Raw genomic sequence first — 121896 nt, forward strand, 5'->3', positions numbered from 1 at the left:
TTACCGGTAATCCTAATGGAATTTTAGTAATATGAAGCATATGACTAAAAAATATATCTAAATATTACCTAGTAATAAATAACTATCTCATATGTGGTCATCTATAGGTTATCCTAGGCCACAAAAATTTTGCAAAAGACTAAAACCTAAACATTGATAAAATGTTATTTGGTGGTTTTCATGATTTATTTTTTATACCCTATTGCTTATTTGGTGATGCAAGAGTTTCAGGAGTTTGATAGCTATTTCATTTTACACAAATCATTCTCCACAGAATAATGATTATGCTCTTATTTTTCAATCGTATGATTTTAAATCAAATGTCCTGGAAGAAATAACAAATGTTCACTTCAAAATCTCTTATTGTAAGATAAATTAAATAGTCCTAAATTTTCGTCTCCAATTTTTTGGATAGCTTATCTTTGCATTATTCCCTGCTTTAAAATACTCAGACAACGTATAGTATTTGGAGATTACATCAATAATACCATCTAACTATCAATAAAAGGGTCAGGACCGTTGGTTACATATAAATCTATTTATAAATATAATCGCATATTAGGTTACTTGAGAAGCTTCCAAAGCCTTTAAAAAGAATTGATCAGTCATAAGATTAAACAATTTGGGATCTTTAACGAAAGCATCTTTGATGTTCTTTAAAAATTTGCTTGTTTTTTTTATATAATAAATTTTAAAGAAAAATTAAACAATTATAAGATTGTTGCAAAAGTGATTCCAAAAAATAAATTTAATGACAAAATAAACCTATACAAATTAGAAATGTTAAAAGTATAATAAACAGAGTTTGAAATCAGAATACTAAAGGTCGGAACCTTATCAAAATCAAGAACCGTAATTTTTTTAATCTATAACTCTGGTAAAAACAGTTATAACTACACGATTTCTCACCTTACCTTTAGCCCTTCTAAGTCACTATATGGATTGGGAAAAAAATCACGATTATTTTTGAAAAAAATAGCGATTTCGAATAAATAATATTTTAATATGATCATTCGATTTTTTTAAAAAACATTTATTTTTTTACTTAGAGATAGTCAAAATTTGAAATAGAAAATTAGTCAATTAGGAAATTTTTTAAAAATCTAAATTTTGATAATGAATACACTTTTTATTTTTTTCTTTACCCTCCCTTAACTTTTTTAATAATTTCGCCCTTTAATTTACCTTCTAATGATACATCCTCCTCTCCACATCATAGCTATACTCCCGTAACTGAGTTCCCATTTGTATTTATTAGATGTTTCTTTAAACAACATGAAACCTTGCGCATAGGATATGATCTTGGAGGCGTACAAAGCCTAATATATTAAATTATTTAAAGAAATTACCCAAATATACGATTTTTATGTATGGATTTATTTGCAAATGTATAAAATATTAATAATTTTGCATTAATTTCTCGAGTGCGCTATTTATCAAAAATAATTTTCTTTTTGAAGACAGAATTTAAATGAAATATGTCTATATTCAACATCATTAAGGTGCAAATTTAATGGGAATTCTAAATGGGGAAACGTCTGCTATTTTTTTTTGTTAAACTTAAAAAAAAGGAATAAATATTGTAATAAAAATAATATAATTTATTTTACCTTTCATATTATTTTATTGTCATTTTAGTAAGGAAGCTTAGTTAATACTTCTTCAAAAAAATTATCATTTGCTTTTTGGGGAACTATGGAAAATCTCTTAATTATTAACAATAATTAAAAACCTTTCTAATCCATTCAATGAACTCCTCCTTGTTCTGTTGACATTCGATGACCCTAGGTTTAGGAAATATTTTACTGGCCAAAACTCTTTCGTCCTTAAGGGCAGATAGACAACGAGCAAACACTGCTTCGCCTATACAATGTATATAAACAATATGAAAATATCTGATACATAAATAATTCATTTAAAAAATATAACATAACCAGTGCTGTAAAGTAATGTCAATAAAAATACAGCTTTAATCAAATTTATAGGGAAAATAACATCATTCGTTTTTCTCTCTGGAAAGTATAGATATTATTGACTATTTTTTTATGTTTAAAAAAAATCGAAAGCATAAAACATTATTATTATAATCATTACTTTTTAGTGTGTTGGAATTTTGAAAAATAAAAGATATAAAGGTTTTCAATGATAAAAAGTTAAGTGGTGCCGGTAAAATTATAGGTATGAAACTTAATTGTAATATAAAAAAAATGAGGAAAGTGTTGTATTAAAAAGAACGGAAATAGAAAAATTCAGAAATTTGGAAAAAGAAATGATTAAAAAGGTGTATGAGACTATAATATTTAATAAGTTTGAAGGAAATTTAATGGGTCAAATAAGAATCAGGAAAAATGAAATCGGCCAATATAGCTTTGTGTCTGTTACCAGGCATTGGGTTATGTATTGGATGATGCGTTGAAAGCGTCCTCATGCTTTCTATAAGTTGATTTTCTAGTTAAGATATATCCGTCTCCGAATATGGCTAAAAAGCAAAAATTTAAAATGTAGGAGTTGAAAAATGAGGAAGAGAATAGAAACATTTTTAGGATCGTTAAGAAGGCAAAAGAGATATAGGATGTAATGTGTGTGATGTGTTTAAAATATCGTAATTGATAGTAGCAAAATCAAAAAGGTTTGGAAGTCGTATATGGAAAAGTTATTGAATGAGGAGAAAAAATTATAGAATGATGTGAAATGTGCAAGTGGAAGGGCCTGGTTATATATTTGCTAAAGTGAAATTAGCTTTAAAAAAGATAAAGAAAGATAAGGATGAGGGCTATGAGTAGTGACAGGAATGTTTGAGCTGAAGATTTGGGGATCGAGTGGCTTACCTATGTATGCAAATTGAATATTTTTGAATGGACTTTACCTGATGACTGGTGGAAAAGCGGGATACTCCCGATATAAGAAGGAAAGGTTAATCTTCTAGACAGTCGTTCATAGAGAGCAATTAAACTTTGGAAAGAGGCAATGAAGGTCATTAAGGGTTAGAAAAAATTAGGAACCAATGAAATTGAATGACATGCAGTTCGGCTTTTCAATTGAAAAGAGCACCACAGAGGCTAATTATGAAATGAGGCAACTGCAGGAAAGATAGTAAGTGTTAAATATAAAACCACCCATTTATAGTAGGTACGTGACTTTAGTACATCAAAGCTGTGTTGAGTGCTAAACGTTCTTGTTTATCTGATACGAAAAACATGTTTGTTAAAAATGGTTAGAAAATATATTATAATAATTATATTTAATCTTGTACATTTAAAATTTTTATATTTTGTTGAAATACCTTTCTTTCTTTACAGTTATAATATATCTTTATTATCCTTTTTTTGCATAATTGGAAAAAAGGAATATCAGTATTTGACATGCCATTTTATTTTTTGTATAACTAATAGCATAATAACACGTTTTTTTTATAAAGTAACGAGTAAGGTAACGAAAAGAAGTTATATTTTTGGGAAGGAATGGAAAAAAAACGTTGTTACGTTTTTAAAGTAACCATTACAGCATTAATATAACAAACAATATTATTCAAAAGGAAAGTAAATTAGAAGAAATTTTATAAATATGTCTTGATCTGCTATTAAAAAAAATATGGTGGCAGAAATAATTTTTAAATATAATTTTATACTATGTAGAGCAATGATTTAACCTATAAGGGTAACGGGCACACCTTCGTTTAAAGCACTGATGATAGTCCATTTGCCCGTACCTTTCTAAATTTTGATTTCGTATTTATATTTTTTATTAAAAATATAATCTAGTTTATGCACATTGAGAATATGTTTTTTTTAAAAAAAATATCAATTTCTCAATTTTGCAAATGGCCAATCGTCAAGAATTTACCAAACATTATTATAACAATTATGCCAATATTTCATGATTATGGTTATTTTTTTTTAACCTGTCCTGCAGAATCCCTGATTTTGTCAATCAAACATGTTCCGTTTTTGTCTTTGAAGTTAATGATTTGGTAAGTGATTTCGATTAAGTAAGAATCTAATTCGGTCTTATTCCATTTCTCGAAGACCTGTAACAAAAATAAATTCCAAATAGCGCTGCATTTTAAAAATGGATATTCACTAATTGTTAAAAAGAGAAAATATTTTAGATACTCTCAAATTAAATAGGAGTTATGAGCTGGCTGTAGGCTCTTCTTAGCAACGGCACCCATTGGATATAATTTAATGTATTGTATATATATATAAGTGGCTTAATTATTTTAGGTTTCTAATCCCATTATGAAAATATTATTTTGAAAAAAAATGCAAATGAGAAGGATATCTTTAGAAAACCTTGTTTGAAACAGGTTAATATAATTTCTAACCGTTCAATTACCTCTTTTACACTTTTGGAATAAAGGTTGTGTTCTATGTACGGTTCAGATATTGCATAGAAATTTTTGACCCGGACCTCTTCATTAAATAGCTTAATCATCCAATTTGCAATATGAGAAGGAAATAATGAAATATGGAAATTTAAATTTGGTATATTTCACAAACCTGACCTATTTCTTCGTTACTAAGCTTGAGAAATTGTTTCATCATCCAATAGGATTCCGATATTAATTGCATGTCTCCGTATTCTATCCCGTTGTGAACCATTTTTACAAAGTGACCGGCTCCGTCATTTCCTAACTTTTATTACAATCATTTTTTAAAAATTCGTTTGATCAGTATAGTAAAGCAGCCTAGCCACAAAAAGAGGTTTAATTTAGGGTCGAACCTTGCTGTATTAAAACCGTTTAATTAACTAATTCCAGCTTTTAGAGTAGTTCTTTTTGAGTTTTAGAAGTCTTTTCATTTTAAAAAGGTTATAATCCCTGGGTAAAAGGGCCAGTTTTCCCTATGGATCTCTAAAGCTTAAGCGGAAAAAAAGGATCGGTTAGATAATTATGTAACTCTAATAAATTTCTCGCAATAAAATCATATGGCCTTAAAAAATTTTAGCGTTGATATTCAGCTTAAACACTAGAGTAATACAAAGATATAAAAAAATTATTACAAATGAAAGTACAGATATTTAAACATCTGAACTGCTTTCTTCAATAATATCTTAAATGCATCTAAACGATATTTCTGAAAAGTTTTGTGTATTTTTAATTAGATAGTTTTTGATAAAAAACTTTTTTTTTACCGAGACTAAACCAACTTTTAAACTACAAAAAAAGAATCGATTTGTATAGTAAATAATATGCTAAATGTAGATGACCATTCAACATAAAAAAGTTAAATTTTTTTACACGTATAATTAATTTTAAGGTTACCTTAATAATTTAAATATACCAGTGAGATATACCAGTTTAAAATAGGGGTTTAGATAAGCCACACCTTATCACTAACAAAATTATTTTGACTTAACCATTTTCGAGGGGTAAAACAATTTTTAATTTTATAATGGTTACCCAATCACAACACGGTTCTCCGTCGACTTGAGCCGAAATGCTCTGCATGATTTTCTTAATGTGGGGCCTTTACGTTTAATTTAAAAAAAATTATATAAAATAAAACTTGGATCAAATAATTGATAATTCTCTCAACATCTGCAATGTCACTAATATCCTTATCTCAACCGAAACCCCTTTCTGCCCAAATGCCATTAATTATAAAATCGAAATGTTCTATGCATCAACCATCTCCCTCTTCTATATTGAACAAAACATAACTAATTACGTTAACATTTTGCGAAGATTTTACTGTTATATAATATAAAAAATATTTTTTTTTATCAGATTAATCATTTTTTTGCAAATTGTGAAAATGGTTGAAAAACATAGTAATAATTAAGAATATATTTTGAAAAAATCAATTGTATTTCTATTATGCCTCGAAAAATAGAGGAAGAGACTACACTTGGTGATAAGAAGAAATTATAATTTTAAAAATTAATTATTCCTAATGTATATTTTATTGCAATAAGTTAACTACAAAACAACTATATATATTGTGAAACCAGGCATCCGGATTGCCTCCAGGCATCAAGGAAGGCCCGTATCTGGCACCGTCTTCACCTCCACTTACACCCATACCTACATAAAGTATACCTTTTTCTTTCAGGGCTTGCACACGTCTCTTAGAAATATTAAGAGAAGAAAATATAATTTATTCGATAAGGATAAATTTAATTTATTTAATAATATGTAAGTCATATTGAGATATGGAATTCATGGGAATTCCGACATTTATATTTTAATCATTTATTAAAGGAGATTTTTAAATTTAAAAAAAAAATCGGATTTGACCGGAAATATATTCCAGCATGTGTAGAGTACCTACAAATAAATAAATATAAATTAAGAGTGCGCCGGTTCATGGAAAAACTATCTCAAATTCAGTGTGGGTTACTCCAGACATAGCTTTAAAACATTTCCGGTCATATCAGATTTTTAAAATCAAAAAATTCGTAAATAATTTTAATTTGAAAGATTTCGAATCCTCGTGGATTGCATATCCCTATACGAAATGTACAACACTTGGACCCAGTACATTATATAATTCATTAGGTTTATAAGAAATCAATTTAAAAAATCGGAGTCTTATGGTCAGGCATGGGTAAAAAAAAAATGTAACGAAGAGCCAGTGGCGTAGCTACGGGGGTGGTTTTCGGGTTTGGACCCCTCCCAGAGCAAAATTTTTTTTGAGAATATACGTTCAAAAGACTTAAAAGTGATTTTATATGAATTATATTTTTCTGGTTTTGATGTTTGTGGAAGGATATTATATTACTATTGAAATTATTCTGGATAGTATTATTATAAAGTCATTGAGAATAATCTACTAAATTATAATAACATATTATTGATGCATTTAAAAAATATATTTATTATATATTATCGAAGATATGGTTATGATTTGTAAGATAAACCCGGCCGAAGGCCCGTTAAAGGGGTCTGGGGGCGAAGCCCCCAGCTTTTATATGTATGGACCCCCTCTAAGGAAAATTCCTAGCTACCCACTGCGAAGAGCTATGTAAGCTTTGTTATATTTCAATTAATAACGTAAAGTTTGTTTTTGGTATATAAATTTTAGCCTTTTTTCAAAATCTTTTTATTAAAGCTGCTATAATTTTTTTTTTTGAATTTCTTTCAGTGGCTTTAATTTGGAGAACATGATTAGTCGATTTTAATTTACTTGCATCAACTTCTTCCTTACTCTGTTTGAGTTTTGGAATCCAATTATATTCAAAATCGAAATATGGGTGGAAATGGCTGCGATTATTAGAGATCTGCAAAGTTAGGCCAGGCCCAAACCGGCTTTGGGCCGGGTTCGGGCCTAATTATATTTAAAATAATCGGGTTGGGACCGGGCCGGGCCTAATATTTTTAAAAAAAATTAGAGCCGGGTCGGGTCGGACCTTGGAATTTTTTTTAAATATATCTAAATTTATCAATTTTATATTGAATTTTTTATGTAAGATAATAATATTTGATTTTATTTATTGAAACTAAACGACATATAACATATGTCTTTTATTTTGAGTAATTATAAAAATTAATTTCTATATTTAAATAAATTTGGGCGGGGCTGGCAAAACTTTTTTTAAAAAAATTTCGGGCCGGGCTTGGAAAATTAGGCCCGATGCAGATCACTAGCTATTATAAATTCATCATAAATTGCTGTAAATTTTTAAAATGATTATTTATATGAAGGAGGAAATTCTTAATCATTTTCAAAAAAAATATTGAATTAAAATAGTTAAAAAAATGGATTAATTGATATTCATTATTTTAATAGGGTTTTAAAAAAAAATTTTTTAATGGGCTTGGGCCTAAAATTATTAAATATAAATTTAGATTGTTTAAAACAGTTGCTAATTTAATAAAATCTTGCCTTTTTTCTTCTAATAATAATAAATTTCAGTATTGTAAACAAAATGATTGCCTAAATATATTTAAATATGGTTAATTTTCATTCAATAAAAAAAATTAAATTTTTGTATAAGCTTGGGAAATTTTTGTGAAACTTATTATGGGCTTGGGAATTTTTTTAACATTAAATATGGGCCAGGCTTTGGCCAAAAAATTTTTTTTACTGCGGGCCTGGGCCGGGCTTGATCAAAAAAATAAGGCCCATGAAGGTCTCTGATCACTAAGCAGTGCCATATAAAAATATTCATACTTTCTTGAAGAGGAAAGTAAAGAATTAATATATTATTGTGAGAGTTTAAGAAATCTGTACAACAAAAAAATACATTTCTCCTTCCTTCTCTATTTTGCAAAAAAATATATTATAAAAGTGGTTGCATATCTAATTTTATTGTAATTTAATTATGCAACAATTAGCTTTTAATTTTTAAATAACAGTAATTGAAACCATTACCTACCTCATTTCTCTCTATATAATGGTTACTTAAAAATTATGTCTCTTCTCTAAGTAATGCTAGCTCTAAACATATAATTACTAAATATTATTTATACTACCAACAAAAACTATTTAATAATTAATAAAGAATAATCACAATCAAAATATTATAAAATAAATAATTGTATTACAGTGGTGTCATCATATTCAGAATTTCCTCCATCTATTATAATGTCACCTTTATGCATAGCTGGTGCCTATATAGTAATTTAAAATTTTGTTAAATTATAATTAATGTTAGCCATATTTTCATGTTAACATCAGGTATATAATAACAATAAAATCAAATAATGATAATCTAAATAACTATTAAAAAGAAAATATTCATTTAAAAATAATAAAGTTTTTATAATATGATGGTTACATGGGCATATTCAGGAATTTTTTAAAGGGGGGGGGGGGGGGGGTGGAGCTATTAAATGAGTTTTCCTCCATAAATTTTATTGGAGACCTTTAGGTCCACTTATTATTGGCCTTTGGATTTTTTATAAAAATAATTTATGGTTTTCACTTTTTTAAATAAAAAAATTTTTTTCTAAAAATTCTGAATTATGGCAATTAAACTTTTAATTATTTATTTCAAATTTATCTTTACAGTGATATATTGTATTTTATTTTAGGAGAGGGAGAGGTATAAGGGGAATTATTTATTAAATTTGCAATCGGGGAGGGGGGTACCCCATTTGATTATTTACCTAGGTGGTTATTATATTAAACATTTACCAATATATTGATGAAATCATCTACAGCACTTCCAGCTTTAACCATAATCCATGCTATTTTGGGGGTTTTAAGTTTAGATAAAAACTCTTCAATAGAATGAGAGCCTATGACATTGGTTCCCTTGGCTTCATTGTTCAAAAACCTATCCACTTTTTGCACTGTTCTATTAAATACACACACTTTAAAACCATGATCATTCATATTAAGGACAATATTTTGCCCCATGACAGCCAATCCTACCAGACCGATATCTGCTAATCTGTCAAATTAACAATTATAAATAAAATAATATTCAATAAGTTCAGGGTCAATAGGTCCAAGTTAATTTACAAACAAAACAAAATTGGTTAAGCTTTTTTAAAAAATATACTAAACAAAAAAATGCTTTTTAAAATAAATAATATTTTATCTCATGCTATATAATAAGGGTTCCGATAATAAGATATAAGAAAACTTACCCTTGTGACATATCTTATATAGGTAGGCTGGTAAGGTGATAATTAAATAATATTATTAACCACCTTGAGGAAAAGCAGCATATAGAAAATTAAGAATTTATATTATATAAAAAAAGTAATATAGGTAATTTTAAAATTTTCGATACTATAAAGTATGTCATATTTATACTTTTAGATAAAAATCTATTTATTATAAACAACTAAGGATAAGTATTACATATAAACAATGATTTATTAATTTGCATATATTTATTCAAAATATATATAAAAATTTTTGTTTGATTGTTAATAAATTAATAATTGATTGATATTATAATTTATAAATTTATAATTATATAATTAAAAATGAAATTAAAAAGATAAACAAATTCAAAAATTTTAAAAACTTTTTATTCACTCCAGTAGTGACTTCTACTAACGGGCATTTTTCGCCTTCAACATCTTTGTTTTTAAAAAATCTTGCTAATAAAATACGACTTTTCACAAATGAACCAAGAGAATTCCTTTTTATTCGACAAAAAATTCAAATAGAAATTTTTAGACACAATTATGGTTCCTTTTTGGGGACTCAATTATAGAATTTTATTTTTAATTATATAATTATAAATTTATAAATTATAATATTTTTAATTAGGTTTTATAATTGATTGATTGTGTATCTAATCTAAATATTAGAATAACAAAAATAAATTCAAAAATAAATTATACATCATATGTTAGATCATGTTTAATGCCCACCATTGAAATTTACAGGAATCCTATCATATGTTCGCAATTATAGTTGCGGGAAGATTGGTAAATAAAAAATTTATAAGGATAATGATAACATTCAAATAAAATTCTAAAAATATAGACATATATTTTTAACCTATTCTTTCTTTTTTATATAATTCCATATTGTTGAACTTATATATTTCATTTTTTAAAAATAAATATGTTAGAAGTATTTTCTAATTATGTAAATTTATGAATATTTTGTAGTTACGATACTAAACTTTTCTTGAGAGCTAATAAATTGAGATATAATTAGAGAAATCATATTTGTTTAGGTTAGATTCTTTTAAATTCCTTTTTTTTGTTTGGCTAAAATCTTAATTCTGATCTTTAAAAAATCAAGATTTTAATAACACTACCCAAGCCTTCTTTTTTTTATTATTTATTAATTCTGGTTACATTAAAATTTCTATTAATGTCTACTAAGCTCAATGCCTAGATTTTTTCTGAATTTTAAATCAAACATTTTTATGAACAGTGATATTTTTTAGGAATTAAATAATTTCCAAAGTAAAAAATAAATGCAAGCAAATTTTATGATTTTAGTTCATGGTTAGCAAAACTCTTTCACATTCATTTTATTTATAATTTCTATTTAGAAAAGTCTTTAAAAAAATTATCCTCTTTTTTTCTCACCAACATGTAAAACATTGGTACTTTATTTCCTTTGATATATAAAGTAAGGTCACTTTACATTTTCATGAGATTGAACAACAATTTTAAATAATTTTGTTTTTCTTATTATTTTTAGAAATAACACCAAAATGAAATGTGATATATTTTTGGGGGCTTCTCCCCCAAACCCCTTTTACCTGGCTTTCGGCCAGCTTTCCCCTGGCCTTTGGCCGGGTCTTATTTAGCTATTCTATTAAATTATATTTCTATTTTTAACTATTATTTACTAATTCGTGCTTATAGATAGGATATTACAAGCCTCTTTTTTATTATTTCAAGTTAGGTATATTATATTTAATTAAGTTTTTTTAAATGTAAAGGTTTATTTATATGTAAAGTTGAAATAAAGTGTAATGTCATTTTTTTTATAAAATTTGCTTTAAAAACTAGCCTCAGCTTAAATTCTCATACAATATAAGTAGAATATAATTTTTTTTATTGAAAATACTAATAGTAGTTTAAAATATTGACTAGAAAATAATTAAATTAACAAGTTTTTTTAAACTTCTTATCAAATACAAGATTTTTAATTATTTCGTTTGTCTTTGGAACCAAATCTCTGTGTATATTTAACAGAGCTAACCCATTTAGCTGAGATTGAGTACTTCGTAAATATGTTTTCAACCTTCTCAAGTTGGAAAAAGTCTTTCCATTCGTACATGTTGTAATAGGCAAACATGCAAGAATATAAAACAACTTCGAAATATTAGGAAATTGAGCCAAGGTTTCTTTGTTCATGTATATTTTCCGCCAAATCAATAACTTGAACCAAATCTAAATTTGGTTTTTGTAAATTTCTACAAAGTAGTGAGCTAAAAATAATTTATTGATGCAACTAGCAGCAATGATAAACTCTGATTGATCAATTGAATTCAATAATGATATCGCTGCTAACGACACATTACTTTTTTTCATGCTCAGCCTTATTTATAAATTATCGTTTGATTTCAATCTCTTTGACTAAATATTTTTACATTTTATTAATATTTTTGAATAATATGTTGGAAAATTGATATTCAAATATTTGTAAAATTTTGATTGGTGGGGGGGGGGGTCTGGGGGGTGGGGGTAAAATTTTTATTAGCTTAAAATGATATTTATGAAAATAGTCAAATTTGCGATGGGGGGGGGGGGAATTTCCCCCTGGTTGTGAAAAATATAAATATATATACAACTAAGTAAATGAGGTTCTATTTTTGTAGAAATTTTTGTAAAAAGAAGTTTATAATGAGTAGGGAAGACCAGGAATCTTATGAACCGAAGGTTCTTGCTAGCCTTGGTGTTTTCTTTTAGAGTATTCAACTCTAATAGTTAATTTTTTAACCAAATATGTGTACAATATGCATAGGCAGCTATAATTTTTTTCTAATTTCAGATCACACAAAATTTTATAACACAATATATGATTTATACCCTCAAAAGTAATTTTTTTAAATGCTGCAATTTATCAAAAATAAAAAACAATAAAAGTTTAATTATACAATAACTATCTTATACAGAAGATTAAACCCTATTTTATATAAAATTATTATTTATTTGGACAATTAAACTACCATAAAATTTAAATCTATTGAGTCTTGGACTACTTTTCAGAGGTTCATGCGAGCTTTTTGAGTGCCATTTTAAAATTTGATTTTGCTTATTGAAATTTGAATATGGTAAGAAACTATATTAGAAAAAGGAAGCATCATGAATATATATTATGAAAATATGTCCTTCTTCACCATTATGAAGAAAACAGACTTAGGTATGCAAAATTAAATAGATATAAATCAATATCAAAAAAACAAGATTTGAAATTGCCTACATAAAGACAAATATTCAAGAATTAGCATGAAACTATATTATACAATTATCTAATAAATGCATAATATGTTCATGTGCCTTTGTCCCACTTAAATTTTCTTTTTAAGCACATGGATCTAATTTTAACTTTTATCACAAAATTTCACTAACTTTTTATATTTATTTTCCATTATGGTTTATGTTTATCAATAAAGTAATTGTAATTATACATTTTTATATTTTAAAATAATTTATATTTTGCACTTCAAAAGCGCCTCATGGAAAAGTTCATATTTCCAGAATTAACTCATCCTTTCCCAAAAATATTTTTCGGAAAAATTAATACTGTGTATAATTTTTTAATGAATTATCTTTATGTATAGCATAAAAGTAAATATTGGAATAAAAATAAGATATTATTTATTCAATATTATCAAAGTAATTTTAATTTTATTCGTTTGCCTAGATTTTAAGAGTCTTATTTATAAATATCAAACGATGAAAGTTTTTCATTTATTTTTTTGGTATGCTAAACCAATAATGTATAATACTTAGATTTAATATTCATGTATTAAAATGTCTTTTGAAGCGTCATTGATACAAGTCAGCTGATTGCACGCCATTTTAAGTTCTCATAGAAATTATTTTTTAAAAATGTTTTCATAAAATTTTAACATAATTTTTTTATATAGGGTGACCAAAATGGCGTGACACCAGACGATTTGTTTCACATTTAAATGAATGAATTGTCAGTTTAAACACGGTAAAATTTAAAAGGATAAATATTTTTGATATGGCACAATTAGCATGTATTCGATTCAAATTTCCAATCTTATGTTATGAAGGCTTGGAAATAAATTTGAAAGGATTAACACGCCTGCCCTGGTTATCGCCACCATTATGATCTTATTGTTAACTATAAAACGATGAAAAACTAAAATAGTATATAAATAAAATGTAATCAAATATTTCAATTTTGTTGATTTGATTAAACAATAATTGTGAGTTAAGCTAAATTTAAACTTAAGTAAATATTAAGTTTATTTAGTTGTCAGGCCATGTCCTGGTTTTTCATATTTTTGAAATTTATTTCAGTTTAGTTCAGGGTAAACAAATAAATTTTGAACTTATGACACTATTTAAGGTTGTACATTAAATAAATATTATCTACCACTTAAATATTTTTTCGGTAAAAAAAAGTAAATACGAGGTAAATCTGAATAGCCTCTATCTTTTTTAGGCTGTTTAGAGGAAGCTATATAGACGGGTAAACAGATAACTGTTTAGAGATAAGGATCAAAATTTTATTAATTTAGTCAGTTAGAAGAAAAGTAGTTTAGTATTCGCAAAAATGCTCAAATTTATTGATCTCTTACGACTATTATTGGCCAAATGGAGTGCCAGATAGCAGGGCAGGTTCCAAAATAAAATCCTGGATGCACACTGTTTATGAGGTTAAATAAAATAAAAATTATCAGTTGCTTCTATTCCCAGACAAATTATAATTTTTAAAAAAATACGAAAACACCATTTTCTATTTTATTATTTTTTTTTGAAATATTATTTATACCTGGTTTAGTCCTATTAAGAAAAATTAAACCCGAGCCCAGCTCGATAATTAAAAAATGTTTATGTCCAACTTTCTGTTAAAGACATTATTTTAGACAAAAATAAAAATTATTTTAAAAATATATGTTTAAGGCTCAAACAAATTTTGAAAAGGTAAGCGACACTCAAATTTTATTTAATATAACTGATGCAAGTACTATAAATCATATTGTTGTCTTTTTAACTGGAGAGATTGCATTTCCTGAAAATATGGGAGGGTCTGGTAAGTATTAGATATATTTTATTTGTATATATTTAACTTATATTTATTTTTAGTTTTTTTCCATGTATCCCAGGACAGTTTAGAACCAAATTTGCAATGGAAATATATTGGTTATTTATCAAATGAAAAGCCAAGTGCAATATTTAAAATATCCGATAAATGTAAATTTTATAGTTTTATTTTTTAAAAATATTTCTGAATCTTAAATTAGCTAATAATTTTATTATGTAGCCAAAATTACAAGTTCATTTACATCATCTTTACCACAACACAAACCAGCTCAAGTAGGTATTTCCATAGACTCACTGACCAATATTCTTAGTCTAGAGCAACTGCACCATCCTCAGATAAATAATTCTGCAATTATGCAACTTAGTCAAAATCACACACCAAACAATGATGAAAAAGTGGAATATTGTGTAAAAATGTTACAAAATTTTTATCACTATGCCTCATCTTTTGCTGCAAGTGGTGAAAGTATAAAAAATGCATTATCACTTCAAACATTTGACCCCCAAAACACTGATAATTTGAATATTGCTACAATTAGTAAAGATGGTAGATCTACCTATTTTCCTACATCCGCATTGGAACAATGGTACAAAAATTTTATGAACAAAATCAAAATTAATCCAAATTTTTGGAAGTCTATATCCAATGATTAAATTATATAATCTAAATAAAGTGACAACACAAAATCTATAATTGTATCTTATAATGTGATTTGTTGTTAAATAAATTACTCAATATGTGTAATTATTGGTGTTGTTAAAATTTACTTTTGAAACTTAACTAGTTATAGTTACATTCATGAAAAGGTAACTAATCACAATCTAGTTACATATTTTTATATGTAACTAGTTATACAGTTCTATTTCAAAAGTAACTAATTACATTATGAGTTACTTTATAAATCATTTATAACGCATCATTTTTTTAAATATTTTATATAGAAAAAATCACGATTTACAAATCTTAATCAATTGTATTTAAAAAGATAAATACAATTTATATAAAAATATGATTGCATTGAAAAAAAAATTCGGAGAATAGAATATATTTATCAGGGATGTAAACCCGAACCCGTAACCTGAACCCTCGTATTTTAGCTGTACCCGAACCCCGACCCTTTTTAAAAGTGTAGGGTCTAAGGTTTCTAGGTGTCATAAAAAAAATTCAAAAATAAAAAATTATATAAATTTTTTAAATTTAATCACTTTTTTTCGTGGAATCATTTATTTTATCTTCACGTTTTTCTTTCAATTTTTTTCCTGGATTTTCATTTTATTTAGAGATTGATATCATAAATTATTTTGTAGGTAATAATATTGGCTCTACAATTGTCTATTAATGATTGCCTAAAAAATAATCACTTTAAAACTATTGATAAAGCAAGGTGTGTTGCAAAATATTTAAGAACTCCCACAATTGTAAGAATATTAAAATCAATGAAATGGTCAATGATAATATTAGATTGCACAACACGTTGATCCTCAATTTATTTGATGTTAGAACGATAAAAAGTTTGAAAGATTTTTGTAATGATTTTATTCAGAGACCTGCCGGGCCGGACCATATTTTAATTTTTTTAAATTTCTCCGGGCTGGGCCGTATATTTTAAAACCAAATATTTGAAATCGCCATTAGCTGTAAAAATCAAAAATAAATAAAATATATTTTAAAAAAATCCAGGCCGGGTCTGAAAATTTTTTTAAAAAATAAACCCGGGCCGGAAAAAATTGTTGAAAAAGAATCCGGGCCGAGCCGTACAAATGGTACCCCTGTAGGTCACTGATTTTATTATAGGAGCATGTGAAGTCATTTTGTCGGAAGATGATTGGTGCCAAATAAAGGGCCTTACTAGTGTATTAGTTACTTTAAAAGTAACAACATTAAGATTACAATCTGAACAATTATGTTTACCTGATTTTTATGGCATATGGATTCGATGCCGATTAGATTTAGAAAGATTTACTAGTCTTTATCATATGGAATATTAGAAAACATGAAAATTCGAGAGCAACAATATTTGCAAAATAGTGTTGTATATGCCTCTATGTATTTAGACCCTTGATATCAAGTTTTATTGAGTATTAAGCAAAAACAAATGGCTAAAGACCATCTTAAGGATTTATGGCACACGAAAAACTCCATTATTTATAATATATTGAATGCTACGACTCAGTGACGAGGCGTCAAGTTTACTACTAGGGAAGCAATCAAAAAAATTTTTTATTTTATTTATTAGTCAAACCATAAAAAATTAAGATTTATAAATAAGTGGAATTCGTCTTTGTTTTTGAGTAAAATGATCAAGTACTGAATTATAAAAGTTATTACTAGATTTTAAATTTTTCAATAATTTTTTTTCAATAGAAATCGAAGCTAGATTCGATAATCGATTTTGACTCATTCTGTTTCTACAATAAGATTTGATTATTTTTAAAGATGAAAACCCCCGTTCTGCACTTGCTGTTGTTGCAGCCAAAGTTAAAATGAATTTGCATAATTTAAAAAACTCTTTAAAACTTTTCATCAAATCGGTATTAATTAAAAATTCAAGTATTTCATAAACATTTTTTCTCTTTCTAAATTCATCGTCACGAAACACTACCTTTAATTCGGTTTCCAGCTTGTGTAAGTCGAAAAATTGAGAATAAGTGTCATTTAAATTGTCTAATAAATATTTTGGGAAATTTTGATTAAATATTTGAAATTTACTAATATCTAACAATTCGACGAATTTGATATTTTTTAATGTATCAAACCGAAAATCAATTTCATTGATTATAGTATCTATTATTTTAATTATCAAATTTTTATAAAATTCTCTTGTATTAGGCAATCCGGATCTATTACGTTTTTTATCTAAATTGTCTTCAATATTTTCCTTTACATTTAAATTTCTCCAAAAAACATCAGTTTTCTATGTTAGATTTAACTGAATTTCTGAAATCGTTAATACTTTTAAGACAATATGATACATCGTTAATTTTAGTTTGAAGTATATCAAATAATAAATCAGATTCTGGAAATTCTTGAAAAAAATATAACAAAATTAGAAAATTTGAATCATTTAATATATTTAAATACCCACGAGATGTTATTAGAACATCATTATCCCAAACAATATCAGATTCTTTATCAATCATACTTTCAAAAAAAACGACTAGATCCTTCAAATAATTTATAACTGTTTGAACCAGCTGACCATTGTATTCCCATCTTGTTGGGGCTACTCGTGGTAATCTTTTTTTAATCAAATTCTGCTGTACGCTTAGATGATGTACTAAAAAAACTGGCTAAACCAGATAAAGTTGCAAAAAAACCTTACATTCTTTAATTTTGCTGCAAGATTTTGATAATATAAGATTTAACTTGTGGGCAAAACAATGAATATAAAGTGCAGAAGGATTGACGTCTCTAATTTTTGCTTGCAGTCCATGTGAATCACCTGACATAACAGCTGCGCCATCGTAACTTTGACCTATCAATTTTTTCATAATTTTCTTTTTCAAAAATTTAATGACAAATTTTGATAAAGAATTAGCATCACGATGCATTGTAACATCAAAGAATTCAATAAATCTTTCATATAATGTCCCGTTATTTAAAACATATCGAAGAACTACAGCCAGTTGGGATTTATTATTTATATCTGTTTCATCTAATATTATTGTTATAAATTCCGTTTCTTCCAATTCATCTAATATTTTTTGGTGTAAGACATATGAAATGGAATTAATTAAATCATTTTGGATATCACTTGATAGTCCAATAAAAGTTGTACTATTTTCTAAATGATGTTTTAATAGCAAATTTTCTTCCGCGAGCAAATAAATTAATTCAATATAATTTCCTCTATTTACTGAATTAGGTGATTCATCATCACCACGGAATGCGAGCTGCTGAACTCCAAGAAAACATAGAATTGATTAAAATTTTCAATATTTCTCTATTTGATTTAACTTTCGAATTATGCTGTTCGATTGATATTTTGCGCATCGAATCTATCATATTTTCAATACGAATTTCGCCAAATGTTTTTAATTGAATCATCGACTGCAAATGAGCTGTTGATTCTTCATGTCATTTAACTGCCTTTGAAAAATTATTCATATCCAAAAATCCTCTATCATTCCAAACATATTTTTCCTTTGGGAATAATAAGCATGACCAACAATATAGAGAATTAAAAAATTCACATCCAGTGAGCCATTCATATTTATCATATTTATCGATAGAAAAATTACGAATGCAAGATTTTATTTCTTTTTTTGAATTTCTTAAAATTGGCTTTGGTCTTCCTTTTTCAATAATTAATTTTTTGGTATCAAAATTTCTTGAGCTAAATGATAATATTAATAAATTTTCAATAACACAATTACAATTATTAAACATTAATTTATAGAAAAAAAATTTTTTTTAAAAAAAGTAAGAAAAAAAATTTAATATAAAAAATTTCTTTTTCTTTTATAAAAGAATAAGCAATTTTTTATTTGCTTCCCCAATGCTTATTTTTTAATCGTAAAATTAAACAATATCATAACATGATTTTCTATTTATTTATTGAAAAAATAAGCAATATTAGATTTGCTTCCCTCTTGTATATTTTTTTTAACGTAAAAAAAAAATTACACCAAAAAAATATCGTATGAATCATGATTTATTAGTATATTTATTATAGGAAAATAAGCAATATTAAATTTGCTTCCATCATTTTTTAACATAGTAAATATAATAGTAAATTTTTTTACGTAGTAAAAATAATAGTAAATTTGAACGTAGTAAAAATAATAGTAAATTTTTTAACGTAAATTTTTTATCGTAGTAAAATATTATAAATCTTTTTAACGTTATAAAAAATATATTAATTATTTTAAGGAAGTAATTTTATTTTTTTTTAGCATAGTATAAAGATTATATTAAGTTTATCTAAGAATTTTGTAAGGACGCTTCGTCCATGGTACGACTATACCTACTTGTTGTAGTGATGATAGTGATAATATAAGAAACATTGATGATCTTGAGATTTTACTTTTAGATAGAGAAAAAAAAATCAAATTATCATCAGATAGAAAGGAGGATCAAAAAAATGCCTATTGCATATTTAATAGAAAAAATCTAAGAAGCTAAGAGGATAAATAAGGATACAAATATTTTAGAATTCTGGGAAGAAAATTCTTCAATATATCCAGATATTGAATATCTTGTCTAGAATCATCATGGCTGTACCGCCATACAAGTACAATAAATTTATTATTATAAAGATAACTATCTTAGGTAACCGTAGAACGTAGTTTTTCATCTTTGAAAATTATATTGTCTAATTTACGTAGAAATCTCAAGGATGATATTTTAGAAGATATTATGAATGTGCGATTGAGTAAAACATTTAAAACATAAATTATTTCATTTTTAAATTTTTTATTTGTAAATTATGAATATGATATTGAAGTATAATAATAAATGAATGAAAAAAGTCTTGTTTTGAGTCATTTATTATGTTCCCTAAACCCGAATCCGGACCCTTTTTAAATTTTATTACTATACCCAAACCTGACCCTTTTTTTGTCGAAGGGTTCACATCCCTGATATTTATACCTAAATAAAATATCAGAATTTCATATATATGTGCAATGATTATTTTTATAAAAATTCTATAAATTTTTATTTGCCTTTAATAATAAACGGTTTAAAAAATTTTTGTCTATAGGACGCGCTTGCTTCTCTATAAAAATAAACCTCCCTAGAGTGAGAAAACGTTCTACGGGAGCATTTGGTGTGAGGACAACATTATATTTAATAATAAGTAATAATTTAATTTCTTTTTAATTAGTTCAGATGGCCCAGATTTATTTTGTGAATTCCACAAAGGTTGACATATATGGCAATGTTAAATGTTTTCTTATAATTATAATTATAAAAATATTTTGTTGGCACAAGAACATCACCATTCCCTGGGAAGGTAGTCAAAGTAATTTTAATTAAGTTTTATTTTTAATTGATAATTCTATATAATATTTCGTCAAGCAAAAATTGTTACATGTATATCTAACTAAAATTTAATACATTATTTAAGATATATTATATGAAAATAATCTTACAGAGATGTGTTCCCATAGCTTGACTGTGGGTGACTTAGATGCTGAAATATACCTTTATATTGGAAGGTATAGAGTGTTACCAAACGGCACGATTTGCTACGGCTCGATTAAGATTTTAACCAAAATAACGAAATTTTCCAAATAGAGGTCTAAACTTTTCTGGACATCTATGAGCAAAATATTCAGGCTATTATTTTGGCTAAAATCTTAATCGGACCTTTTTTTAAAAATCGAGCCGTTTAACAATACAACATAGGAAACACTTAACTCTAATATTGCCTGTACTACCAGTCCTCTCTACGTGAAATCCAAAATACCTTTTGAAGCTTGGTTAATGTATTTTAAAATCTAAGTCTGTTGTTTTGGTAATAGTTTTAGAAAGGGATGGTATAATTTTTATTTCATTATTCTGAGTCATTTGAATGTCATCCTCATTAGATGACGAATCTATGTCAGAATTCATATTAAATTCTGTGCATAGGCGTAGCCAGGAGGAACAAGGGAAATCTCACCTTCGGTAATTTTTCTATACATTAAATATCATTTTAAGCTAATAGAAATCAGGGACGAGAACCCAAACCCTGAACCCGAATTGATTACTAGTACAACATTTGGCTCTAATTTATTTTAAATGTTGATGTTTTAATCGAATTGTTATGTTTAATAAAAAAATGATTTATAAATATTGGTGTTCGAATTTTCTTTGTCCAACTTTGAATGTGCATAACTTTGGATCCTGTCAATAGATTTTAATGAGATTTTCATAAGACATTGATAATTTATCCCTCTCTCAATTTCTAAATATTTTATTGAATTATATTTAGAATTGATTGATTTATAGATAAAACAAAAAGGTATCAGTTCGATTGGAACTATATATTATTGACGTTCTAAATGTTTCTAAAATAATAACATCAAATTCGACACTTTATTGTTAGCTTAAGCATCATTATATACAGAAAATGTTTAGAAAATATATTTTTAAACATTTAAATATCGGTCATTCAAAAAAAAGTTTCCTTAGTCTAAAAAGGATATCGGCAGAAATAAGGATACAAATTACTGAAAATATAATGAATTCTAGATATTAGGTTGTTGCTAGAAGCCTCTCAGCACCGTTCATGAATGATTACAAAGTAAGCTAGTAAAAATTTCCCCCCTACACCCCCTCCCCCTTCTTTCCCCAAAGAATTTAGACAATATATCATTATAAGGAAGAATTTGAAAGAAAGAAAAATTAGTAAAAGTCTAACTTTTTAAAATAACGACTATAATTCAAATTCTAAAAAAAAAGGATTTTAATAGAAAAAAATATAAAAACACAAAATTATATTAAAAAAATATAATATAGCCAAAAGCCTACAATAAGTGGATCTTTATATTTCTAATAAAATTTATGGGATGATAATTCACCTAATAGTGCCCTTCTCCTAGCAAAATCCTGACGCCAGTGTCCGATAGAAAATTTTTGTAATCAGTCGATTCATTGCTCCTATAGACCTGTTTCTTTTAGGAAATTTCTTCAAAAACATTTGGCTTCATAATGTTTTCTTGTCTTAATATTTTAACTAAACTCAAATCATCTTTACTGGTAACTAGTGCTGTAAACATTTCCAAAAAAATCGAACACTGCAACGTTCATCGACAAAAATTGAACGCGTTCACATTCAACGTTCACCTACAAAAATAGGTTCACGTTCGTTCAAAACTTTAAGAATAATTTTTTTTCATTTCATTTAATATAAATAAATACCATATATTTTTTAACACAATATATTGCCCATGTTTAAAAATAATAAATATTTTTATTAATTAAAAAAAATATCTCTTATTAATTTTAATATATCATATAAAATGTAATAATTCATAAAATATAAAAATTTATAATACTTAAAATTGTGATCTACTAATGAAAAACTTTTGGCAAAGACTTAAAAATTATGTAGAAATTTCAAATAATCTCATTAAAAATAAATAAATTCTAAAAAATATTAACTATTTTATATCTATGTATATAATGTTTAATATTTTTTACTTTAAGTCCTTAATAATAATCAAAATAATTTCATAAGCCGATGAGATTCAACATTTTAAAAAAAATTATTAACGATACTTTATTATATTAAATATTAAATATTATAATCAATTATCTCTTTAAATTAGAACTTGAAAATTTTGAAACTGATATTATATCTTTTGGACATATTTTATATTTGGTAACGATAAAATTAGTTTATTGTGTATATGATGTTACTATTATTTCTTATATTTGATTGTAATATTAATTCAGAATCAGATGATGATGATGAAATAACAATATCCAAAACTACACTATAGGACAGAAATAGTGACTGGTTAAAATTTTATAATGTGACATAGGAAACAGCTGATTAAAAAATAATTCTTTTTTATTAAAAAATAGAACTAATATTAAATTAATATTTTTTATTTTCAAACGAATAAAAATAAGTAAATTTTCTAAAATTGAACGAACGTAATCTAACACGTTCAACAAAAAAAAGGAACGCATTCAAGTTCAAAGTTCGTCAAAAATAAAAGGAATGTCATTCATTATTTAAAAAAAAAAAACTTCGTTCACTATTTTTCAAAAAAACGAACTTCGTTCATGGAACATTGCTGGAAACCATTATTTATACGTATCTTTAAAAAAAAATGAATAGGTTACATGACAGATTATCAATTTCCTAATAAATTTAGATTTATTAATCTTATCAAACAGTTAAAAAAATTTATAAAAAATATTACATAATTTTTTTTATATGATTTGTAAATATATATATGGGCAAAAATAAATATGATCGAGCCAGGCATGACGATATTACCTCCTTAAAACTTTTCAATGACGTTGTCTGGTATCATTTCCATGCTATAAGTATTTGAACTGGGCTTTTGTGGAATCAGGTAATCCGCAGCTAAATGGGGTGGGAGGGGGGGGGGGGGGTAGAAGCGGGAGCAATTTGTTTCTATTTATTTAAGAGAAAAGTTAAGATAAAGTAAAAATAAACCAATTTATTATGGGAAAAAATCCGGTAAAAGGATTCTAATTTATTAATAGATATATATTTCGATTTTAATTGTTAATTATATTTTAAATTTTTCATTCAAAGATATTTAGTACAGTTTAAATTCATGCATACTCATGGCTATTTCTTTTTTAAATTATGGTAGGGAAATTGATTGATTCTGACCAATTAATGTTTACTTGTTATTCCTAGCCGTCTACACGAGTGGAGGGAAGGGGTATAAATATTTGATCCAATTTTTCTTGAGGGGGAGGGCGCCTTTAAAGGGGTAAGATAAATTTATTGGGGGTTTATCTATTATATTTTTAGATGTAACAGGACAAAATATATTGCTGCAAATAATAATTTTATTATAGACCTATTATAATAAAATGATATTCCTGAACATCTATCAAATCTGTATATTGCAAACAATCATAGATATTATTTTCCAAAAAAACTTCTGCCATTTTTTATTTAAAACGGTTAGACATTCCCAACAAACTTGTCACAACGACAAGATTGTCATTGTGCATCAAAACCTAAATATAAAAATAGAAAACAAATATATATATAAAAAGGAAATTAATAATAATTAGGAATCACGAAATCATAAAATCAACTTTAATTCTTTATTCAAAATTATAATAGTAAAAATCATAAAAAAATAAAATAAAATAAAATATAATTAAAAAAGTTAATAATTTAAAAAAAAACAAAGATTTTTTATATCGTAAAAATTTGCCTTTTTATACTCTTTTCAATCTTCTTATAACTAATCATAACTATTCAAATATAATCTTTTTATCACGCGTTATAACAATAAATCCACAAAAATTCTTTATGCAAATTACATATAAAGTACAACAAAATCCAAAAGAAATCTTTATGCAAATTAATTCTAAAATTCAGGCTTTGTCGCTTGAAATTTTTGAATTCTTTCTGTCGCTTGTCACCCTGGGAAATGATCAGCTTTTTATCTCTGTAGGCCACTGACGAACTTGATAAAGGCTTGTTTTCCACGATCCACGCTTGATGAACGATTATCGATGCCATCCAGTTTCATCGTAGCTTGTTTTCTATCATTCTCTTGTAATCCACTATTAGCTTTTTATCTCGATAAACGATTGGTCTGCGATAAACAATGGTTTTCACGAATTCTTGTTCCTATGATTGTCGATTTCCGTATCTTAGACTCAAGTCTCGATAATAATTGGCTATTATTGATCCGCGATTAACTATTGTAGCATAACGTCTTGACCCTCCTTTCTATCAATTTGCTTGTTTTCCCCCTTTCTCTTGTAATTGATTGGTTGTTGTCTCTAATTCTTGTAATCGTATCTATCTTTCAGACTTTCGGGTCTTCTACGACAGTTTGCCCTTGCTGAGATATCGGGTAATCACATCTAATCTACTTCTACCTAAAATAATCTATTTACATATCTACATTTATCTCCTCTAAACTAATTCTGCCTTTAATAAATGGCGTAAATTATACTAAATCTTAAATTTTATAATACGTAGCAAAATATAATAAATTATATAAATATATCACATTCTATCACCCCTCTCCCCTTAATGAAACCTAGACCCATATTTTCATTGAAAAATTTACTTGTACTCATCCTTTAGCTATTGATCTCATCTTCTTTTCAGCCATGTCTAAATTTATATCTAAGAATTCTATTCTAAAATATATATCAAAACCTATCTTTTTAAAAAAATTATCATTGTGTATTTATTTCCTCATGTACTCTTTGACACTCAGTCTTTAAAAAAAACTGCTGAAATATATAAATCTCTTTTCATACATACGTTGTTGAGAAATCAATGACCTAATCATAAAAGTTTTCATACTTACGTTTATGAACAACCTCTTAATTCTAATCACTATGGTTTTCACCCCACGTCTTTGAAGAACTTATGAAATCTAATCATTATAATTTTTCGCACAACCTTTGTTGAAAACTGATATGTATATTTCTAAAGCATGTTTTTCCTTTTGTATTATTAGAATAATATTGTATGATTCTTCTTAAATCTTATTCATGATTCAAAATAAAAATCCGATCTCAAATTGAGCTCGATTGCGGCATAAATTTTCTAATGACGAAAAGCCGATTCTCTCTATGAAGATTTTTTTGGTTAATCTACAACCTAATATACTAATTCACATTAATCCTTGAGGCTGTTTTATCTCTCGCAGCCCTTAAAATAAAAGTTAAACGTAAATCTTTAATAAGAATTTAATCAACTATTTCCTAACAATAAAGTTATATTCTAATCTTATTCACCGAATTTTTTAATTATTATATCTCAGCAACCTATTAGTTAAATATTTACTTTCGCAATTTATGTTTCTATTTTTTTGTCAAAGTTATTTCTAGTGATCACTTGATAATAATTCTAAAATCTAAAATAACATAGTCTTTATTAGTTTCAAAATTCCAATGGTTTTTAGTTTACCAGTAACTTCTAAACATAAAATTCCTAATTATCACCTTTAAATAACTAAACACAATTATCTCTATCTACTATGAATGTTACCTTTGTCTTTAATTTTAGATTTTATATTCCTACATAAACATAATCTTAACAACATAATTTTTCCTTTTCATCTTTATTTACATATTTTTCTTACGTTCTTCTGGAATTTTTTTTTTGTATTAGAATACAGTTTGACACATCTCCTTGTTGTCCCACCGGTCACAGACTGAAGATTGTAAAGGGCCGGTCTCCTCCGCTCTCCAACACCATTGTCACAACGACAAGTTGTCATTGTGCATCAAAACTTAAATATAAAAATAGAAAACAAATATATATAAAAAAGGAAATTAATAATAATTAGGAATCACGAAATCATAAAATCAACTTTAATTCTTTATTCAAAATTATAATAGTAAAAATCATAAAAAAATAAAATAAAATAAAATTAAATTAAAAAAGTTAATAATTTAAAAAAAACAAAGATTTTTTATATCGTAAAAATTTGCCTTTTTATACTCTTTTCAATCTTCTTATAACTAATCATAACTATTCAAATATAATCTTTTTATCACGCGTTATAACAATAAATCCACAAAAATTCTTTATGCAAATTACATATAAAGTACAACAAAATCCAAAAGAAATCTTTATGCAAATTAATTCTAAAATTCACAACACATATTCATGCCAATCATTGCAAATGAGGGGGTTTTCAATTGAATCCATGATTACACAATATTTTGATAGTAGGTAGAAGAGTTAAAATAATTTAAGTTATTCTTTTTAAATATATGAAAGAAGTGCCATTATAGTTAAACAGATGTAATTAATAATGTATAAGCGGAAATTTTTATAGGGTTAGACATAGGTTTATGAGGGGGGTTTGCTCCAGTGAAAATCTTGTAATATAGAGAGACGCTATGCCTAGACTTAATTAAGATCCTTAAAAGAGTTTTATTTAAGATTTTGCTGAGAGATCACAAATATATTAGAATATATTTTTTAAAATTAATATCATGAGGTTGTTATAGTTAACGGGTACGGCTGCACTTTTTAGGAGGGTAGGGATATATGTAAGGGGGGCTTTCCAACAAATTTTTTGTCAAACTGATATTTAAATTTGGGTGATTAAAATTCTTACTTTTTTAATGTAGTGCTCATTTAGGTTTAGATATTGGCTCCTACTTATTCACTTGTTAGTATCTACTATAAAGGAGAAGATGGCAGACGCCCTGGCCAGAGGCGTCACTAGCCTCTATAATCTCAGGGAGCTCAAAAAATATTTTAAAAAGTATTTTCAAAATTATTTTTTAGCCAGCATATATCCAAAATTACGTGATACGTGATAAAAGCGTTTTCGCCCTCTGGTTGTAGGTACAACAGACCTACGCTAGGTTTTCCTCAAAGAGGAAGAAAAATGAGGAGCCCTTCACACGTTTGTGGGCAAGCCGCACGTACTTGTAGGTGCAACATTTCGAAAAAATTTGCTTAAACCTCTATAGGCTTAGTAAAAAGGAGTGGGGTAAAAAAAGAGCCTATATCCGAGAACTACAGTATAATTTAATTACTTAAAAGGTGGGTGATGGCTGATTTTAAGTCAAAATTCTTTAATGTAAGTTTTGATGATTACTATCACTAATGAGATTTTATGTTCATAGAATCTGTAAATAAATATGATTAAAATAAAAAAATTTGCCTGAACATTAGATACAGTGTTTTATTAATGATTCAATTGATACAATAGAGTAATCTTAGTCTATGTTCAATTTAATGTAACCATTTTAGCTTCAAAGGGTGATCCTTTGCTCTTATAAATTGCAAAAGGATGTAGATATATACAATCAAGAGTGGAATGAAATGTTCAATAACCTAATTGTGTGATCTTTTGGTTCTTATATTTACAAGAATAAGGAATTCGATATATCTAATTGTGTGACCCTTAACTTAACTTTGGATCTTATATACTCAACAATTTAAAATAGATCAAATGTAACCATTCCAGTTTAGCCACCGGTCACAGACTGAAGATTGTAAAGGGCCGGTCTCCTCCGCTCTCCAACACCATTGTCACAACGACAAGTTGTCATTGTGCATCAAAACTTAAATATAAAAATAGAAAACAAATATATATAAAAAGGAAATTAATAATAATTAGGAATCACGAAATCATAAAATCAACTTTAATTCTTTATTCAAAATTATAATAGTAAAAATCATAAAAAAATAAAATAAAATAAAATTAAATTAAAAAAGTTAATAATTTAAAAAAAACAAAGATTTTTTATATCGTAAAAATTTGCCTTTTTATACTCTTTTCAATCTTCTTATAACTAATCATAACTATTCAAATATAATCTTTTTATCACGCGTTATAACAATAAATCCACAAAAATTCTTTATGCAAATTACATATAAAGTACAACAAAATCCAAAAGAAATCTTTATGCAAATTAATTCTAAAATTCACAACACATATTCATGCCAATCATTGCAAATGAGGGGGTTTTCAATTGAATCCATGATTACACAATATTTTGATAGTAGGTAGAAGAGTTAAAATAATTTAAGTTATTCTTTTTAAATATATGAAAGAAGTGCCATTATAGTTAAACAGATGTAATTAATAATGTATAAGCGGAAATTTTTATAGGGTTAGACATAGGTTTATGAGGGGGGTTTGCTCCAGTGAAAATCTTGTAATATAGAGAGACGCTATGCCTAGACTTAATTAAGATCCTTAAAAGAGTTTTATTTAAGATTTTGCTGAGAGATCACAAATATATTAGAATATATTTTTTAAAATTAATATCATGAGGTTGTTATAGTTAACGGGTACGGCTGCACTTTTTAGGAGGGTAGGGATATATGTAAGGGGGGCTTTCCAACAAATTTTTTGTCAAACTGATATTTAAATTTGGGTGATTAAAATTCTTACTTTTTTAATGTAGTGCTCATTTAGGTTTAGATATTGGCTCCTACTTATTCACTTGTTAGTATCTACTATAAAGGAGAAGATGGCAGACGCCCTGGCCAGAGGCGTCACTAGCCTCTATAATCTCAGGGAGCTCAAAAAATATTTTAAAAAGTATTTTCAAAATTATTTTTTAGCCAGCATATATCCAAAATTACGTGATACGTGATAAAAGCGTTTTCGCCCTCTGGTTGTAGGTACAACAGACCTACGCTAGGTTTTCCTCAAAGAGGAAGAAAAATGAGGAGCCCTTCACACGTTTGTGGGCAAGCCGCACGTACTTGTAGGTGCAACATTTCGAAAAAATTTGCTTAAACCTCTATAGGCTTAGTAAAAAGGAGTGGGGTAAAAAAAGAGCCTATATCCGAGAACTACAGTATAATTTAATTACTTAAAAGGTGGGTGATGGCTGATTTTAAGTCAAAATTCTTTAATGTAAGTTTTGATGATTACTATCACTAATGAGATTTTATGTTCATAGAATCTGTAAATAAATATGATTAAAATAAAAAAATTTGCCTGAACATTAGATACAGTGTTTTATTAATGATTCAATTGATACAATAGAGTAATCTTAGTCTATGTTCAATTTAATGTAACCATTTTAGCTTCAAAGGGTGATCCTTTGCTCTTATAAATTGCAAAAGGATGTAGATATATACAATCAAGAGTGGAATGAAATGTTCAATAACCTAATTGTGTGATCTTTTGGTTCTTATATTTACAAGAATAAGGAATTCGATATATCTAATTGTGTGACCCTTAACTTAACTTTGGATCTTATATACTCAACAATTTAAAATAGATCAAATGTAACCATTCCAGTTTAGAAGGTATATGTGTAAGTAAACTTATAATTGCAAAAGGAAATGTAGAATATTATAATAAATTTAATTGTATGGTTATTTTATACTTACTGAGTGGAATAAAAAATTTTCAATATAAAATTACATGTCTTTTAATCCTTATAAAGTATAAAGATATTCTATGTATCTAATTGTATAAACTAATAAATTACAAAATAATGTAGATATATACAATCAAGAGAGGAATGAAATGTTCAATAACCAAATTGTGTGGTCTTTTAGATCTTTCTGATATACACAACAAAGTTAAAATAGATCAAATGTAACTATTCCAGTTTAAAGGTATATGTGTAAAAAAAAAAGATGTATTTATCTACATTATAGTTAATAAATGCTACTTCCTTAAAAGGAATTTATAGATGCAATATCATTACAGTTCTAAAAACATGTCCATAATTAGGATTCCACAGGTACCAAAACCTTTCTTTAGGTGTAACTAAGGGATTCACAAATGCAAGATCATTACAGTTCTATATAAGTCCATAATTAGGGTTCCACAAGTACCAAAACTTTTCTTTAGATGTAACTATCTATGTACTGACCATGATTCAAATGTATATAAGATAAGAAAATTCATATTATAGTTATAAATTGTATAAGCTGGAAGTACAGAATTAACAAAATATCTTATCTTGAGGTTCTTCTGATAAATGTAAAGCTTCTTGAAAAAAATTCCATAAGTTTGAATATACTTCATAGGACTTCAATTAGTGTTTACATGGCATACCCGCCACCGAAGTTATAGTTTGATCTAAAAAAATAAATATACATTATAATAATAACTTCTAATATAGTATTGAATCTTGGTATTCTATATTGTGATTGAGGATAACAAATTTTATTTCGTTTCACCGGAAACCGACACGTTAATCCGGCGGAATAAAAAAATGCATTGAACACATATTTAAATTCATATCCATATCCAAATATTGGTTTTTATTTGAATAATAAAAATATTTCTAATGCCAAAAGAGGGAGGTCAGGAAATCAACTTTTATCTAGCATTATTAATTTCTATTCTAGCTAACATTATATAAAATTACCTTTTTTTTTTAGCTAACATTATCTAAAAAAATTTTTTATAGCTTAATTAACTACTTTTTTAGTGGTATACAAAATTTCAAAATTTGAAGGGACGCTTGAAATTTTTCAGTGGTCTCGAGCCCCTGCACTCCCCCTTCCTCAGTGACGTTATTGGCCATCTATGGGGGGGGGGGGTATAGGAAGGCAGTGAGTAGATTACCAGATGAGTAAAGTTTGAAAAATATTTTTGAGTAGGGGGTAGGGAATAACAGGTGTATTGCCTCCAATTTTATCTTCCTCATTTAGAGATTGATCACAGCGTACAGAACATTATTTTAGAAAAAATACTCAACGGCTTATTTTATCCATAAAGATGATTATAAAATCAATATATTTTATTAAATCTACTTTTTTTTAAATCCCATTTTAGTTTTTACCTTTACATATCTCTATTTTTAAAATTTATGGATTTTCAGCTGTCGACTTGTTTCGCAATTTATAAATATTAAAAATCAATTACTACTTTCCAGGCTTTGGCCTTAATAATATCTTTAGTTAATATTTTACATTATTAATTTGAATGCTCAATATGTTAGTCAATAATGTATATTAATATTATGAAATTTAATGATTTTATATACAAATAAAATGACGAATATCTAAATTAGTTTAAATTATTAATCTTGTTCCAACATGACTGCAAAAGAAACCAAAAATTATAATGATAGATCCATCAAAAGTATTAACAATTTATTATTATTATTTATATTGACACTACATAATTATCCCATATATTTTTAGCTAATAGGCTAAATATTGTATATCCATATTAGAAACATAGTTATGTAAAGAAACAATTTATCATAATTATATATTACAAAATGATTATTTTTTTAATATTAATTGCCCCATATTGATTTAAAATAAAGTACAGAAAACAAGTGTGGAAAAATGTAACATGGTATTATTGCATTTAATTTTTAAAACATTTTTTTTAAAATAAAATTTTTTTTGAACCAAAATATAGATTATATAAAATTATAGTTCTAGCTTTTAAATTGTTAATTTTTTTGGATTTTGATTAAAGTGATTAGACATTCTAAGATTTTTTTATTTTATTATAATTTTGAAGATAAACAATTTTTACTGTTTTTAAATTTACTGAATTTGAAGAAAATTATAGGATGCTAGCAGAATAGGAAATTGATTTCAACTCCAACAATATAATATAAAAATTTTAACTTATTTAATATTAATCATATATTTGTGTTCTTTTTCTAATTCCATTGCTTAACAATACTATTTCTTATCAATATAGTTGAGTAATGGCTAAATGATGACTAATTTGGCTAAATCTAGTGGCGCATTCTTGGAGAAAATCCATTAATATTAAGGTGCTTAATTCATGTTAATTTCTTTGAAATTTGAGCTGCTGTATTTTAAAAAAAACTTGGCTTACCCAATTTTTTAGCTGGCTAAAATGGCTAGAAACATAGTAATGCATTGACTAGTAGACTACCTCATTTTTTTTTCAAAATCTACTACACTCAACTTATCTACCAAAATTCTACCACATTTTTGAAATTTCAGATAATATACCCAAAAATCTACCATAAAATCTCAATTTTTTTTCTCAAAAATCATGTCTGAAATTTTTTTATATAAAATAATATGTATATGAATGTCCTGTCACATTTTCAGAAATTTTTTTAAACCTAACCCTTAAAATTATGCAACTATGCTATATTTTAGCTATGTATTGTTTGAATAGCATCGCAGTTGCTAATTACTATAAACCAGATCTTTATTACAATTAATAATAGTAATTTGGACATCCTAACTTCTATAAGGATTACCGAAAATAAAGTGAAAGAAATTCATATTAAATCTAAAAATATATACTACAAAAAATTAACTATTTTGCATCTCAATCAAAATAATGTAATTTTGGAGATACTTTTTATATTTTTTTCAAATATCTGTTTAGTATATCTTATAAGATATTTACTTAATAATGTTATGTAGTTTAATCCAAGGATTTTAATTTGTTGAAGTTTTTCTAAAATTTTTTAAAAAAGTAGAAGTTTCAAATAAGAAATTTTTCAAAAAAATATTGATCACATTATTATTAAAAAAAATTAATTAATTATTTCTATATATATCAGGGACCTGCAGGCCTGGGTACACGAGCCGGACCATATTTTAATTTTTTTATATACCTGGGCTGGGTTAAAAATTTAAATACCCAAGCAGGTCTGAAATTTTTTTAAAAAAAATACCTGGGCTGGGGTCGTATATTTTAAAATCGCCATTATTAGCTATAAAAATTAAAAATAAATGATCAGAGTCCTGTAGAAATTATATTAGAAGATTTATTAGATTAAATTACTTATTATTTAATGAATGATAATTTTTTAGGCCCAGCTTAAAAATATGAAATTCGGACCAGCCCAAAAAAGATAAATTTACATTATATCCATCTATCAGTTAAAAAATATATAACGGCGAATTTCATATTCATTTATTAATCATATTTTCAATAAATTATGGCCAGGCCAAAAAATTTCTAAAAAAATGTGGGGCTGGGTTTGAAATTAATTTCTTCAAATACAGGCCTAAAATTTATACCTCTGCAGGTCTTTAATGTATATACAATAATTTAATGGCTTGGTAAGATTAGAAATGAAAACTTAATAGAATATAATAAATAATTTTTACCTGAAAATACTTGTAGTTTATTTTCTGCATTTTCAATTTAATCAATTCATATCTCTCTGATCGTACCTCCTCCCTCTAACCTACTCTAAGAGGTTGATTTAATAAAATTGACAGATTTCTGCCTCTCTAATCATGAACTTAGGACACTCAGCGATCCTCATTTTTAGTTATATGATTATTTTTTTACTGATCAAAATATACTGACCAATTTATTCTGATTAAAGTAAGTTTTATATAGGGTTAAAATAGAAGGGGGGGGGGGGTAACATATACTGATCAAAAAAATATTAAAATTTCGTAAAAATACCTGAAGAATTTAATAAATCGACATTAAAAAAAAGAGTTCTTGATTTCCTATTCCTTGATTTCTACCTGTTCCGAGAATTTCAGGTTATTGCTCCGGGTTTAAACATCACCAACAAAATAAACATTTTAAGAGAAACAATCACTTTAAAATTTTTATTATTAACATTACAACCATTAATAAATAATATCTTTAAAATTACTAAAAATTATTAATCACTTAAAAAAAGCAATTAAGAGTTTTGGCTTAAGATTGATTATATGAAACATTTAAAAAAATATATATATAAATAGTTCTTAATTAATATAAAAATATTTAATGAGGGTTTGGCGGCTATTTAAATTTTTTTTTATCATATTGGAATCATTCTATATCACTTATCTTGTAATGATGTTTCAGAAACTTGAATGATAGAAACAATTTTTTTTAAAGTTTATGGGCTCTTAAAAGTCCTGTGGCCAGCTGCAGCGCTGGATTTACTGCCGCTTTGTTATTACATTAACGTCAATTTAAAAAGATATATTTAAGTGCCAATCATATGCATCCCCTAGGACGACACCACTACCGACTTGGTTTTTATGCAATCTTAGAAGAAATCAATCATTCATATTTTGCAATTTGGGCTATAATGTTAATTCTTTTTATATAATTTGTGGCCATTTAGCGTTTTTGTATCTTTTATTAAAAAGAATTTTCGAACCCATATTTATACTATATATCATATTTTTTAATAATAAAAAGATTTCTTTTATGATAAACCCGATGCTTTTTGCCATTTGGTTTTTCTTCTCATGCGCACATAAAATAATTGAAAAAAATTTTAAAAAAAATTGATATATTTTTACCATAAAAATATTTGTTTCAATTTTCAAAATATTAGATCCCTTTATTTCTTTTAATTATTTTTATATTAGAGGTTTGCAAAGCCCGGATCGCTTCGACCCCTTAAGAATTTTTGCATAGGGTGCCCGGCCCGTTATAGTTTATTAAAAAATTTGTTTGGTCCGACCTGTTATAACTTTTTAGTTTGCCCGACCCTGTTCGTGATAAAAGTCAGGCCCGGCCGGTTAAACTCTTACGAAAAGTCAACTCCAGCCTGTTAAATTTTTTTGTACGAATTTTTATGCCATTGCATTTTTAATATCTATATCTTATTTATTTTTTTTTTAAACTCCGGGCCGACTTGTTTTAATTTTTAAAAAAATTTCAGTCAAGCTTTCTCAAATCTAAGATAAATCCCTTGCGATCACGTGATTTATCTGATTGTAGGGATATTGTCTATTTTTATTGGAATACTCTTCAAAATTAAACCTTATGACTATTAAAAAACTATAAGCGGAAATGTATCGATGGAAATAAAGTACCAAACGTTTTAAAACGAATTATAAATGCTCTTTATAATTATCATATTAAAAAAAATAAAAAACATAATGAATACTTTACTAAATATATTATACTTTCTAATATCGTCTAAAATTAATTATTTATCACGTTTAAATTAGTAATTATTAATATTTTAAGTAGAAAAACCAACAAGTCTATAATAATAAATTGTAAAGTATCCACAAAATACAACAATTAAAGCTACATTAAATTAGAGAGGACAAAAAAATGAATAACTTTCAAATTGCACTTAAAAAGAATTAAGTTTGCAATTTAAAACTTAAACCCCCCCCCCCCCCAAAAAAAAAAAACAACTAAAAAAATAATTTTTTTTTTAAATATGAATAATTCTGGTAATAATTGATATGTTTTAGACATAATTATGAAAATGAATGAACGAGAAAATAGGGAATATTTTTAAAATGTTATGCTTAGAAACCGAATTAGGAACTCTCGAAATCGGGTCAAATCTAGGAACGAGAACCTAGAACCCTTCGTTATAAACTTTTAGAAATCGGTTATAACAAAAAGTTAAGTATTTTATATATATTCAAAATGTGTGATTCTTTATTTCTTTTTTCTAACGTTATAAGAATCATTGATAATTACCATTTTCGCCGAAATTTTTCAAGTCGAATTAATTATTTAATATTATTCCTTTTTTTTTAAATAATTGTTTCCATTTATTTTCTTATTCTCTAATATCGTCACGCTATTTTACTAACCATTAGAATTAGATATCGGAGAAATAAAAAAATAAATTATCAGGTATTTATAAAATTAAAATTTTTTTTACATTATAGAAGACAAGATAAAGTATGATTTATAAATTATTGATTAATTACTAAATATTTTATCACCTAAATTTATATTTTTATTCACAACACTATAATCATCCTTGTATAAATAGGTTCATTTCCTATAATGGAAATTAGATTGAAAATAACATGATTTTTTTGTTTATAGATTTATAGCTATCGAATAACAAATAACCCGTGTATTATATTTTTAAAAAATTGTCTTTGAATGGTAACTTTGTGCTTTACTGGAGCCCAGAGGGCCGGGTTGAAGCCCACGTGGGTCTTAACATTATCAATAAAATATAGGCCAGGCCCCTGGCCCAAAAAATGACATATTTCTTTCGTATTTTTTTCGCCTGATTGAATATCACAATTATAAATAAAAAATAAGTAAAAAAATCTAGCATTTCTTTACTTACCCCAAATTTAGCGGATTTCGCAATTAAAATCGATTTTTTAAAATTCAATATATTTTCTTTTAAATCAAAATTATAAAGTTCTTAGTTTGTGATATCGTTAGTTTTTATTATTTAAACATGCTGAGATGCTAAAAAAGCAGTTGCTCATTCCCGGCGATCCGACTGAAGTAAAATATAGTTAACTCGAGGATTATAATACATATATTACATGCGTTAAAATCAATTCAATACCTTTCTATATATAGTATTATTGATTTTTTTAAGTTTTTCCAATTTTATTTTGTATTTGATTATAATTAATTTATAAATCAATAATACTAATTGAAAGAAGCACTCCCCCCCCCCTTCCGCAAGCTGATCTTATTCAAACGTATTTATAATTGTGCAGGAACACTTCTTTTAATTAACAAGCCATGATAATATTTTCAAATTTAGGCAATTGATTTAACGGAAAACTTTTTAGAGCATAAATAAGGCATTGAATACTTAATTTGCTAAGGAATCATCGTTGTTTAGTTATTTTTCTTAAAAATTCAAGCCAATTATTTTGCAATTTTTAAATCAAGGAAAACATTTTTTTTCAATTTCGTATTTATATATATGTCTTTCGCCACAAACCTTGGGCAAAATTGTTTGAAAAACTGTGGGTAGGTATATCAAAATCAATATACTTTTGATCCAAATTTTAATATATAAAACACATAATCAAAAAACGTGTCCTTAGAAATTAATAATAAAATCAAAATAAATTGGCCCACTAATGTCAAGTTAACGAAACTTTGGCAAAATTTTCATTTTTTTTTCTAGAGTTGCGCCGAGTTTTTGCCCGTATTTAAATGTTTTGGTTATAATTATTTTGGCATAAGATTGTATATCTAATCAACACTAACATGCTAAATGTCACCTTCCGTTGTTTAACAATGATACGATTATTTAAAAAAAATTGTTTATACAATAATTTAACTGTATCCGATTTTGATTTCGGATTCCTGAAATATTATAATTTACAATGTTTCTTACTTTTAGTGTTTTCCGTTTATAAAAAAAATATTTTCGGTCCCTTGAGAAAGATATCCTAGTCTAATTTATTGATATTTTGTTTTTCTTTAGGATGGAGAGGAAGCTGTCGCACGAACCGCATGTTTACCCTTCAAATGTGACTAGCTCTTTATCTTGATTATTATCTCGGTCGCAACTGCTAACCCTAATTTAAATGAATTTATATAAATTGTTAATGACCTAATAAAGTAACCACCTATATGGTCATTTATAAGGTTATGGCCATACACGGCTTACTAAAGTTTGTGAGATTGTGTTTGGTAGTCAGGATAAAGAAATCAAAACTATATATAGAATATAATAAATCATACAGGGTCTAGTTTTAATATATTATACACATATTTTAAATTTGTAAATTATTCGGAATTGGTAGAAGCAGACGATAAAAGTTTAATATGAAAACTCTTAAAATATCCAAAAATTTATGAAATTATATTTCGCAACTTTCGATTTTTAATTTGCTAACTTTTAACAGTAACCGTTCAAATGTTAGAACACTCTGGTATGACCCTTGCCTAAGAGGTTTACCTACACTTATAAATGTCCCTTTTTATATTCCTAACAATTACTACTATTCTACACCACACTATGGTACCATACATCCACTTACATACTTAAAATTAAATCCTGCTAAAACTAATGATAAATAATATTACAAACTTTTAGAGGTATTTTTCTTTTTTAAATCCTATTTTGAATCACTTAAATATTTTTTTTTATAAATATCGAATAATCTGGTATAATTCCCATATATCCATCCATTATCTACATACAATTTGAATTACTTTTTTTTCTAAAAAAAAACTTTCATGTTAAATCTCTATTAAACTCGATAGGCTTATAAAATTAGTTTGCTAATGTTAAATATAAAACAAAACCTATGAATTTTTGTTTTATAAACAATTTTAAAAAAATAGTATGAACACTTATTTATAAGTATGCATAATACTACACAGGGAAACTTAACCTATCCCCTATGTAAATAATCCGAATTCTTTAAAATAAATTTTTGTTAATTTTTTTTTAGTAAGCATAATATCTCCTGAATATAGTTGGGTAATTGCTAAATGCCGGATATCTCGGCTCAATCTTCAGGCGCCTGTCGGAGAAAATTCGTTAACGTTAACGCGTTTATACAAAAATATATCTGGATTACCCGACAAAATTACTTTATTCAAAATGTTATTAGTAAACTGTTAACTCTCCTTCAAAAAATAACTAGTTACTTTAACTACACTATTTATACTAAGCTATTTTTGTTTCGCACATTTTTTTTAATATAAAATTTATCATTTATATTGTCGTTTTGCCACGTTTTTATTGTTATAGTTTGACTTGTGTTAAACATTATATTTTAATTAATTAATCTTTCTTTAACAAAATTTTTATTTTTTTTATCATTTTTAATTAACGAATAATTTTCTAACCCCGAGTTTCCTAAAAGAATACTTTTTATAAATGAATAGTTTCCATTTTTTAAATGTAAATTTGAGACTCGAAAAATAAATTTTTTACCGCCCGGGCCCGTCCATGATCCAGCTTATTTTAAAATTGCATATTTTCGCTACCACTGATCTAAAAAAAATAGAGGCTTTGCTAGTTTAGCTATTTTTAATCGCTATCTTAACAGCATTGGGTTTTACATAATAACCCCTCTCCCTTATATTTCATACTTTTAAGCTTAATATCTATTATTATTTTGGCAAACGTAACGAAATATAGTTTTTTTAATTGCAAGAATAAATACCCATGCTGGTATACAGCCACCAATGCATCAATATATATATATCGATATTGTTTGAAATTTCCTTTCTAAATATTCACCTTATTCAGTTCAGGAAAAATTTAACATGCTTCCAGGGTCAGTAAGGAGTTTGGTTGCATTTATAATAAATTTCTATTAATGGCTCTAACACAGTAATTTTGTTGGGGGGGAGGGGGCTATTAATGTAAGCTAATTCATGGTTGGATTCACAAAAGGATAAGTTCTTAGATCAACCTCTCATGGTATTTAATATACAAGTAATCTAAAACTTATGCTATTCCTCTTAAATCATCATTAATTATATTATGAAAACTCGGCTAAGGTTATTTCTAAACAAGTTTTTTTTAAATATCCAAACAAAGTAGGATAAAAATTTGTCGAATTAAATTTTTTTTAAAATAAAATAATTTTTCGCTGTAAGACTCTTAGACGCCATATAATCGTAAATAAAATCAAATTGGTTTTTTATATTAATGATTTTAAATCTTGGACTGAGTCAATAGGGTATCTTAATAAAAAAGTTTTTATTGAAAATAGTAATATCTAATGCCCAAGGTAAATAAAATATGGAGCCATTTTTAGAAAATTAGGTGCTAATCTGTTCGGTCCGATTTGGGCGGGGAAAATATGTCCCTCGCAGGTCTACTAATTTATAATATTTATTTATATTACGGGGGAAATTATGTTAAACGCAAATTTTTTTTCTCCAAAATAATGTTTACATGTGCACCAAAAATTTGACCCCTTTTAAAGTTGATTAAATTGTTAGAAAAAACATATATGGAAATTGAATTCTATATCAATCTCATTTCAGAATTTTATTTATTTAAAAATGTCATTTATATTATAGGAAGGTAGACATAGACAGTCACTACCTTTAAAATTGTATTATTTAATTTTTTTTAAAAAACATTTTCATTTATCTTTTTATTCTGCGAAAATAAGAATTAGAAAAATAATATATTATTTATGAAGATTTTTTTTTTAAAAAAAGGAATAAATACTAAGCAACTATCCAATTTGTGATTCATTCACGATTCCCATGCGTCTTAACTTTTAGTGAATCAAAAATATTCTTAAACATTTTTTTTTTTAAATTATCGATTTTTGGTTACTTTCTCTTGTAAAATTTAAAGTAAAATTTTAAAATTTTTATATCAATTAATAATCCTTAATATATTATAAGATCCATTAATTTCTATAACGGTGAGGGGTTTAAAGGATGAGCATTTCAAGAAACAAAAAATAACTTTATTTGATGAAAACCATTAATTATATATAAACCATGGACCCGAAAATAGTGTATATATACTACTAGATTGGTGATTCATTAGTTAGTGTCCATGAATCAGCTGTAGCATCATTTTGTGGTTTGTATTTTGACTAATTGTCTTTATCATTGTATGAATGCATATTAATGTCATTTAATAGGCGTGCAAACCACAAGATGGCGTTACAGCTGACTCATATGTATGGACATTTTTAAATGCATTTAATTAATAAATCGTCAATCTAGTCGTATACACACACCATTGGGATCTATAAGAAATGACATTACGAAATTAAATATTCTAAAAGTTGCGATATATTATATTACATTTGAAAATATTAGTAACTAGACCTGCAGACCCCTAAGCCCACCCGGGTACACGGGCCGGGCCCTATTTTAATTTTTTTAAATATAGCTGGACCTGACCTGATTTTTATTATAAAATATCCCGGCTGGGCTATATTTTAAAACCAAATATTTTAAATCGCCATTATAGCTATAAAATTAAATATAATAAAATATTTTTTAAAAAAAATCCGGGCTGGACGGGGCCTGAAAATATAAAACCCGGGCCAGGCCGAAGAAATCCTGGCGGCCGAACTGTTCAAATGATACCTCTGCAGGTTCTAGTAATTATCAAATAAATGCAAGTTCTAAGGAGAAGTGTTATAATAAATGATCCTAAATTAAGACGTTAAAAAACAGTTTTAAACCAGATTTTTGGACGTGGAAACTCGGAGTAGAATTCTTTTTTATAACTCTGCCAAACCTGGACCCAAAATTACCCGGATAAAACTAACTCCCCCCCCCCTTAAACCCGGATCTAGATCGGGTTCAGGAATAGTTATTTTATGATTAATTTCTAAGAAAATTAAAACTATTGTGTCACTTCCAAACGATATATTATTTTTACTCCTAATGCCTTGAGATACATATTGTCTTTACTTGATTACCTTTTTTCAAATTTTTACATGTACTTTAGACAAAATAGCCATTGAAAGTCTTTTTTTACAAATAAACTTACTATTTGATTTCTAGTTTGAGTAATTTATATTATACAGAAACCCGGCCTGTGCTAGTCCTGCCTGGAGCAGCTCGGGTCGAACTCCATTTAAATTAATTACGGTTTTACGATTGACATTTTATAATTTGAAATCTCGTCTTCCTAGTAGCTCATTGCGATTTAACTACCAACAATATATTAATCTTAAATCGAGATGATATTATCACAACACAAGTTATTTCCCCTCTAGTCCAATATAACAAATCAACTCAATTCCTGGAACCTATTTGACTGATTTTTTATTTTTGGGCCGGCCCAAAATGTTATTACTCTCATATTTTATCCTCGTGCCTTAAATATTATATAACCGTTTTTTAAAAGATTTTATAGTTAATACAATTTTAAAAAATAATTTCATCTGTTTCGATTTGAAATTGAATATAAATGTAATCCATGTCTTAATTCGACTATTTTTGTTATTTATTTCTGTTTAACTAGGTAAAACAGCTTTTGAACTAGGACTTTGGTTTGTTTTAAGTGGTGACATTGTTATTTTTTGTTTTGATATTTGGTTTATTTTTTTCTTTCTTACTTTTTAGGCTGTTCAGCCGAAGCTATATAGCTCGGTTTGGTAATAAGTCCAACCAGGGCATACCCTTATTCTTTTATTTATTTTTGTTTATAATTTTTAAATAAAACAATCATTAATAAAATATGAATACTATGCCATCGTATCATAGAAATGCAAAGTTACTCTCTTAGTCAACATACAGTCAGTATCAATTTAAAATTTAAGTTATCGGGAGGAGGGTGGGAAGGCTTGCATCATTGGTTTAGAGAGATCTAAAGAGCTATGACGGAGTGGATTTAGCTTAAAGTGCAATTACCAGATCCATTAAAATTTGGCCTGATTAAGGGTTCTACAAATGATGTAATTTTATATTGGTTAATAAATAAATTAAAATCGCATTGACATTTAATAATAATCATGTCTCAGTGTTATACATACTACTAAAACTAAGATATAGCTTCATTTTATGGTTTGCACTTCGACTAATTGCCTTTATTTATCATTATTTATCGAAATGCTAAATCTGACTCTATATATGTATACTTTTAAATATATTTAATAAATGAATCCAGGGGCGGACTGGCCATAAGACCAAGTGAACATTTTGTCAACGAGGTCTCGAGAAAATGTCGATTTTTGAAGCCGACTAATAAAAAAAATGAAAAAAAGAGGCTGATAAAAAATATAAAATATATACTACTTCTTTTTATCTATAAGTTATAACTTTTCTCTTATCATATTCATATATTTTATATCATATTTACTTTAGTATGTATAATATCATATTAAAACATTTTTTGAGAATTATCATTTAGATATCGATATTTTATAGGTTTTTTAAAAAAAGCGTGTCCCTTTAAATGAAAGTCAAGTTCTGATTGATTTGTATTTTTATGCATTTATTATTAAAATAGAATTCAATTAGCTTTAAATTAATAATTGCTATAACATGTAACAATATGCATATTTGAGATAATTCACTTGTGAGGTAAACAAATCCTACAGAGAGAATCATACCACAATGAAACACTTAAATTAAAATTTTAAATCACAGAAATTTCCTTGAGATGATAAGACACCATTTAGAAAAGTTTATATTCAGGAGCAAAAGTAGAAAATCTGAAATTTCCCGATAAATCACAATCCAGCGGAATAAGTTCTTTAATAATTTTATGTTAAAGACAACCTTTAAGGTATTAATGCTGTTCTGGGTAAAATTAGGAATTTAATATTAAAAAAGGGAGATAGGTGTATTAGTTGTTGGCGAAAATAATTAATTCTAAGAAGCTGGTGAAACAAGGTGGCGGACACACGAAAAAGACCTTAGATAGTTATATGATGAAGACAGCTTACTCCCGATCTCTTTAAGTTAAAATCAACATTCATTAGTTTAATCTTTAATTGAGAATCTGAGCAAATTTAAAACGTTAAATACGCTTTGATTTTTCTGAAATAATCGGGCGGCTCTAATAATATCTTCAAACTAAAAATGTGAAGATTTATCAGCTTGGAAATGATTGAAGCTAGCCTACATTCGAAATAAAACTATAAAAGTACAATTGCAAATGAAAATATTCCTGTTAAAACTGCCAGATAACACTTGGATACAAAATGAAATGGTAAAAACTCAATAAGTCTAACAAGAAGGATGTATAGTAATGAATGTAAAGATAAATGCTCGAAGATCCGGTTAATCTTATATTTTTAAAGCATTTCGTCACAATTGATCAAATTATAAATATATAATATAACAACCATAAGATTTTCGGCGAATAAAGTGCTGATAATATCCGAAAAATTTTGATGAAATAAATATAGAAAGTATTTCTGGCCTTAAAGAAAGCTTAACAATTAGAAAATATATTCAGTGACAAATTGCGACATATTGTCTTCATTTGTCATATTTGCAAGAATTTAATAATCAGGTTAAAGAAAATATTGTGATAGTGTGTGTGGACCCCATACTCTTATACTATATTTTAATTATGGGATACTTTATAACAAACATGATAGATAGACACGATTTCAATCATACTATTTTATTTCTCAAGAAGTTTTTTCTTTTACAATATATATATTTTTTTCGCTAATCTATTTTAAAACTTTACATATTAAAACAAATAATAATTATTTTTATAATTTAAAAAAAAACTTTCTTGCGGAACAAAAATAAAAATAATCTATATTTCTCTTTAATTTTATTGACAACTAAAAGAATAATATTCAATCAATAAACAAATAATCCTTTATAAAACCAAAAAAAGTACAACTTTTACTTTAGTACGTCACGTCCTCTTCGAAAAAATTATCAGACATCGGTTTATACGATACAGAACCGTCTCGAACTTATCCAAGTAGGAGTTCCTCTAGCTCATCCATAAGAGCTTCAGCTGTTTCCCCTCATGTCATGAGACCGAATAGAACATCGATTATGCGTCCATCGGTAGAAAATTTCAGGAAAAAATTTAGATTGGAAGTAGCACTCGAAACTAATTCTGAGGATGAGAAATTCCAATCGAGACCCCGCAGAGAATGGTGGTGCCAGTGGTGGCTATTCCTAGTAGCTGTCGTGTAGAAAAGGAAAACAGCAATAGTTAGATGGGGGACAAAACATCTGAAGCTCTTTTGGATCAGCTTGAGGAATTTCATCTGGGTAGGTTCGAGACAGTTCTATCGTGCAAACCTGATGTCTAAGGATTTATTTTGAAGAGGACGTGAGGACGTGACGTAATAAAGTAAGTTTGCACCTTTTTTCGGTTTTATAAAAGAACGATTATTTGTTCATTGTTTGAATATTATTTTTTTTAGTTGTCAATAAAATTAAAGAAAAATATAGATCATTGTTATTTTTATTTCGCAAGAAAGTTTTTTTAAAAATTATTATTTTTTTGATATGTAAAATTTTTAAGTATATTCGCGCAAGAAATATATATTGATTGGTGTCCTTTAGTGATCTGCATCGGGCCTTATTTTTCAAGCCCGGCCGGCCCGAAATTTTTTTAAAAAAGTTTTGCCGGCCAAGCCCGAACTCGAAAATTTTTTTTAAAAAATTTACCGATTTGGCTCAGCCCGAATTTATTTAATAGAAATTAATTTTTATAATTACTCAAAATAAAAGACATATGTTATATGTCGTTTAGTTTCAATAAATAAAATCAAATATTTTTATTTTACTAATAAATTCAATATAAAATTGATAAATTTAGATATATTAAAAAAAAAATTCCAAGGTCTGACCCGACCCGGCCCTAATTTTTTTTAAAATATTAGACCCGGCCCTGCCCAAACCCAATTATTTAAAATAGAATTAAGCCCGAAGCCGGGCCGGGTACGCGCCGGGCCTAACTTTGCAGATCTCTAGATCTTATATTCTTATACTATATTTTTTTATGGGATCTTATAACAAATACAATAGACACTCAATAAGTTTTTCTTTTACAATATATATATTTCCCGCTAAATTTACAAATTTTATATATCAAAAAAAAATAATAATAATTTTAAAAAAAACTTTTGCAAAACAAAAATAATATTGTAAAAGAAAAAATTATTGAAATAAAATAGTGTGATTGAAATCGTGTCTATCATATTTGTTATAAGTATAAGGTATCCCATAGGCGTAGCCAGGAGGGGGGGGGGGGGGTAAAGGGAAATCCCCCCTCAGAAATTTATCACTTTTTGTGAATATTATTTTAGGCTAATAAAAAATATCCCCCTTAGTCCTTCCCCCACTCCCTGACCCTCAAAAATGTATGCATATATCTTAAACAATAATTTGAATTGTAAAAGTTGATATTTTTTTTATAAAACTATTCATCATTATTTATACATTTTTGGAAAAAAGCATTTATATATATAAAAAGTTAACCAAAAATGTTTTTTAATAAATGGAATATATCTTAAGACAAAAGTGAAATGTATAATAATTTTTAATAATAAATCCATAAAATTACTAAATAATATAATATATCAATTATAATTTTTTTATAAAGTGAGTAATTTTAATTTATTTATCTTATAAAAGTAAAATATAATTATAAAACTATTGATAAAATTAAATCATAAATTAAATAAAAAAATTAAAGCACAATACAAACAGTGGAATATTATATGTTGTACATTTACAGTATATCTAATTTTATCAATTATCAAATGACAATCAAGTAATTTTTACCAATATAGCGAATTATATATTTTACAGAAAACTATAAAATATTGATAAGTACATCAGAGAATATCTTTTAAAATATCAAGATTAATTTTTAATTACATTTTTTATTTAAATTAAATAGATGGCGTTAAATAATTGATAGCAAATGGTTGCTATATTTATTATCAAGAGCATTGATTAGTAAAATTTGTTAAAATATTAACTGTAATTTATTCTCTAATTGTCAAATATGTGTGTAAAAGTGGAATTTTACCTAGTATTTTGTAACTAATTTTATATAATAGAGGAATATCAACTATATGTCTACTTACTTTTTATAAATAAATTTCTTATACTTGTTTGGAATAAATTATTACCATGCTTTTATATTAATGTATATACAAGTAATTTATTATATTTTAAATAAACTAATATATTTTTCATATTTGTTTTTTTAATTAAATTTAACCTCCTATCTTGTAAAAATATTTTATGACTGTATTTTGACTAAGGTAAACAGGCCGAAAGCCCGCCCAATATGGACTCTGGATGCGAAGCCCCCAGTAAATTTTTATTGCCCCCCCCCTTAGTAAAATCCTGCGCCTATATGAGGTTTCCTATAATTAAATATAGGAGTATAGAATCCACTACAATTTGGTGATTATTCTTAAATTAAAAAAAAAACTTTCTTGCGAAACAAAAATTATTCATTTTAAACAAGAAACAAATAATCGTTCTTTTGTTGATATATATCTATAAGATTCTTTGATCCTATGTTACGCACAATCAAAGTTGGGCATGTTAATAAAATTTAACGGTTCCCGTTATGAAATATAATGGTTAAGTTACCATCGTCAAAAAAACTCTAATTGTTATCTTTATTTAGAATATATAACAGTTACAAAAATGTTCTTAGAAAAATGCGATAAAGAATTTTATTGATTCATTTTTTTATAAAATCTAAAATAAAAAGTAGTATAATAAAGGAACGAAAACGAATTTATCAATATTTTATTGTCTAATTTAATAAAAATTATAATTTAAAGCATTCATTCGACAAAGACTAGTTTTTCAAATAAAATCATTTTTGTCTCCCGTTTGGTCTTTCAAATTTTCAAATCAAAATAAGGGCTTTACAGGATTAGTAAGTTTGTATTGTAATGAATAAATATTTATATTATTGGATATTTATGCTGTGTATTTATTGTAAATGACGGATCGAAATATGGGATTTTTTGAATTTATCTTTGTCCTACAAACTGGGAATAATAAAAAAATTATTTATATTTCTATCTTGTAGATTAATATAATACTGTAACAAAAAAAGTGATAATGTTTTTAAATGAAATTAAAAGAATCAGTTTTCACAATCTATAGTACAAAATTTGTTTTTACCAAATATCATCGTCCTCTTATGCTGAAATAATCACTTTTTCAATGCTGTCTTTGTTTAAAAAAAATTAAAAACGATATATAACTAAATCCCATAATGGAAAGATTTGAAATTGAAGAAATCCTATTCGCAGTTCTATTGGGGATTCCCTTATTTTCGTTTAACCAATACAATCAAGCCACTCCATTTTAACGGTTAATATATTTTTATATAAAAAAATATCATTTTTGTTTAAAAAATTGTAAAAACGTTTTAAAAGTAACGAAAATTATACTTTACTTTAAGTAAAACAAACAAATATAATGATTACAAAATCTCTTATTTATGTTTTTAAAAAGGAGATATGTTATGTAACATAACGCTATTTGTAACTTTCTGCTTAAATCTGCTAGCTACATATATTAATTCATGTTTTGTCAACATATTAGTAAATTTTAAAAGAACATCTATTGAAAAAGAATTGTTGATGCAAATAGAACTCGAATATTTGTTTATTTGCGCCAAAGATTTATTCGCTAAAAAATATAATATTCTTTTAATTCATTATTTAAATTCTATTTGTGCCTGATTTTATGTGTATACTCGGTACAATATTTTATGTAGATTTTATAGTGCAATATATAATAATTTTATATGTGCAATTCTTAAAATAAAATATGGGAATATCATTTCATATGAGTCTTTTTTAAATAAAAATGTGATAATTGTAACATTGTGTTTAACTCATCGCTTTAGACATTGTGGTCAAAAAATATAAGAAATAATAAAAACATGTATAATATGAACAAGCTATTAAAGGGGTTCCGGCCGAAGGCAGGACAAAAGCTGGCCGAAGGTCTTAAATGGTAGTATGGGGGCAAAGGCCCCATAAATGATAGAAAACATTTGCCCACGAGGCCGCAGCATCGTCAAATCGCCAATCTAGTAGTTTATATTAGAGGTCTACAGAACGTATGTAAATATTTATTTGGGCCGGGCCGTGCAAAAAAATTATTGGGCCGGATTATTGATGAATTCTGATATTTGATTTGATAATCCATAAAGTGTATTGCTTTTAATTTAACCACTCCTTAATATTATAATTGGTTGTTTATTTCGGTGCTTAACTACATATATTTCGGGTTAGCCAAAGCCGGACTGGCCGGGCAACATAATGGGAACGGGCTTGGCAGAGTTCAAATTATGTTGGGCCGGGCAAAAGTAGATAAATTCTAATCGGGCCGGGTCTGAAAATTTTGCCGTTTGCAGACCTCTAGTTTATATATATTTGATTGTCTCTAAAATCTTACCTTAACTTTCTTAATGCTAGGCTATTAATTAAATTCAAATTTTTAGGGTTTTAAATTATTGATTATCTTCTTATTTTTAAATTTTCGAGGCAAAAAAGAAGCGGAGTTAGAAAAAAATATCTTGATAACATGAATAATAGATTAAAATCTTATCATTAATAAAAAAATTTGGCTAGATATTATGAATTTTTTTCTTTGGAAATAAAAAAAATATATAATATTTATTTTTGCCATATCAGATTAATGTGATTTTTAAATTTTATTTAAAAAATTTTATTAATCGATTTAAGTATTATTTTTTTTTTAAAAAGACATTAATAATTTGTCATTTATTTTAATTTATCCGACTATAAAAAAAATTTAATTTAATGGTTCCTGTTGTCACCTTTGCACGTAAAAAAAGCAGGTTAATTCTCTCCCCCAAATAATGTTCTGTTAAACCGGTCTGCTCCAAAAATTTAATGTTTTTTTATTTTCGAAGAGGATCATACTTCATTTTAATTCTTCAAACCTATACTATAGAGTCTATATGACCTATTTTTTAGGCTATAACTAATGATTATATTTAGACAAGTAATGTTTGCTAAAATTTAAGCCTAAAGAGGTGGCATATATTTTACATCTTTCTCATGAATTATCCATTATACGAAAGGCATCTTATTTTGTATGGCAGCTATGGCTCAGAATGTTAGAAAACCTGGATATAGGAATCGCGGCAAACTATTTCGATTTGGGTTGGATTACCGGCTGGACCTGCTTTTCTGAAACCGATCTCTTAGACGAGGTCGGGGGGAAACGGGATATGACTAATACTAAGTATCATAGTTTGTAACCTGGACTAAAAAACGTTAAGGTTCTGAATATCTACTAACCGGTTCTGGTTCCTAAAAAATGTGCTCTGGTTACGGTTTTAGTTTGACGGATCTATACCTGTTTACCGGTTCCAAGTTTTTTGCTTCGGTTCCAAGCTCTGATATATATATTTTTTTAAATGATTTAATATAATTTGGTTGCTGCCGTTTAGTTAACCCTAAAACCTCTAATGATATCCTGTTAGCCTCTTTAGATATGTCCGAAGAATTCAGAGTTGTCGCAAGAGCAGGGTGTATCTAAATCATAGATTTTTTTACTTTAGCGCATACGCTACTTCTTTACTTTTAAATTAAATAAAATAATTATTTATTTATAAATATACAAATAATTTATTAATACATCTACATTATTTTATAATTAAATTTGATGCTATAATATTAATTTATTTATATTTTGAATTGAAAGAAAGATTTTTTTGTAATAAATTAAATCCATTACGACCTTCTGGTAATAATTATTACTTTAAAAAAAATGAAATAAGGACAAGGCAAATAGTAGTTAACCTAACGATATTAGGAAAAAAATGAATATTGTAATTGATAATAATGTTAAGAATCTGATTTTTTCACTTTTCCAAAATTTGAGAAATATTATACTAAAATAAATTAAACACTCCACTTACTCCGGAGTGCTAGTGTTGAGCGGTTATTTATCCAAGCTAAACTTATATTTAATAATATAAGTTCAAGAAATAAGGGGTGAAAGTATAGAAATGATTTTGTTATCAAAATGTAATAATAATAAATAAAAAAAAATTTTACAAGTTTTCATTTCAAAATAAATTGATATATTTTGTCGAATGTAATAGATTTTTTAAAGATATTACTTATTTTTTCATAAAGGCTAATTTTTAAATATAATCGACGGGCCACTTTTTCCCAAACTTAGTATTAGCGGTTTGCGCTACTTTTGGAACTAGCTTTTGATAACACTGCAAAATAAACTGTCGATTAGTATTAATCGCTCGCCCTCTCCTTCTTGCGGAGTTAAAGATATGAAATTTAATATGATGCGTCACTTTTCATACAGTGAATTGTTTATAACATATACCAGATATATATTTTTTAAATATTCTCGCAGTAAGCGATATAGAAAAAATAATAATTTTTTAAATTATAATTTTTTTTTTCAATTGAATTTATATTAATTAATTTTACTATATTAGAATCATATCATAATAAACTAATATATATAAAATATTCAGATATAAAAATAATCGATATTTAAAAAATATATGTATTGAAAGAAGTTGTAATATGGTATTGCATAAAATTTACAAATAAAATTGTTAAGTGTGTATTCAGTTTCAGATTTTGTAATAACTAATATAATAATGTCATTTTTTTTATTATATACTGAAAGCAGATTATTATAAAGTGTAATTCGGGGGAAAATAGGTTTCTAAATTTTATTTATCGAATGCACCACTGCAAGCATATTTTATTTTTTGATATCAGGGTTAATTAGGATGTTATGTATCATATAGGAATAGTGGATTACTTTTCTTCTGTAAATAAAATATTATATTCTTGATGTATATCTATTTTTTGAAATAAATTTAATTTTAATATCATTTTGTACGAAATTCGTAAGTGCATTAGAAGTATTTTTATTTATCACTGTATATAGCACTTGCCAGGCCCGGTCATTTTTAATATTTCAGGAACCGAAAAGGGCTTATATGGTCAATATTAGAACATTTTTATTAGAATTTTTCTAGATTTACCAGAAAGGGGCAAGATAAGTACATTTACTCCCTTTCTAAGGCTCCATACTGTTATATAATAATGATAGGAAAAATTGTAAAAAGGCTCCCGAAAAAAGAATTGAGACCTTTGCCATAATTTATAAATTAAAAAATATTTTACACTAGATGGATATTAAATACTTAAAATTGGACTATTTAATACTCAGGCTCAAAATCAAATTGTATTGTAACCCTTTTATTTAGAGGGCATCGTTGTTATATAGGATTTGGGGATAGATTGTATATAAAGTTAATTAATATTAAATTAATTTTTAAAAATTCTTTGAATGAAATATCTCCCTTTTTTTGTCTATCAATATTTTATATTATTATATAATTTAAGAGAGTTGTTATATAGGATTTGGGGATAGATTGTATATAAAGTTAATTAATATTAAATTAATTTTTAAAAATTCTTTGAATGAAATATCTCCCTTTTTTTGTCTATCAATATTTTATATTATTATATAATTTAAGAGAATTGGACATTTACTTTACTTCAACTTGATACACTCAAGTTTTTAAAAATTTATTTAACGGAAATGATGCCGAGATCCCCTTCCCACTCCCGACTAAAATATAAAATGATTCAATTATATACTACATTATATACTACCTATGTATGTTGACTAAAAGGTTAAGCTTTGGAGGTACCCTCAAATTTTATTGATAAAATTGTATTGTAACCCTTTTATTTAGAGGGAATCGTTGTTATATAGGATTTGGGGATAGATTGTATATAAAGTTAATTTAAATTAAATTAATTTTTAAGCAAAATTCTTTGAATGAAAGATATCCCTTTTTTTGTCTATTAATATTTTATAAATTATATAATTTAAAAGAATTGGACATTTACTTTACTTCAACTTGATACACTCAAGTTTTTTTTCATATTTCCAGGCAAAATTTACTAAATATATTTTATGACAATTTTGATTTTTATACCACCATATTACAATTCGCTTTAACGTTTATTATAATTACACCACAATTAAAACGTTTAAAGCGGGCGACGCTGAAGCCTGGAATATTTCTGGAACCTAAACGGGTTGATTTTGTAACAAAAAATTATTTTAAAACACCGAATTCGCGGTTCATTATTATTGATTTTCTTAAATTTATGATAACCACATCCCATTAACTAACTATTTTAATTGCGAATTTAAAAAAAAGGCGTACCATTCCCTCCCACCCGCCGACTCAAGGGCAGCGAAGTATTTGATTCCAAAGGCAAACCGCGAATCGATGTCCTTAAAGCGCATTTCGTTCAGGAAGGTAGGATAGAAGAAAGTGTGGCTGTCAAAATTATTAATGACGGAACGGTACTGCTAAGACAAGAAAAAACAATGATCGACTTAGATGCCCCCGTTACTGGTTAATTATTTTATATGTATATTGTATATTAATGGAATTTTATCTTTATGAAGAAAATTTTTTCCGTCATGTTATTGCCGCATGCTATTCTGAAAAATCTTGAGGCCCAATTGGCCTCCATAATTGTTAATATAAATCAATTCTTAACAAATAGATCCCTCCCCCCTGTCATAATATTTACATTCCTCAATTTCAACATTAAATCAATCATACAGTGTAAATTTGTGAAAATATCTTTCTATCATCAACTCTATAAATCAATTTCTAAATAATATATTTTACTAACGACGTCATATACATGAACTGCTTGTCAAATTAAAAAAAAAATAAGGCAAAAACGGCTTTACTTCTTTGATTGCGCGATAATATGCGTGTGAGCTTAAGCTTAGTAATAGTATAGTCTATGAGTTTATAGATATAAATATAATATTATAACACAATTTATTATTTATAAAAAATTTATTTAAATTAAATTTTTAAAAGATATTATAAAAGATAATTTATCCACAGTTCACCTTTTATTATTAAATTTATATAATTCAATAAAAATATTCACAGGATTCCAAGAGATAAATATGTATTTATTAGACTAATGCATTCAAGGATGGGGGCACTTTTTTTATTGTAATGGTTTAACCTAATTAAATACTAGTAAGCAGATTTTGGCAATAATGAATCTTTTGTATTTCACATATTAAATAACTCTTAAAGTTATATTCTAATTTACACGAACTAAATAAAGTATGTGGCGACATTCATGGCCAATTTTTCGACCTGATGAAGCTTTTCGAAGTCGGAGGTTCCCCGGCTTCTACCCGCTATTTATTCCTGGGCGATTATGTCGATAGAGGTTACTTTAGTATCGAGGTAAATTACGTTTTGAAATATATATAATAGTGACTATACATTTATAGCTTGCGTTTATTTCCCCCTTTAATAATTTAAAGATATTGCACCAATTTAAACACTAAAGTATTTTTTAAAACAACACCAAACGTTTCTTCTAAATTGTGTATGTTTGGAAAAAAGTAAAGATACTGTAGTGTTGTGGTAGCGGTTTTGATATTTATTATATAATAAATGGATTATCGAGTTGGTATTTTGAGGGGAAAAAAGTTTTTATAATGACACTTATCCCTTTTGCAAGCTTTAGATTAATTTTTTATTATATAATTCTTAATTTCTTAGTTTAAGATAATTATTGATTTAATGTTTTAACACGAAATGTATTAGCTATACAAAGTTATAAATATAACTATACCAAGGTATGTTCGTAATTAGTTTTGATGAATATAAATTATAAATTATTATATATATTATATACTAATGAATATACAGAACAGATAATTTGCTAAACTATAATTTTTTTAATAATTTGCATATTATATATTTGATATTTTTACCAAATAATGATATTTTTAAATTATACGTGGTTGATAGAAATTGAAAAGAGAAAGAAAGAAATTAAATGTAGGAATCACATAAGGACATAGTATAAATGCTTTGTTTTTTAAAATTCTTTAAACAATATTTCATTAAAAAAACAAATAATCTTGCAAAAAAACACAATGTTATAATTTATCCTTTAATACCTTAGAGAAATAACTAGAGTGCTGTATATTATGCATATTATATAAATGTTTTTTTTTGGTAAATTATTTGATATCATTAAACGCTATATTTTTAACATGAATATAATTATCATTTATTTTAATTTAACCATTTTTTTATATATAAGATTGTTTTCTTATTCTTTTTATCAAGTATATTTAAGTCCACTTACCCCCGTGTCCTCCATCCATTCTTATCTTTCCACTTTAAACGTTTCTCGAACATTTTAATTTCTTTGCTTAATTATCCCCCTTTAGATTGTTTTTTTCATCTTTCATAAAAACAAATAATCTCACTCTTAAAAATTAATCAAATATTCTTTGATTCAATTTTATAGACAATATTAATAAGTAAATATATTTGTTTATTGCACAAAAGAGTTCCTTTTTATGAAGACAATTTTTTGTTGTTGCCACAAAAGGAACTGGGAATTGAAAATGAGATAGTATTTTGTTATTATATTAAACGAACGTGAAATAATTTTTTTGCTCAAAAGTAGTTAAAAATTTATCTCTAATTATTCTGTATCAATCATTTTCCTAAAATAATAATAAACGAGATATCAATCGTGCATTAATAATGTGTAAAGTTTTCCCCTTCAAATTTAATCTGACCTTAGGAAAAACAACATAATTGATTTTTTATAACTTATTAATAAATATACGCCATTCAATTTATACTGTTTTTTTAATGAAATTCTTCCTATTGTGTTAATCTTTTTGTCATTTTAAAAGTCCCTACCTTTATTAAATCAGCAGATTTGGAGAAACAATGATGTTCTTCATTTTGGTTGGATGTTAAAAAATCGAGTTTATCTACGTGCGCGTGCCCTAAATTCGCTCGCCTCGCAATGAGGCACTAGTAAATTTATTTCTGCTTTCTTCAAAATTGAGCCATATTTTTCTAAATAAAAACACGAAGCGAAAAATAGGTTTAAGCTGGCTAAATAGAAACTATGGCTTTATTTATCTGTACCTCTCATTTCATTTATAAAATCATTTTCTGCCTAACTTTTTAAATTTCCCGCCGCATTCTACAAAAGGGGTAAATTTTATTGTTTAGTGTTGTTAAATGGCTCGATTTTTTGAAACGGCTAGCCCACTATCTTAGCCAAAAAATATAGGCCTGAAGATTTTGCTCATAGATAGCAGAAATTTGGACATTTATTAACTAAATCTCGAGACTTGCGCTAATTTTTTTGGCTAAAATATTGGGTTAGCCATTTTTAAAAATCGAGCCGTTTAACAACATGTATAATTACCTATAAAACAAAAAGGAAAATCATGAAATTCTTCTTTAATGATTTATTCATTAAACCGAAAATTTATCAAAATAGTCCTCCCAAATTAATTTCTTTAATATTTATTTATTATAATTTATATTATTGAGAATCGATATAATAATAAGTAAATCTAATTTTTATATACATTAAACATTATTATATGTATTTTTCATATTCAATAAAAGAAGAATTTTTTTTAATCTTAAAAAATTTGAAGGTTAAACTGAACGGGACATTAAATTTATGCAAATATAATCATCATAGTAATGTTTTAGAATATTTATATATATATATATACTTTTTTTAAAAAATGTGTATATATATATATACAATTATAATTAATCCATAGAAAATATATAATAGATATTAACTTTCTCGTTTTTCACCACTTTTAAAACCCACTCACTAATCTTTCTTTTTTTTGCCGCATTAACTAGTACTTCTTTTCCATTAGTGATTATAAGGCATGAAGATTGTAATAATTAGGCAGACCTATATATATAAATTTTTTTTTGAAATAACCGCATTTTATAGCCCGTTTGTCCAGAAGATGAGGGATATACCATCAGAATACAGAGTTATAGGTTAGATGCTTATTCGAGGGTGGTGGAATAATAAACATTTGTATTCAACGCACACATCAATTATAATAATAGTATTATTAGTATACTTATTGTCGTATCCTGCTCTATAAAATTTAAAGATGTATTACTACTGCAATTTTCTTTTATTCTATATTTAATTTTTGATAGATTCGAAAATTCCTTTTATATAATTACGATTGGCAAAAATGATAATTTGACCTGTCAAATTATCCTAAATTAAAAGTATAAAATTTATTAAGTTAAAAGGATACATTTTTATATAAATCCATCTTAATCTATATTTTTTATTCGACAATTTTTATTAGCTAATTATGAATTAGAAAAAAATATAATATTTTCTTTCCTTAGAAGTTGTTAGAGATCTGCAAAGGCCGGCCCATAAAGAATTTTTGCGCAAGTTCCCCGACCCGTTATTATATTTTAAAAAATTTGATCCGCCCCTTAAACGTTAAAATTTTAATAAAAATTAGACCCGACTAGTTAAAATTTTACGAAAAGTCCACCCCGGCCCGTATTTTTTTGTACGAATTTATTTTTTAAAATATTCTAATTTTTTCCCAATATGGCTATCTATTTGTACAACAACCTTTTTATATCTTGAAATCTCTATTGTGCATTTGTGATTAAATCATATCATAAATAAATTGTTAATTTTTTTGTAAATTTAAGATATTATTTATAGGTTTAGTATTTTATTTAGAAAACTCTTAAAATTCTATTGATATTTATTTAAAAAATTGTATTTATCAAAATATTACCTTGAAATTCAAAAAAATATATCAAAATTTCCCAGCCTAGCCTATTAAAATTTTATGAAAAATCAAAGATTTGCTAGGCCCTCCAGATTTTTTATGTATGAATTGTCCAGCCCGAAATTTTTATATGTACGAATTGTCCGGTCCGGCTCATCATTTTTATACAAATGCCCGGGCCATGCTTTTCAGTTCCCTGTTGGTTATAATTACTAATTTTATATTTGAAAAAAATCTTTTATTTGCTGACATGTGTATTTAGATGAAAATTAGAGTGTTAAATTTTTTATTTTGAAATTCCTCATCTTCTTCAGCTGAAAAAATGAGATTAAAAATATACACAAAATAGATATTAATGATATTATTATATATACGCGCACGCTTCAACTTTTTGGCTTTAGTTTTGGATAAAGTTTATTACATGCAAAATGATAGTCTGCCAAAACGAGTTACAACCCCTAATATAAATCTGTTCTCCTGAACTTAAATTCATCGACTCAAATAATTGATATATCCATAGCATCTTTTTTTATCTCAAGAAAGCACTGCAAAGAAGGAGATATGACCGCAAGATACAATCAAATTGATAAACATATCCGCAAGATAATGATTAAACATTATCATATTAATTAATAAATAAATTTTAATTAACAGGAATTTATTATATTAAAATATTAGCCCATTTTTTATAAAAAAATAATAAAACCTCCATAACCTTTGCTAATTATGAATACCGGGTAACCCCTCATTCACAACTAGCTCGAATTCATTGAGGAAAATACAAAAATACTGCTTTGTATAATTCACCGCGAATTCGCTCTAACCCCGAATGAGGGGTAAAGGGCCACCCAAAATCTTATTAAAAAATACTTTACAGAATATTCTATTTATATATGAACTATCATCTGTTGATCAAAAACCGCCATACCTTATAAAGGTTTCACTTTTATTAATAAGAAAAAAACAAAATTCCCTTCATGATAAAAAAAACCTATAGCTGTAATTATCTTTTTATTTTTAGATAATTTATTATTTATTTTCTTCTTTTTTTTCTTACTCTCCTTTGGACATTAAAATTATAAATTTTTTTTAATTGTCAAAAATCTATGTTGTTATTATATGGTGTGCGCAGTTTGAAGGTCGATTCAACAATTTCATATTTATAATATAGTATATTTATAATCAAATAAGTATTTATTATAGTTAATAGTTAAATAATCCATTTTAGCTTCTTTTTTTTCCAACAAAAAAAATATTAACACTTTGTAACCGACGATATTTAATGGTAAGTTCTAAATCCTTGATGCACGAGTAACTTTTTTCATGCTTTCCTCAAGGTCGAACCCATTTTCCGACTAATGGCTCGAGCCCTGAAATAATAATTTTAAACTCTCCTCCGCTATTTTGGAGGCCTGTTAAATAACAAAATCCAGATTTTGTGAAAATTTGGTATTGTGAATCAAATTCATTCAGATATAGTTTTTGAGAAAAAAAGCTTCCTAAATTCATTTTACACTTCATATCTATATCATAATGTTTCCATATTATATAGTGAACTTTAAATATAAAACCAAAATAGCATAAATTTTTACCAGTTAAAGGAATAGAGGTATACCTTTTTATTAATTTTAACATTACATTATATCGAAAGCTTGTTTATAACTATATAACAGAGGTGCACGGTGCCACTTTATTTACCGATATCAATACGGTGCCGATATTTACTTCCGATACCCATTTTTTTAAATGAAATGTAATTCAAAAAAAATGCAATTTTTCCCAGTCTCCATTTCCTAAAATAAATTGTATTTCAATTTTTTTTAATGAATCGGGGAGATCGTGGTAAAACGATTGGTATTTTTGATATGAAAATGTAAAGCAAAACAGAACAAGTTTTTAAACAGCATTCTAAAAATTATACACGCCGCGCCGCCGCCATAAAAAAAATCGGTAGCCTACGCTGCTGGTATCAATCGACGGCTTTTCCGGCATGAATAAAATTGCCGGCATCGCACAGGTCTATATATAATATACAATTCATTACTATATGACTTATAATTAAGCTATAAACTTCTTTTATTTTATCAGAATCATCTTTTTAAATCGTGAGGATAAATATATTTTGCGAAAAGCAAAATATGCTAGACAGTAATTTTTATAATATTAAAGGTAAAAAGCGGTTTTTTAGAAAAATACGTTAAATCAAAAATATTTTTCAAAAGATGAACATGGGTAAGAAATTTAAATTTAAGGTCTTGTTAGTCTCGAGGATTACAATCAATAATAATAAATTTAATTTCCTTCATTTTATAAAAAAGAATTAATATAGCTTTTTTGATGGTTATTTAAGAATCACAAATATTAGTCATTCAATAAACAGTATGATAGTGCTAATATTTTCTTCTTCTTTCTTATCTTTTTAAAAATTTGTTTATCAATTTTTTTTCTCCTTATAAATTTATGTTTTAATAAGCAATTTTTTTAAAAAATTTTATAAGGGTAAATTATTATTTTTTGGTATCCTGTACCGTCTCGTTCGTTATAATCGAAGCTTGAATGTGTTTTAAAATTAACCACTTTATTTTTTTATTACCTTTTGGATGGTACAACCCCGACCATCTTATTCTGCCGGATTAGCCGTTTTTAGCAGCGAGCTAGATGTTAACATTCAAAAGGAATCGATAATGCAAGATTATTCGTTAACTAAATATTCTTGTTTGATGTTTTAATTTGGCGCTATTATTGAGATAATTCCTCATCTTAGGTACAATTAATAATAATATATTGCAGGCTTTTGTTGGTTCAAAAATTTTGCTACAAAATTAGACATCAATTTGATCATTTATAATTATTTTATTTTTCAAAAATACATAAAAAAAAATTTTTAGTGCGTCGTATATCTGTGGGCCTTAAAAATATTATACCCGACAACGTTTTATTTATTACGCGGAAACCATGAATGCCGTCATCTCACCGAATATTTCACATTTAAAACCGAATGTAAAAAATAAAATTTACCTATTTAATTTTAAAAGAAAACTTTGTTAAGAATTAATCTATATTAATTATTAATAAAGTATAATCATAATGTAAATCATTTTTGGTATGGTTGTGGAGAAACAATCAGAAATTTATAATAAATTTATTAACCTATTTAGAACTCCTGGCTTTGAGATTGTGCAAGAATCATATATCGTAGTCACTGCACTAACATTTTTAAAACTTAACTGGACATATGAAAAACGGATTTTATTAATGATAACTATTTTTAAATAATAAAATTAACCTTTATGATATGAATAATTATTCATTCAAAAATTATAATTGAGATTAATGATCTGCATCAGGCTTAATTTTTCAAGCCTGTCCCGATATTTTTTTAAAAAATTTGTCCGGCCCTATTCCGAACAATTTTTTTTATTTGCCTCGAAAAGCTCGACCCCAAATAAAAATTTTCTCTCCTCTATCCTTATTTATTAAATTTTTTAATTACAATTCTACAAATAAAAAATATTGACGCCTTGTTTTTTGCAAGAATTTTAAAATATGTGAATTTATTTCACAAAATTGAATGATATCATATTTAGGCTTAGCCCGATTTTTTTTAAATATTAGGTCCGAATGCAGATCTCTAATTGAGATTGTGGAAAATTTACATATATTTGCCAAAATTTTAAAATAAAGATAGAAGGAAGTTCCAAATAATGGGGAAATAATCATTTATGATATGAGAAAATTTTGTTAGAAAGTTTTGCAGTGAGACCTACGATACACCTTTCCACACAATGAACTTATTAATTATGAAATATATTTTTTTTTTATAAATTATTATCACCTATCAAAGGCAAAATCAAATATTCTGAACACATATACGACACATGTATGGAAGCCTTTGACGCTTTACCACTCGCCGCCCTAATGAACCAACAATTTTTATGTGTTCACGGTGGTTTATCTCCCGAAATTCACACGTTAGATGAAATCAGAAAAGTTTATATCTATAGTCAATCATGATATTATCTCGCTTTTAAATTATTTATTTCGAGTTTCAGAAATCCTATAATTTAATTTGCAATATCTCTTTTAAATTTTTACTTTAATAAGCCTTCGTCAAATTATCATTTTAAATTTTTCAAGTAGAATTTCTTGCTGGTTTATTTATATAAATCTTTTAAAAGATTTTCCGAAAAATACTATACATATTATTCAGAACAAAATACTTAAATGATAAATGATATCTCTCTACCATATATAACAACAGTTGGACCGATTTAAGGAACCTCCCGCGTTCGGCCCTATGTGCGATATACTATGGTCTGACCCTTTAGAAGATTTCGGGAATGAACGCACTTCCGAACATTTTTCTCACAATAGTGTCAGGGGCTGTTCTTATTTTTACAGGTAAATTTATAATACACAATTTTTTTTGTTTAGTCATAAAAAATTATTAAAATATTTTAATATTTTTTTTAAAACAATATTTAGTTATCCTGCCTGTTGTGAATTTTTGACGCACAATAACCTTCTTTCCATTATCAGAGCCCACGAAGCGCAAGATGCTGGGTTAGTTTTAAATTTATATTGTTTATTTAACACCATTAATTATCTTGGAATAGCAAAATATGAACTTTGTATAGTGCGATTGATATACCAATATTGTCTTTTGATTATATATTACTACAATTTACTGATATTTATGAAATTTTATAATGAACCATCTAAACAAAGCACTTTAAATGATAAATTATGATTAATCCCACAAATAGTGTTTAATATTTTTCCAATGATTCCTTAGATCATTCTAACCTTAGTGCTTTTTAATCTCAAGTTCAAAATTTAAGAAAGTATTAGCAGGTTCATTGCGGAACCTTGTTTTGGAATTCGGACAGAATGTTTAAAGGATCGGTCTAATATATAAGTTACCATAACAAATTGGTGAATTTTCAAATTATTATAGTAAATTAAATCATAATAATTTAATTTCAAGAATAATTTCATGCCCAAGAATAAAGTGCTGATTTTATATTAAAATATCTTTATCTGATATATAAGTCGCTATTCGTATTATTAATTAATATAATTAAATAAAATACCACCAGTTACAAGATGTATAAAAAGAGCCAAACTACTGGATTCCCCTCTTTGATAACCATATTTTCTGCGCCAAATTATTTAGACGTTTACAATAACAAAGGTTTGATTTTTTATAAAATAAATAATTATATATATATGTTTTTTAAATGTATAATATATTTTGGGCCGGATGGGACAAATTGCGCCAAATATTTTTACAAGCTGGACCGAAGTTTGGAAAAGATATTTTTAAACCTGATAAATAGGCAAATTTGTGTTGTTTTCGGATATAAAATAATTATGAGTCGAATAATCTTTCCCTGCTCCGCGCTGGCCTCTAACCCATTCGCCTTTAGAACTAGTACATTGATCAACCTTTTTTTTCTAAATTGTTAAGCCGCCATATTGAAATATGAAAATAACGTTATGAATATAAGGCAATTCAATTGCTCTCCCCACCCTTACTGGTTACCTAATTTTATGGACGTTTTCACTTGGTCCTTGCCTTTCGTAGGTGAAAAAGGTATATTTTTATTTCTTTTATATACTTTTAGTTTGAAAAAAAGGAGGAGGAATGGTAGTTTTAGCTAAAAATAAGGGTCAATTGAGTATTTTAATATTAGATTTATAGTTAATTTGGAATTACTTTACTTTATTATAATGATATTTAAAAATTCAATATATTCTTTTAATCTTAGTTACCGAAATGTTGGTTAACATATTGAACATATGTTCGGACGACGAATTATTTGTCGAAGGAGATGAAAATGAAGGTTTTGTTTGCTTACTTAATTTTTAATATATTTTTTTTCTTTAAAAATCTTTCCTAATAGTATAACTTTTGAATTCTACATATTTAAGTGTATAGATGATAAAATGCTTGGTAATATGAGAAGATAAATGTAAATTGGATGGAGACCTTTTTAAATTTTTTAAATATACCAAGGTCGGCTGGGTTTAAAATTTTTTCTTAATAATGATAAATGTAATATATTTAAAAAAAATTCGAGCAGGGCCTGAAAATATAAAACCCAGGCCGGGTCAAAATTATTTTTGAAAAAAAATCCGAGCCCGGGCCATGCAAATGATACCTCTGCAGGTTTCTGAAATATATAAATAAGGTGTTTTTTAATAAGATTATTCATAACTTTATTTTTTATATATTTCGTTTTGCAGTTACAGCACGTAAAGAAGTGATCAAAAATAAAATTAGAGCCATCGGAAAAATGGCCAGGGTCTTCACTGTTTTGAGGTAACGAACATTGTTTTTGTATATCAATAACAATAAATTGATTTAGACCAATAATAATTGGTTAGTTGTCATTTGATTTGTTAAAAAGCAAAGGCTGGAATTATAGATAGAAAGAAATTTCAAATGATAAATACAATATGAGAAGGCAATAATTACTTTTCTAAAAAAAATAAGTATTCGAATCTAGGAATATAGGAGGGGTGAATGTCAAAAGATTAAATATTAATTTAATTTATTCTTAATTTTCCCATCTCGAATTTACTTAGAGAAGAGAATGAATGCGTTCTGAAGCTCAAGGGACTCACTCCCACTGGTACCATACCTCAAGGATTACTATCGCAGGGCCGATATTCTTTGCACGAAGGTAAAATGAATTTATATTAAATTTTATAAAAATTGATTAATTTGAAGGAGCTTTTCTTTAAATCGATTTAAGGCGTCGTTCAAACCAGATTACTCGTAAAAAATGTTATTAGTAAATTACTCGCTGTCCAATACATTAATAAGTAATCAATCACATTTTTCGGATAAATTGGTTTAATAAATTTCGAAGTATAATAAAATCAACCCGAATAAGTAGGTAGAATGTATTCCTCTTGTAAAATCAGATTATTAGGAACATGTATATAATTCTCAACCATAATTTTATAGCTAACTTCTAGGATTAAGGATTATAAAATTTAGATATAAATAAATAAAGTATAATATTACCTTTTATAAAAATAATAATTTAGTGTTATATTCTCAATTAGGAAGCAGCCTCTGCTCCTGTTTTTCATTTCGCATAAATAGAAGTTGCAATTATTTTCTAAGTTTAATGAAGTGAAGTCTAACTACATGTCCTATAAATAAATATATACTACTCCACTACAATGATAGCCGATCATTATATTTTTTAAAGCTTATTTAGATTTTTAATTTAAAAAATAATTATGAACACTCAAAAAAAAATTTCAAGACTTTTATTATTAAATAATGAACCAAATATAATTTAAATTATTAAAAAATATATATATTAAAAGTATATATTAAAAGTATGTAACCATTCAAATTTATTGCCTTACTATGCTAAAATATCATTACTCCTAGCTATTTGAAAGTGTTATATCCACTTTTGTCTTTATAACTGCGGTTAATCTTTGTGGAATTGGATTATTAAGATTTTGGTATATATTTCCTTATAAACTTTAATTTATTTTTCAAAGAATCCTTTTTTTTAAATCGCTGCTTTCTAAGCTCTCGATTGAAATTTAGACATTGGTAACAGATTGAGACATCCTTACAAATTTGTAGATTTAGCTATATGACAAGGAGCTTCGTGTCCTAATAGTTGAATTGATGAGATCGGTACTTCGTTGAGGATATCTAGTTATATTTTATAAAATAAATATATCCTAGATTTTGCATTCATGCAACCTCGCATTGTTATTCTATCTGAAAACTTGACCATTCTAAAGTATGAAGGTAATGGCTTTCTGCTTGGGTTTTATAACACTATTTCTTTCAACAAATTTTATTTTGAAGAAAACTTACCAATTTTTGAGAAAATATTGGAATTCTCTCCGAATTATATATTTTTAGATGTCCTCTATTTTGAGCATAGTTTAACATTTGTTCGGAAGATTTTTTATAAAAAATCTTTTATAAGTAAATTGTTTGATTTTTATGCACAAAAAGTTTTTCATGTAGAAATCTCAAATTTTTATAAAATGTTTTTTGATCTTTTAAAAAAATTTTGTTGATTTAAAGATTTTTACTTAAAATTTTGGGCGTAAAAAAGTATTTATGACGATTTATGTTAAACCCTAATATTTATATTTGAAAAATGAGCAGATTATGGTTATTTTTTATAAATGTAGAAATTAACTTTGTCTAACATTTTGGTGATCTTAGCAAAGGGTGATACTTTTTTAAACATTTATATTTTGCTTCTAATTTATAAAAATTGAATTCTTACATATAAAAGATCTTTTTTAAGAGATTATAATTTTGAATATTGCTTAAACGTCTGTGGGCTGTTTAAAAGGGAAGAGGCAAAATAAACAGTCCACACCCATTAATTGTATATGTATTTAATTACTTTAAAGCCAAGGGAAAAGCCGATTTTAACTATAAAGTACATTGTATCTATGATAATGAAAAGCTAGTGTCAGTGAAAATGTAGAGAATAAGTAAAAAATAAATAAATATAATAATAACCTGAATCAAGAAAGAGTTAATAGGAGAATTAGATAATATGATTTCATTTTTAGTAATTTCCTTATTGACCTTTTGTTTTTATTGAACTTCAGGAACTGTATCATATTTAAGTTTAAATCCATTATGTCCTTCAACGCTCTGTAGAACCATAATGTCTCATACTTACGTTATGTTTTTCCATTAAAAGAGTATAAACAATTTATGGCCTCGATAACAAGACTATTATCACTATGGTTTCTCAAAATATGGACAAGGAAAGTTAAGGCGCTTCTTTTTAATGTCACGTGCCTTGAGTATGGTTTGACCTCTTCCAAAGGTTCTCATTTAAGATAATATTAGGGAAGAAGATGTATTTATTATTCTTGACATTTATTTACGAACGTCTGCAATTTTCTGGTCTCAGTCTTGGTAATCTCCCATATGTCACCGCCATAGAAGAGAATCGTAATGATGGTTGAATTGAATTACGGAGTCTTGTAAAAACAGATATCTCCCTAGCTTTCCACAGTTTAAATTAAAAAATTTGTAAAAAGCTGCCCTACCATTTTGTATACGGATTTTTAGTTCCTCTTTGCAACTACGTTTATTGTCAATGGTTACACCAAGATATTTATCGGATTTCATCACCTTGACCATCTGCCTGCTACTACAAAGTTATTCAGAGGGATGCATGGAACGGGGCATTATCACTGTTTTATCAAAGTTTATGTCTAGGCCAATCTTGAGACTAAAGGAATTTAATATAAAAATCAAATTTTGGGTTTCTTCCATACTTTTTGTGATCATCACTTCATCCGTATAAGATATCACTCTGTTCTCCAAGAAACACGACTGATTGGACCTTATCGCAGTTCCCAGCATATCTATTATTATTTTGTTCATGACTATATTAAACAGTAACGGGGAAACAACACGCCCTAGCTTTACCTCTTTCTTTGTTCTGAAGGATGGAGAAAGTTTATTATTGATTTTGAAAGAAGCGAAAAGACTGATATAGTGTGTCTTAAGGATCTTTATGATAATAATATCAATGCCGCATTCTGCTAAGATCTTCAGATTACCATTATCGAATAAAGTAAAAAAGTAACTTATATTTCTCACATTTCTGCATTATAATCTTTAAAGCTAATATTGGTTCATTTATATTTCTTCTTGGACGTTAAGCACAAATATATTTAGATAAAAGGTTCGGGTTAGAGAAGAGAATGCGGTTTTTTAAAAGGACCATAAAAACCTTTGATGAAATAGACGTAAGAGCAAGCTCTGTTTCCTTACATGTTCGGCAATATTTTCACATCTTTAAACCAACTATGAATGTTTGAGATGAAGAAATAATTTTGATTGTTATTTCTTCTAAAGGTTACAGTGTTGTTTTCATTGTGAAAGAAGGTATTCTCAATTTTAAGGTTAATACTCCTTCACATCTCCAGGATCTTCCTACTGTCACCACTGTTTGATTGTGAGATGGCTACATTTTCAATCACCCTATATCTTATAAAAAGAGTCCTCCTCCCCAATCCTAGTATTCAAGTCGCCAAGAATTATCAAATTACGGCTCCTAGGAAGTGATTTAACGATGTTTTCAAGGTTATCTAAGAAAGGAAACCTTTCACTTCTACTTGGCAGGGCATAGACGTTTATTAGAATTGTAGGTTTGAAACAATAAAATTCCTAGTTCAGGGAGGAGGGGATCTTTAGTATATGATCGTGTGATGAAAAGCGTCACCAGTTTAATCATTATGAGAAAAAAATATACCAACTCTAAAACCATGCAGAACAGGGGGAAAGTAGAGAAACACTATGACCAAGAGTACAAATTAAAGTATATCTTCCCTCTGTGCACTATGAAGAGAGACAAGCAAACCTTGGACTGTAAACCATAAATATAGTGGGAGAAAAAATTAACGGATAGGAGGATAATCAACTATATCTTCCGAACAATAAGTAGACGAAAACAACTGCAGAGAAAGTTTTATCGGAGATATAAATATTCAAGCAAAAGTATATAAAATAACTAGAGGTGTTAATTAAGGAGATGCAATACTAAATAAACGGTATCTGGAGCCTTCAATAATCTCCCTAATATTAACAATTCCCCTCCGAGACACGAATGGTTATCCGAAAATACCGTTTATATGATAGCCGAACTCAAGCCACATGAAAGGCGTGATGGTAACCTCTGGACTACAATCCATAGACTTCTTAGGAGGGACAGAAGGATTTATATTGCTAAAAAAGCTTTCGAGATAGACAGGTATATGAGGGAGCCTAAAAAAGTTCAAATACTTCTGCAAGGCATAAGTGTTCAAGACACTCCCATCGATAAGGCTTGAAAATAATAAATTGGTTAATGACCCAAGGTGGTGAAATCCTATATATATATTGATGTAACCATTGACAATAGAGGCAGTGGTAAAGAGGAACTAAAAATCCTCATACAAAATGTTAGGGCAGCTTTTTACAAATTTCTCAAACTGTGGAAAGCTAGGGAGTTATTTGTTTTTACAAGACTCCATATTTTCAATTCAACCATCATTCCCCCATATGGCGAGGACATGAAGATTACCTAGACGGACAGAAAATTGCAGACGTTCGTAAATAAATGTCTAAGAATAATAAATATATCTCCTTCCCTAATATTATCTTAAATGAAAACCTTTGGAAGAGATCAAACCATACTCAAAGCACGTGACATTAAAAAGAAGCCTTAACTTTCTTGGCTTATATTTTGAAAAACCATAGTAATAATAGTCTTATTATCGACGCCATGAATTGGTTATGCTTCTTTAAGGGAAAAACATATCGCAAGTATGAGACATTATGGCTCTACAGAGCTTTGAAGAACATAATGGATTTAAACTTAAATATGAAACAGTTCCTGAAGTTCAATAAAAACTGAAGGTCAATAAGGAAATTACTAAAAATGAAATCATATTATCTAATTCTCCTATAAACTCTTTCTTTATTCAGGTTATTATTCTTTTCTTTTTTTTTACTTATTCTCTGACTTTTATTTTTCACTTTATTCTCTGTCTTACATTTTCACTGACACTAGCTTTTCATTTATTTTCATGTTAACTTATCATAGATACAATGTACTTTATGATTAAAATGGGTCTTTCTCTTGCCTTTAAAGTAATTAATACATATGCATTCATGTGTGTAGCTTGTGTTTATTTTGTCTATTCCCTTTTAATCAGCCCACAGATGTTTAAACAATTTGAACTATTGCGCGTACAAGTACGTGCAGCTTGCCCACAAACGTGTGAATGATTCCTCATTTTTTTTCTCCCCCTAAATTTAATATCAAGTTTGATGTATTTTTTGGAAAACCTAGCGTAGCTCTGTTGTATCCACAACCAGACGGCGAAAACGTTTTTTATCGCGTATTACATAATTTGAAATTGTAAGCTAAAAAAATTAAGAATGGTCGGATATCAAGGTGATGTATTAATCATAATTTACTTGATAATCAATATTATTTTTTATACCATACTATCGATATGAGATAAAGTACGAGTAAATTTTAACTCCTAAAATTTTCGCTCGTAAATAGAAATAAATTTATAGGAGAGGACGGTTGTAAAAATACATTTAAGAGTAAAAAAAATTATTAGGTTTGAACGTAACCTTGAAAAAAATAAATAAATAAACTCTCAATGAAGTAAAATGTGGGTTCATCACCCTAAAATTTAATTTTTGTGCGTGCCAAAAATATTTCAGTTTTTTAGCATCACAAAAAAATCTATATCGTCGGCTGATTAATGTTAAAATATAATTAAGAATAATCCTTTATTTCTATATTATGGTGTGATCTATCTAAAATGCAAGAATTTTTTTTAATGCTACCCTGAGAATTTATAAAAACAGCCGACGATATCTAATTAATAATTAATGTTGTATATTTAATGCATCCATACGTTTTTTCGTTCCTTGCAATTTTCTCACTGTATTATAAATCATTAAATTTTATATTTCTTTCTATTTTAAATAAATTTTATTATATTTCATGCATCATTTCCAAAACTTTAAATATTAGGATATGAAGGTACATTTATATTTAATTTAAAATCGTTACATATATAATTATTTATTCTGATATTCCAGAAATCACGAAATTTTAAACACTTTAATTATCCATCTAAATTTATCACTAATATATGCCCAGTTAATATTGAATGCTCTTATATTTAAGCATTTATTTACTATTAGGATTCTAATTTCTTTTTCTATAATTACATAGCGTGTACGAATTATTTTCTTTTTTTTCTTTTTAAGATTCACAATATTAAAGTAAAATTTTAATTATACATATTCCTTTATAAAAATTTTAAATAGAATGCTCATGTATTTAAGCATTTATTTACTATTAGGATTCTAATTTCTTTTTCTATAATTACATAGCGTGTACGAATTATTTTCTTTTTAAGATTCACAATATTTCTTTATAAAAATTTTAAAAATAAACGATCCTTATTAGGTTATAATTAATTTTTTTTGAATATACTTTATTGGCTAAGCTCTGAAAAACTTACAAATTAGCACTACTGGCCAGATAAATGGTTTTGCCGAGGCCAAAACCTTGGACAGCGTTAACGAACGTATGCCACCACGGAAGGATACCATACCATCCCCAAAATTGACGCCTTCCACTTCAGGAACCGCCAAGTCAAAATCACCCCCAGATGGTAAAATAGCGTCACCAATTTCTAATCACGTGGTCACTAGTCCCACACCTAGCCCTAAAGATAGAAATAGTTCGAATGTCAAAGGCACTAAGAAATGAGAATAAATACTTCTGGTCTATAATCTCAAACTTTATTTTAAAAGAGTTATACTAGGAAAACAAATTTTAAAAACCGGATGTAATGTTAAAATAAGATAAAACCTGATTTGAATATCTGTAATAAAAAGTAATAGTTTTAGAGTTCGTTTTTATCTTTATATTATAATATGAACTCATACTTACCTACTACCCATTAAAATTCAGTCAGACATCTGTTTACCATTTTTTTTAAAGCTTCTTTCGTTCTGCTTTATTTAGGCATATTATTTTTCCTTTCTTTTTTTCCATAACTTTCACTTTAAATTTCATTTCTTAATCTTGAGACCATTGATATTCTTCGTTTTTAAAAAAAATATGAATCCTGATTTTGAACTGGTTAATTAATGAAATTATATATACGCTTTATATTATGTATAATAACGATTTACATGTGATAAAACAAAATTTATATATTTTTTTAAAATTTTTCACGATATTTAATTTGGAAAATGTATATCTTTTTATTATTTTCGTAAAATTGAATCCTTTTTTACCTTTGAGAAAGAGCCATTTTTTTTACCAGGGATATTTATTTCTAAAAAATATATATATAACATTTTTGATTGATTCTTTTAATCGTTGTAAATTATAAAGTTTTATTTGTATTAACTTTTTATATATCATCGGTGTTTATAAAAAATTTATAACCAACATTTTTTTACAAAAAAAAAATTTAAATGTATTATTTTCATAATTTATTATCACCCTTTTGTCCCCATCCCTTCGACACGACTTTTTTGTTTTTGACTACCTTTATTTATTAGTGCAATTTATTTATTTATTTTTCTATTAGTAAAAACCAAAAAAATAGGAATATTCTGGTTAATATATAATGTATTATTTATTTGGCGATGTTTGTTTATATTACGAGTACCATTTGTTTTGGGCATAAAATAAATTATTAGGTAAGCAAGCGCGTGATACGCTTTTTTTTTAAATTCAAAATGTCGCATTTACACAATTTTGAACAAACACGCACTTCTCATAATATAAGTTCTATTTATTATTTATAAATATATATATATATAAACTCCATTCTAGCTGTCTTTTCTTCATCTCTATGCAATTCAAATTGTCAGTTAATTTTCAATTTAAATATTTTGGAAAAAAAATATTTGGATTCAACACTCAACGTAATTCACTCTTTAGCTAGCACACAACATTCTTACTCTTTCGTAATTACAGTTTATTTACAACAGATAATGCAATTATTAATAAATACCTAACATTTTTTTTCTTCCCTTTAAATCTAATACCTACAAATCCATCCTATGTTTTTTTTAGTTTTATTGGATTTTTTTATTATTATTTTTAAATTGAACTATTTGTACAAAAATTTATCCATAATTTAATCTTGTGAAAAAAGACGCAGGACTCAAAAATACGAAACCTTTATACACTTACCCTCTTAAATCTATAAATATTTTTTTTTCATATAATTATTTACCTATAAATAAAATATTAATTAAAGTATTTTTGAAGTTTTTAAATGCGAACAAATTTTTTTTTAATTCAAACTCCTTGCTTGTTAATTAATAACTAATAGCATAACAACTAAGCCAGGGTATTTTACAGAGTTCAATAGTATGGCCAATACTTTGTATTTTCTAAAGGTTAATTTTTTATGTAATTTCGCACTAAAAAATTATATTTTCTTGCAAAATATATTTGTATATTTTTAGAATTTATTTTTTTTACTACTTGAACTTTACAGGAATTATAATATATTTGTAAATCATGTTATTTTTAGATATCAATATCATAACCTAGAAATGTATAAAAACTTTTTGAATTTGTTTATGATCCACAAAGTTAATAGGTTGAGGTTTTGTAGGGCAATAAAAAAAGGTTAAATTTTTTAAATCATAAAGTCTAATATTTAAGTGAAAATTCAGCTAAGATTTATTATTATTCCTATAAAGAAAAAAAAATTTCTGAGACGTTATGAAATTGATATCTTAAATCACATATATTCTAAATGATTTCTGTATAGTTTAAAATAATTTTAAAAAATCACTTTGCTAACATTTATTAGGAAAATAAAGACAATTATACGAATCACACTTCATCAGGTATAAAAAATGGCAATTTCTGATTCACTAATCATCAAATAAAGGGAATAATCAAAAAATTTTTGTCCAAATATATATAGTCTAAGATATAAGCATAGGCAGACTTTTCTAAGGGGAAGGGGAGCCTATTAGGTGGGTTTTTTTATAAAAATTTTAAATTATATTTTATAAGGTTATTCACTTAACTAATTTTTCTTTCAAAATGTTTTTTATAGATATATTTTATATATTTTTGAGAGAGAAGGGGGGGGGGGGGGGGGGGGGTTGTATAGGGAGAAATTTTTATTAGTTTAAAACTACGAAAACAAATTTGCAATGGGGGGGGAAGGCTCACCCTGATTACGCCCCTGGCTATTAGATCAACAAAAAGATGAAAAATATCTTTTCTCGTTTTTTTTGGCTAAATAAAAATGTTCACAAATGCTAATTTATTAATCCTATTTTTCAAAATTTAATATAGTCTGCTTATCTTTTTAACAATTATATTATAATTTAATCAGTAGTATATAACCTTTTTTATTTTATTCAAATGGGTTAAGAGGCAGATATATAGCAAAACTATTTAGGCATAAGTCGGATTTTTGTGTTTACTTAAAATAGATCACGTGTAAAGATAACATTCTATAAAAATTCTTAGAACAACACTTCTCATAAATAAATAAAATTGATTGGGTTTCTGCAATTGAGAAATTTCTATACCAACGAAGATTAGATTCACTAAGATTCCTTCCATAAAATAAAAATTGTTTACGTCATACTATTTATATTTAAGATTAATTAGACTTTATAATACCTAAATTGGACAGAGAATACAATATTAACAAATCAAAAATATTTTTGAAGATAGCATAATGGTATGGGGTCGCATGAATGTAAAACGGCTAGAATATAATTTCTTTATGAATATTGTTAAATATCAAGACATCCTCAACAAATTATTAATCCCATCAATTCAGTTATTAGGAATAGAATATGAATAGCCGTATCTATAGTAAAGGCGTTTTATTCAAGCATTGCGTTAACGGCAGCACAAAATAAAGCCAATAAATAGGTATAAATTTATAAGTATAGATTGCTATGATAAAATTTGAAAAACATATGTTGTGATGTCTTGATAAAAAATGTGTGATATAATTATAAAAATAATGGCAAATTCGATAAAAAGGTATATAATTTTTCTTAGATTTATAAGATAATTATCACTATTTTAGGTTTATATTAAATGTAGTCATTAAATCTGAATCAGCTATAATAACGCAATACTTGAAGATAAGGTGTTTACTATTAATGCAAAGTAAATTATAATTTATATAGAAATCGATATCTAGAATCATTTATAGCAAGAACAAATTACAGTGATGTCATTCGAGCAATGCCTAATTTATGGAATTATATAGCTCTGCCAGGATACCACTGTATTCCACGAATACTATAAACAAGATCTAAGACCAGAAAAAGCTGAAAAACTAATTTTAAATGTTTTAATAAGATCCTTTCATTTAATTTGTTATTGATAAAATTTACATTTAGTTATTACTTGTTAATCTTACAGATATAAAATATACTAAATTGGAAAATTTATATTAGGCTAAATCCAAAGTATCAAAAAATGTCACGTACTATTTGCAAGGCCTGGCCCAGATTTTTTTTAAAAATATTTTATGCCCAGCCTAGGTATAGTTAAAACAAGTAAAATACAACCCAAGATGGGCTTGTAGGTCTCTGAAATATACAATTCACAAATTTGAAATTTTATAAAAAAAAATATAAGCTTTTGTTAATATAAGAATAAAAACATGTCCAAAATATAATTCTAGAAAATTTAAAATACAAATATATTAAAATTTTTACTAGCCTTATAATAACTTGAATGCTTTGCCAATTTTAAAGGTATACATATAAATAAAATATTTTACCACTCTTGTAGAAAAATTCTAATAATTTTATTATATATTAAAGGTATAAATGATAACAATTTTTATTATACATTTTACAAATATTGGCAATTTTAATAGAATTTATATCAAACTAAATCATAAAACGCGATAAACAATTAAGATATGTAAGAATTTATACACATTAATATTTTGGAGTTGGTTTCTGAGTTAAAAGAAGTCCAAATCGCTTCTTACACTTAATTCTTTCTTTAGAATAAGGGTCATGAGGAGAAAATTTTGCTGGATGAGCTGACATAGTTGGTTTATTTTGTTTATCCACTAATTTTAATGTATAGATCCTTTGTCCTGTCTCATCAATATAATATCGCAAAAACATGGCAAAATTTTAAAATCTAGCCGAACTACTAAAAGGTTTGTACGTTCTAAATTGTGACCTATTTGAATTATTGAAAAATATAAATTCATTAGATCAAGCTTTTTGCTCAATCCTATTTTTTAAATACTTGATATATGAGAGAGAGCACACTTTTATTTTAACAACAATTAATTGGTATTTTATATTTTTTTAACCCACTTATCCCATGCGCAGTGGCGTAGCTATGGGGGTGGTTTTCGGGTTTGGACCCCTCCCAGAGCAAAAATTTATTTTATTATACGTTTAAAAGACTTATAAGTGGTGACTTTATATCAAATGAATACCAATATATTTTTCTGGTTTTGATGTTTGTGTACTATTGAAATCATCTGGATAGTATTATTATTAAGTCATTGAAAATAATCTACTAAATTATAAAACAAATTATTGATGCATTTAAAAAATATATTTATTATATATTATCGAAGATATGGTTATGATTTGTAAGATAAACCCGGCCGAAGGCCGGGCAAAAGGGCCAAAGGCCCGTTAAAGGGGTCTGGGGCGAAGCCCCCAGGCTTTTATATGTATGGACGCCCTTTAAGGAAAATTCCTAGCTACGCTACTGCCCATGCGTATTTGAACAAAACTCATCGTATTAAGAAATATATGGTATTTTTTAAGTAATAGGATAAATTAATTTCAATATAAACAAATATCAGTAGATGTAAAAATAATTTTATTACTATCTGTTAATGTTTATTTAAATATATCATAATTATATAATATACATACAAAATTACAATATTCTTTAAAGAAAAAGAAACCCTCAATGTTATGTCTTTCCCAAGTAGTGATGTAAGCGTGGCTGATTGACGATAAATTAATAACTTTATTTCAATTTATTATCTAATTACGCTTCATATAAATCTTTATTTAAATCTTGTAATTAATTTATAATTGTATAATTTATAAAATGAAAAATATATAATTAGTAAAGGATTGCGAAAAAAATTAATCATAATAACAAAAGGACAATATTGAGGCATAGATCATAAAATAATGTAAAATACAAAATAAATAAAAGCGAAAGCAGCAAAAATACTCAAACCTCCTTCACTTAATAATCAGGAGAGATCGAATTAATAAAACAAACATAATTAGCCTTAAGAATGGCTATTGCGATCCTCTGCCTTAAGTAAAAACCTTCGCAAGGCTCCCCAGAATTTTTTCTGATTAGGCAGCCAAAGTCTTTAAAAAAGTTTTTAGCCAAATCACCATATATAGTTAAGGTGGAGCAAATGATGGGTATAAATATGTAATTTGAGGAATCAGCGCTGTATTTGCCGATCTTAATTTGTATTAAATTTTAATTATTTGTATTTTTGCAATAACATTATAATAATATATATATAATATAAGTTTATATAATATTATTTTATTATAATTTAAATAAGAAATAATAATAAGATATGATAAGAAAATAACAAGTCATCCAATATTACTAATTTTATAATATAATATGAATGATAAAAATAAGAATGAAATTTTGAGTCGCAAAACTCATTTCAAATTGAGCGGCCAGAGTAGAAGTATGCTTCAGAGTCGGCTGGACTTTATTTTGAATCGACCTGCTATTATTTATTCCAAGATGAAAATATAAAATTTTTTTAACCATAATGGTTTTTTAAATTCGAAATGACTTATGTGTATTATTTTAAGAATATGACCATGCTAATATTAATATTACCCAAACCTCGACATTCCGCTGATAGATGCCCAAACCTTAGTTTCATCTATGACCACTATCTTAAGGATTGCATAATATCTTTCTGGATAAAGTGTTTAGTTAACCATTTTTAAAAATGGCTTAAATCGAGCCGTTTAACAAGACTACCTATTAATATACAATTATTTAGATATTATATATAAAAAAAAAGGATTTTTTTTTGAGGCCTAGGTAAGATTTTTTAAAAAATATATTATACTTATTTTTAATATTTCTACTATTAATATCTAATTGAATTTTTCATTTATCCATCCCGCGAAGATTTTTCCGGTTCATCTTTTGGAATAATATAACCTAACAAATGAAATGGAATTTTGATGTCTATGGATTCAAATATTCTTAACTCATTCCTTATCATGAATATAACTATTCAAGATTAAAAAACAAATAAGAAATATATGTCTTTATTTTACTAATTTATAAATTACAATTACAATATCGGAAAGGGTAAATTCCACTCATTTAGTATACTACAACTGGGTACAAGGTTTGTTGGTATCCTTGAGAAAATAATCGCCATAATTTTATGAAGGGTGGGCCTTCATAAAATTCACGTTTGCTCATTTTAGGCAGGTCTATGACCAACGTGCTAGATAAGATAAGATTAATATCTAATTTTTTTTCCATCGTTTTTTTTTATTTAAAATTATTTTTCTACATTAAAAACTATATTTATTTCCATTCCCCCTTCCCTCTTTTTTCCCAAAAATTAGATTATTTTTTTACTATGGAAATTAAATAATAAACGGTGTCATTTATATATTTAAACAAAAAATTTTTTCTCTAATATATTATTAGATAAAATTAATAAAATTTACATAATATATATATCCAGATATATATATATTGTAACTCTGAAATTAAAAAAGTGTATAGATTTTATTTTTATTTCAACATTATAAGCGTATTATAAAATTGTATTATATTATAACGATAATGAATATTCTATAAAAACAAATAAAATTTTCCAAAAATTATCCATTAATGTTAAAATATTGATGTCCCATTCCCTTAACGTCTTTGTAGATGAGCAATTCCTTTTTTTTGTCATGGTATCAATAGTACGTAAAAAAAACTCTTTCACTTGCCATTGATGTTGTCTGTTGGGGCAAGTAATCCTTTGCCAACGTTGCCAAAATCGGAAAACGATTTGTATTGTGGCTCCATCAAACTAAGACGTTCGCAGTGGATATACCCGGTTCTCCTATATACTTTTCTATTTCCTTTTCAGCGTAGGAGTATCAAATGCGTTCCTGAAAATAGATTACGATTATTATAATAAATATGTAATATAGTTATAGCTACTGTCTTAATTCATTTAAAATAGAGATTGATATAGGTTGAGATGATTTTCCTCCAAACCAAATATTTCTGTTTTACAATAGTATTATTGTATTTATTATATAATGATTTTAATTGGTCATAATATGTCGATAGTTTAACAAAAGAGGGTATATATTTTTTTTGATACCTGGGTCCAATAAACTACATTCATAGTATGAGAATATATTCATGTGATCTGTGTAATATAATTTAAAAATATAAAAATGAATTCAAATTAATTATTAAAATTAATATGAAAAGCAGAATAAAATTTAAAACCTGCATATATTTTACATTTGTCCAACATGTCATTCGCTGCTAGCTTAATGGTATCACTTACACTGGATATCATAGTACACTCTAAAGTTTTGGAAATATTTTCAATACAATACAGCTAGTCCTATAGGAGATTCCGAACTAATCTCTCAAGGGATCTTGTAAAAGAAATGTAAGAACCCCTCTAGTTCTTTTAAGAATTTGTTGTTAATAACAAATATAACTAAACATTTTCTACATAATATGTTTATGGCCTCTATATTCTAGAAATAAAAAAAATACAAATTACGAAATCAACAAAAGAATAGGCTTCAATATTACCTTGTTAATAGTAGATATCATTAAATATTTACCATTCCATTTCGTTAAGACATCCGTTGGAATTCTAGTTCCACCACTTATAAACTTGTATTCTTGTTTTCCAAATTTTGATTGAAATGAATCCAGGGCTTCCCTCAAAATCAAATTAATTATGTGCTAAGCACCTATTGCTATAAAAGTAGTTATTATATTTTGTAATAAAATACTCTTACACAAATTTTGGCAGCATTATGATAGGTGCGTTTTCATGAGCTATGGATTGTATTTTAGCTTCTATTTCAAATTCTTTAAGATAGGTTATTAAAATTTCACTAAGATTCTTACCCGTATGTGGGTGAGGGAAATCGGTTATGTCCAATAAAAAACTTATCATCCCATTTATTATCTATGTAATAAATAGTTATTGCGAGGTAAGATAATGAATTTAACCCCGTCCAGATATCGGTGGTAATCGACAATTTGTTACATTTTTTTAAGTTTAAGATTATTTGTTATTAGCCAAATTATAAATATTAGATAAGTGTTTAGAAGATGTCTGTCGACACCAAATCTTATTGTTTTGTTAACATATTTAAATATTTCTCCAAAGGATTCGTATCGAATATATGAAACGCAATGTTATTTTCTATGAGACATCTGAATTAGTTTATTCAAATGAGTATTTTTAATATTTGACGGTTTTCTTGCACCATACAAGGTTTCTGATACCATTTTTCGATTTTCACTTTCTAATATGTTGGGAGCACTTTTCTCATATGGTTTTTTAGATTAGCTATAATTAAAAATATAGTCAAATCTATTATTGAAGCGTATTATACTTGTTGCAGTACTAACCTTGTAGTGTATATGGCAATGTTTGCATTTTCGCCTAGTTTTTCTTGGCGTATCTGTAAAGTTGGATTTAATAATTGAAGGACTATCTAATTGAAAAGTTGTTTCATCTTCTAATTCCCTGGTGGGACTAAACCGGATTTGCGTCTAGATATTAAAAAAAATTAAATTAATAGCATTTCAATATAGCATTTCAATATAGCATATGTAATCAATATAATAGCTTTTTAATAAATTTACCTTATCAAAATCATTATTAGGACTTTCATATAGAAAAGCCTGCGAGTCGGAAGAAAAATTTAAATTAGAGTCTACAAAATTAAACATATTTTAATGCAATTTAATCTTTTCTATTTTCTTTTAATATTTTTACAATGGGAGAAGCTGAATGAAATTTTGTTTAAATATAAATAAAAGGCACCGTTTATTATTTAATTACTAAATTTCCATATAATGAAATAATAATCTAATTTTTGGAAAAAAGAGAGAAGGGAGAATAGAAATAAATATAGTTTCTTTTTAATCTGGAAAAATAATTTTAAATTTAAAAAAAAGATGGAAAAATTAGATATTGTAGAAATATTAAAAATAAGTATAATATATTTTAAATAAATCCTACCCAGGCCTGAAAATTTTTCAAAAGAAAATCGTTTTTTTATTTATAATATTATAAATAATTGTATATTAATAGGTAGTCTTGTTAAACGGCTCCATTGAGCTCATTTTTAAAAACCGCTAACTCAACACTTTATCCAGAAAGCTATTATGCAATCCTTAAGATTGTCATGGGTGGGACAAAAGTTTGGACATCTATCAGCGAAATGTCGAGGTTTAGGTACTATAATAGCATGGTTTTGTTCTTAAAATAATACACCTAAATCATTTGTAATTTAAGAATATTTAAATTACCGAACCAAAGTGGTTAAAATTTTTAATATTATCGTGGAGTAAATAATAATAGCAGGCCGATTCAAAATAAGGTTTAGCCGACTCTGAAGCCGACTCATACGGCTCATTGAGCCGCTCAATTTGAAATAAGTTTTGGGACTTAAAAATTGACTAGAATTTAGGCTAAGTCGACTCTACTTAGCCGATTAACAACACTAATTCACTTGATGCAAATCCCCTTCAAAAATCAATCCCCTCCCTAAAAATTTTCCACCTTAGGCAGCTATATTTCTATATATGTCTAAATTAACTGTTTACTGAATTGAAAAAAAAAATTAATTTTATCCCCTCATATGATAAATCAAAACTACATCAATAATTTTACAATAAAATGCTAATATATATTTTTAAAAAAATAAGGTTTCATGTTTTATAAAAGAAATTATAGCGTCATTGCAGGGGCGTCGATAGTTACATGAAAAATGGATTTGCATGCTATTTTTTAAAACTAAGCCCTCAATTTTTAAATAATTAGCTTAGCGCATATTTAAGCAAATGCATATATTTAAATAGCTTCTTTACGAAATTTAAGGACTTATTTTAAATAAATATTATTTTCCTTTTGGCATAAGATCATCTTATCGTTATAATTTCCTTCCATGCCTTAACTGAAAAATGGTAAAAAATCAATATATAATATAAAAAATTGAATATAATCTATTTATAATTCTTATCATTTTGTTAGAAGATCCTAAACATCAAACTGAAATAAACCTAAAATATAAAATGTCGTTACTAAAGGTGTTATTTTTTTGAGGGAAAGGAACCCCATTTATTACTTTTTCAATAGGTAACAAGTATAATTGGATAATCGGCTTGGCCTAGCCGATTTATTTTGGCAGTTAAGCCTGAGCCGATTTTTTTCTGGCGAAGCTGTGCCGATTTATCATTGCCAAGACTGAGCTTACTCTAATTTTGATTAGCTAAGGTTGAGCTTAAGCTGATTTTGATTTACTAACGTTATGCTTTACTGTGAATTATAATAATTTTATTCAGAAAGGTGACAATTGTCATATTTACCATTTTAAAACTTTTCTTTTTTAATGAAATTAGGTAAAAATATTAAATCTGTTTTAGTGGAAATTCTATACAATTTTCGTATTCATTATAAAACTTTTCCAATGTTTTTTTAATAAAAAATATGTAATAATAATTATTTTAAATCTGTTTAAGTAGAAATTCAATAATAATATAATTTAAAAGGGTGACAATTGTCATAGTAGATATCTTAAAACTTTCTTAACCAAAATAAATCGGCTCAGGCTTAGCCAAAAATCTGCTAAGGCTAAGATCGGCTTAGACTTAGCCTTAGCCATAAAAAATAGGTTAAGGCTTAGCCTTAGCAAGAAAATCGAAGCCCCTAAATAAAAAAATTGATTAAGTTTTTAATTCAGATCAACCACAAAAGTTCTTCATATTTATTTTATTATACATTTTTGTTGTTAAATTTTATGCAGTCAAGATTATTAATCTAATTAATATTGAATCAATCAAGGTAAGTTAAGTTATATCTCTATTTTATGAAGAATATATGTCAATAGTACTAATTTCTTCATATAAATAATTGTAACTCTGCCCTGACCCTAGTGCGAAACATATTTTACATCAATAAATAAAATTAAGTCTATACTTTGTAAGTCTAAATTGTACCATATTTCAAATTTTTTAGCCTGGATCTCCACAAATCAAATCTAAATAACATATAAAGGTAAAAAAAATAAATTTTATATTATTATTTATAAGGTATTATATTTTGCTTCCTTTAAATAACAACGCACATACCAGATAAAAATCTATTATAGATGTAAAAAAAAAATTGACGAGGATCTGAATGAAATATCTTGAAGATGATCTGATACGTATTTTTCAAAAATAACGACCATTTTTAATAATTTCCCACTATTAAAATTTTATATAATAAATATAATACAATCCCCTCACCCTCCTCTGCTCCAGTTTGTGTTTAGCACAGCGAAAGCTGTGATAAGCAAAGCGCTCCTGTTTAACTGATAAAAATTGTAAAAATGAATTATTATTAAATCGAAATAAATTACATAAAATCTTTTTTTATATAATTTTATTTTTATTATCCATGGGGAAATAAATTTTAAGTAACGAATAGCGCATTATTTTTTTGAATAGCGAGTAAGTCCATTTTTCACAAGGTAACCAGTAATGGTAACGCGGTCATTTTTTCAAACGTAACGAGTAACGCAAGTAATGTTTACAACACTATATAGAATGTTAAAATTGTTTAAATTCAATTTTTTAAATTGTAAAACCAAAGAAACTTGAAAATATTTTTTATCCTTTTTTGAGGCTATGTCCAAAATATCAAAAAATATCATTAGCAAACTTTTGAAACCATATAGAAAAATATAAGCTTTTTTTAATAAAAAAATAAAAATAGGTCCAAAATATAATTCTAGAAAAACGATTCCATTAAAATTTTTATACTTCTGAAATTTTAAAATATTTCGAATTTTTTTGAAAAAGAATCTAAAAGAAGAAAACTTTTAGATTGGAGTTACTCAAAATAAATAATTTTGGTTTTAAATAATGAATTTGAATTAGATCCCATATTTATGTTAGATACTATTTTTATTAGTGATTACATGTATATTACAATTAATTATAATATAAGATATAAATCTATGGGCACAAAAACATGGCCATAGGACGGACAAAAGTGAGCCGAAAACGGTAAAAGAGGGAAATGAGAGCATACCCCCCCCCCATTAATTGAAAAATATTATACACATTTATTTAAACACCCGCTTTTGTAAAAAGCTAGTGACGCCCATAAAAAGAAAATTCATATATGAAATTTCGTATTTTTTAAGTAACAAATAACGCGTTATTTTTCCTGAATATATGTTCCTTTTTACAAGGTAACTAGTAATGGTAACGTGTTATTTTTTAATTGTAACGAGTAACGCGTGTCTTTTTTAAAGTTTAATAAATTTTTATAGCCTATTATAATTTTTAGGAATTATTTTTATGAATATTTATCTTATAAACAAGATCGTTCATATTCTGAATATGGAAGTGGCATATTATATTTTATAAAAATGGGGATTTATCGTCGGAAATGATTTTTCGCTAAATTTTATTAGTAAACAATTCCTATATACTTGGTTTTAGTTTTAATTAAACACAATTATAAACTCGTGCCAAAATGATGTTTTATGGTGTGCCTTTATTGTGAAGACTAAATTATTTTTAGATAATGTGTTCTAATTATGTGTTAATTGCAACAATAAAGTTTTGAGGTTTATATTTGATATTTGTCATTTTAACTCGGGTGGCTTTCCATATTACTCGGGGCCGTTGGTAAATAGTAAAAAGCACGACTTTCAGTCATAAATAGCACCCCTCCCCCAGTATAAAAGGGAGAAAATTCCAGTTTTATTTTATTTTTTAGTTTAATAATAATACAATTAGCTTAATCTTAAAATAAATAAAATTTTATTTCAAAAAAAAAGAAAAACATTTGCAACCCCGGTCTTCCCTATATGAGATTTAAAATAACGATAAAGGATGTAGCGGGAATGAAATATAACAATAACTTTTGAGAAAATTAATTAATATACGATAAATCTGATTTTTCTATTAACCAAATCTCTTCTATTTTTTGCATTATGGAATCATAACAGGAAATTTATTCCCATTTAATATAATTCTCTATCTACTCTAATCTGATTTATTTTAAAAAACAAAATATTATGGTATATAAATTATTGACTCGTTTGAAAAGTTTTAAATTTTATTTAATATCGGAATTTCAACCACTATAGTAATAAATGTTTTCTTTTTCATAAATGAATTTAGATTCTACACAATTAAAGATATTAAGTTTCAGTAAACGTTATTGTTCCTATACTTTTCTGTGCAAGTCTGTTAATGATCAAAGTGTTAATTTTATATTACAGTCAATTCTAAAAGCATTTTTAAAAATCCATAGACATTTTTTGTTCGAATTATTATATTTAGATAATGGCTAAATGTTGGCTCAATCTTTAGTTGCCTGTCGAAGAAAATCCGTTAACATTAAGGCTTTTTCATTTATATTAGTTTCTTTCAAATTTGAGCTATCTTTTTAAGAAAAACCCCGAGGCCAAAGTGATAGTTTTCTTTAGTCTTAAACTTGGTTTAGTCGGCTAAAAATTGGTTTAAACGGCTAAATGTTAAAAAATTCCTCTTCAGATTTTTCAAAAAAACCTCATTTTCCAGAAGGTGGAATTATTAATTTAAAAAAATTATTTTAAGAAATTTTTGCAACAAGGAACAATTTATATATAATGTGAGTATTAATTTTGATTTTAGGTAAATCAATCATTTAAAAAATATATATTGTCATTTTTTTTCTTCAAATCATCAACTTTAAAAATAATATTTTCCAGTTTCGATTTTTCAAAATATTGATAAAAACAAAATGGTCCAAAAATTGTACCAAAAAATATAAACCTTAACAATTTATATAAATATCCACGGCAGATTTGTAGATTTCACAAGAGTAGGTGATTAATTATCCATTTATTAACAATTAATTTCACGTTATCAAAAAAATTTATTTTTGAAAAGGATTGTTGCATATGGCATGATTTAAAGTTTCGTAATGATTGCAATCGAAATTATGCAATGTTGAATGAATTTCATCTCTTATTTTACCCATTTCTAATATTAGCTATTTTACTATTGGTAGTGGTTTCTGCGTTAGGCTTTTATTATTTGGCAAAATATTTTGGATACGATTACGAGTTGAGGTTAGTATTAGCCAAAGTTTTTCACTGCATAAAAGTCGATCCATACATGGACACCGATCAACTGGGTTTTGATGACATAGTTATTAAAAGATACAATAAAAATGGAAAAAAAAATAAGGATGGAACATCTAACTTTCAAAATATGATTCAGGATTACGAATATATTGGTAAAGATCAAACTGCATTTTCACCTCATCTCAAACCTAAAATTAAACATTTAAGAAGGCTTTCTCAAAAACTTTTCCCGAAACAAAAAGTGGTGGTTAAATCAGATCAACTTAATTCAGAAACTCGAAGACACAAATTTATGTTAGACAATTATCGCATAAATAAAGATGATTTTCAAATTCTTTCGGATACCACCAGTTCTCCTATTAAAGTTGAGGAAAAATTACCGGTAATATTTCTACCTAAAAAAATCAAGCCTCTTTTTATTGAACCATTATTGAGCCCTCAAATTTTAAATACATTACAAGATGATACCAAAGAAATTATTCCTAAAGTGCCCTCCCCGATTCGTAAGAAAACTGTCATTCCTTCTGCTCAAAAAACTGTAGAGACTGCATATAAGAATACGAATCTTAAACCATCGACCTCCTTAGAAAGTGGTGAACCGAGTCCATTGGCTCTGGGAGTTTGTAAATCGTCAACTTCGCAGGAAAAATATCCTCCTGACAAGGATTACCTCGAATATTATGGCTATGACTATGATTCTCAGATAAAAAAGCCTCAAATTACCCAGCCTTTCGTTGACAAAAATATCGCAACCCCAATCAAGCGTATAAGAGATGAAGGCGATAAAAAGGTCAGGTTTATGTTACCTGGTAAAATACAAGAAATTTTACCTACAGATGAAGTTTCGGAGCATGAGTACACTTATGTAGAAGAATATTCAAGTAATGGAAATGAAAACGAGGATCAAGGAAATGAAACTGGGGAAAATAAAGCCGACAATGAGGATACATCAAGTTATACATACTCCTATGAATATGAAATTCCCTCTGGTAGTGCTAAATTGAGCAAGCCATCTTCTCCGCAAGTAAAATCTAAATTTAATCAGGTTCTTTCATTGCTGCCTCAGTTCTCCAATACGAATATTGATAGTAGAGGTGATCAATCTTCCCAATATGAGTATTATGAATAGGCAAATGTTTTATGAGTGTATAATAAATTTGATTGGTTTTTTTTGATTAGGTAAATAAATGTTTTTCTACGTTTGTTGAAGTTTTTAAATATATTTTAAAAAGCTTAACTATTTCTAGTAAATTGAGTTGTATATAATATTAATCTGATTTTAAAGAATAAAATGTAACCTCTTTATATTCAGGTTAATGGACCTTTCCTATGGTAGACTAAATTTTGTCATTAATAAGTTTTCGTTTGAGAGAAACTTATTATAAAATTTAATTTTATTCGATTTTTTGATTGGTTGAAGTCCTATATTCTTTGTAGATCAGTGATGTGTTACTTCTTTTGCATTGTGGTTACATTAAAAGGGGTATCAATTCAATTGAAACTGTATAAGTTAATCTTTAATTTTAAATTCAGTAAATCTAAGAGAAAGTATTAGTTTTATACATCGATGTAACCAAGTATTTATGTAAAAAAATTGAAGGTATTTTCCAGTGATTTTATTTTTATTACTTATTTGTTCATGTAAAATTGGAAAATTTCTTCTCATCACCATTTTTATTTTATTTATTTTTTCTTTTACTAATTTTAACAGTTTCCTGAAACATAAAATAACGGCTCGATTTGAGCCGATTTTTAAATACAGTTAACTCAATATTTTATCCAGGAAAATATTATACAAGCATAAAGATTTTGCCCATAGTGGCACAAAGATTTGGAGACCATTAGCAAAATTTCGAGAATTAGGCAATATTTTTCTGACTAAAATATTGAATTAGCCATATACGTTCAAATTGAGCGTTCCATGCTAGATAAATTGTTATTTTAAAAAATTAATAAATGGATGAAAATTGTGACTTCCAATCTTTTAAAATTATAATTGACCGTTTTAAAAACTACGTGAAAGATGCAAAATCGGACAAGCACATAAAGAGATTAATTGACAAAAGTATTATTAACTAAAAAATGTTATTTTTCTGAGTATTTCATTCTTTTTAGATTGATATCGTTTGAAATTTACCAATTTTGTTTGAATGTTATACAAAATTTTGCTTAAAATAAAATTTTTAATTATACATATAAATGGCAAGATTATCAAATGGGTATCAATTATTAGCTTAAAAAAGCAACAATAATCAAATTTATACTAGTTTATAAAAAAAATTCTAATTTTAAATGGATACAAAAAATATTACATCAAACAAGATGTTTATATAATTTTCACAAAAAAAAATTGTAAAAAAATTACATATTTTTTTAAAAATCTTTCATGTGACAATAGGTTCCTTTTGAATTTCATTACTTTCTTCTGTCGTGGGATTGTTCTCTTCTTCGCTTTCCATCATACCCTCATCTCCAAAATCTTCAAAAGTTTCCCCTGATTTAGGGAAAGCATTTCGATTAGATTCCTAATTAAATAAAATGAAAGAAAATTAACTTTAAAAATTGTTAAGGATAGGTATAGTCTTCTTTTTGATTAACAGTCCATAAAAAGATTCTTAGCCCAAATAATATTACCCAAAGTCTGTAAATTTGGCTAATAGATGTCCAAACTCCAGCTATCTATGAGCAAAATCTCCAGGCTTGCGTAATATATTTTGGTCAAAATTGAAAAACATGTTTTTAAAAATTGACTAAATTGAGTGATAATGAAAGTTAAATTTGCACACCTATTTTGAAAATGGCATTAAATCTAGAGCCATGCATCTAATTTATTTTTAGCCTGATTGGTATAATTTATTTTTTTGAATATCTAATTAGTACCCTACTTGAAAATGAAAAATTTTGGGTTTTTATTATTTAGAAATAAAAATAACATTATAAAAATAATTGTATATTTAAAAAAATTATTTTAAATGGTGATGTAATTCCTAATAAAATAATTTAGCATTTTTGTTGAGATTTGAGTTTAAATAAAAATATATGGATTTCAACTGAGAATGTGGGAACTCTTTAGACCTTATGTGCTATAATAATAAAAAATGTTCAAGCTTACTATAGGAGGCATTTGGGCCATTTTGTCAAAGATCTTTGCATACAATTGTTTTTCTTTTTGTAATTGTAACTTTTTTTGCTGTTTTGAAATGGCAATTTGATTTTGGGCAGCTTTGTTATTGGGGTCAATCTCAAGTACTTTCTGAAAACAGGAGATGGCATCATCGTAATTGGTTAAAACTGTGTGGGACTAATATATTATAAAATAATATAGTGATATCATGATGGTTAGTTTATATTAAAGCATAAATATAGTTTGAAATAATTTTAAAACAGTTTGTTAAAAACAATTTGTATGTATAAAAAAATTTACAATATTTTTATGTAAGCTTAAAAAAATTTAAATAGCCATTTGAAAAAAATGTAATTTAACCCTAGCAATAATATCATCAACTGATGTTAAAAGCAATAAAATTGTTTTTTCTTTTTTTAAATGCCTTATTTTCTACTAAAAAAAATTATAATAGATTTTGTTCTGAATTTTTAAAAGTTTTAAGTCTAAATAGTAGTGTTGTTATTTGGGTCAGTTTTTCAAATTGCCCAATTAAACTGAAAATATTATTATGTAACTATCAAGATTTTGCAAATATCCAAGCATTTCTATCAGCTATGAGCAAAATCTTTAGGCTTACATAATGTCATTTTGGTCTATAATTTTAATCGGGCTACTTTTTAAAATTGACCTGAATTGGGCTTTTTTACAAAACTATTAAATAGTCCTATTCAAAAATAAATAAAATAAATAATAAATTTGCATTTGATATGTATTATTCATTTTTGAGTATCTAGATATACATTATATCTGGTTAATATGAATCAAAATTAAATAATACCATTCCTTTTCTAAAATAAGCCTTTTCTGATTTTGGGTCTGTTTCCAATACCTTATCACAAAATTCAATGCATTTGTTATGATCCCCTAACTTCAGATAGCACATTGCAAGATTATTATTTGCAGCTTCTTTCAACTATAAAAATTATCTTAAATAATTCATTTAAAAAAATACTTTATTTAATTTTTCTAGCTGTTCATCTTTTGCATCTGGTTCATATTGCAAATAATCATTGATTTTTTTATAGCATGACAGTGCTTTTTTATATTTTCCATCCTAATAAATTGATTAATTTTAAAAGGTTTATAACTTTACTTTGAAAAATTTTCCCCCCTTATCTTTTAAAAATGATGATTGTTCAAGTTTTTCAGACAAATCCATTTCCCAGCTCTCCTTGGCCTAAAAAAGATATACTGACTTTTTATATTTTTTTGTTACTTTTTCAAAATCATTCAAAATAATTTCATAAATTAATTTTGAATTTGAAGGAATGTTATATTTGGGGTAACCAGCCTTGCCATATGCATATATTGAGGAAATTGTCAGGCGTGATTTTTCACCCTTTTTCATTTTTTTTAAAGCATATTCTATCCCTTCAACTACCATCCCACTATCATCTAAAGTGATTTCTAAATCTTCATCTTGAAATATTGTGTCTTGACATCTACCCTTGATGTGAACTAAATAATAATAAAATTAAATTTTAATTTATGTTGAAATAACTTTTAACAAGTGCTCCTTCATTTGGTGTATTATAGCCTTCTCCTTTTTCTAAAACTGATTTTAGAATACCGCCATCTTTATTGGGAGATATATCTTCAGGCTTAAAATCTAGTAATTCAATTTCAAACTGTAATGTAGCATCTGCTGGTATTGATGGCGGACTTCCAGCCTTACCATAAGCATAATCTGATTTGCATGTTATTAAAGCTAACTCGCCTTTTTTCATCGTTTTTACTGCGATATCCCACCCTTTAATCACCTCACCTATTAGTAAATATTATTAATGTACCAAAGTATAGTTATTAACCTTTTCCTAGAGTGAACTCAAATGGTGTTCCGCGTTCCCTACTAGAATCAAATTGTTTTCCATCTAAAAGAGTACCTACATAATGAACAAAAACTTTGTCTCCTTCGGCAGGTCCATCTTCAGAGCCTTCCTTTATAATTAGTTTAGTTACTCCGTTATCTTTATTTTCAGAAATATCTAAAATAGGATTTGACATTTTAAAATCAATAAAAAGAAATTTCGAGAATAAAATTTTGTGAAGTTATAAAAAATATGATCGACATTTAGGCATTCATTTAAAATATTATAATAAAAGAAAAAGAAGAATGCATCTATATAATTTAATAATAATGTTTAAGAAATAAACTCACAAATATAAATTTAAATCTTTCACTTGTGTCTCCCATCTTTCCTCTAACCCAAACATTGATCCGATCATAACAGCCGAAAAGTCATTAATTAGAAAGTACCTCGACTTCCCATATTTTAACTTTATCCCAAAAGTTATTTCCACTAATGAGCCCTTAGATCACCTAGGTTATAATTATTTTTAAATTTTTAAGGCAAAAAAAATTTCTCCAATTAATGGGGATATTTGATCGTCTTTTAAATGTTAGAATCAACTCTCAAATCGCCGTGTTACATGGCAACTGTTTTAGTTTCCCTGGATCTCAATGATGGCAAGTATTTATCCACCCCTCCCCCTCCATGTTTATAAATTATTTTATTTGTCTTGTTTAAATTGATTACGGGTTTTTTGCATATTATTTTCATATAGTTTTATGCTTATAATTTTTAATATTTAATAAATAAAAAACATTACAAACTTTTTTAAAAAAAGCAATATTCATGATTTAATCTAATTACTATATTTTATTTATCTTATTTTATTATTATTATTATCTTAATAAAATTATTTTTTTTTCTTGTGCTAAAATTTTTTATTTATTGACCTCACCTAATGTATTTTTATTAGTGCTGTTAAGTAAAGTCAAAATAGTAACATTGTTATCAACTTCGTTAGCTTTTTTGAAAAAAGGAACTCCATTCTTTACCTTGTTCCAGCGCCTATATGACAAGATTTTCACTTGGTGCAAACTCCCCTCAAAAACCTATGCTTACCACCCTGAAAAATTTCCACCTCCTTCGGCGCCGATGTTTTTCCATTATTACTTACAACTTTTTAATTATAATGGTACTCCTTTCAAAGTTTAAAAAGAATAATTTCATTTATTATATCTCTCATTACCAACTATCAAAATATTGTGAATATAAAGGAGTTATTTTTTAGATCATGAATCAAAACCCACTCATTTAAAATGAATGCATTATTATAGCACTATAAGTTTGCTGAGAACGTCTAACCCTTTTAAATTACATTTAAAAGAATAGCAAAACGTTTTATTTGGGAAAATAATGTCTATTTTGCAATATCATTTAATAGATCTATAATAATAATAATAATTTTTGCAGTTGTATATTTTGTCCTATTTTATCTCCAAAATTTAAAATATAATCCCCCCCCCCCCAAAAAAAAAATTATCCTATCCTATTAGATACGCCTCTGCCTCCTACCCCCTTTAAGAAAAATTAAATGCAAACTGTTCCTACCCCCCCCCCTCCCCCGGTAATGTAGACGCTGCCTTCTTCTAGATAACAAGTAACGGTAACGCGTCTCTTTTTTTTGAGTAACTGTAAAACAACACGTTACTCATTATTTTTCCTTAAAAAATATAAAAAAAGAAAAACATTATAAAATTACTATTATTTATTTTTTAATATAAATTATTTAAGCCAAGTTTTTAATTCATATCAACCACTATTCCTTCATTTTGAATTCTCGTTGTTAAATTTTCAGATGTTATCTAATTAATATTCCATCAAAATTCAAAGTAAATGTTAATAATAAGTTATACAGCTGAAAATAAATCCGATACTGTTAACTTTATTAAATCCAAATTAAAGGAAAGAAAAATTAATTTTTACCTAACATGGCTGGCTTGCCATAGAAAATCAATCCGATAGCAAAAAGAATAACTTTATTAAATCCAAATTAAAGGAAAGGAAAAAAATATTGGTTAATTTTTGCCTAACATGGCTTCTTTTATACTTTATAATTCAATAAATACATAATTCTAGAAAATAAAAATAATATCACTCATCCTGAATCTCACAATCTAAAGTCAAATCAATACGCCTGTGTTAACAAACCAGATTATTGCGCATTATAAAAATACAATGAATTTACAAACAAACAAAATATATACCAATCTAACAATAAAAAAACACTAATTATGACATCTCTCCCCCTTATAGATAACCGAATTGTCCCTGCTTTTGAACGTTGCATTACTCCCTTCCATACGTTTTACCATAGTAGTTGTTTTAAGTGGACTACTTGATCGTAGCAATATTTCCACGATCCTTTTACTTCTTTCGATAAGTCAACAGAACGGGGTAGTTTGTATTTTACCATGACCATACAATGAGATTCTTCGTCCATAAAAATACCTAAAACCCTGACATAATACCCCAAATCTCCCTTATCTTATCCTATAAAAAATGAACCTTATCTTTACCACATCATTATATTAAGAAATTTAAGTATTATATTACAACGTAAAAATACTCCTCATTTTTTTAAAAAAAAACTCAATAATCAAGGGCACCACAGAAAAATTAATTTAAAAAATATTTTTAATACTTCTCATAATAATTTCTACTTTTCATGTACAACTTTGGTTTATCAAAATTTAATTATAAAACAACTATTCCCTTTCCAATTTCAACACTCCTCTATCATAAATCACATTTTTTCTCAATTACTAAAAAAAAAATATACTATTACAATATATATATATATATTATTTTTTTCTTTTTTTCAAAAATCGAATCTAATTTTTATTCTCTTATTACTTTTATTTCTATTCAAATTTAACAAAAAAAAGTAATATATATATATATATATCAATTACGCTTACCTTAGACCATTTTATATATCTCAATATTATTTTTTCCTTTTTACAAAAAATTATAATATTACTTCCTCATGTTTTCATGACGTACAAACCTTTAAAAGTTTACCTACCTTCCCCCATTACATTTACAAAAAAATATTTCTATACAGGTTTTGAATATATAATTTAATTTTATCTCCTTACTCGCGTCTTTGATTCTAATAAATTTCTAAAAAAAACACATTCCTTAAAAAATATCAGCGATATAACATTTTATGAAATAAGATATATATAGTGTTGCGTATTAAAAATAATGAATATGATAATTGTCACTTTTCTATGGTACATATTCACTGAAGTTTTATTCAAACATGTTATCAATACTTATTTTAACCTATTTTTGTCAAAAAAAAATTAAAATACTTTAAAATAACGATTATGACAATTGTCAATCTATGGTACATCTTCACTAAATTTTATTTAAACAAGTTATCAATAATTATCTTAACCTATTTTCGTCAAAAATATCTAAAAAACTTTAAAATTACGATTATGGCTATTTTCACTTTTCTATGGTACATCTTCACTGAATTTTTATTTAAATATGTTATCAATAATTATTTTAACTAATTTTCGTCAAACAAAAAACTTTAAAAATAACGATTATGACAATTTTCACTTTTCTGTGGTACATTTTTACTAAATTTTTATTTAAACATGTTATAAATACTTATTTTAACCTATTTTTGTCCAAAAAATTCAAAAAACTTTAAAAATATCTATTATGACAATTGTCATTTTTCTTATAGTACATCTTCACTGAATTTTTATTTAAACATGTTATCAATACTTATTTTTACCTATTTTCGTCAAAAAAATTTAAAAAACTTTTAAAATAACGATTATGACAATTGTCACTTTTCTAGGTACATATTCACTGAAGTTTTATTTAAAAAAGGTTAAGTCTTATTAGGCTTAGGCGTAGTTTTTAGCCGATTACGTAACACTAGGTATAATTCTCGAATACTATATGACTCAATTACTTTACGAAAATATGTATTTAAATAAAAATTAACTTCAATAATCCGGACAGGATATTTTTTATATTTGTTTAGCCCAAAGTTGAGAGACAATACATATTGGAGAATATACAATTTAATTTAAGAAAGCAGTGGCGTCGCTAGGGGGGGCGCAGGGGCTCGACCCCCTGAAAAGTTTGAATAGCCCCTTGAAGCAAAAAATTATTTTTTTATGGTTCCTTAATATCCCCTTGAGCTAAAAATAAATGTTTTTAATTGCCCTCTGAATAATTTCTTTTATAATTCGATATTAAAAAATTAATAAGACTATCTTAATTTTTATTAAATGAAAACTATTTTAATTATTAGATTAGATTATTACATACAAATTATACTATGTCAGCTTGCAATCAAATTCTATGTTAAAAAAACAATATCACTCACTAAATATTAATTTAGCATTAACAGTTGAAGCTTAATTGACTTTTATTATTTAAATTAATATATAACCCTAATTAAATAAATATAATCATTTATTAATTGAAAATTAATAATTTAATATTTTAGCCGAGTTCAAAATCACTAATCAACTATATTATTGATTTTTAAATTTAATTATCATGTCTCTTCCTAAAATTATTTTCAAGGTCCAAATTATAAGAGATTTATTTATAAAAAGTAAGTATACATATAGTTTATAATCCTCTATTATATATAATTTTTTATAAAATATTAAGTAAAATGCCACTTTTACAGACATATCTGACAGTTATATAATATATTACAGTTAATATTTTAAAACTTTACTAATAAATGCTTTTGATAATAAATATAAGTAATAATTTGCTTACAAATATTTAAATTCATCCTACAATGGATGTAATAAATTAGATATCTCTTCTTCTCTTTTTTACGTGTTTTTAGGAAGCTATTTTTTTCTTCTTCGGAATATAGATTTAAGTTAAATTATTAATACGAATATATTTTTATTATTATTACAAACTACTATTATTTTAAGATATAATATACCAACTAGAGTTTGCGATAATAATATATAAAATCTTAATTGCTTTCATGATATCACTTTGGTTCTTATTTTGAAGTTACAAAATTTTTCATTTCTAATATGGCATTTTTGCCGTGTAAATAACTCAAGGCTTCAATATATTTGCATAATTTCTTCTAAAGGTTTTTAGTGTTATTGTTTTATCAATTTATCTAACAGAATAAATTCTAATATGGGTTAAGAGTTATATTAGTTTCATGACCTTTTGTCAATGTAAGTTGCTAATATTATATTATATTATGTATTTTTCAAAAACCATTATCAATTGAGGCATATATATATGAATTAATTAACCTTTTTTATCATTTATAATTCTTTAGGCGCAAAATTTTTTTATATCAACAATCGAAAATATTTTATACTGTAATAAATAGATTTTGTAATAAAAAATATTATTTTTAGAAATGTCTTGTATTATTATAATGATTCATATGCTAGTTTATTTTGATGTAGAATATAATAAATAACATTCGGAATAATTATTTAGAGTTAGTTAATTTTAAAAAAGTATATTTTAATATAAAACCTGGCCGAAGGCCGAGTAAAAGCGGACCGAAGGCCCGCAAATTGGAAAGTACGGGGGGCTTCGCCCCCTATAAATTTTTTTTAGCTGAGCCCCCTGAGATTTTAAAGGCTAGCGACGCCCCTGAGAAAGTATATACTCGTATAAAATTCATCATGAAAAGATAAAACACTTAAAGATAAATAAAATATCTCCGGGTTCTTCATTGCCCTTCCCTTTCATTTCTGTTCTCAACTTCCAGACCTCAACCGCCCTCCATACCACATATTGAGCATTTTCTTCAACCGGCCTCCAAAACACATTAAGCCATTTTTTTCAACCAAGCCCCAAAACAAAATTGGGCAATTTTTTTTAACCGGCAGGGTTGGGCAGTATCACGGATATTTGTATCTTTTTTAAAATTTTGGAAAGTATCTTGTATCCATTATCTAAGATACATATTATTTAAAAGTATTTGTATCTTAACCAACTTTGTATTCAAAAAGATACAGATACTTTAAAAAAAAATTTATATTGGTTAATTTAAATAGTATTAAAATTTAAAATGATATTGTTTTAAGATTTAAATGAAAAATTTAATCAAAATATAGATATTTTAAGATAATTTTTGATATATGACGTTGGTCGTCATATAGTAATTTGCTAACAATTAGAACTACCATATTTGAATCGTTTTATATCTGTCTATTTTAAAATTATGGAAGAAGAAAATAGAATAATATGTTTATCTTCGTCTTCAGATAATTCTTCAACCAAAAATTATAATAATAAATTTAAACTAAGCATACTTAATGGCAAATTTTTTGAAGTACTTCAAGATGATCATATTAAAGAAATTCATCGTGACTTTGGTATTGACGAAAAAGTTATAGCAACTGTTACAGATAATGGCTCTAACTTTAAGAAAGCTTTCAAGGAGTTTTATTCTATGAAAGCTGTAGAGAATGACTTTGACATCAATGATGATGAATGTATAGAATTCGAAATCATTGAAAGTATTATTTAATACTTCTTTAAAATTTATTATGATATTGTAAATTTAGTAAAATTTTTTATTCAAATAAAATTATTTATTTGTTTATTTAAGGGTCTAAAGAAGCCTCAATAACATTGCCTCAACACATTCATTGTTTGTGCCATACGATAAGTCTAATTGCCACAACAGATGTCGAGAGAGCTATTAAGGATTCTCCTAACATTTCTAAAATTCATCATCCTGCAATAGCTAAATGTACTAAGCTATGAAATGGAAATAATAGGCCTAAAACTACAGAACTTATCAAAGCAGTTTTAGGAAAACAATTAGTTACACCTTGTTGCACTAGATGAAATAGTTTGTATGATAGTCTTCATAGTTTATTAGAATTTAAAGGCGAACTTCCTAAATTATGTCAAAAATTAGAATTTCCTAAATTAAGAGATATTGAAATTCAATATTTAGAAGAATATTGCAATATAATGGCCCCATTGGCTATAGCGATTGACAAAACACAGAGTGAAATCAACTGCTATTATGGAGAATCAGCTCCAATTTTGAATGTCGTTAAAAAAAATTACAAATTTAATTCAAACCATTCTACAATTTTGCAAACCATTAGCTATTGCCATAGAAAATTATTTAAATAAAAGATTTAAAAATATATATGATTTTGATAAAAATTTTAAAAGTGCATTTTTGGCAACTATTTCTCATCCCTATTTTAAAAATCGTTGGATTGATGGTGAAAAAGAAAAAAAATACCTTCAGGATTTGTTATTACATGAAGTTTTAATTGTTTTTAAAAATAATATTGAAATTAATACTTCAACAAAATCTTCAATTGATGAAGATGATGATTACTTTTGCCTTAAAAGTACCACATCCAATTCTAATAATTCAATAAATGATATTGAAATAGAGGTCCTAAATTATATGAAAGATGACAGGCGGAGTATAAATATGTTAAATAATAGTTATAAATATATAAAAGATATTTATTAAATATAAAACAATATTACCCTCCTCAGCCCCCGCTGAAAGATTATTTAGCTTTGCTAATAGAGTTAATAGACCAAATCGTCAAAGATTGGACGATAAATCATTTGAAAAATTAATAATATTAAAAAATAATGCTGATTTATGATGCTGATTTATTATTATTTACCAATTATATAATTATTAAATGGAATATCGCATTATCTTTTACAATAAATTTGTTATTTTCTACAATTTATTTTAAATATTTTTTTATAAATTTATATTATAGATAAGAAAATAAAGCTTTATACATTTTGATTTTGACTATTTAAAGTTTTTAAAAAGTATCTTGTATCTTAGATACTTTTTTTTAAAAAATACAAGTATCTTGTATCTTATATCTTATATTTTCTGAAAATTTGCCCAACCCTGTTAACCGGTAACCAAAACACATAAAACCATTTTTTTCAACCCCCTACCCTCCCAAAAAAAACAACACATTAGGCAATTTTTCTCAACCGGCCCCCAAAATCACATTGGGTCATTTCCCAAAAAAACAACTCTCATATCACACGCTGTACTTCTCACCCAGCCCCTCAAACATCATGGGCCATTCTCAACGCTATCCTATACTGTTATTCTTACCAGGACAAAACGTCGAAGTAAGATCACTGTTGCCACACTCAAAACATTTAATATCCATACAGTCTACGGCGCTGTGCCCTCTTACCCCATATCTATGACACAACATTTTTTATATTCCTCGACCCTTTCGTAGCAAACGACTGTGTCGATTCCCAACGCCCCCGATCTATCCCCATTCTTCCTTCCTCACGTTCCATCCTATCCCCACTGATTTGGTTTTCCCATGCAACATCTCCTGTACAGGTATCCACGTTACCCTTCCGTATCGATCCTCCTCACCGTTGTACCCTTCAACTAACAATGTCTGCCCCCGTATCCTAATGCTCCTTTTTTGGCTCTCTCTCCTGCCGAAATATAAATTTCCCAACCATATCAGCAATACCACCACTCACAGTATATTATGCTGTACCTACATATATTTAGTAACTTTAAAATCCTTAATTTAAATATAAAATATGTAATTAAATTGATTGAAAAAAATTGTTTTATTTTCTCTCTATATTAATTAAAATGTACAACATATTCTAGCAAAAATAAAATATAGCTCAAAATATTACCTACAAAATGTTAATAATTAACTTAAGTAGAAATATTTTAACTATTCGCAACTTTAAAATTAATAATATCAATACCGAAATGCAGGCGCGTACGCAGGAATTTGGTCAGAGGGGGGAGGGGGTAATAAAAATTTTTAAGAAATTTTATTGTTAATTAAAAATACTAAGCATAAATTTATTAGGACTAATAACTTTTCTAATACACAATTTTAAATTAATGTGAATTATAAAAAAAATATATATAAAAACCAGCATTGAAAAACTATAAAATAAATGTGAATTATAAAATATAAAGTGAATATAACCACGATACGAATCATTTAAATGACCCAAAATTCAAATTTGAATTTTTTAAGCCTTTAAAATATATAAAGTATAAAAAATTTAAATGTTGGAAATATAAATTAATACACAAAAAGTTTCTTAAGAATAATTGTTATTTTGAGCCAATTTTTCAATTATCTATTCTTGCTTGGCGTTAAATGTCTATGATTATTCAAAAGATCCAAATCATTCAATCTCATCTCAGAAGTTGTATTTCATAGGTATGTTTTTCAGAGACCTGCAAGCCTGGTCCCCGAGCCGGACCGTATTTTAATTTTTTTAAATATACCCGGGCCGAGCTCAAATTTTTTTTTAAAAAAAAATATCCGGGCCGAACTGTATATTTTAAAACCAAATGTTTGAAATCTCCATTATTAGCTATAAAAATAAAAAATAATTTATTTAAAAAAAATTTGGACCGGGCCTGAAAATACCCGAGCTGAAAAAAATTTAAAAAAAAATGGTCCGTGCCCTGCAAATGGTACCTCTGCATGGCTCTGTTATTTTTCTTAAAAAAGAGTATGTTCTCTCATTAGTTTACTAATGGGAAGAGTTGCTAATATATATATAACCATTTTACTACATTGGGAATATAATATAAAATGTGTTTGAAATAATGCAACGCATCCTTAGCCTTTTTGGGACTGTATCAACCATAGTTAATCTTTTAATCATAGTTATTCAGCTAATAAGGTATCATAAGATATTTTAAAATCTTCATGATAGAAATCTAACAAATATATTTTTTTTCATCACCATCTGAAAAAGGTTGGAAAGGCTTTTGTGGAAGTAATATCTGCGGATTTGTAAGTGATGCATGATGAATTAAAAACCATTCATTTATATGGGTTATAAATGTATCTAAGAGAGGGGTTTTTTAATACTCTTCTACTGATCTTATATTAATGTTTGACGATGAGCTTGCTTGCTGCAAGTCGAGGGGGGCAAATATTAAACACGTATAGCTCTGCTTTTGACTCAGCAATAACATATAAAATATGGAATTCTTCATCAAATTAGCTCTAATTTCCTTGAGTTCTAATAAAATGCTCTCCGCTAATCTCATCTTCTTAATCAAATAAAAGTCATGTTTTTGAAAATAGTTGTATAATTAAATAATACATTCTAATGAGAAAAAAAATTTGGAATAGGTAATGAATCCAATAATTTTCTTGCAGCTGAGGAAATATTTCTTTCAAGCCATTGTGATATATCAGTAATAGCAATAATAATCGGCTCTTCTAATTCCATAAAAGCTGTTACTGGTGGAGACTCGATCTCGTTGGACAAGCTTGCAATTTCTTTCTCCCTGTTGGACAAGGAGTTTCAGAGATAATTATTATTTGATTAGAAATTTAGATAAATAATACGCCACTAAAATTTGAAAATAATAGGTTACTTACGCCAAGGAAAACTTGAAATCGAAATTAATTGATAAAATAACTTAGTAGATGAATGTGTTAAATAAATATAATTAAATATATATATGAGATAGGAATAAATATTAACAAATGTAAATTAATATTAACAGTAATATTTTTGAAAAATATAATCCGGCATCTGCATTTTTTGGGATTTGGGTGGGGGTGGGGGATTTGCCCACTGCCTTTCCCCCACTGCGTACGCTCCTGCCGAAATGAGATAACAGCATATAACACCTTTTTAACCAACATAACATTTTTTCCCAATCACTATCAGTAACCATGGTACTCCATCGTATTTCCGCAAAATAAAATATATACTACATAGAACCCCCGTGCCTTTAACAGCGTCTACATGACAGGATTTTCACTGGATGCAAACTCCCTTCAAAAATCTTTGCCTACCCCCCTAAAAAATTTCCACCTTCGGCGGCGGTGTCTCTTTATCATTATTTTTACCTATTTATTTATTGATACTCTTTTCAAAGAATTTACAAATTAATCTATATCTACTACCAACTATCTATATTTTGTGATTATAAATAATTTATTTTTTAGATAATAAATTCAATTAAATCATCCATTATTTAGAATGAATTAGTTATTATAGCATTATGAGCTTGCTAAAATATCTAAACCTTTTATATTACATTTAAAAGGATAGTTTATTTGGAAAAAAATGTGTATGATTGTTTGCAATATATAGATTTGGTCGATGAATTGTATTTTAATAATACTATAATAAAAGTATAATTTTTACAGCAATAAATTTTGCCTATTTCATCTCAAAATTTAATAGATAACCCCCCAAAAAATTTATCCTACCCCCATTAGAGCAGCTTACCCCCTACCCCCTCAAAAAATAGGATGCAAACTGTTCCTACCCCTCCCGCTCATGTAGACGCTGGCCTTTAATAAATATACACTTCAATACTACAGCTAAACCACTGTGTCCTTAACAAACGTTAAGTCTCTTTTTATTAACACCTAAATAAATATAAAAATAAAAACTTACTTTTTAGGTTACGGCACCAATTATTTCAATTATGCCGCTGAGAATAAATCCGATACAGTCAATAATATTATTAAATCCAAATTAAATGAAAGGAAAAAAAATAATGATTATTTTGCCTAATATGGCTTCTTTTATACTTTATATTTTATACTTTATATTGATATAAACAAAAAATAATTCTTGAAAATAAAAATTATATTAGTTATCCTAAGTCTTACAATCTAAAACCAATGCGCCTATTTGCGTGTGATAAAAATACAATGAATAATAATAAAAAAATACACAAATTATGATAATTATTATATCTATCATATAATTTATTTTAAAAATATTAAGTTCATACTCAGTGACCCCTACACTTTTTGAGGGATAGAAGCAGAATACCCCCCTAAAGTACCCCCCCCCCCCCCATTGTAAATTATTTTTTGACACCAATAAATTTCAAAAATAATTTTTATTGCATCAATATTTATTATAATATAAATATAATGTAAAAAATATATGCTTTAAAAATATTATTTTTAAATTAATAATTTAGATAAATTAGGGGAAGAGAAAGCAAAAGAATTTATAATTTCATCAATATTTAATTGTTTAAATAAATTATTTTCCATTGATAAAATGGTTAAATTATTAAGAAATGGATCTTTCATGACACTACGAAGTCTTGTTTTAATTAGTTTAATTTTACTCATGACCCTTTCGGCAGTACATGATAGTAAGAATAGTTAATAAATATTTATATAAAATTGTTAAATTTGGGAAAGCAGAAAAATTTATAAGCAGACGATAAGGTAAAATAAATGAATAGTTTCTCCAGTCTTAATCATTGATCTCAAAATTATTATCATCATCAGAAGAAGCTAAATAATGTATTAGTAAAAATATTTTAATTAAATAAATTTACAATTCTCAGAATCTGACAAATCTTCTTTAACCTCTAGGTCACTAGTAATAATTACGTCCCCCGTTTTAGCCATTTTATAAATATTTCTAAACATCAACATTTCCTCAAAAACTTGACTTGTATTTAATTGATAAAATTCACAGATATCCTTGATATCATCTTTAACAATTGCCTTTTTCGCCATTCCCTTTGGGGTAAAAAATGATGTTTGACTCAAAAATTTTATCGATTCATCGTTAAATCTTTCACTAAACTGCATAATAATTAAATCAAGTGCAGCATAAAACACACTGATTTTAAAGCTAAAATAAAATATTATATTTAATGATGAAAGTATATATACACCTCTCCTTTTTGGATTGTAATGTTTGAAGTCTTGAACTTTCAAAATCAAAAGGTAAATTTCTCTTCTTCATAAAATCTTGGGCCTTTGAAAAGACATCCAAAAATTCAGTGTTATTATCTATTTTAGGATTATAAAATAATAAAAGATAATAATTTAAATTATACTTCTCATATTAATCAGGCAATCTTTTGCCAATTGAATTTGATTTATTGCAAACCCTATATCCTTCGAAATGGTTTGCAATTTTGTACAAGCCAAGCTAGTTATCAACAATATTTTATCCAAAACACATAGTGATAAAATCAAATCAAATTTTTCTATTCTATAGACTATAGCACTAGCCATAGTGGAAGTGGCAGGTTCTTCAGAATCCTTTAAATTTGCCAAAGCTGCCCTCAAAGCATCATAAAGTAGGAAAAAATTTACAATCGCCTTATATGATGTTAGCCAGCTTCTATAAATATAAAATAAACATTATATATCGAAACAATTAAGATAATATTACCGAGTGGTATTCTTGATGCGTAAAAATCTATGTGATTTTGTCAGTAAATCACTCTGACATGTTTTGAGCACTTCATATCTTTTAACACCATTAAAATATACGTAAATTTCGTCTAATATTCCCAAGACATTTGGCAGCTCTTTTACTGACTGGCATAATTGAACAACTATTAAATTTAATCGATGACAATAGCAGCAAATAAAAGCTGCCTTTGGCGACTCCGCTCTAATCAAAGCCTGCACTCCATTAATTCTTCCACTCATGTTTGAAGCGCCATCATAGCTTTGCCCCACTAGGAATTCGAGGGGTAGATTCATGGAGCCAGGCTTGGATATTATATTCTCTTTAATATCGAGGCCCGTTGTATTTCCCGTACAATAAATGTCTATCAGCCTTTCAACGGGCTTAGGTGTCTCGCTATTTTCAACATATCTCACTATCAAATCTATTGCTTCTGATTTCGATACATCATATGTGCCATCAACTATAATTGAATAGCACCTGTTGAATTCAATCTCCTTTTGAATTTTTTTTATAACCATATTTTTCATGGTTTCAATAAGAATATTTATGTCATTATATGATAACAGATTTGAATATAATTTAGATTTTAATCCCTTAATTTTTTTCTCACTTCTTATTTAATAAAAAAAATTATTTTGCTATTTGTCCAATTTTGAGAAATATTCTTAAAAGCCACTATTTCAAAGCTTTTCTTTATATCGTGAAAATTAAGCCCACCATGTCTTTTTCTAATATGATCTGTCCATTTATCATCTCTTATATTATGATATGTACAATTTTTAATCAAGCATTTATATTTTTTTTGGTTAATATTTTTGGGCATATTTTGACAATGATCTAAAAATTATAAATGATTATATATAAGATTTAATATTTAAATTTTTACTATTCCCTTTGATAAAATTTTAATTTTGCGCCAAATCTTGAAAGTGGAAAAATAATTTTATGATAAGAAATATCGGATAACAAACTAATTTGCTAAACATCGACCATAAAAATTTTTAAAATAAAAAATTAAAAATTTTTTTTTAAAATTTTAAAATAAAAAATAAAAGATTTTTTAAAAAAAAAGTACCCCCATAGAAATTTATAGAAGCAGTTGCTTCGGACCCCCCCCCCCCGTTGTAGGGGTCACTGTTCAGAAGACCATTTAACCCTTTCTTGGTCCCAATTTGAAATAATTTTATATCAATAAATAAAATTAAGGGTACAAAGTCTACACTTTATAAATGTAAATTATGCCCCAATGCAAATATTTAACCTCAATGTCCAGCAGTTCAAACTTTAAAAAGCATATGAAGGCAAAAAGATGAATTAATATATTATTATTTTAAACATTAAAAATAGAATATTTGAATACTGATTATGAATTGCATTAAAAATAATGTAGTAAATCCCTTATGCAGCAACAAAAGTGACTAGTCACTTTTCAAATATTTGACTCTGATTAGAAATAACGAAAGTTTCTTTGGACCTTGAATAAATAATCTGGAAACTGTTACCAATTATTATAAATAATGTATCTTATATACTGGTCCCCCTCCCGTGGCTACTCCTTTGCACGCATGTCACAGATATTTTGAAAAATAACAATTTTTAAAATATATAGTATATAATTATATGTAGGAGTGTCAATCTAACCAAAAAAAATAAAATACAGATTCGTTCAAAACTGTCTTTGGTAATAAATAACTACACCTGACAGGCCTTGAATGTTTACTTATTTTTTTCCATGAGAAATATAGAAGGGTTAAAACATGTTTCTTTTTATGTAAAATGTTAAATAATTATTATAAGTATTTTTTGTATATAAAATATTTTATCATTTATTTTACTTTATATTATTTAAAAAGATATTCAAAACTAAATTATTAGTTTTTTTGTAAATATTTTATCATTTATTAAAAAGATATTCAAAATAATTTATTATGTTTAAATAAAATATTTCAGTTATCATCGTTTTACTTTATATTGTTTACACGAAATATCTATATTCTAATTTAGTTATATATCTTTTATCTTTTCTTATTATTTCTTTATATTTATATTTCGTATGCTTGGGAGCATTATGGTTTTTTGAAAGAATGAAATTATTTTGATCACCATTTATTTTGACCAAAACTGCATAAAATCTGCTATTTAAATGATATTTTATGCTAAATATTAAAAACATATTCTCAATTTCATTATGTCAACCAATCCATCAATTCAGATTGGTCATGTGATTAATTGAAAGAATTCAATCAACAGATAATAACTATAATCTAATATATTCACGTAACTAAAAAGTAACAAGCATTATTATAATTTCTTTTTAGCAAAAAATCATTATGGGTCGTGTTATGATCAAAGGTGGGGTCTGGAGGAATACAGAGGTATGAATAATAATGTTTCCCTTTAATTTATAATTCAAATCAGGATGAAATCCTTAAAGCTGCAGTTATGAAATATGGCAAAAACCAGTGGTCACGTATTGCTTCATTATTACATCGTAAATCCGCCAAACAATGCAAAGCCAGATGGTATCTAATAGTTGCATCTGCATATCAATATAATATTTTATTAAAATTTAAATATATATAAATAATGAAATTCATATAAATTTTTTTAATTAAAATTATTTAGCAAGTATTTAACAATAAATATTAGAAAGGATTATCCCTTTTTTTAGGAAATTTATATTCTAGTATTTAGTCTTTACTGAAGTTTATATTATAATTTAAAAGGAATGAATGGCTTGATCCAAGTATTAAGAAGACAGAATGGAGTCGAGAGGAGGAAGAAAAATTGTTGCATTTAGCAAAACTTATGCCTACACAATGGAGAACTATAGCCCCTATAGTAGGGAGAACAGCTTCACAATGTTTAGAACATTATGAAATTCTTTTGTAAGCCATATACATTAATCCCCTTGTAGTTTATATATATATTGATTCTTTTACCTTCTCATATTTCTTATCATCATTAGCAGCTTATTCAATTTCCCTTGTAGTTTATATATATATATTGATTCTTCTACCTTCTTTATTATCATCATTAATTTCACTCCTAAGTATTAATCAAAATAACAATTTATATGAATATAAAAAATTATACCCCATTAAATTTGTAAAATATTATTAAATAGAAAGCTTTTATGAAATTCATGTTATATACATAAATTAGAAGCATGAAGGACCCAAGATAGGGAATGAAAGGCATTTTTTTAACTGGACTTAAAAAAGGGGTAAAATACATACTAAAGATAATAAAACATAAAATTAATTCCTGTTTTCCCATTCAATAAAAACTTGATTTCAAAATCAAATGAGAAATTTTTTATTTAAATTATTTATTTATTTCTTAATCATGTCACGTTTTTAAAGACTACATGAGACTATGATTTCCAATATAACAACAGGAGACCATGGTCTGGCTGTTATTTATATTTGTATCAGTCCATGAGTCATTCCATGTCAAATTAAAAATATAGACTATGGTTTCTAATGTAACAATAGGAGACTATGGTCTGGCTGTTATTTACATTTATATTGGAAAGCCCTCCATGGGTCATTCCATGTCAAATTACAAAAGAATGATATTTTTGGCTGACTATATCAATTCCAATAAAAAATAGTATCAAGATTAAATGGGTTGAAATAAAATTTGAATTTATTAGTTTTTATACTACATAAGATATTAAGGGTTAAAGATGCAAAAAACCCATTTTAATCGTTTTTGGATATTAAATAATTTTATTGATTGAATGAATTTGAATATTTTGGTATATAACTAAATGAAAGATTGTTAATTAAAGAGAAAAGAGAAAAGATAAAAATGAAAATTTATTATACATGGTTATCTTATGTCTAGTAAAAAGTTGAAGACTACATTTTTATAATGACTATGACTTCTAATTTTTACAATTTTTTTTCTATTATTTATTAACTGATTACCTAATGTTTCTTGCAAGGCTAATGAATATCTAACACAAATAATATCTAAAAATTATAGATGGCCCTATATTTTAATGCAGCAATAGACTTAAAACGCGTTTAATAAATTGATTTATGGGTAATAGCATTTGGATTGATAAAAAACATGAATGTTTAACAATAAAAAAAACTTATGTTTTGTTAAAAAATAGCACTAATAAATTTTTTAGAAATATTATTTGTGATAAATATTTGTTTGCGGTGAGTGAAGTAAAAATTAAATAATTAGTTAATAATAAATTGAAAAAAAATTGCAATTATTGAAAGTCTTAGTCATAAAAAAATTTTCGTTTAAACTTTCTACTTGACAAGATGACTATATATAAATGTTCTTTGTTATATTTCCCTTAATTAACAATCCTTTATTTAGTCATATATAGTAAATTTAAAATTCAAATTGATTTAGTTATTCATTAGAATCCAAGATTTTGGTTACCTTTATCCCTTAATATCTCAGGTAATATAAAAGTTAGCAAGTTCAAATTTCTTTTCTGATTTGATTATTAATAAAATTTTGAATCGAAAGATATGATTTTGCATTATTTGATAAAGAATTGCTCATGGGAATGTTTGAGGTTAGAATGTTGAAATTTTCATTTAGGCCAGATTTGGATATTTTTTTAGAATTAGCTAGGAACTTGGAAATTTTTGAAATATTGTGTTTAATAATATAAAATTAATAAACTAAGTACTTACAAGGTACAATGCAAAAAAAATAATATTTTTTTTTAGAGCACCGATATTTAGCGTTTTCCAAAAATATCGGATCGGGCCGATACATGTAAAAAACCCCGATCCGATCTTTCTGCTTTTCTTTTTTTTTGTTATTATATTTTATGTATATTTATTTTACATAATTATAATATTTTTTTTTAATTATGGTCTTAATTTTAGAAATAAAAAAAATTAAATATAATGCATAATTCGATTTTTTGCATAAAAAATATTGATTTCTTAATTACATTTGGTTCAAAGGGGGGTGGTGAAAAATCAATATAAATATCGGACTGGTTTTGAACCATCGGATCGGTGAAAAATATGTGAATCCGACACAGCCCTAATTTTTTTTATAAATTAGTATTTACAATTTTATTTTATAAGCATATTTATATAAAAATATTATAGGATTAAGTCAGTACTGAAAAAATAGGCTTTAAACAGGGCTTTAATTTTCTATTCATAAACATCTTATAGAAACAGATTTATTTAATGTATATTAATTAATTACGATTCACCAATTTAGCAGACCATATAATATTTTTTTACGTTAAGTTAGATATGATCCTTTTCCCATTAATATGTTAGATTATAACCTTTGTGACAGGGGGGCGTGGATCTGAAAATAAACTTATTTCTAATTTTCAAAGTTTATAACCTTGTTAAATTTTCTTTAATTGCAAAGCGAAGAAATTCTAACATAATATTTTGAAGCTATTATAAAGATCTACTGTTAATATTGTTATTTTTACTTATGACTATTTCTTTAGGCTGACTAACATTTCAAACATGGATATTGTGTGAAAGATGCATTGATGGATATGTTAAATATCATTCAGGTTTTAAGGTGAATTTATCTGGCCTAATGGGGTTTATAATATATTGACATGGTTCTCAAATTAAGAAATTTTAGTCTTATGTTAATTATCATTATAGGTCCAGCAGAGTCTCAATTTTTAATTTTTATGACATAATAATAGCTAGATATGGGTATCAAAAGTAATAAATATATTTTTTATGTTCATAATTTTTTTTATTATAAACATATGTATTATAAAAATTTTAATTATGAATCAGTGATTTTATAAAATAAAATATATGCTGAAATTCGATCAGTCAATATATAAAGTTTAGCTTTATTTGGTCTTCCTCTTTTATTTCTTCTAGGTAGGTCTTTTGTTGCTGGGTGGTTTGCAATATTTTAATCTGACTCTTTCCATCCTACAAATTTTTAAAATCAATAATACTACGTAAAAATATTTCAGAGCGATTCATTTTTTAATCTGAGCGTTTCAGTTTTATTCCTGGCAATTAGTATTTTTTCTGCAATTAATTTTTTTATCTGAGCATTGAGAAATAGTTCTGAGAATTCAATATTTTTTTCTGAACATTAAATATTTATTCTGAACATTAAATATTTATTCTGAACTATTAAATAGTAGCCAATTAATAAGTTAGCGATAATTGCATCCTTGAGACTTTTGATTCTTTCCTTCATTAACCCCCTCCCCTAATAATTTTTTTTAAAATTCATATGTACAATACAGAGACAGAGCACAAAGGAAAGAAGATCAAGAAGAGGAAGGGGACGGAGGAGACAAACCAATCAGTGTGTTAGGAGGAGTAGAGGATCCTCGAAAGTTGAGACCAGGTGAAATTGACCCAAACCCTGAAACGAAGCCAGCTAGACCTGATCCCAAAGATATGGATGAGGATGGTATACACCTATTTTTGATAAATGCAAAATATATAAAGAAAATTAAATTGTGAAGGATAAATAATGAGATAGAATGGTGTTAAGTGTGGCTTAGATTGTCAATCCATAGATATAAATATTTGTCATATCATAAACCTTTCAAATATATTATTGGGATTTTAAAAAAGAAATAAATTTTTACAGTTTGAAAACTGAAATAATATTCTAAGTCCACATAGTGAATTAGAACCTATTTGAATGAAGTTTTATCATTCATAACATTTAGCAAATAATTTTATTTTTACATATAAATAAAATAATACCTTACGAAAAGTATATCAATCGAGAGGATGTTTTTAAAATATAATAATAATTAGAGTTAAATTAAGCATGAAACATAGTCTATTTCTTCATTAAGAACTCGAGATGTTATCTGAAGCCAGAGCCAGACTTGCAAATACTCAGGGTAAAAAGGCTAAAAGAAAAGCGCGCGAAAAACAACTGGAAGAAGCCAGAAGACTGGCCACACTACAAAAAAAGAGGGAACTCCGTGCTGCTGGCATAACTTATAATGAATCAGGCTTCAACGCTTTCAAGAATTTCAAGAAGCGCAGGTCATTTATTACTTTTTTTTACTCTCTTATATACACATTACTCTAGATAGTGCAAAGCATATTATATATTTACCAATTTAGTTAGCAGTATATCTAAAATGAATTATTCATTTCATATTTATGTTAAAGAACTAACCTATATTAACAATCTTGGAACTAAAAGTGTCCACAAAAAATGGTAATACAATGAATTATAAATTTAATTTATTTTCTAAAATATGTAGCAGTGTTGATGCCGCCACCAATTGGTTATTTCGGCAGGCCGAAAATTTAAAAAACATTGCCCCTGACAATTGAGACTTCAATGCACAGGCTTAGTTTCTATACTCTTTTTCATCAAAATATAGTGATCGATTTGGCATAATGATTAGGGTTGCCAGATTACAAAAAGCGGGAGAATTTAATCATAATTCAAAAAAAATTATTTACAACAAAAAATATTAATTTTTTTTAGGTGATTATTTCTTTATTTAAATGAATAGAGCTAATATGCAAAACTTTTGCGACTCACTTTTTTATAGGCTTAATAAACTATTTTATCTTCTTATATTTATATTTCTTATTACCTTTTATTTTCCAGGTAGTTTTCTTATTCTTATTTTTTCTAGGCAGTTTTATTATTATTTTTTAACTTAGATTTTTTTTATAAACTTTTTATTTATATATTTATTTTCTTTGCCTTTTGAAATTTTATTTTTATTAATTATAACACAAAAAGTAAAAGTGAAAGTCCAACAAATTTGTTTTATTTTCTATACAAAAATATTTTCATTATAAAATACTTTTCTTTCTACAACAAACAAGAGCGAAAAATATTGGTACATTAAAAAAAACAATCAAGGTTTAAAAATATAAAAAAATATGATGAACAAATTATTAACAAACCTCCCCTGAAAAAAATCAAATACATATTCTAATTCAGCAGTTTGTTCTGTTCTCGTTTTATCTTTATCCGATCTTTCTGTTAATATATATAATAAGATCCGCGTTTTAGGACTGAGAATTTTTTCCCCTGGAATTAACCCTCCAACTTTTATACTGTTATTATAATAGGAAGTAGCAACTCATATTTCACCATTAATATCTTTTGCTTTTCTCATACCATCCTCTCTGCCTGTTCATTTGATAGGATGGTAAGAATGAGCAAATATGTGCTGTACATTGATTATTTTCAAAAATTTATAAAACCTTCACTGATGAATACTGGTCTTCCATGAGAAACCATTGCTTTCGCAATGCTGAATTTGGCCTATAATTTTTAAAATATTCTCAACACTATTTTCGTGGTTAATCCATAAACTTCTTCAAATTCTATCCATTTCGAGAAAGCGTCCACTACCAAGAAATATTTCTTTTATTCCAGTTCAAAGAAATCCGTATGAATACGATCCAAGGGTTTTGGCCATGTATTACTCCTATCTTTAGGTGGCATATTCGACCACTGATTTAAAGATTTCACAGCCTTTATCTAAATTTTTAATTTCCCTGTTCATGCCATGCCACCAGGAGTTCTCTGGCCCTGCTTCATTCGTCTCACACCCTCATGTCCAGCATGCTATAATTCCAAAATAATGTCGTAATTTTTGAGAAATAATCGCTCTATTCCAGCACATTATACAACCTTCAACCTTAGTTAATTCCCCTCTATTTTTTTATATTTATTTTTCCACGATTTTTTTCCCGTTAACCATGACAACAGCCCCAAATTATCTTTCAAAAAAATTTCCTTGAGCTCTTCCCATGTAGTGGGGTACACATTTGCGTTTCTTCAAATTCCTCGGTTTTACTATGGGATAATTACCTCAGTTTGACCCACTGATCCCAGTCTTGATAAAATATACCACTTATAATAGTGAGTATTCCTTCTAGTACCCATGGCAGACAAATGGAAGATGAGAATGAGGGAAGAGAATACTAATTGATAACCAGGGCTCTATCGTCTCGAATGAATTAATTAATCTCGCACAAGAGGCCTTAGCTCTTGGTGAGCGCAGATGAATAAAAATAGGTTATTTTCGGGAGGGGGGGGGATGAGAGGCATGTCAAGAATTTGGTCATCATATTTTTAATCCTTTTTTAATGTGCAATTATTTTTCGCTATTGTTTGTTGTAAAAAGAAAAGCTTTATAGTGTGGATATTTTTGTATAGAAATTTTTTTGTAATATGAAATGATCGCAAAAAATAAGTGTTGGACTTTCACTTTTACTTTTTGTGTTATAATTAATAAAAATAAAATTTTAAAAATACAAATAAAAAAAATATATAGATAAAGTTTATAAAATAAAATAAAAAAAACTGCCTAGTAAAAATAAGAATAAGAAAACTACTTGGGAAATAAAAGATAAGAAGAAATATAAATATAAGAAAAATAAATAGTCGAGTTAAGCCTACAAAAAAATGAGTCTTAAAAGTGGTAAATGTAACAGTAAAATAAAGGAAGATCATATGTTATTATTTTTAGTATAAAATTAAAAGTTAATATTTAAAAAATCTATACATTTATTCATATTCTTCAGAAAGTTTTGTTGTTGATTAAATTTTATTTTTTTTTACATATTTTAAAATTAAGTATAATTAAAATGATGTTTGATCATTAATTCCGTTTCTAAAGCTGTTAAAGATAACCGCTTACGATCTTTCCGCCAAAATTTTTTATATTAAACTAGATATAATGATTCAGCTTTCGGATATGGTAACGAGAATATAATATTGCATATTTTTTAAAATTTGGTACAATGTTCTTTGAAAAAAAGTATCCATTTGTTTTCATGTGCCAAATTCGATATATTATTTTGTTCTATAAATGTATTTAAGCAATGAATTCCTGAAAATTCATCTAATATGATATCTTTTATATTAAAATTGATTATTATTAATTCAACTTCCTCAAATTTAAATTTATTTTCAAGCATAATAATACTTAGATTTTTCCATTTATGATTTGTGAATTCATATTTTTTTTATAAATACGAGATGATTGTTTTAATAAAATTAGCTTCATTTTGAAATAATGCGATTTTATTATGATCATCACATTTTATAAGATTTTATCTTACAACCGAGCTATAAAAGTTATTGATAACTTGGGCTTATAAAGTTCTAACGAATTTATGCATTACCGAAAATATTTCCATTTAATTAGGATTAACGACTAAATAATTTTTATTAATCTTTCGAGAGCCGGTATTAATGATAGCTATCTTGTTGGAACAATTCGTAGAAATTCGAACCGTTCAATATCTTGAGAATCCATGATATATTTTAAAACAGATAGCATGTTTGTGGATCTTCTGAATTTGGCATAATATTTCATAGCAATTATTTTTATGTCTATTGATAATAAAGGATAAATTGTATGGCACAGGCAACTATTGGGAATGATATTTTCATTCAAAACTAATAATTCCTTCATTACCCTTTGCCTTTTTCCGAAATTCACACTTGCGTTATAGACACAAAAAGCTGTTAAATTTGATATAAAGGTTACAATTTTCAAGGTTTTGCACAAGCATAGATGCAATATCCTTCAATTTCTCCTAGTCTGATTTTTTTAGGAGTTAACTTGAAAAACCTCTTTCTTTATTAGAAAAGCGCAGCATTATTGGGAATGATTTAGTATTAATATTATTTGATGCATCAGTTAATAGAGAAAATGGATAATTTTCCTTCAAATCCTAAGATATGTTTTTTAGTTATAGGACATTAGATAAACATTATTTTTGAAGCTTTTGTGTTATAGGAAAGGGCAGAGGCAATAATTTTGAAGCGTAATCGGTAGATAAATAACTAAGGGAAACAGGGTTGCCAGATCTCCCGCTTTTGGCGTAATTTCCCTATTTTTTACTTTCATTTACATTGATTTACGCTTTCTCCCGATCTTATAAAATAAATTTTATAAAATATAAAATAATTAAATAGCTTTATTAGAAATTTGCGCTATCATAATCTTTTAATTTTAATATAAATTATGATAAATCATATAATGATTACTTCCTCTGATTCTGATGATAAAAATGATTCTTATGTAAATGTGTAATGAAAATTTTATATAATTTTTTTAGAAGTACATTCAACAAGGCAAAACTTGTTCTAATTTTGAAAAAAGTGAATCATCAAATAATATCCAACCATATTCAAAAACAATAATTTATGTGATAATAACACTGCAATAGCTGAAACTCCATTCACCTTATTACACGTAAACATTCACTTAGTTATTTATCTACAGATTGCCTACAAACCTATTGCCTATTCCCTTTCCTAATTCAAAAATAGCCAAAAGCATAAAATGTAGAACAAAAGCCTCAAAAACAGTGTTCCTAGGTCCTGTAACTAAGAAATATCTTAGAGGATTTGAAGGAAAATTATCCATTTTCTCTATTAACTGATGCATCAAATAATACTAATATTAAAACATTCCCAATAATGCTGTATTTCAAATAAACTTCTAAAAAAAATTCAGACTCGGAGAAATCGAAGGATATTGCACCTATGCTTGTGCAAAGCTTTTAAAATTGTAACCTTTCAATATCGAATGCCCATTTGTAGAAAAAATAAATAACTTTAGAATGACCGTTTTAAATTTAAACGAATATGCTATCTATTCTATATAATTTTAGGCCGCAAATTGATTACAACGCAGAAATTCCTTTTGAAAAAAAACCAGCTGCTGGATTTTTTGATCCTGACAACGATGTTTTCCGACCTGAAGAGATCGATTTTAAAAAGCTCAGGCAGCAAAACTTGGAAGGGGAATTAAGGGTTCAAAAAGAAGAGGTTAATTTAATGTTCTTAATGGAATTTTATAAGTTAGTGCTTTTTTGTTGAATCTATGATTGAAATAAGTTAATATATTTATTGTAATTTTAATGGAAAATGGGAAATTTTTTAAAAAAGTATTCAGTTTGAATATCAATAAAATTATATACTTAATTTAATCGACAAAGATCTAATTTCTCATAATTTTACAATTATCATTAAAAAACCATACACGCATATACTTGATAGAGAGAAAGAAAAAAGGACGCCCAAAAGCTGCAAAAAAAGAAAGAAAATGATCTTCCTAGTCTTTTGGCTGCTCAAAACGCCCTACAAGAACCAGTTAAAAAAAGGAGTAAACTTGTGCTTCCAGCCCCACAAGTATCGGACATGGAGCTAGAGGAGGTTTGAAAATTAAGATAAATTAAAGAGATTTTACATTGAAGCGCTATTTTATATCTCCCTTTCCTTCCTTGTACTGATTAGAATAATTACAAACTATCATAATTATTCCTAGCTCATTTAATCACATTTTGAAATTGATTATATTAGCAAGATGAAAAGGAAAAAGTAATTATAAGGGGCCAAAAAAAATTTTTTTAAAGATTCATTAAAATTTTTAGAGCATTTGTAAAACTTTTAGGGATATTATGGTGGGAAACAAGTATTAAAAGGTATTAAATTTAATTAAAGTTCAAAATTAAGTTAAAATTGATATTAACATGATTGTAGTTGATATGAAAATGAAATTTAAATATGAAGTTGATACCAAAATGATATATTTATAGATTAGAAAGATTATTTGTATATATTCTATTGTAAATCATATAAATTAAACATTTTCATTCACATAAAGGTTATAAAGCTTGGTAAAATAGGCCAGGCAGCCAAGGAAATCGCCTTGGAGGCTGACCCAAATTTCTCTTCAATCGAAAATTTGGAAGGAAGTCAGGCTCCAACTGCAATTCTACTTTCCTCTACTCAAGGAAGGTCTAATACTGATTTCAAAACTCTCCAGCGAATGCAGAATAAAACTAGGACTCCCTACGGGGGGAGTTCCAAGGATAGCATTATGCAGGTATACATTTTTATTTTGGGTCCACTTATACACGTGATAAACGATATTATATTTTTATTTGGAGTCGTATACTTTTTTTGATAGAGGGATAAGTTATATATATATTTATATTTTTTTTATATAATGCTACTGAATTACCCAATTACCCTTTTGAACTATAAGTTATATATATATTTATATTTTTTTTATAATGCTACTGAATTACCCTTTTGAACTAAAAATCTTTTTAATATAAGATTTCCGATATTTAAGATTTTTGGCGGGCGAATAATTAATATAATTTTCTCCATTTTTAAAAAGGTAAAATTTCATTTAGTGATCACTCACTTAAGGGCGGTTGGTTCTGCGAAAAAAAATGAAACCCTCTAAAAGTAAGATTTTTGAAGATATTAAACTTAGACCTTAAATATGAATAAATTTATGCTTCTCCCTCACAGAAATTATATATATTTTTATTTATCAATTTTTCACTACATTAGGAAGCCCAAAATCTTCTAGCTTTAAATTATGTAGATACCCCTCTGAAAGGAGGTCTCAACACTCCTCTTATATCCAGTGATTTTTCTGGAATTTTACCCAAGGCTAAAGACACCAAAACTCCCAACCTTATCCTAGGCACACCCAGCACTTTGCCACACAACCTAAGGGCATCTATCCGTACTGGAGACGGTTCTATGACGGATGATCCAAGTTTTTTTTCATATTGTTTTCTCTTTACTCATTTTTAGTTTCTTACACCTTTCGCTATGTAAAAAATATTCACTGTTTCTCACCATTCCATTGGAATGGTAAAATATTATCATTGCATATTATATTGATCATGGCAAATAAGCAGGAAATCGATAGTATACGAATATTTAAATGTAATGTAGAAAATAAAGTATTATCAAAAAAGTATATAAAACACGTTTAAATAGATTTTATGACCACTCCATCCAGCATTATGGATAACGGTCCTCATAGCTTCGTAGCTCGGACACCTGGAAACGAATCAATTATATCTACAGCCACAGCAGATTCTAGCTTGCATGATATGGTTTTTTTTAAAATTAAAAATGAAAAAACTTTTTTACATACATTCTTATTGAAAACTTTAATAAATTATCGAAAAGAAAAGTTTGCATAAATTTTCTTACTTGTTCTAACATAATTGATATATTATTTAACAGTCTCAACTAAAAATGAATCTGAAAGTCGGTCTTTCCAACATGCCCCATCCTAAAAACGATTTTGAAATTGTTTTACCCGAAGAAAATGAAAATGTGAACGAAAATCAATCGTTCGTCGAACCTGACCCCTTTCGAGTGGCCATAAAAGATGCCCAGGACGAGGAGAGGGAGTTAAGGAAAGAACAAACTCGAGAAAAATCGGAAAGAGACAAAGAAAGATTGGAAAATTTATCAAACGTAGCGAAAAGAGGCCTACCAAGGCCACTCGATATCAATTTGACAGGTAACTATATTAAGTGTTCATTTTTTTTAAATTTAAGTTCGCATATTTATTTTTACAGCTAAATTTTAAATTAATTTTACAAAAATCATTTCATAAAATTTCCTATTTATATATAATATATTTAATAGTGGCAATATTTTACCCCATATTTGCCATATTCCCACTCCTATGCACTTCATTGGTAATTGCAAATTTTATAGAAAAAACACGTTAAGTTGCACAAGTTAAGCCAGCCTACCCAATGTTTTAAAAAAATTAACCCGCCCATCCAGCCGGCTTATAATTTTTATCAAAAAAATATACCCGCCCGCCCATTAGTCTAAAATTCCTTACCCACTCTCCCGCCCATTAGTCTAAAATTCCTTACCCACTCTCCCGCCCATTAGTCTAAAATTTTTTAACCCAAGCCCGCTATTATAAAATTTAATTATGGCCATTATTTCAATTTTGTAAGCATCTAATAAAAAAAAATTTCAGCATTACATCTCTACAAAAAGTTTTTGGGAAATTACTATATTAAGCATAAAAAATATTCAATTTAAATTATGAATAATTTATTTGATCAAATAAAATATTTATGAAAATAATATAAATATAAAATTAATATTATAGTTAATGCAAAAATAATAATGAATTGACATTTTTTGGATTCTAATAAGTTCTTCTTTGTTCTAAAAACCTTCCAGCAATGCTATCCTCGTTCAGAAGAAGCACTAGTTGCATTGCCAATATTTTTCTTGCTAATCTTGATAGTTTTGGCAAATCTCTTTCCTGTCGTTTCCACCAAAGTTTTAAATGTACAAAAAAGTTTATTTATTTTAAGAAAAAATTTTTATGGTAACAAAAAAGAACATTTTAATTTTTAATACCCAAAAAAGTTCATAGGAACAATTTTTTATTAATATTTACTTAAATGATTTAAATTTTTTTAACCCGTCCGCCTGCCCGTTCTTAAAATTTTTTTATCCGCCCACTAAGATGGGCGGGGCGAGACCCCACCCAATGCGGACCTCTTGCACAAGTGATAACGCCATGAACATCAATTGTTCGATAAAGAATAGGCACTCTTAAAGAGAATTCGTGTCAATTCTATTATTATTGTGAAAAGCAGTAATGCCCAACAAAGGCGATAATTTTTTTTCTATAATAATATTTTTTCTAAATCACTATAATTCACTTAAATTATAATCTCAAGTCCTCCGTCCCATAGACTTGGACCCTTCCCTCAACGATTTGCAAAGGGCCGAGGAAATGATCAAGCGGGAAATGACTATTTTGTTACACAGAGATGCTGCTTTGAACGAAGATACATTAGCTTTGATCGAAAATTCTGATTCTTCGAAATCGAATCGATCTAATGTCTATAAACATCCGTTTCCTGATGCCAGATCTGCTTTTCAGTTAGCCGCTGGCAAGAGATCCACCATTTTAGCCTATCTACAAGCTCATCCTTATGAAATCATAATGAAAGAAGATTTCGAGAAGGTTATGAAAAGTTTTTTCTAATTAAAAAAAGAAGTGATCTTATAAGATAGAGGGGTGTTTTTAGAAAGCAGACAATCAGAGTTGTTAAAGGATCTAGATATAAAAATGTGGTATCTGTATCTGTATCTGTATCTAGATATATTTTTGATTAAAATATCGGTATCAAGATATTATTTTAGACGATGTATCTGTATCTAGATCCATTTAAAAGTATCTTTTAACAACTCTGCAGACAATAGTTGAAATAAATGCTAGTCAGCAATTAATTAGTAAATGAATTTGGAAAAATATAATCAAAAAATGTTTTATTCGCATTATAATGCTATTTAGGCTAAACTAATGTTGGAACAAGAGATTGAAATTGTCAAAGCCGGCATGGGTCATGGCAACTTGTCGATGGATGCTTACACTCAAGTTTGGGAGGAGTGTATGGCTCAAATTTTGTACTTACCATCTCAAAATAGGTATACTCGTGCCAATTTAGTTAGCAAGAAGGAGAGAATAGACTCATTGGAAAAAAAGCTAGAGGTAAAGACATTCGATATAAAAAAATATTTTTAATCATCCAAAAAATGTTTTTAAAAAATAAAAGACATCAAGGAGAAAATTATTTAAAAAAATGATAATTATAAAACAGGATTCTTTCTCAATTTTTCTCTATCCATCGATATAGATAGCTTTAATCTTATTTCCAAGGAGCTTCTAGACTTACTCTTCCTTTCTTATATTCTTCTCTGTTTTATGCGATATCGCCTTTATATTTTAATTAACCTATTATAGTTAGTTACTATTTATTATAGCTTTTATTTATTTAATTTTGTTTGTTTTGTTAAATATTACATAAAAATATAATCAAAATTAGGCTAGGGCCAAATAAGGTGAATTAAGGGCTCTGGAAGGGAATAGACAGATTTTTAAAAATTAATACTCTTTATAACACTATATTTAAAAAAATAATTAAAATTTTTAAAATAGTGTAACAGAGATATTATGACTTCAGAGGCTAAAAAGGCCGCGAAGATGGAGAAAAAAATGAAAATTCTACTTGCTGGATATCAAGTAATTTTTTTTTTTAAAAAAAATAATTAATTTAGAAATTGGCTATATTAATTTATTAGTAATGCAATTGCAAGTTTAAATTTTCATCAAATATTTTTTTTAGAGTCGCGCTCATGCTATGTCAAGTTCGATAAATGAATTGGGAGAACAGCTTGAAAATAGTATCCTGGAATTAGAAACTTTTACCTCCCTCAAAAAAAACGAAGATTTGGCGATACCTAGAAGACTTCAAGTTTCGATAAATAAAATGAATTTTAAAAAAATTAGCCGATTTAGTTGTAAATTCAATGAATATTTGCATTAATAAGTATATATATGGTTAGTGTAAGTATTGCTATACTATAATATGCTCTATTTTTAGCCCGGAAACTATTCCCTCAACCTTTGGGTTTTTTTTTTGAGAATGTAACTCAACTTTTGAAGAAAGCATAGATAAATTATCTCTCGCCTTAATGATTGGCAGATTTTTGCCAAGCACACACACCTGTAGCTTGAGCATATTTTTAGTCATTATTTAAACCATATACAAGAAATCTTGTTAAATTGATCAATAAAATTTTATAATACCATTTAAAAAATAAATATGTATTTTAGTCTTTACAAGAGGATGTGAGCCGACAAAAGGAAAGAGAAAAAGAATTACAAGATAAGTTTGAACAACTTCTTAAGATGAAGGATGATATAAATTCTATCATGAACGTTGATTCAAATTCGAGCCTGAACGTTGATTCAAATTCGACCATGAACGTTGATTTGAATTCTAATCAAGAAATTCAACAAGGGATTGATTGACTCGTGAGATTAATATAATGAACACAAAATCCTACAAAATATCATCAGTGTCCGTAATCAGATTTGAGATGATTAAAATTAAATATATAAAAATTTTCATCGTATAATATATGTTTTTTTATTTACAAATTTGTTTTATATAATATAATTTTTTTAAAATGAATAAATATATTTATTAAATAAATATTAAAATATAGTGAAAATAAAATATTTCATTTTGGTATAACAATGATTAAATATAATAATTGAAAATTAAAAAATAAATAGATCACTTAATCCATAAAATTAAAAAAATGCTATATTTAATTAATTCCATTCTACGCCTTTTTCCACTATAAGTATATAGATTGTCTGGTACAATTTTTTTTACGACATATAGTTTTCTACTTATTTAATGTATATCATAAGTTTAATTATATATTTTTTATATTATCATTATTAAAAATTAAAATAGTTTGAGATTCAGCAAAAAATAGTGCTACCCCCCTCAGCCATTGCCAAATTTTGAAAGTTTTTTATAAATATCATTTTAATATTTAAAGAAAATTCAACACCCCCCCCCCCCCCCCCCTATCTACCTCATATACCCAAAAATGAATATGTGTCATAAACAATCATTTAAAAAAAGGAAGTACATGTTAATTTTAAATAGACTATAAA

At 26.8% G+C, this 121896-nt stretch overlaps 5 protein-coding genes across 6 annotated transcripts in view; 3 read left to right on the forward strand and 2 right to left on the reverse strand.

Annotated features, from left to right (window-relative positions):
- The window catches only part of LOC135927692 (6-phosphogluconate dehydrogenase, decarboxylating-like), an 11052-nt gene extending 1414 nt beyond the window's left edge, over nucleotides 1-9638 (reverse strand). The window contains exons 1-11 of the mRNA XM_065463854.1: nucleotides 9539-9638; nucleotides 9081-9339; nucleotides 8489-8554; nucleotides 5950-6068; nucleotides 5402-5468; nucleotides 4500-4634; nucleotides 3902-4027; nucleotides 3650-3713; nucleotides 1733-1863; nucleotides 1186-1319; nucleotides 568-667 (exon numbers count right to left, since the gene is read on the reverse strand). Coding sequence (XP_065319926.1) covers nucleotides 568-667; nucleotides 1186-1319; nucleotides 1733-1863; nucleotides 3650-3713; nucleotides 3902-4027; nucleotides 4500-4634; nucleotides 5402-5468; nucleotides 5950-6068; nucleotides 8489-8554; nucleotides 9081-9339; nucleotides 9539-9549 — 1212 coding nt within the window. The 5' untranslated portion in view covers nucleotides 9550-9638. The remainder of the gene's footprint in view (nucleotides 1-567; nucleotides 668-1185; nucleotides 1320-1732; nucleotides 1864-3649; nucleotides 3714-3901; nucleotides 4028-4499; nucleotides 4635-5401; nucleotides 5469-5949; nucleotides 6069-8488; nucleotides 8555-9080; nucleotides 9340-9538) is intronic.
- Nucleotides 9639-10257: 619 nt separating this feature from the next.
- On the forward strand, nucleotides 10258-15289 carry LOC135926621 (protein Hikeshi-like). The gene is made up of 4 exons (XM_065462547.1): nucleotides 10258-10333; nucleotides 14474-14603; nucleotides 14657-14764; nucleotides 14835-15289. The coding sequence occupies exons 1-4, from the start codon at nucleotides 10304-10306 to the stop codon at nucleotides 15266-15268; spliced, it is 702 nt and encodes a 233-aa protein (XP_065318619.1). The 5' UTR covers nucleotides 10258-10303; the 3' UTR covers nucleotides 15269-15289.
- A 16313-nt stretch (nucleotides 15290-31602) lies between these two features.
- On the forward strand, nucleotides 31603-72281 carry LOC135927247 (protein phosphatase 3 catalytic subunit alpha-like). The gene is made up of 13 exons (XM_065463202.1): nucleotides 31603-31819; nucleotides 52998-53198; nucleotides 53941-54065; nucleotides 60337-60448; nucleotides 61293-61438; nucleotides 61710-61849; nucleotides 61934-62011; nucleotides 62548-62642; nucleotides 62919-63044; nucleotides 63220-63294; nucleotides 63698-63773; nucleotides 64040-64137; nucleotides 70493-72281. Exons 1-13 carry the CDS (start codon nucleotides 31774-31776, stop codon nucleotides 70756-70758), a joined length of 1584 nt encoding a protein of 527 aa, XP_065319274.1. The 5' UTR covers nucleotides 31603-31773; the 3' UTR covers nucleotides 70759-72281.
- Nucleotides 72282-87457: 15176 nt separating this feature from the next.
- LOC135925713 (peptidyl-prolyl cis-trans isomerase FKBP4-like) lies at nucleotides 87458-90613 on the reverse strand. Its single transcript, XM_065461171.1, has 8 exons — nucleotides 90366-90613; nucleotides 90059-90322; nucleotides 89774-90015; nucleotides 89651-89734; nucleotides 89510-89611; nucleotides 89336-89470; nucleotides 88504-88692; nucleotides 87458-87916 (listed from the first exon to the last, which is right to left on the reverse strand). Exons 1-8 carry the CDS (start codon nucleotides 90559-90561, stop codon nucleotides 87776-87778), a joined length of 1353 nt encoding a protein of 450 aa, XP_065317243.1. The 5' UTR covers nucleotides 90562-90613; the 3' UTR covers nucleotides 87458-87775.
- Nucleotides 90614-105819: 15206 nt separating this feature from the next.
- Nucleotides 105820-121309, forward strand: LOC135925671 (cell division cycle 5-like protein). 2 transcript variants are annotated; one of them, XM_065461106.1, is made up of 17 exons: nucleotides 105820-105887; nucleotides 105929-105985; nucleotides 106029-106132; nucleotides 106337-106498; nucleotides 109849-110018; nucleotides 110416-110611; nucleotides 115232-115388; nucleotides 115620-115775; nucleotides 116227-116448; nucleotides 116928-117138; nucleotides 117366-117484; nucleotides 117618-117900; nucleotides 119096-119385; nucleotides 119716-119913; nucleotides 120361-120444; nucleotides 120548-120676; nucleotides 121039-121309. In XM_065461106.1, exons 2-17 carry the CDS (start codon nucleotides 105941-105943, stop codon nucleotides 121234-121236), a joined length of 2724 nt encoding a protein of 907 aa, XP_065317178.1. In that variant the 5' UTR covers nucleotides 105820-105887; nucleotides 105929-105940; the 3' UTR covers nucleotides 121237-121309. The 2 variants fall into 2 exon arrangements, with proteins under 2 accessions (XP_065317178.1, XP_065317177.1); XM_065461105.1 differs by having other exon boundaries at nucleotides 105868-105985.
- Nucleotides 121310-121896: the final 587 nt, after the last annotated feature.

This window comes from Gordionus sp. m RMFG-2023, chromosome 3 (genome assembly GCF_954871325.1).
Source record: "Gordionus sp. m RMFG-2023 chromosome 3, tfGorSpeb1-WG-v2, whole genome shotgun sequence".
Classification (NCBI taxonomy): domain Eukaryota; kingdom Metazoa; phylum Nematomorpha; class Gordioida; order Chordodea; family Parachordodidae; genus Gordionus; species Gordionus sp. m RMFG-2023.

What these genes read in the sequence shown, in the direction of transcription:
- LOC135926621 (XM_065462547.1), top strand. Translation starts at nt 10,304, where the DNA reads ATGTTCGCAATTATAGTTGCGGGAAGATTG. An exon ending in TTATAGTTGCGGGAAGATTG is followed by an intron (nt 10,334 to 14,473) that starts GTAAATAAAAAA and finishes TATATGTTTAAG; the next exon opens with GCTCAAACAAATTTTGAAAA. An exon ending in ATTTAAAATATCCGATAAAT is followed by an intron (nt 14,765 to 14,834) that starts GTAAATTTTATA and finishes TTTATTATGTAG; the next exon opens with CCAAAATTACAAGTTCATTT.
- LOC135927247 (XM_065463202.1), top strand. Translation starts at nt 31,774, where the DNA reads ATGACTGCAAAAGAAACCAAAAATTATAATGATAGATCCATCAAAA. An exon ending in GAGGTTACTTTAGTATCGAG is followed by an intron (nt 54,066 to 60,336) that starts GTAAATTACGTT and finishes AAAAATTTTTAG; the next exon opens with TGCGTCGTATATCTGTGGGC. An exon ending in AGACGTTTACAATAACAAAG is followed by an intron (nt 62,643 to 62,918) that starts GTTTGATTTTTT and finishes TAAATTGTTAAG; the next exon opens with CCGCCATATTGAAATATGAA.
- LOC135925713 (XM_065461171.1), bottom strand. Translation starts at nt 90,561, where the DNA reads ATGTCAAATCCTATTTTAGATATTTCTGAAAATAAAGATAACGGAGTA. An exon ending in AGGGGGGAAAATTTTTCAAA is followed by an intron (nt 89,612 to 89,650) that starts GTAAAGTTATAA and finishes TCAATTTATTAG; the next exon opens with GATGGAAAATATAAAAAAGC. An exon ending in TGGCCCAAATGCCTCCTATA is followed by an intron (nt 87,917 to 88,503) that starts GTAAGCTTGAAC and finishes TTATTTAATTAG; the next exon opens with GAATCTAATCGAAATGCTTT.
- LOC135925671 (XM_065461106.1), top strand. Translation starts at nt 105,941, where the DNA reads ATGGGTCGTGTTATGATCAAAGGTGGGGTCTGGAGGAATACAGAG. An exon ending in GAACATTATGAAATTCTTTT is followed by an intron (nt 106,499 to 109,848) that starts GTAAGCCATATA and finishes TGTACAATACAG; the next exon opens with AGACAGAGCACAAAGGAAAG. An exon ending in TAAGGGTTCAAAAAGAAGAG is followed by an intron (nt 115,389 to 115,619) that starts GTTAATTTAATG and finishes TATACTTGATAG; the next exon opens with AGAGAAAGAAAAAAGGACGC.